The sequence below is a fragment of the Lytechinus pictus genome, chromosome 13, assembly GCF_037042905.1.
Source record: "Lytechinus pictus isolate F3 Inbred chromosome 13, Lp3.0, whole genome shotgun sequence".
NCBI classification, from domain to species: Eukaryota; Metazoa; Echinodermata; class Echinoidea; order Temnopleuroida; family Toxopneustidae; genus Lytechinus; species Lytechinus pictus.
Window position 1 is genome coordinate 10,849,668 of NC_087257.1, and position 144,179 is coordinate 10,993,846.

At 36.6% G+C, this 144,179-nt stretch overlaps 2 protein-coding genes and 1 long non-coding RNA gene across 5 annotated transcripts in view; 2 read left to right on the forward strand and 1 right to left on the reverse strand.

Moving 5' to 3' along the window:
- Positions 1 to 47,813: 47,813 nt before the first annotated feature.
- On the reverse strand, positions 47,814 to 106,395 carry LOC129275012 (lanC-like protein 2). 2 transcript variants are annotated; one of them, XM_064108217.1, is made up of 11 exons: positions 106,078 to 106,395; positions 68,775 to 68,931; positions 68,294 to 68,414; positions 67,297 to 67,504; positions 66,505 to 66,646; positions 64,120 to 64,260; positions 60,831 to 61,013; positions 59,257 to 59,433; positions 57,578 to 57,650; positions 53,754 to 53,851; positions 47,814 to 52,000 (listed from the first exon to the last, which is right to left on the reverse strand). In XM_064108217.1, the coding sequence occupies exons 2-10, from the start codon at positions 68,883 to 68,885 to the stop codon at positions 53,772 to 53,774; spliced, it is 1,236 nt and encodes a 411-aa protein (XP_063964287.1). In that variant the 5' UTR covers positions 68,886 to 68,931; positions 106,078 to 106,395; the 3' UTR covers positions 47,814 to 52,000; positions 53,754 to 53,771. The 2 variants fall into 2 exon arrangements, with proteins under 2 accessions (XP_063964287.1, XP_063964286.1); XM_064108216.1 differs by lacking the exon at positions 106,078 to 106,395 and adding an exon at positions 84,083 to 84,272.
- An 18,907-nt stretch (positions 106,396 to 125,302) lies between these two features.
- Positions 125,303 to 136,505, forward strand: LOC135156293 (uncharacterized). The gene is made up of 2 exons (XR_010295408.1): positions 125,303 to 125,536; positions 135,008 to 136,505. It is a non-coding gene; the product is annotated as an uncharacterized LOC135156293 (long non-coding RNA).
- Positions 136,506 to 139,062: 2,557 nt separating this feature from the next.
- The window catches only part of LOC135156393 (cytochrome c-like), a 9,563-nt gene continuing 4,446 nt past the window's right edge, over positions 139,063 to 144,179 (forward strand). For both annotated transcript variants that reach the window (XR_010295517.1, XM_064108771.1), the window contains exons 1-2: positions 139,063 to 139,228; positions 140,883 to 141,082. Coding sequence is in view for 1 of the 2 variants with exons in the window: in XM_064108771.1 (XP_063964841.1) it covers positions 139,224 to 139,228; positions 140,883 to 141,082 (205 nt within the window). In the remaining variant the exon portion in view is untranslated. The remainder of the gene's footprint in view (positions 139,229 to 140,882; positions 141,083 to 144,179) is intronic.

A 144,179-nucleotide genomic window follows, 5' to 3' on the forward strand; every position in this document is an offset into this window, starting at 1 on the left:
CGACGCTAATATTATGGTCCCCTAACACAAAAGTTAACGCTTAATCATACACTTGATTTTAAGATTGATTGTACATTATGGTCAATAGAATCAAACGTAGAAAACTGCTCTACAATCATTGCTAAGCTTTGTCTTACAGGGGGGGGGGGGGGTTACAGGCCCTACAGATCTGCTTTTCGTGTGCAAAATTCTTTCCCGCGACACCCGCAGCATACATGCATGTACATTACGACTGATGGTCATCATCGTATATGCCCCCTGAGCCGGCGGCGAGCCTCTACTATGACAGCTGGCTGGAGATATTCGAAATGCAGGGCCTACAATAGATTATGACATGGATAAGAAAGTGGTTTTTCAAACAAATACATATTGAGTGAGGAAAAAGTTACTGAATTAAGCTTTAGATATAGATCATTACAGTCCATCGAATCGATGTTGCATTTAATGTGGATTATTGGTGGATCACTTGCAAATGATTCCATCGGTCAGATCACCTCTCCCATGTCTCCAGCCGAAACCATTTCGCGTGCGTTGATATGTACACGGCATATAGGCAATAGGCCTAAACATGCTAAACGTCTAACACAAGCCAAATTTGCGGGGTTTTTTCTTTTGCTTACTCCTCCTATACACAAACGATATGCCTCTATCACACAATGTAATGGGCATTATGTTTTACTTTTCCCAGAAATGGGGGATTAGATTCAAATTCCCGGGGTACCACTTCCATTGATAAGTGGATACCAGGCGCGACCATGGGGTTTCGAAAAGCACCCTAAACAAGGGAAGCAAGTCTTTTCCAGATTATGAAAATGCATCTCTTAACAAGTATTATGCTTGTGAAACCCTACAAGTATCCCCCTTTTCAGTATTTTAAACATCGTTTTTTACACCCTTATAACGTTACATAGGCCTATACGTAACGTACTTGCCCACTCTTTCCCTTTTTACGCGTGGTCGCGCCTGGTATCCAGTCTTCAATGGAAGTGGGCCCCCCGGGCGGCCTCTCGAGCTCTGGGAGGAACCAAATGTGGATCTGGAAAGTCGTCCTAAATCGGATATATCGCTGTTACCATAGTAGCAACCAGAATTTTGCACACGAAACGCAGATTGAATGTTTCCGTTCCAGATGCGAAACGAAAAAAAATCTCATGTCACACAATTTGCATTGCAGAACAGAGTTTTACGACCATGACGACGGGCCCAAAAGCCTCTTCCAAAATCAACTACCGTCGCAAATAAGCGTTCGCGTTCTCCAACGAAAGGTCGGGAGTGTCTGATGGCGCAGTAACATGGCGAGTCGGAAACAGCCGTTTTAACATTGTTCTTGTACCAGCTACGTATGGATGGTTTGAATAAAAGTGAATGATACGGCTGTTTTAGATTCGTCGTACGTCCGCCGCCGGGAAATATGACTTCGCCATTAATAGTATCGATGATTATGACTAGGAAAAAGCACGGTCATTCTCATTTCACCCAGTGCGTAAACAAATAACCAGCCACGTATTAAAAAAAAATATGGGAACAAATGAATCATCTTATTGATAGTCTTTTATTTCAATTTCTCTTTATGCATTCGAGATTATAGTTGGATCTTACATCGTAATTGTCTTGCAAAAAAATGCGATTCTCATGATTTATTCGTTTGTATGCATGTCTGATGTTACTTCCACATAAAACTCTACAACAAAATTTCCTTTTTAAGCTTAAAATTTTAGCGCGCTCACTCTCGAGCCTTAAAATACATTTGTGCATGATACGCCCTTATGTGCCCCTCGGAAATTGAATGTTTGGCTTGATGTGCCACTTATAGACTATTTCATGTTCTTTATCAATGTCTGAGCATTTTGATAGTTGATACAATTAAGTTTGGTCGTGAAATATAAATCAAATAGTTTTTTTTATTAAAAAAAAAAGTTTAATGGGTCCTGGGATTTGTCGGAAATTTGATGTTCTGATGTTCATTTTAATCTATTCAACGAACTCCGAATCTACAAGAAATTCGTGCAGTCCTTACTCAACTTTCTTAAAGGACAAGGTCACCCCCAACAATAAGTAGATTTGAATAAAAAGGGAAAAATCCAACAAGCATAACACTGAAAATTTCATCAAAATCGGATGTAAATTAAAAAAGTTATGACATTTTAAAGTTTCGCTTAATTTCACATTACAGTTATGCACATCCTCATGGGTATGCAAAGAGGAGACTGATGACGTCATCCGCTCACTATTTCTTTTGTATTTTATAATATGAAATATGGGATATTCTATCTTTCTCCTCATTGTCAAGTGAGACAACGAGTAACTCCTCCCTGAACATGTGGAATGAGCAGTGTTTAATACGATATGATTCAGCCAAGTTGGTCCTTATTGTGAAATCTGTATAAAATGAAATATTGTATAGCAAGCAATAAAAAACAAAAGAAATCGTGAGTGAGGGACATCATCGACTGCCTCATTTGAGTTGTGCATATAACTGTTTTGTGATAAATAAGCAAATCTTAAAAATGTCATTACTTTCTTATTTTACATCCGATTCGATGAAATTTTCAGCGTTTTGCTAATTTGATTTTTCTATATTTATTCAAATCAACATTTTTCTGGGGTGAACTTGAACTTAAAAAAAACCCTCCTTCTGTATATTTACATTCTTTATTTCATAATCGTCTTAAAAGGAAATAAATGCCTGAAATCTTTGGGATGTAACATTGATATAATATTTTTAAAAAGAGCAATTCGGTGTTAAAAAATAATAGAAACAACGCCGTTTACTATGTGAATCGCACAGTAGTTGTTAAAAATTTAAACACGAGTTGAAAGTCTTAAACAACCATGACATTTTTTAACATAAACTTTTTGTTTAAGATCTTAAACACTTGTTTGAAATGTTTAAACAACTATAGTGCGATTCACATAGTAAACAGCTACTATTAAAAAATATTCTCTTTAAATTTTCCAAAAGCCCTATTTTACCCTATGGGGGAAAACTGAGCGTTCGTTCGACACTTATGGGGAAAAAATGTGTATAACCATTTGATAAACGTGGCTATAAAGCAACCATAATATAATAACATAATACATATAATGAGAGCCGATTATTCTAATTATACAATATATTTTCATTAATACAGATTTTCGAAAAAAAAGTGGAACATTTCTTGTATACGCCCTGTTTATGTAAGTTCATTGTGACATCTCGCTTCATACGTCGTCATAGGAAGAAACTTTGGTTAAATGTAGATTTTTTTCTAATCACTCATGTTCAGTACTTGTGGACGCATGTACACCTCTTAACAGAATGGAATTCGAATTGTTCTGCAAATATAGTCAATGATGGGAGATGGAGAATAAACAATCAAGACAGTGAGTCACTTTGATATCACTTAAATTAAAGACAAGCAGGAATGGAAACAGGACAAGAGGTGACGAGGGTAATAAAGCTGATCAAAATAAAAGAAAATAGCAAGTGAAGGAGAGAGAAGGGGGAAATCGAAATGGCGAATATAGAAATATTAATGATGTAATTACAATAAATAATAATTACATTACAGATAATATTGTTTATCTTTAGTTTCTTCATGCTTCAGTGTTGTTCTTTGTTTTGTTTTCGGTGTAATTTGATCTTGATTATGTCATCACTTGCTGTAAAAAATAATTTAATAAGTTATGTATACAAAATGTCCAAATCTACAAGCATTCTAAGGTCTTCACCACATTTCCGTTTTATGAACTTCATTCATAAAGCATATCAATTTGGAATGCTTATTATCTACATTTCATATTTACCATATATATGTTAAGACTGTACACCAACAATTCACGTTATTATATAAAAGTTTGGTAGCATCATGGATTTGTAAAAATAAAACATAAATGAAATGAATGAAATGAGATCGAAGTCTCCTGTATTTCAATGTTTAATTGCCCATCTTTTGTTATTATCTACAAAAAACAAAAAATGCTACAAAATACCTGAATAACAGTTCAATAATGCATTTTTAAATGTTAATCGACAATTAAAAAAAAAGATGTTCCGTGGCATCTCAACTATATACTGATGATTCTTGTTCTGAATGAGTCCTGTAGCTGATTGATGGGTTGCAATGTATATAGTATTGTTTTGTGTTTTTTTTACAAAAAATCGTTTTGAGTTTTGGCAATTGTAATTCAAAAGCAGAGTTTCAGAGGTTATAAGACGGCACTTTTAAGATTTATTCGAGTATAAAGCAACATTGGAATTAGGTTATTGAGAATTAACAAAAAAAATAACTAGGTCTCTTTTTCACTTTGGCGTTTAAACAGTCAACTTGAAGGATTTTTAATTCTGAAGTAAGAAGTGAATTTTTAATGAGAAATATTCAACTGAGAAAAAAAATTGACGTCACGATTGAGTCGTCTTACCCCATCCCCAATAAGAACATAATGGCATCGTCCTGATGTTATCATAAACAATATTCCACATTCAACGAAAGATAGTAACAGACCTCGCATGCGTATCTCTAAATATACAGCTCGTTTCCATGGCTTTACACATTTATTCCTTCCAAAGGATTATGTGGTTGTCTTTTTATACTTCAAGTGGTTGCAGAAGAGATATCATTTCCTATGATTAATTTCGAAAAATACCACTCTATCTTTATAAGTGCTGTAAATTCTAAGCGACGCAATGGTATCAGTCATCGAAATCCCATCTGCAGTAAACACAAGTACTTTTTGTTAGATTAGTGGTGTACAGTATAAGCACTATACCCTACACAATTTGTCAATTAAACCTGTCGGATAGAAAATGCCAATGAAAGCCTTTTTATGTGTCTACTGATAATAATTGCAAATTTTGCAATCTACTTTTTCTTTCAATAAATTTACCCACACAATCAGCTGAAATTGAGAAAAATTGATAGAATGTGCTTTTTTAGAACTGAAATATGAAAAGCATGGAATAAAATGTCTAATTAAATCAATTTGGTTGGGCTTTTTCTTGCAAAGATGGATTGTTGTAGCTAGATGTTTTTTTTCTTTGAGGAGATGGTACTGACGAGAGAAAGTCGTGTTATGTAGAATGGACATGGCGGGAAGAAAAGTGGAGAAAGAAGAAGGAAGAGCATCAGCGAGAGAACTTTAGGCATTACATTGCAAAAACTGTAGTGTTAAACGCACTGCAAAAATTCCGGTGTTGATTTAACACCATCCCGGAATCTGTTATGTCCACACCAGATAAGTATTAAAATCAAACCGATGCTGTTTAACACTAATTGACGTTGTATAAACACCTATCTGGTGTTAGACCAAAACGAAACTGGTGTTGTTTAACACTTCTCTGGCGTGGACATATGTATATTCCGGGCTGGTGTTAAATCAACACCAGGGTTTTTGCAGTGCGGTGTTCATAGAGGACCACACCAGTTATTTTACACCAGTGTTAAATTGGCAGTGTTATACACCTTTGGTTGTTAGATTTACACTCTTTGGTGTTATGTTCAATCTCTAGGGTGTAATTTTAACACCTCAGGGTGTAGTCCTCTAATATCAACAACTGGTGTCAGTTTTAACACCACAGTTCTTACAGTGTATAACCGGGTAGCACTGCAAAAACTCCGGTGTTGATTTAACACCAGCCCGGAATCTATATATGTCCACACCAGAGAAGTATTGAAACAACACCAGTTTGGAATCAAACCGATGCTGTTTTGATACTAATTGGTGTTGTATAAACACCTTTCTGGTGTCAGACCAAAACGAAACTGGTGTTGTTTAACACTTCACTGGTGTGGACATATATAGATTCCGGGCTGGTGTTAAATCAACACCAGAGTTTTTGCAGTGCGGTGTTCACAGAGGACCACACCAGTTATTTTACACCAGTGTTAAATTGACAGTGTTAGTTTAACACCTACACCTGTGGTTGTTAGATTTACACTCTTTGGTGTTATGTTCAATCTCTAGGGTGTAATTTTAACACCTCAGGGTGTAGTCCTCTATTATCAACAACTGGTGTCAGTTTTAACACCACATTTTTACAGTTTATAACCGGGCATGGTGGCTCTGGGGTAGAGCGCCCGCTTTACGAACGGGAAATCGTGGGTGCGATCACTGGACGATATCCACTGAAGACTTAATAAAATGGAACATTCTGCATTCTTGCTATGCGCTCAACATTGAGATTTGGATGAGGGTAATACCAAGGAGATATCACTCTAACTCTAATTAAGGGCCCGCTGGTATATAGCAGTTTCATATTAACTTACCTGACTGAAGTCACTGTGGCTACCCTGAACCTAAAACCTTGTTATTTTATTATCATCATTATCACAATAATTATTATAATTACTATTCTTCAAAGTCTATTACGAAAATTCAAAGTGATTTCAAATCACATAAACGCAAAAAAGGTTACAGAAATGAAAATAAACAAAAACAATAATAAACTGATTTTGATTCACCCCCCCCCCTCATTCTCCTTCTTATTCACTATATACCCGATTATTCAATTGAGAAAAAACTAGATCCCATTCAGGTCGCCTTACCCCCTCCCCCACCCTCCCTTAATCAAAATCGAAACATCCTTGTGACGAACCTGGTGAGGAGTATAATAATACCTGGAAATAAATGTTGTGATATTATGCGTCCAACGCGCCACGAACCGTCACCTCACTGTCAATAAAGCTCACACCTTTGCTCCGAATGACAACACGGTTGGCGTTATTCCCGTCGAGCCCATCTCCCCCAACATCTTGGTTTTCATTGGCAGGAACACTTCCAGAATGACACATTCTCGTTTGCGAGGTGACCCATTGCAGGCCCACTCATCGTGTAAAGGCGAGAGGTTCATCATCAAGTGTCATCTGGGGCCCGTACCACAAAGGTTAGCGATTGATCGTAAGCTTGATTTTCACGATTGATTGTACATTGTAGCCAATGGAATCAATCGTAGAAAAATGTTCCACGATAATTGCTAAGTTTTGTGTTACGGGCCCCTGGCTTTGCTTCTTGGGCCTGTTTCGTCAAACTTGTTGACAGTTGCAATAACAGTTCAAATCTACTGAATCATTCGATTTGATTAGTGTGGAAGCGTCGTGGTGTAGCGGTTCTGACTCTCGCCTTGTAATCAGAGGGTCATGTGTTCGAATCCCACCATGGCCTAGCGTCCTTTGGCAAGGCGTTAATCCACACTTTGCCACTCTCCACCCAGGTGTTAAATGGGTACCCGGTAGGATGTGAAAGCCTATGTAGTATGCCTAGCAATTGAGTCTTGAACTCTTGTTGGAATGCTCCCCAGGGAGTGGAGAAGGTGCATACATTGTATGCGGGCATGCAAGTATCCGATGACCGGGGTAATAATATGTCTGTAAAGCACTTAGAGACGTCGTTCCGATGTATTAAGCGCTATATAAATGCGGAATATTATTATTATTATTATTGGCTGAAAGTAAATTTGCTACAGAATAAAGTGCATTCGTTTATATATCGTTACAAGTCTTTTTGAAAAGGGATCCTGATTTGACATTATATTTCAATGGTTGCGGTGTACAAGAATTCCCAATGACGTATTCCTATGATTCATGGAAGCGTCGTGGTGTAGTGGTTTATTTGAATGATATGAAAACCATATCTCGCGTTCTTTCATTTATTCTCTTTACTGATCATTCCAACTTTATCTGTTAAACACATCGTGATCCACATTCACTTGTGAACACAACGAATACTACAGCGTGTAACAATCGCATTCCTGAATGTTTTATACAAAGTATAACGATGCAATGTTTATTACTTGGGAATGAACATAAAACGATATCAATATATGACATCAAGGGCAAAGTGATCGGGAAATTCAATCAAGATTTTGGTATGTCAAAAATATTGCTAAATTTGCCTTATGAATTTGGCCGCAAATCATCACTTTTTTTTCGAAGATCCAATGCTCTCCAATTCAGAAATTAGATCAGCGGTCAGATCTTCATGTGTAATATAGGCCCAAGGATGGAATATATATATATATAGATATATATATCGACGTTGCAATTTTTTATCATATCGCAAAGTACATCAAAGGATAACAATAAAGCATATTACATCTACGTTAGATGTGAAATCACTCTTAAGAAAATAATTAATCAAAACATTTGCATGTAAAAATGTTTCTCAATTCGTCCCATATGCATTAACTTTAGCCACGAGACCGACTAAAAATGCAATGTATTGTCAGTATACACACACATACACACCATCCCACCCCCACACACACATATATATATATACATATATATATATATATATATATCGAGACCGACTAAAAATGAAATGTATTGTCAGTACACACACACACACACACACACACACACACACACATATATATATATATATATATATATATATATATATATATTAATGAGGCAAAGTGGTAATGCATTGTACTTTGTTCCAACAGTTTATTTTGAATTCCAAATTTTCGACGTTAAATATATATATATATTGTAATAAATACTAAGGCAAACTTTTAACAGCACGAGGTTAATTATGTGTCCAACCAATTTGGGGCAGTTACCCAATGCGGAAAGCATATTGCCCAAAAAGGATAAAAATAAGCAGCAACTACTTTAGAATGGGCAACATTTTCATCTCAGTGCTGGATAAATAAAAATGCTCCAAAATAAATGTATAATGTCGGTTTGACACATTATTACCCTCATGGAGCATTTTTACCCACTATTTTTTAGAGTGTATATGTATGTATAAAAGATTTGCTGTTAGCGAATTGCAAATCAGAATGACTTTTGGGTCTTCTCATTTCACAATTCTTTTTTTATCCCATGGTTACCATAGAAATAACAATAATTACAATAATGAATGATTATGATAATAATAGAATGATTATGTTCATGATGATGATGATAATAATAACGATGATAAAGTAATAATAATGGTGTGCTTCTAATACTTCTACTATTCTACTTCTACTGCTGCTGCTTGTACTACTACTATACAACTTTATTTCCTACAATATACACCAATTTCCATTTTTTATATTATTATATACTACCGTGACTACTGCACTAGACTACTTCTGCTTAAACTCCTTGTACAACTTCTGCTTCTATTTCTACAGTATCATGATAAAAGTGCTAATAATGGTAATAAATATGGATGATTCACCTCAGTTAATACAACTGGACCTCAACAAAACACCCTTCAGTTTTGAAATTATCATGGATTCTCGACAAGTTAGGCCCAGAAAAACTTCACCCGGGGATACTTGAATTGGTCTTAGTGTTTCACCAAAGCTTTATCTTTGTGCTTTTTACTTATTTCTTCGATTGTAGTTGAAAGAAAACTTAAAAAGAAACTTTCAAAGATGCACGCTATCGTGCATGGTCCTGCGAAGCGGGGGTGCAGAGGTGGGGGGGGGGGGGGGTGAAGCATATATATATATATATTGCTTGACTATTTTCTCGTTACCAAATTGACCTTCATTCGTAGTGAAAACCATTTTTTGATTTTGCTTGTCAAATCTAACTCAGCACCATCACCGATCTCGTTTAATATGGCTAATGATGTGTATAAATTACTTGGAGAAAAGTGCCTGCTATCGTTGTAGATGCGTATAAAGCATACGCTATCACGTGTCCACGATGGTACATAGCATGGCGGATCAATGATAAATCTGACCAATCAGAAAGCATTTAGGGCGATGGTGATTCACGGCTTGTTCGCAATCCAGCAAATTTACGTCACGCAATGCCCGGCGAGTGATCAGATATTTAACCCACCGCTCCGCCCATAAGATACCGAGGGAGTCCCTCGGGCCGTATCATTGGTGGAATTTACGCTACTATGGTTTCTCACGCTGCCATTTTCTCTCAAGATTCATTCATGATAACTGACTCGTTTCTGTTTTTGCCCCTCTCCTCTCTCCTCCTTCATCCCGTTTCTTAGTAAAACACTCCCTCCTTTCTTCATATATTTTCGTATCCGCTGCTGTTACATATAAAGAGCGGCAAGATAACACATACATGTGCAGATCTAGCGAAGAACTTTCTGAAACAGACCGTTCCTTTTGACGCAGTTAACGGAGAATGACAGTTATTATTTAATGACTTTGCATCCTTAAAACTATAAACCCCAAAACAGAAGGCAGAGATTAGGATAAGCACGGCCTCGAGAACTCCTCATCTGAAAGAGAATCACCTTGTATAGTAACAAGTGAGTAATTGCAATTTCGTTAACCGTTTCTTAAAAAACTTTTATTAAAACAATGGAACTCTGATAGCAGATTGGAATAAGAATTAAAACAAACATTGAACAAGTAATGAATGTGAGTTTTAGTAAACATAAATAACCCTCAGCGTTTTCATTCATGCTATTGCAGTTTCATGAGAATTCAGATATGTCCATTGTTAAACAACAAGCAATATGAAATTTAATCAAATGACACTTTTTGAAATTAAGGGGAGCGGGGTGAATTCGAGAAGTTTCTCCCTCAGCTTGATTATTTTTTTTTTCTTTTTGCTGCTTGCTTGTTCGATAACTTTCTGTTCCTGATGTTGATGGTCTTCAATGCTATGTAATCAGTGTCGATCCTGGGGGGAGCACTTGCCCCCCCCCCCAAAAAAAAAGATCAAGACCAAGAAAAGGAAAGAGAGAAGGGTAAAACATGTAATTTTCTAAATATTATGTGAAAATCGATCATAAAATTTGATTTTCGTTACAAAAATGTCAACATTTTTGCTCAGTCGCTTCGCTCGCTAGAAATTTCTTATAAATCTTACGTGATACGACATATTTAGCCCCTCAAAACTTGTTGGTTATTACGCCACTGTAGATTGTTTTCTTTGCTTTAATATAGTGCCCTTTTCGAAAAATGGTGCCCTTTTGCCCGTGCCACCCCCACACTTTTAACTTCTTAATCTTTAGTATGTACAGTCTCGCTCTGTTTGACTTTTCTCTAGTCAGTATGTTTTTTTTTTATAATCTTTGTCATAGTTATGACAAGTTTTCACTATTGATCTTATTTTTAGTTTGCAAGTTTGCGCATGTCTATAATGCTGTAGCAATTCTCAATCTTAAAAATATGGCAAATGACTATTTTACAAGTGCAACCCGCCTCTCATCTGCAGCGCTCCTTCCAAATTAGCTGACTAACATTCCAAGGAACCAACACTCCACCTGTCCCCCCCCCCATGCATGATATGGATACTGTCACGCAGTCTGCTTTTTCTTAAGTTTTATAAAATGAAAATACCAGATTGTTCATTTTCAGTGATTACCATATCCAGCACCACATGGATTTAATATCTGCTATATCTGCTACTGCGACAGTCTGCATATACACATTATCGTCTCGCAATACAGTGAGCAGCGAGAATAGAAGTGGTGATAAAACACAGCCTTGTCTTACTCTTGAATTCAGTTCTCCCCTATCTATTCAAGTGATTATCAACATGTAAGATTTTTTAGAACTATTATCATGTATAACCCACACAGCTTAGCTATCAGATCTTCATGTCTCAATACATCTACGGCCTTGGTGGAGTCAGTTGAGGAGTTTACCATGATCTAAATCATGAGAATTGAATAGTGTTTATATTGGACGTTGTATACTTCCTTTTCTTAATGATGCATAAAACCGCTTCATGGAATTAACTTAAGGTTTCATGATTATGACCTTTGTCGATTTTTGATATCCATTACTATTTATTAGTGCTCAAATTGCCTTCTTAAAGGAACAAAAATTAAACAAGAAATAAAAAAAAATCTTAGAGAGAGGGGACTGGATAATATTAAAAACAATTATAATTTTTACGAAGAATTTACTGTTGAAAAAATATTAATGGTCACCAAAATTGGTAATATTGGAATGAATGATTATACTCCAGTATACTTTACACTATTTATTTCTTTACCAGAGCTTGAATTATTTTTATTCTTGGGGGCTGAAGCTTAAGATGGTCTTTAAACCTTGAGACTTGCACATCATCTGTATGCATTAATTGCGTGTAGATATCACCAAATTGGGTCATTAAACATAGGGGGAAAAGACAGTATCATCGCGAATTACACTTACTAAAATCTTTATTTGAAGAGTTTAGTTGCAAAAGGGCTTAGGTCCACTTTGGACCATTCTGAGAAAAACCATGTTTGTTATTCTCACTTACTGCAATATTCTTATGAGAAACTAAATTGTCATGATGTACTACCCTATCATGTGAACATAAAATTGGGTATAAAAGAAATCTATTTGTCTTCATTTTTTTTCTATAAATTCTTTTAAAAATTATCATTGTGGACCTAAACCCTTTTACAAGTAAACTGAAATGAATCCGATCTATTTTGATTAAAAAAGTGATTTTTCTTTGCCACTTTTTTCACGTTTTCATGTAAATTTCAAATGTTCTTTGTTTTCATCAAAGCGACTAAAAATTTAGAGGTTTTGAGACAGAAAACAATAAAATTTATGAACAATGGACCTAACCCCTTTTGACAAATGAGCTCTTTAGAAGAGTTTGTTTGCAAAAGGGGTTAGGTCCACTCCAAGAAAATCGTTTTTTTTTTTAATTCTCCTATATTGCATATTCTTATGCGAAACTAAATTTTCAAGATTCCCTACCATGACAACATAAAATTGGGTATAAAAGAAATCTACCTTTATTCATATTTTTTGAAATATTCTTTTCCAAAAAAAAAATCGGTGTGGACCTAATCCCTTTTGCAACTAAACTGAAATGGACCTAACCCCTTTTGAAAAAAAGTGATTTTTCTTTGCCATTTTTGATCACTTTTAAATAGGAATTTCAACTTTTCTTTGGTATCATCTTATAGAGCTACTAAAAATCTATACATTGAGACCAAAAAATCAAATTTGATGAAAAATTGACCTAACACTTTTGCAAGTGAGCTCTTCATTTCTTGCCCCGAATAGATTTCATTTTGATTTGCTCTTCTTGGAAAACCTACTCAGTTCTCTTTCTAACACTTTTTGCTGTCAAATCACATTACCAATCGATCCATTATTTTTTTCTCTTATAATTATAGTTCCTAAGTCGGGGATTAGAAACATTTTCGACCCCCTAATTTCTAAAGTAACTTTCCATTAGTGTTTAAGTGCGAAAACCCCTCCCCCAATAATCACATTATTGCACTTCTTTCATGTGTCTAATTATTTCGTGAGACAACTTGCAGTTTATTCGATGTTTTTTCTATAATGATGAGAAAATTACCCGACTGTCACTATTATAAAGTGCGAAAATGCGTCAATCAGCCCATTAAAATAAAAATACAGTTGATGTTTTAATTGGCATTTGTTATGTGAATAGTTTTTTTTACGGTGAGTTGTTGAAACTTCTTATCTATTTCTTTTTTATTATGACAGCTTAGAAAAAAATATGTATTTCATTGCAATTATTCCAACCGCATTATTGTATGAAAACAGTTTCCTAATTATTTTCTGATTGCATGTGCAAAAGAAAATTTTGCTCTAGAGGCAAAAACTACTTGCCATTGTTGTCATAACTCGAGCTTAAGATTTTTTCAAACTGTCATCACTTTCAAAAGAGGCATTAACAGCCCATGTAAGCTGAGGGAATAATTTATACATTATTCCATGAATATTCTCCCAATGATTATTTTATTTTTAAAATTATGCTCAACTGAATATCTTCAGAAGATAATGGTATAAACAGCTGCAATTTCACTCATGTTGGAGTATATCTAACAGCATCTACACTTTTTCTCCATCAGCAGTAATTTATTGTCGGTTTCCCGACCATTTTGTAATAAGGCCATTGAACTAAATACAGATAATGAAAGATTATCAGTTGAGCTCGGACTGTTTTAACGCTACAACATTATTCAAATATTTACTGAAAATAGTATTTCAAATCGTAAATGATACCACATTAAATTTTCATGGCATAATTTACCAGTTACCATTTTTATTGAAATGCCTACGGATTATTATCGAGACAATAACGAACAAAAAAGCAAAATGCATCGTTTTTTATTTCTTTCAGAGGCTACGACGATACCAATTCAATTCCTCTTATTGTGTAGAAACCTGATTTCAAAACTTTATTAGCGTTATTTTGTACAAATCTATTTTGAAGGAATTTTCTTTTACACTTAACGGATTATTTAGTCAGATTTAAAAGATTAGTAGCTCTTCAGCTTGTCAGGTTTCTAGTTAGACTTGGCACAATTTTTTTTCTTTATTTTACCAATAAAAGGCATTCATTTTCCACCCCCCCCCAAAAAAAAAAAAAAATTTGACATCATGCTTCTTTTTCTAGATAAATAAAACTATAATTCCACGATAACAGGCAAATTGTAGATTTCTTTTCTTTCTTTTGCTCAAAAGCCTTATTAATACCTCATCTCGAGTTCAATTCCTTAAAAATATAGCTTAACTCCAAATTCCTTTTCTTTTCATGTATCTTTCTTCCAATATATGTTTCCGAAAATTTACATTTTACATATTCCAGATGTCAATATCAATGATGCTCTGGATTTTCTTTTCTTTGAGTTTTTTTTTTCAAACAAACTGTATAGGCCCTATATGGAACAAATGTCTGTTTCATTGTGAGAGAAATGCCTACGAAAAAGCGTACATTAATAATTATTAGATGCCTTTTTGTATTTACCCCTGAATGGCCATTATAGGGAGAATTGACCCTGATTAAAAGATTGTTATAAAAATACGAGAAAACATCATTACAAATGTCGGTGAAGGTTTGAGGAAAATCCATTATAGATTTAGAAAGTTATTCAGATTTTAAGCTTTTGATCTGTGACGTCATAATTGTACGAGCAGCTGTCCGATGTGATATATGATATAAAATGCATAAATTTCAATTTTAAAGGGTTTATGATGACTAAAAATTTTCTTAGTTCAGGTTCAGATGTGAAATAATATTTATGTTGATATACTAAAGGTACAATAAAACCCAATTTCATTTTTTTGGGGGGGATGACATTTCATTGATTTTTTTTATTGACGCTACGTGGGAAGCTGCTCGCATAAAGCATAATTATATTTTTTCTGATATTTTTACATACAATGTACACCTTTTCAGGAAGAACTCCCCCTTTAATTTGTCAACGTGATCGATTTCATAAACATGTTTGTGCATACTTATAACAGTTTAGCACCACTAGCGTACCTAAGGGGGGCAGACTGCCCCCCCCCCCCTGACGAGTCACAACTCATGCAGAGGACGTATCCCTGCCCCCTGACAAGTCACAACTGATACAGGGGACGTGCCCCCCCCCCCCTTTTGAGAAGCGAAATTAATAATTTGTAATGTAAAAACAGACGTGTACCCCCTTTTTTTAACCTGAAGACCCTTTTTTTTTGGGCTTGTCAATTTTTTTCGCGGACGAAATATCCTCAAAAAAATTTGCCCCCCTTTTGGAAAATCCTAGGTACGCCAGTACCATGAGTAGAAATTTATGAAGAAATCGTGAAAGTTCGATAATAATAATCCTGCAGTACATGTATTTTCAAAACTAAGATTATATACAAGATGAACAAAACTACTTTAGTCACATGGGGCAATTTTACATCAATCACTGTACAGAGCGTAGTTGAGAACGTCGATGGCTCAGTCGATAAAGTAATGTCTGCCTGTCGAACCAAAGATCGTGGGTTCGAGTCCACTGAATGACTGGAGCCAGTGCGTTGTGTGTAAACGGCTCTTCCCTGTTTCATAGATGCAGGCTTTGTTAGAGTGGAAACACTCCGTCCTTCGGATAGGACGTTAAACGGAGACCCCGTGAAGAGGAGAGTCACCACCTTCGCACGTTAAGAACCCACTGCACTGTTCGAATAAGAGTAGGGGGGACCCCGGTGTAGTGGTCTTCCTGCATTCCCTCAATCAGTTTTATCGGGAGGAGAGACCTGCGGGTCACAGTACTGTGTGCGCACCCTTCTACAGGCGACCCTGCAGATTGGCTGGCTCCTCCAAAAATGCGCCTTTGAATGTCTTTGACAGAAATATAGCGCTATACAAATGCTGTGCATCATCATCATCATCATCAGTATAGTATTTAAATTGATTGGGATGTAATCATCTGTGATTTTGAAGAGAAACGGGTTTGAAACATATAATTCCTTTTAATTTCCAAAATGATCAACTTATTAACCAAATATAAGTTTGACTCAAGGAAGCCGGTAATTATGGGTTTATAATTCATGCATGCCGAAATATTTATCATCACATGGGACGTCTAACAACCTTTTGCAAAGGTTTACGACTGTTTGCAAACGGTATAAACTGTTTGTGGGGAAAAAAGATTCGCCAAACTGTTTTGAGCATGATCGAAACTTCTTTGCAACATTTTGAACATGTTTGTTAATTTTTTGTTACAAGAAAAACTGTTTGCAACAAATAATGTGTACGAACTTTCTTGCAACCTTTTTCGAACCCTATAGCGAAATCTCAAATTCGATACGCTCGCAAGCATTCGTAGCTCAGTGAGAAACCCCGTATAAAGTTTAGTGAAAAAGGGAACTGTTTTTTAAAAAATGTGATGGAATAGCAGGTAATAACCTCTAAAACCTAATACCCGATGAAAGGAGGTTGCGGGATGGAGGGGGGGGGGGGAGGATAAATACGAATGTACTTTTCGAAACTTGTTATATCATAATTATGATAAATGAGTTTTCATGATTTTCATGAGTGAATTAGTTATTTTTCTTTTCTATTTATTGTAAAAAGAGAGACGATTTTAATATTCTGATTACCTTGGAGCTTAAAGAACTGTCTTAAAAGATTTTATAATTTGTGGATATATTCTAATGAATTATTAGGAAAATGGGCCTAACTCTATCAATAGAATCAACGTAATAGAAGAAATGTATGCCTTTTCTCAATACCTTATCTTACAGCCATCTCATGTGGATGATGATGTTGAGACGAAGTTGGTGGTGATTGTGGTGGAGGAACAGGAGGAGAATGGGAGAGGAAGATAAAGGGAAGGAGAAGGGAGAGGAGGAGAAGGGGGAGGGGGAAGAGGAGGAGGAGGAGAAAGAAAGAAAAAGAAGAGGAGAATGGGAGAGAAAGAAGGGGAGAAAGAAGAGGATAAGAATGGAGAGGAGGAGAAGGGGGAAGAGGAGGAGGAGAAAGAAGAAGAGAGGAAGAGGAGCAGGGGGAAGAGAGAGAAAAAGGTTGAAGAAGAAGAGGAACAAGAAGAGGAGGACGAAGAACAGAAGGAAAAAGAAGAGGAGGCGAAGGGTGAGGAGAAGGGATAGGAGGAAGAGGAGGAGGACAAATAAAAGGAGGAGGAAGGGGGGGGGAGGAGGAAGGAGAAGTGGAAGAGGGGGTGATGAAATTATAATAGGTTGATGTATTCAGGATTTTGCTCTGGAGTGCTAATTGGGTCTTAAGTGGAGTCATCTCTGTGACTGTGGTATAAATATCCTCTCTGGTGGGTCTTTCCGTGACGCATTCCTCACTGTCATTTATACCAACCTGAGGTCATGTGATATCATTTAAATGATCACCTGATCAAAATGTTGGATGACCGAGCCTTAGCGGCATGCCATCGAAGGGATATATTATTTACTCTTTCTGAGGTTCAGACCCGTTTCCTGTTTCCCCAAATCAAAGTCTTTTATTTACATTTTGTAGTCACCCACTCATTTCCGTGTTTGAGCGGAGGGGTGGGGTGGGGGGGGGGGGGCAAGTAATCCTACTTCAAGTGACGTTGTAACTCGCCTACTATAAAATATAGGACTACTGTACGGCCAATAATTCTTCCTCCTTCTTTCTTCCTGTATCTCTCTGCCTCCTTCTTTTCACTACTTGAAAAACAAATATGTGTTGGAATATAAGTAAAAACATGTTTTCTAGCATAATTTATTCCTTTTACTTTTATTCTTTTAAAAATCTTGGTCGTGAAACCCTTTTTTTTATTGGGGGGGGGGGTTGGGAGGGGCATGGACCCCAAGCCCATCCCATTCCCGGGTCCCATTCCTCCCACACAGCAAAAACCGTGGTGTTAACCGGTGTACATAGAGGACCACACCAGTTATTTTACGCCGGTGTTAAATTGGCGGTGTTAGTTTAACACCTATAGGTGTTATACAACACCTTTGGTTGTTACATTTACACTCTTTGGTGCTATGTTCGATCTCTAGGGTGTAATTTTTACACATCAGGGTGTGGTCCTCTATTAACACCAACTGGTGTCAGTTTGGACACCACAGTTTTTACAGTGCATCATCAATCGTTTAGTTTGGAGTTTGTTTTGTTGGTTTGCCCGTAGCTTTAGAATGATCGGTTTTGTTAGATCGCATATCCGTCAGAGCTACATAATATATTTCCACCAAAGATATTCCCGTTTCTAAATCTGAATCTATTTTCATTACAATCACGAGGAAAGTCTACAAATACGTCACGGACGATCCACTTGATCCCATATCACAGTCTCATCTCCATCTATACCGTAATCGTCTCGACTTATATGTCTGAAAAGGGTAAAAACATGCCCACGTTTAAGTTTCGAAATTGAAAAGTGATATCGGTTTCTTGTAAGGGTAGGCTCTGGGTCGTGATCGAAGAAAAGAAAAATCGGACGTTGAGTTTGAGCGCCAAGTACCATCCAGATCACTTTCAGGTAATTTCTTTCACCAAACGGTGCTGAGATACACACTTTAAAAACACCGAGTAAAATTCTATAAGTGGAAAGGGAACATGCATGTTTGCTGGGTATTTTCTTTACCCCATATTGAGCTATTTCAACGCAACATTGCGTAAAATCTACAAAATATTTGGTATCTTTTTACCCAACCGCAACATACATGTTCCCATTTGACCCGATATTGGGTAAACTTTTTTTTAGAGTGTAGGGGGTTTTCCCTCATCGACGAATGAAAGATTCAAGAAAAGAGTAAATCTATTGTCAAATGCCCGTCGTGACGAAGAAAAGCCAAGACGTCTTTGTCGAAAATTTACGAATCAAATAACCGTCGGTTTTGGCATTGCTTCTGGACCAACGACATAATTTGCAATGTGTTTCGAAAGCTCTGAAACTGAGCACAGAACTAATGTTCCTGTCCATCAATTTTCGATAAAGACCTCACAGCTGTTCATTGTCATTAGACGGGCATGTTCAACACATTCTCGATTCCTCCGTTTTATTCTACATCTGAATTTTATTCAATTTTCACTGTTATGCTTATAAAATTGTAACTTTTTTTATTCAACACAATCAATCCAAAGATGGACAGGAATCCCCGCCACTTTTCAAAACTGACTGAAAATCTCTTTTGTTAAGTGCTATAAAAGATTGGGTGGAAATTAAAAAATGCACACGTCGATGTCGATAATGCCTATACCATTTTCATATATTTCATATCCGATAAAATATCCATTAAAATTAAATATCATTATCATTAAAATATCCTCCATAAGATAGAGGGCATATACGCATAAGCGATATTCCCACGATCCCGGGAATCGAACCCCGGACTCTCATATTAACGTATAATGAGGCGCATAAAATGGGGGGTTGCAGAACCACGGAGGCTAATTAGGGGCGTCACCATCACTTTATCATTAAAAAATGTACCAAAAAGACCATCTTATTGTCTGTGATCGGTGATAGCAAATTAATTTTCATTATTGCACCATCCGGAGTATAAAAAAAAACTTGCAAAATGATAACATTCAGATAGGCCTATAATGATATAACTCTCTTGATCGTCAAATTTTCATCTTTGATAAGGTAAAACAAAATTAATTTTTAGTCTGTGTTAATTCGAGACATGAGACACTTATCGAGTGTTTTGCCCATGCAATTCAAATTGGTTGCATGTCATGCATGTGGGCGGGCCGAAAACCAACAACCCACCCAAAGATTACAAGTCATCTTGGTGTATCGCTTTATATAGCCCGATTCGCATGAATATACAGAGTTCATTGCCTTAACATGCTTAATGTATTAAGCCCTGTCTTGTATCTACATGTATCACAATAAAAAAAAAAACACATCTTTAGAGTGATGTTTCATTACAGCTTGCTATAGATACTGCCACAAAATCGGGTTTTCGTAAATCTAATTTGAAGGTGATGCATATGAGTATTAAAAGAAATACCACTATAATCCTATTCGTGCAATGTGGTTGTATAATATTGATCTAGATTTCCATATGGCTTCATTTAATTGCATTTACATCACTTAATAAGTGCAGCTGAAGGGTGGAAGGGGTGGAATTTTTGTTACCCTCCGAATAACGTTAAAGGTCAAGTCCACCCTAGATAGGTGTTGATTTTAATCAATAGACAAAAATCAAACAAGCATAACGCTGAAAATTTCTTCAAAATTGGATGTAAAATAAGAAAGTTACAACAATTCAAAGTTTCGCTTATTTTTCACAAAACAGTTATATGCACAACTTAGTGACATGCAAATGAGAGAGTCGATGATATCCCTTACTCACTATTAATTTTGTATTCTATTGTTTGAATTATACAATATCTCAATTTTTACAGATTTAACAATAAGAACCAACTTGATTGAACCATAAAATGTTAAAACAATGGTAATACCATATGTTCAGGGAGGAATAAAACTTTGTTTCACAGGACAACGGGGAGAAAATTTGAATATTTCACATTTCATATAATAAAATACAAAAGAAATAGTGAGTGAGTGATGTCATCAGTCCCCTTATTTGCATACCGACCAGTATGTGAATATAACTGTTTTGTGAAATTAAGCGATATTTAAAAATGTCACAACTTTCTTATTTTACATCCGATTTTGATGAAATTTTCAGTGTTATTCTTGTTGGGTTTTCTCTTTTTATTCAAGTCAACTTTTTGTTGGGATGGACTTGTCCTTTAAAGAAACACCGAGGGAGCCAAGGGGGGGGGGGGGGGGTCACGGAGATAATGAAGGCTCCATGTTCTGGAATTATTCAAGAAAGCAGTGGTAATACGTCATTCTGCGCCTTTTCGCCTTAAAAATAAATACTGTTCAAATGTGATTTATTTTGTTCTTGATTTTTTTGTGGAAAATAATTATATCAGCATGAATCAAGAAATATGATTCTGAAAGAACTTAGGAGAATTATAACCATAATACCATATGGAAATAAAATGTGTGTTTTAACAACCATTAAGCAATCATGTTTCTGGAGTTATTAAGGTCAACGCTCCATGCAGTTATAGTGGTTGTAATTATATTTTCATTTTTTACACATTTCGTCTTTATTTTAGCATGATTGAACAAAAGAACATATTTTCAAATTGACTTCAAATTTCCTTCACTACGTCAATGTAATAATAATGTGGTTAATATTCACAATGCGCTTATTCTATAGCATTGCACTTAGATGTATGTAAGCGCTTACAGATTCATAAGAATTTTCATAATATCATTATCAAAAGAATTATCCTGCTGGTGAATAACCAATTATTTCTAAATTTAAGGAATGGGGAGATATTCATACTGGTAGGTTTTTCATTGTGTTTATATTCTTAAGATTAATTCCTAAAATGCCTTGGTGTTGATCATAAATTCCCAACGTAATTACACGAATATCTTTTTTTATTTTTTTATTTATTTTTTCTTCCCCCCTTTCCTTTCGAGGCCTCTATCTATTTCAAGCTCCAAGCCTCCACTACATTTCAAAGGCATTATGTTGATATATATTCTGTTTTGTTCCTATACAAATTTTTATTTAAAAACAAAAAAATAAAAACAAGTATAGTTTTGTTTTTATTAGAACAACGTTACGTTTGTTAATCATTATGTTGTTTGCTTATGGTTATGTTATGTTGAAAAATGATTATACTTGTATATACTTTTGTTCCTGAAATGTGGAAATGAAATAAAATAAAGTATACGATAATCAGATCTTAAAATTGTGTGCGATTAAGTAAAGCAATCATAAAATAATATACCAGCATAACTAGGTTTATGGTAAATTTCCACTTGGGCTACAATCCCTTCCATTACTTCCAGGTAAGGGGCGGATCCAGGATTTTCCAAAGAAAGGGGGTGCACATTTTATCCAAAAGAAATTTGACAAGCCCCCCCCCCCCCAAAAAAAAAAAAGAAAAAAAAAAGGGGTCATCACTTGTGTGTGAACGGCATATTCCCATTAAGAATAAATACTGTGACTTTTAAAGGGGCACACTTGTGTCAGAACAGCATATTTACATTCAAAATTTTGATTATGCCTCCCAAGGGGGTGGGGGGGGGGGGGTCACGGGCCAGATGTGCCGCCCCCCCCCCTCCTGGATCCGCCAGTGTTCCAGGTTGGTTTGATTCCACATGGTCTAATTCCAGTTCGTCTGCAACCAGTTCGTCTACTGATTGGTACTGACATTAAGCGTTGTCACATTTACCCGATTCGTCTAATATCCAATAAGTGGGTATTATTCCGAGCGTGATTTAGACCTATGCATTTAGACCAAGTGAATTTAGACCATGCGGCATGTAGACTATCTGAGACACACACACACTGCCATGACTGCTTAAAGTACAAGTAAATATAAACCATCAATATGATCATGGCACCCCTTTTCCGTTTTTAAATTTATTTCCTTTTATCTATTTACTTTTTTTTATAAAGAAATGGAACCTCATCAGTTGACTCTGACTGTTGTCATCCTAACACTCTCCATTTTAATGGCTGTGACGTCATCGGGGGCCTTTCCACTAGACGTCAGAGGTGATTCGAACGATTTCAGTGACGACGTTGACCTATCATTACAAGTAAGGTTGATAAGACACAAATGATAACAACATTTTTTTTTTTTTCTGTGACAAAAAGTGTATTGATCGATGACAACAAGCACGACGACGACGATGATGAAGACGTTCGTGGTGGTGAAGATATTAAAGTCGATGGTATAGTCCAGGATAGAAGGGGTCGAACCTTGTTTTTTTATATATACAATGTTTTTTTATGGTTTCTTGTCAATTCGAGGGTGCTGATTCCGAATCTGAATGATGCCACTCGTGTAACCTTGAGCATTTTCTGCAAATTGGCAAAATCCAATATGGCCGCCAAAATATTCAAATTACCCATGAAAATCATAAAATTGTCCACACATTGGCTTTAAAGTACATGCAATTGTGCTGCCGGAGTGAAATAATATCTGAAAAAATGATTTTTGTCAAAATATTTATTTTCTTGATATCAAAATGGCCGCCATCATAGACCCCTGTACAATATGAATGGGGAAAATTAATTTTTACAAAATTGAGCACTGAAATGCAAGTAATTATGATCTATGAGTGAAGCAATGTCTGTTAACATGATTGCTAACGATATATATCATTTGTTATGTCAGTTATGTGATAAATCCTGTATTTTGATATTCAAAATGGCCTTCAAAAGCCCTAACACTATTATGTACAATGTGAATGGTGAAACAAAAAAATCACAAGAGTGAGCACTAAAATGCATTTTGTTGAGATAAACGAGTGGAATACTGACTAAAAACATTTTTGTTAACGAAATTTATTATTTAACATGCCATGTATGTGATAAACCCTGTATTTTGATATTTAATATGACCGCCAAAGGCCCTAAAATTATGATCTACGATGTGAGATAGGCCAAAAACAATCACAAGGTGAGCACTAAAACGTATTTTTTGTGGTAAATTAGTGGAATACTGTCTTCAAATATAATTTGCAACGAAATATATTATTCGGGTTTCATATTTGTGTTAAATATTGTATTTTGACTTTCAAAATGGCCGCCAAAAGACATTGACTGTATTATGTACAATCGATCTGGGAAACCAATTTTCACATGAGTCAGCACCATAACATGCATATAATTGTGATTTAAGAGTAAAATATTGTCTGAAAACATAATTCCTAACAAGATATATCATTCATTCTGCCAGGTAGGTGATAAATAATGCATTTTGAAAGTCAAAATGGCCGCTACAGGCCCTAACAGTAGGCCTATTATGTACTTTGTGAATGGGAACATATAATTTTTACAGAATTTGGCTTTGCTTGACTAAATGGTGTTGCATGTATGAGTGAAATATCGTCTGAAAATATGATTTTGTAACCAAATAGATCATTTCTTATGTTATTTAGGTGATAAATGCTATATTTAAATTTCAAAATGGCTACAATATGTTTCTTTGTGGAAATTATCTTTCCCCATTCAAATTTTACATATTAAGATAAGGGACTATGGCGGCCATTTTTCATTTTTAAAAGGCTGCATTCATCACCTTTATGACACAAGCTATGATATATTTCGTTAGAAATCATTGGGTTTAGACAATACTTAACACTTACATCAAAATTAAGCCATTTTCATAGTAAAAATTTTGTCAAAATTATCTGTCCCCAGTTACAATGTACATACTACTTTGGGCTATGGCAGCAATTTTGAATTTCAAAGTAAGGCCTTTATTACCTTCTCAACCATTATGTGATGTATTTAGTCAGAAATCATGTTCAAGACCAAATTTTACCTATACATCACATAGTTACGTGCGTTTTTGGTTCTCATTCTGGTGATGATTAGTTTCCCTATACGCATGTTACAGAATTTGTAGGGGCTTGTGCGGCCGTTTTGAAAGTCAAAATACAGTATTTATCACCTATGGGAGAAGAAATGTTATATTTCATTAAAAAAATCACGTTTTCAAACAATATTTTCCTTATACAACAGAATTATATGGATTTCATAGTCAGGCAAATCCTAATTCTTTCAAAAGTATTTGTCCCCATTTACATTGTAGATAATACTGTAAGGGCCCATAGTGGCCATTTTGAATTTTACAATACAGCATTTATCTCATGCATGAAAAATGAAATGATATGTTTCGCCAGAAATTATGTGTTTAGACAATATTTCACTCGTATAGATTACAATTACATTCATTTTATTGTTTTTACTCTTGTGAAAATTAGTTTCTTCATTCGCTTTGTTCATAATACAGATAGGGCCTATGGCAGCCATTTTGAATGTCAACATGCAGCATAATTACCGAAATTGCAAGGGAAATGATATGTTTCGTTAGAAATCCTTATTGTCAGACAGTGTTACACCAATATTTCGCAGTTATTGGCATTTTAAAGTCAAACAAATTCAAAGGTTGTGAAAATTATTTGTCCCCTTTTATATATTGTACACAGTATAAGGGGTCTATGACAGCCATTTTGAATATCATAATACAGCATTTATCACATTATATAGTATACAAATGACATAGTTTTGTTAATAGTCATGTTTTCAGACAATAGTCCACTCGCAGGTCACAATCACATGCAATAATAGTGCTCTTGTTTGAAAAAATATTTTCCCCATTCATATTCTACATAACAAAGTATACAGGGGTTATGGCGGCCATTTTGAATATCAATAAAATAAATATTTTGTCAAATATCTCTTTTCCAATTGGTATTTCACTTCTGCACAACAACTACATGCATTTTATAGCTAATGTGTTGGCAATTTTATGATTTTCATGGGTAATTTGCATATTTTGGCGGCCATATTGGATTTTGCCAATTTGCGGAAAATGCTCAAGGTTACAAGAGTGGCATCATTCAGATTCGGAATCAGCACCCTCGAATTGACAAGAAACCATAAAAAAACATTGTATATCTAAAAAAACAAGGTTCGACCCCTTGTCTATGGGGCCTATCCTGGACTAGTAATGTTGATAATGATGGTGATGATTATGACAATGATGATGATCGAAAATCAATGTAATGACGATGGTGGTAATGCTGATAGTGATGACAATGATGATGATGACCAAGATTATGACGATGATCAGTAGCGGACCGTGACCCGAAGGAGACAAAATTTGACAGTGCCCCTCCAATCATTCAATGATTGGAGGGGCACTGTATTCTTTGTGAACAATGTTGTGCCCCTCCAATGCTTTGTCTTCTCCGGGTCACGGTCCGCCACTGACGATGATGATGATAATGATGGTGATGATCACGACGATGATGATTATTCAGAAAATGTTGATGATGATGATGATGATGATGATGATAATGATGGTGATGGCGATGATGATGATGACAATGATGGTGATGTTCGTGATGATGACGATCGATGATGATCAATTTAATGACGATGCTGGTAATGCTGACAGTGATGCCAATGGTGATGATGATGATGATGATGATGGTGATGATGACTAAGATGATGATTTAGATAATGTTGATGATAACGACGAGGGTGGTGGTGATGATAATAATGGGAACGATGACGAGCGTGGTCCGATAATGATGATGATGGTGGTGGTGATGAAGAATAAGATGATGATGAAAATGGTGATAATGATAGGGATGATGATGACGATGACGGTAAAGATGAGGCTGATAACGTCGATGTTGACGATGATGCCAATGCTGGATTAATTTTAATGACTACGATGACGAGTACGCCGACGATGACCCTGACAGTAATGACATGAAAGATATTGAAAATGACAAAGATAAAACGATGCTTGTAAAACATTTATAAAATGCTATTATTCCAAGTCATTACACACTTAGAGATGCTTGATATTCCTTCCAACTTGTTCCTTTTTAAGTTTAAAGTATCTTCAATGTATGTTGTTTATTTACCAAAGCCATACGATGGTTCAAGATGAGAATAGCGTCCGTCTGTATCGGGAAGGTGTGCGAGTGCATTTGGGAGGATGCGATATTCGCATTATTTCCTACGGCTACCCATCAGCGTTTGCTTTTTAAGATGTTTTTTCTGTTATCATATACCGTTAAATGACAATGACATTTGCTCATCACTGCACGATGTCACAAACGATGATATTTTTGTCTTTCTACGATTTCCATGCAAACAGTCGCCGCTCAAAATCGAATTAAATTACGGCGGGAATGTAATGTTTATTAACGTGGCAGAATATTGAAATATTCTCAATTTTCTTCGTCCGTCAGCACGGGGTTATGACATTAACCAGTGCGACAAAACCGCGAAATATTGTGACAGATACACGCGATAATATTGGAGGAGTCAAAACTGGGACTGCAGATCCAATTTACCTCCAGTTCAAAGTTGGGAAATAGACACGATGAGAATAGAAATCAGCGGATATTAAGTGTGCGTATATAACTATAAAAAAAAAAAAGGAGGGGGGCATAGAGGACAGCTTCAGAGGGCAGCTTTCAAAAATGCAGTTTTTATTCACTATGAATATGAACGAATTTTCGACAGTCAATCTTCCCCAGGGGGAGGCACCAGGATATTGTGATGGGGGGGGGGGGCGTGATTGTAAGAGACGATTTAATTGTGACGTCATATTTCAATAAGTGAATTAAAGGGTTATCATAGATTTACAAAGCCCAGGCCTATAACCCTTTTCCCTTTTGCTTTACCCTTCTACCCGATATGCCTTTCGACTCCTTTTTTAATTACTCGAAGCGTCCCCTGCCTCCCCCCTCTGCAGGCCATCTCCATCTCAGTCTGGTATCCTTATTATTACTTTGAAAGTCTGAATAAGGATGTCTTATTAGTTGTTATTTCTGTCTATCAATATCGCGATAAACCTTTAGTCATTGTTTGTTTCTATAGTAGCTGGTATAGAATACAGACTTCGAGGTCTTATCCAGTTATCTGATTATGCTTAAACAGCAATACAATTTCGATTTTTATTTGTTTTCCCACCTGCACACCAATGAAAAAAAAAATCAGTTGATTAAAGATTACTTCAAAACTCTGCTCTTTTAAAAATGATGCCCTACAATGCATTGCCTTCGTCTAAAAATTTGGTTGATTTCCTTCCTCTGCCGTCATCAGGTTCCTTCAAAAAAGAGCAAATACTATTTTTGCAATTTTTGTCTTCAAATGTCGAATGATCATTAATCAAAGATCACTAATTAGAGGAGTTAGATGGCTTTTACAATAAACCCTCATGATATTTAGACTCCTTATTTTTTCTTATATAGCTCCATACGGAAATTGAGTTTTCTATCTTTGATGCGGCGTTTATTTGGTTCATCAGAATGCAATTAGAAGCGATTGAGACTGGCATGACATCAAAGAAGATCAGATTGTCGTTGTTGACAAACTTGGACATAAATCTGGTCCTTATGACCTATTGCGATAGATCATAATTGGCTGGTTTGACATTTTCCAGATTGAAATTAGACATATTTTAATAATTTACCTCAATTAAGAGATGCATTTAGCTTCACAGGAACTTCAGCCGAATAGGCATACTATTATTACTTTAGGAATTGCATCTTTTATATATATAAAAAGACAGAATAATATATGAAACAAAACAAACAAAACAGCTATGACATTTTGAATGCAGTACGCCATTTCTGATTTAAAGGTCGCCCCCCCCCCCCGAAAAATGCTGTTTTTAACAAATAGAGAAATATCCAATAAGCATAACAGTGACAATTTCATTAAAATGGGATGTAAAATAAGAAAGTTATGATATTTTAAAGTTTCGCTTATTTTTCACAAAACAGTGATATGCACAACTCGGTGACATGCTAATGGGACAGTAAATGATGTCTCCCACTCACTATTTTTTTTTTTTATTGTTTAAATTATACAATATTCTATTTTTTACAGATTTGACAATAAGGACCAACTTGACTGAACCATATGGTGTTAAACAATGGTAATTCCACATGTTCAGGGAGGAATTAATCATTGTTTCACTTGACAATGAGGAGAAAATAAAGAATATTTCATATTTAATATGATAAACTACAAAAGAAATAGTGAGTGGATGACGTCATCAGTCTCCTCATTTGCATACCGACAAGAATGTATACGCTATTTTTTTCGGAATATGAAAGAATATGAAAGTCAAAACATCCTTACGACAATATACGTAAATCTATTCAATTCAATAAATACTGATAATTAAGATCTTAAACTACTTAAATACTAAATACATAATGATTTACAATATAAATTGACTGAGTGTTATCGTTTCACACAATTCACTACGGAAAGGAAGATGGAATGAAAGAGGTGGGTTTTTTTAGGAGGGACTTAAACAATTTTAACGATGGCGGATTGTTGCAAAGCTTGGGGGCTATTACGGAGAATGATCTGTCACCGTAGTTGATTTATGCTCGGGGTCCGGGTTGTGGTTGCATCCCTTTTTTTAAATAACGTCTACATTAAACTTTATGGCTATTCAACATGGCACGACGGTTTCCAATTGAAGCAATTCCATAAAATGATCAAACTTTTGTACAACCAATCCCTTTATTTCCGTTCTTGTCATCTCTTAAAGTCATCATACCGTCTGTGCGTCGCGCAAAGACCTATCCAGGTTTTTAAAAAAAGGAGAAACGAAACCAAAGATCTTCGATGATTTATCATAACTTAATTGCAAATACAATAAACAAATTGCCTATCGAAGTAAAGCTTATGATCTCCTCCTTTATCTGAAATAATTCAGAATATTCGTTACTCACGCATGAGTGAGTAAAAGCCATCTAAAGAAAGGGGTCCAAAAGTCACTAGGCGCGGGCGGTGTCTGAAAAATGGCGTCCTTTATTTCGGGTGTAATTCAATTCAATTCAATTAAACATTTATTTTCTTTCGGTAGACATTCCATCCATTTTCATATCCAATATACAAATCAATATTGTAATATTGTTGTCTTTCATGCAGGGATCGGATCTTATACGATTGCTTTCCAACTTACGTTCGGTTGACCTTGGGTCTGGAGAAGAAGAGACTTACCCAATAATGACATCAAAGAGAAGCAGATCGGGAAGAAAACTCAGGTTTTGTATGGATGTGATCAGAAACACGTGGAGACTATGTAGAAATACCAGGGTAGGTGTAGCTATTATCTTCATTTCATTTTAAACCTTTTATTTATTTATTTATTTATTTATTTATTTATTTATTTATTTATTTATTTATTTATTTATTTATTTATTTATTTATTTATATATTTATTTATTCATTTACTTATTTTGTTATTATTTTTTATTTATTTTATTTATTTATTTATTTATTTATGTATTTATCTATCTCTCTATTTATTTATTTATTCATTTATTCATTTATTTATTTATTTATTCATTTATTTATTCATTGTTCATTTATTCATTTATTTATTTATTTTGTTTATTTATTTATTTATTCATTCATTCATTCATTCACTTATTTATTTATTTATCTATTCATTCATTCATTTATTCAATTATTTATTTATTCATTAATTTATTCATTTATTTATTTATTCATGTATTTATTTATTTATTTGTTTATTTATTCATTCATTCATTTACAAGTTCAATCATTCATGTTATTTCTGGTCAAAGGAATACAATAAAATTGAAGGTTCTCCCATCACTGGTCGATGTTTACTAACATAATTATAAACATTAAAATGAATAAGAATAGATAGCTATACATGTCATCAAAACACATTTAGATAATTCTATACAAAACGAAACAAACTTTGAAGCAATGGAAGCAAGGAGTGGCATGTGAGAACGTGTAAACAAATTAGATTCAAGTAAGAGGTATTTCCAAATACAAAAGGTATAATTATAGTTCTGATTTTTAATCTGTGATTATAATGTAAAAAATAGAACTGAGTGGAAAAGGGAGAATAGTTCTTTGAATTAAATCGGAAAGGTGAGTGTGCCGTTTATGATACATTTGAACACAAACTCCCTGTTATATGAGTGTAATTATTGTACCATAAACAATATCGAAGTTTTTACAATAGTACTAAAAGTGAAGGATAAATGTATGGAATATTATATTAAATCAAGGAAAATAACATTTGAATAATCAATGAAAATTTGTTCGCAGATAAATCATCAGGAAATATTGCTGAGCAAAAATTGAAGGAAAAAAAATAAAACTGAAAACCTTTCATATATTGTTACATTGTAAACATTTGTTTTTCTTTTCGTCCAAAGTTTTGATGCAATCAATCATCACTGACAATGATTGACTTGCAAATTGAGGAATTAATCGCCATCAGTGCCAATGCCGGCTATCATTGCTGGAGTTGATCTCTTACATGACCTAAAGCTAATGAAGGATTCCTTCTTTAAAAAAGAGGTTGTACTAATTGCCAATTACTGTAGATCGGGTTTCCAACCTACCGGCTCTGTCCTGGCGTTTTGAAACCAGCCATGGACAGACAGAAAAAAAAAACAAATCAACATGCGGAAATCGGATGGAATTGTAGCCCTACACGGAATGGACATTTTTTTAAGTGATTAAAATCAGGGGTGGATCCAGGATTTTCCAGGGAGTGAGCATTGTTGTCAACAAAAAAATAAATAAATAAATCTGGTGAACAAAAAGAAACAAATCAACAACAAAAACATTAAAAAATAAGTTCACTTTTGCCAGAGTTGTTTCTTTTAAAATATGTTTTATGGCTCTCAAGGGGTGGGGGTGGGATGAGGAGTAGGACATGAGCCGGACGTGCCCCCCTGGATTCCCCACTGATTAAAGTGAGCACAAATAACCAACCATGTACAAACTGACATTTAGCCCATATTTTAAGTTAATAATTTATTCATTTATTCATTGTAAATCTCTATCCTGAGTAGCCTGTTTAAGTCGATTAAAATACATTGAATTCGACAAAATGTACAATTAAAATGTTCATAACAAATCACGGGTCGTCCACATAGCTCTGATGATGATGATTCACAGCATTTATATTGCGTCATACTTCTGTTAAAAACATTCATAACTATACACAGGCTCATCCAATTAAGCTAATTACTACACATCTGCTGAAATAAGTGGGTTTTGGGAGACGATTTGAAGAGTTCATGTTGTCAATTTTACGGAGTGACGAAGGGATGGAGTTCCAGAGGCGTGGGGCAATAGATGAAAAGGCACGGTCCCTGCATTATTATCCCTAAACATTAAAAATCATAATTTAAAATACGTAGCAAACAAAAAATTCAGTAAAAGATTCATCACAAATATAGACAGTACTTATCAATATAAGAATAAAAATGACAAAGCGGAAGAAAAATGGTAAGAGAGGGAGGCACGGAGGGAGACAGAGAGAGGGGGGGGGGGGGGTGGAGGCAGAGAGATCGAGAATGGGAGAGAGAGGGAGAGAGAAAGAGAGTTGAGCAGTGAAAAAATGTAATATCTGACTGATGTTACTGTTATTCAGAATCCCGCCCCTCCACAAAAAGTCTATATTTTTAAAAGGATGTAATTTTGACGATGTCCTGTTTTTGAGGAAAGAAGATGAATTAGACAAAATTAATGCCGAATGTTTTGGTAAAATCCGTCAAATAATAATAGAAATTTACAAAAAGATGTAAGTTTGTGACGTCACAGACAAGTAGCTCCTCCACATCACTTGGCGTGATAAAACCTCTCATAAATGCAATTTTCTATAAAAAAAAGGAAATTGATTTCATTTGTACGATGGATAAATCATCAGACACATCATTACATATCAAATAAAAAATATTTCAATTCATCATGTTCAATACATAATTGCAATAAATGGAAACTCGAGTATGATAATAAGACAAAGTACGACATAACTGCTCGCATAATATGACGTAACAACCTTTTAAAAAAACCGTAACTGTAAATCTTTGTGGCATCTTCATACAAATTTCTCAGACAATTTGTAATCTTTTATTTTTCTGCTTTCATCAAAGCCTTCTTATCGGATGAATTTCCCCGCTGTTAACAGATTTTCATTCTTCTCTATCATTCCAGATAAATTATAATCTTTATATTTTTTTTCGATAAGAATGGTTTAACCACAGAGGATGATCGTATCGAAAATAGTCATGACGAACGTGCGAGCGTCTTATCCAGTAATTCTCTTCCATTTGGGGATAAAGTGATATTATTAAACTTGCTAATTGCGATAGCATTAACCGAAATAATAAGCCACACCTCTCCCCAAAGGCACAATATACCTCGAGATCTCTAAATCATATCTGACTTTTTGAAAATCATTATCTTCGGTAAGAGAGACTGTATATTTTCTCTAAACATGCACGACTAAATCCCTTTTTAAGGATTAAATATTGGCAAGATGGATCAGATTAATAAATGTTTAAATACAGGGAAAGAAACATATGAATTGAAAAAAGGAAGACCTGGTTATTGTCGTAATGGCCGTGCGCCGAGAGGGACAGGAAGGCAGTTGCCTCCCAGAAATTTTGAAAACTTGTTTTTTTGCTGAAAATTTCTCAAAATTTCACCAAAAGTATGCACAAAATCCTTAACAAAATGCAAAAGTGCCCTAATTTTAAAGCTCGGCCGTTTAGCTCTCTCGATTCCGATTTTTTTTTCGAAAAAGTTTTCGTTCCTGACCTACTCCCTGCAAGAAAAAAAAATTGCTTTCAGCCATGGTCGTAGTACTTAGCAAATTGCTACAACTATCGTAAAGACTATTACGATAATCATGATATTTTCTTTTATCGAATCTTTTTAATATGGACATAAAGCTGACAATAAAAAGCACTCAAATCAGTAACGTGTAAAAATCCAATCCGTTTTTACATTGTACATTGGCTATATGAATTCGAAATAAGTTTATTTTGTCTCTTTGACTTGGAGAATTCTATAATTTGACCCCCCCAAAAAACTAAATCTTTCATTAATTTGGGCAGTGAATAAATTTAAACTGACCATGGTTGTGTAGGAAAATTCGATGAAAAGTTGATATTGAAATTTTCTCATGGATGTAATTTTCATGAATAATTGAGGATCTCCAGCCTTTTAATACACCACTATCCCCACTGCAAGAGCCGGGTCAGAGAGGGGGTACAAGTGCCCCCTTTTAAGACCCTTTCGGAATTTTCTTTCCCCTTTTTTATTTTGTTTTTGATCGCCCAGTAAAAATTGTAAGAAAACTGTTCGCCCTGGCTCGTGATAATCTTGCTATATTAAGATTATTATCATTATTATTATTATCATTTTGCTTTTTAACTTTTCGTTGAAAAAAATGGCATCCCTTGAGGTTAATCCTTGATCAACCCTCGTCCCTGTGGCAGTAGTCTGAATTGATCATCATTCACTCTAATAATTATTTTCATTTTCGCTCATTCATAATACCAATTATATTGTAATTGCATAGGTTATAATGCCAAATCCAATTTGAAAAATTCGATGAAAAGTTGATATTGAAATTTTCTAATGGATATAATTTTTCATGAATAATGCACCACTACCCCATTGCAAGAGCCGGATCGGGGAAGTGGTACAAGTGCCCCCTTTAAAGGCCCTTTCGGAATTTTCTTTCCCCCTTTTTATTTTGTTTTTGATCGCCCAGTGAAAATTTTAAGGGAAAATGTTCACCCTGACTCGAGATAATCTTGCTATATTAAAATTATTATCATTATTATTATTATCATTTTGCTTTTTAACTTTTCGTTGAAAAAAGTGGCATCCCTTGAGGTTAATCCTTGATCAACCCTCGTCCCTGTGACAGTAGTCTGAATTGATCATCATTCACTCTAATAATTATTTTAATTTTCGCTCATTCATAATACCAATTATATTGTAATTGCATAGGTTATAATGCCAAATCCAATTTGAAACAGGGCTTCAACTGAAGCACAACTTACTGCAACGGAAATGGACTGGAAGTCAATTTTTTTCCTTCTTGGGTGAAAATGTCGGTCATGGGTAATCCAAATATAAACTGGAATTGAATTTCTAATGATAGTTGGAATAGGAGCCGTTAAAATGAGACATCAGTTTCTGTGAGTTGAAATGATGAGGTATATAGGTCCGTCTATGAATTGGCCGGCAGTTTAGTTTCGCAACACCTACACAATGATATTTATTGGAGGACACAACCAAGCCCGAAGGCGTGCCCTGAGTGTTTAATTGCCCCTTCATTAATCAAGAAGCAGTTCGTCACGCCTCAGTCACACACAACGATACCGATCCCAAACCGACCGATGATATCTCATTTGAAATAACGTACTAGCTTTGATCGGGTCTGTGATCGATTAGGTCAGTGTTAATGTGCAACCAGGAAGTGAACAGCTCGGTGTCTGTGACGTATTATTTTGAATGATATGTTTTCATTCTGTCCGAGGCGTTGTTTGGAGAAGGCTCGTGACAAAGATCCCGCCATCGTTCCCTTCAGGAAGTGTATACAGATCGTAGATAAAACTGGCTGTGACGTACCAAGCAGAATAAAAGAAATAATTTGTGAGCATTAAAAACGGAAGGTCATCCTAACGATAAGATCATTTTGATAAAATAAAAAAAACTAAGGGGGGAAAAGAAAATGTTTGACTAAAATCCTTAAACAATAACTATTAAAGTTATAATATATTTATTATATCTGTGCAGCTACCCCATAATCATGCAATATGAATTCGATTTCGACTGGATATCCCATCGCACAAATAGAATCACTTTCATTTTTTGAGGGGGGGGGGTGGATTTTAAGGAATTTATATCATACGAAAAGTGGTGGACTTGTTGGCCCGTGACGTGACAAAAAGACAACTTAAAGGTCAAGATCTCCTTCAACAAGTAGTTGATTTGAATACAAAAGAGAAATATCCAGCAAGCATAACACTGACAATTTCATGAAAATTGGTTGTAGAAATAAGAAAGTTATGATATTTTAAGTTTTGCTAGTACATATCTATGGTAGATATGAATATAGCGACCCTAATACTAAGAATATGTCGCCATTCTCAAAAGCCCCCGCCATTCTTTGGTCTGAGGGAGGGGGGGGGTGGGTTCGATATGTAATCACTGTTTCTTTTGTGAGTGGGCACGTCGTAGTCTAGTGGTTCTGACTCTCACCTTTCAAACAGAGGGTTATGGATTCGAATCCTAATCATATAGCAATGGTGTGTTTTCATTCAGCAAGTAATTCATCCACACTGTGCTGCTCTCAACCCAGGTGAGGTGAATGGGTACCGTGCAGGATCAATTCCTTGCATGCACTGAGCGCCGGTGATAGAGCTCGAGCTAAAGCCGGGGTAATAATAGCAGTGCTTTGTATCCTCAGGCAAAAAGCGCTTTATAAATCAAGCTATTATCATCATTATTATTATCATCCCTTTGCCTTTTGCATATCACTGAGTCGTGCATATGTAGCTGTTTTGTGAAAAATTGGCCCAATTTGAAATGTCGTCAGCTTCTTATTTTACAACCGATTTTGATGAAATGTGCAGCGTTATGTTTGATTTTTTTCTTTTGATTCAAATCAAAAATATTTACCGGGGTGGACTTGACCTTTAAGAAACTCACAACTTCGTCATCCTTTGACAAATTTTCATCCATTTTTCGCCAATAATTTTCTCTATTTGTTCTGATGTATTGTCAAGATGGTCCCCACCTTGTAAGTGGTATGACGGCGGAAGCTTAGGACGCGATGACAGCATATGAAGATATAACATACTTTTGTCATGTTCGTCAGAGCTGCATTTGACAATGCAAGATTAATCCGGAGTTCGATTTTTGTTTGTAAAAATAACAGGAAATATACCCAACAAAATGTTCGATAGTAATTTGACTTGATAACTAAACTTCTCCAAATTCGAATAATTTGTACATGTATACCAATACCTTTATTAGATATCGTCTTAATCTTATTTTGAATGAATATAATGTACTAAAATTGACAATAATAAAAAGTGCATTATGATGCGACTAAACAGATTTAAAAAAAGATGACTACATGCCTCTGTCTTGGTTAGACAAAATAATTGTTTTATTATTATTTTTTAAATTTTTTGTTTATTCATTTCATTTTCGGGTAGACAATCCACTCATAACAATAGTAAACATCAGTACACTAAGAATAATCATCATGCAACATTCAAAATACAATATCAGAATGAAAAAAAAAATACACACACACACACACAATAAGAATAGAACACCGGCTAATGCCTGGCGATTATCAAAAGAAATCAAGTTTCTGTTAAAAGTCTCTCCTCATTGGCTGGTGAAAAAACATTAACATTGAAATATACAGTTCAACATTATCATGATTATGAATAAATAACAAAGACATTAAAAGACATTTATATCTCCTTAAACGCGAATAGATGACATAATTATTGCATTTCTTAGTGAGTATTATCTATTTGGTAGATCTACTCGAGGATGGGAATTTCCCATGCCCAACAAATTTCCTAAAACCTGATTACAAGATATTGCACGGGCACTTCTATTTTTTGTTATCAAACTTGCATTTTCTCCTAGTCAATAATGGTAATCAAGCTTTTAACAGACTTATAGCATAAAGGCGATAACATGACTCAAATTGGTAATCTGATAAATAAACATAATTTCAACCCTAGTCTAAACTAGAATTTTAAATCACACTTCTATAGAATGATGCATGGCTTCGTAATATTTCTTTCCCATTCGTGGCAATTATAACCTACATGTAAAATATGACCCAATTTCTTTCCTCAATCGAATTACATCGGTGTTATAGAGTTTAACGACTCAAAACTTTATTCTTTAAATGATTTTCCTTCTTACTCCTTGTCCCATTTTGCTCCTCGTTCATTCCTTCACTACTTAATAGCACACTGTAAACACTGTGGTGTTAAAACTGACACCAATTGGTGTTAATATAGGACCACACCCTGAGGTGTTAAAATAACACCCTAGAGATTGAACATAACACCAAAGAGTGTAAATGTAACAACCATAGGTGTTGTAATAACACCTATAGGTGTAAAACTAACACCACCAATTTAACACCGGTGTAAAATAACTGTTGTGGTCCTCTATGTACACCGGTTAACACCACAGTTTTTGCTGTGCAGGGGGAGGAGGTCGACACATGCCCCATTAAGGGGTACTCCGGGCTGAAAATATTTATATCTAAAAAAGTAGAGTAAAATTCACAATTAATGCAAAATGCTGAAAATTTCTTCAAAATTGGATAACAAATAACGAAGTTATTGAATTGTTAAATTTAGCAATATTTTGTGAAAATAGTTATATGCACGTCATCATGAATATTCATTAGGTGGGCCGATGATGTCACATCTCCACATTCCTTTTTCTTATGTTATTACATGAAATCATAAGTGTTTCATTTTATCATACATGTGTGAATAATGTGTCTTCTTTATAATGCAATAAGTTGTAGCAAAGAATATCTAACGCACTAATTCAGTTTTCAGTCCAATTTTTACAGTTCTTGGTAGAAAAAAAATGAAGAAATTTTATTTCATATAATAAAATACAAGAGAACAAGTTGGGATATGACATTCTCAAGTTGTTCATTGAATATTCATGAAGACATGCCTATAGAACTGTTTCACCGGAATTAAGCAAATCTTTAAAATGCCATAACTTTGTTATTCCTAGTCCGATTTCGATCAAATCTTTCACTGTTTTGTTTGTCTGATTATATTTGTTTAAATCATGTTATTCTCAGCCCGGAGCATTCCTTTCAGGTACCTGCCCCCAAAACAAACAAATAAAGAGTGAAATTCACGACAATCAGACTAAAACTGAAAATGTCAAGACCTTTATCAAGCAGGCAGAGTCTGATCATACATGTATATGCATGATACGATAATCATTACATTATGAAAATATAAGATATAAGATTTGTGACTTTCCCCTGTTCTGAATAAAATTTCCCTCTTCCTATCTACTTCCTAACGTAAGGAATAAAATAGAATACTTCAAAATAAGCCGAATCGAACTTTCCGACACATCTACGAGATATTATAAGTCACGTTTCATAAAGATCTCCGTGACGGTTATGTGTAATACGTCCGAGCATTTATCCTCGATTCGGTGTCGGTTTCAATTTTGATCTGTGAGTTTTGACACATCGATTCGTTTCCAAAGTGAGAATCACTCGCCCCCCATGCACGAACGCTGATGGTCTTCTTAATACACGCAATCAGTGCGAGATAGTGGCCAAGGAGCTTGAAGGGGGGAGGGGGTATCCATATTAACCGACTGATTAAAATGTCATTTTGATTTTGATTTTGAAAAGTCCATCCCAGTAAAAAGTTGATTTAAATAAATACAGACAAAATGAAACAAGCATGAGACTAAAAATTGCATTAAAATCGGATAAGAAAGTTTGGATATTATTTTTTTGTTAAGTGTAGCTTAACTTCACAAAATAGTGTCACCGTAACCCAAAGGTTACCGATTAATCACTACATGAAATGGCCTATCCAGATCACAATATTTACATGCGCATTTTGATCAGTAGACTGACTAGGGACCAATCAAAATTGTTCTTTCATATCACCGATTAATCGTAAATCTTTGTGTTACGAGGGGACCGATGGCATAACCCACACACTATTTTTTGGTATTTGATTCTATAAAATGTTTTTATTTTCTCCTCATTATCGTGTGAAACAAAGTTTTCTTTTCCATTTCCATGATCACTGTTTTGAGAAAAATAAGCAAAATTTTACAATTGCATTGCGCTATCTAATGCTTCTTCGATTTTCTTTTTGGATTCATATCAACATTTTGTATTTCAGGGCCCTGTCTTACAAAGAGTTGCGATTGATCCGATAAATCGCAACTATGGACGTCGAGCAACATCAACATTTATTATGCATGTTTGCTCAAAATATTTTCTATCTATGAATTTTATTCATGCATTCATTGTTTTCTTGAAAATTCACTGTGCTTCTCTTTGTTTACAAAGGACATTGTGCAAATTTCCTGTAGAAATAAGTATGACACTGATGGATTTCCATAGAGTTACGATTGATTGGATCAATCATAACCCATTGTAAGACAGGGCCCATGCATGATGTGCATATTGGCCAATTACATTACTGCTTTGTAGAAATCGTCGAAACTTGAGAATAGCATCAGCTTCTTTGTTTTGCATCAGACGGTTGATTTCAAAATATCAGCGCCATAATAGCAGACCTCCCTTTTTTTTTTTTTTGGGGGGGGGGTTGTCATTATTATTACTTTCATTATCATTATAATTATATATTTTTTGAGGGGGGGTGTTCAAATAAACTTCTTTGGGCGTACTTCGCCAAGACTTTTGAATAATCATTTCCATGGCGTTATAGAAGTTAATCAACTTTTCGATACTTGTACGAGAGACCGTCCATATGTCATGTCCAGAAGTCCCATTTTCTCCAAAACCGGTCATCATCAGATATCTACCATCCCAGGTGCGTCGCCGGGGTGCGGAGTGTGTGAACACACCCCCCTCCCTTCCTTCAGACCAAAAAAGGCGTAGGCGGGAGGGGGTGGTGTTGGAGGGCTTGAGAAGGGTGATAATATGTTCTTATATCAGTGTTGCTATGTTCAGATCTACTGTAGATAATTATTAAGTACATACTGGCAGTCAATCAGTGCATCCACTACCCACCCACCCCCTCCTTATCGCACCCCTCCCCCTTTGAAAAAAAACTGGTGACGCCACTGCAACCAATGAACGTAAGATGATATATGAAGATGACAATACAGAATTCGTTAATGGACGGATTAGGAATTCGATATTTTAATCATTTTTTTCAAATTCACGTAGGTCAGAAAAAAAAAGCCTCAGGAGCCCCGCCCTATCCTTGACGCGTACGTGCCAGTTGGTTAGTTGCCTGGAGCGCAAAATGCATTTAGGAAAATGAAAACATTATATATCGGTCTATGTCCAACTGATACACAAATCATATATGGAGACATGGCTACTCAGAGCCTTAGGACAGCAAACGATATCGTTTCACTGCTCTGGTTTTCTCGAGGTTCATGATATTTCTTTAATAATAATTTGGACTTCATCGACTGAATTATTTTCCTAATGGCGACGTGATGATGTTTAGTCCGATAATAGCGGTTCAACTGAGCATCACCGATCAACCCACTCAGCATGCCAAGGGGTTGGGCTATTCGCTTTTTAAAATATCGAATTATCAGTAATTGTAATTCTATCTTACGAAGAAGATGTGATAAATATTGATCTTCGTATATCCTCCGCTCCGATAATGGTTGTGATAAACAAATATTAGCACAAATTCTTATTCGAGAAATGGAACGTCTTCCTTAAAAGGGAAGAGTCAGCATAAGTCTGTTAAAGATGAAATTAATCTCTTGCCGTGCGTACTGAATGTCTGAAATTGACTTTCATGATTACTTTAACTCTCTTTAATCATTTTATTTTACTCTATCGTTTTTTTCTCTTACAGAGCAACTGATTGGCCTCCCTGGCGGACATCCGCACAGCCATATTTTTTATCCGTTAAACAGACAAGCTTATTTTGGTCTTTCATATTACTTCGGACATGAAACTTATTGATCACATGACCACTTCACTCCACTACGTCACAGAATGGACCTACAACCACAGTCACAGTCGACAGGTCACAACAATCCGGGGAGCGTTCCATCAACATTAATTTGTCGTCCGACAAATTGTCGGATTCGACTGCTTTCCTTGATTTTGAGTCGCTAAGGAGCACTGTTCCTGTGGTAATTGTAACTGTTGAATAAAACACATATCACTCTTCTCGGATATAAAACATCCGACAAATCCTTTCATGAAGCGCTCCCGAAAGCAGACGATTTTCAAGGCGATAAACAGATCTTACGCGATATTATCTCTCAAGACATTACACACTGGAAGAGGAATTTTTTTCTTCATTATATTGTACCAGAACTTTGGTCCATTTTATCATTGACCCCGTCATAACCCTTACTAAGAGGGGGTGAGAGGATTCTACGCATCGCGCGGTGAATCGCGAAAGATTTTGCCGTGATCGCGTTTCCTGGCTTTTTTCCGTTTGCGTTTACGAAATTTTACGAAACTGAGTGCGTACATATTAAATACAAGCTAAAATCCGGGCTAAAATTGCCTCCCAGTTTGTTGCTTATTTCATATTTGTTCTTCGTAAAGTATCTACATGTATAAGGATTTGTATGTGTTATTGACTGCATCGCACTGTTTAAATTCGTTGATCTTTTATTTGAAAATGATATTATTCATGTCACTGACGTACAGATGAGGGGGGGGGGGACTTAGGAGCCGTGGCCCATGGCCCCAAAAAATACGGCTTATTACGCTACTGGCACCTTATTTTGCTTTCAATCAACACATACAAATACAATTAATTTATTTTGTATTACTCCGAGACTTATATTGAATGCATATTCACGATATATATTTCAAAATAAATATATCAATTTAATGATGGAAGATAACCATAGGCGGCGGAAGCGGGGGGGACGTGTCCCCCCTAAATTTTTAGTTGATAACACTTTTTTTTTTTGCTTGTCAATTTTTTTTCCTGCGTCCCCCCTAAAATTTTTGGTTGATAACCTTTTTTTTTTTTGCTTGCTTGTCAAAAAATGTTGGTGGTCCCCCCCTAAAATTTGTGGCTTCCGCCGCCAATGGAGATAACTGAGACATTTTCCTGATATCCAAAGAACCTGATGGAAATCTATATAAGATTATGGGCAACTCATACAGGACATGAATAATAACATAATTTTAAGGAGCTCGTTTTGTTGTCATATTTCGATTTCGATATTATCTCGATTCGAATAAGTCCAAAGTGATATTATGTAAATAATTTCTATATAGGATTATAATATTTCATTTTCTGCATTATTTATGATTTTTGTGTGTATTTTAGTGCAGTGTAAAAGCGTCGGTGTCAATCTAACACCTTGTCCGTTATCTATAATTAGGGAGGTTGAACCAATACTCGTGCAGAATAAAACCGTTTGTGTTCCTTAACACTAGCCAGTACACCGTTGTTTAAACACCTATCTGATATTAGTGCAAAACCAAGCTGGTGTTCTTTCAGTGGGCTTACTTATCTGGTAACGGTGTAAAATAAACACCGGGATTTTTCAGTACCCTTTTTATCTCATCCTATTACACTCTTGTTTCTATTTTCTCATTCTATTTGCTGGATTGATATCCCGTCGCGTCTGGCTTGTATAAAGTCAATGTGATATTGTATTAATATTGTTTGTATATTTTCGTATTAAAATGGGATGTAAAGAAGATAGAATCAAACACACCAGACGAAACATCAAATTTTATGGAGAATGTACGACTTAAACGATAAACGACTTGATTGTATCAAATAATACACGTATTCAGGAGGTTAACAGATTATTTTGATTATTAAAATCCAGAACCGCATAAGGACACTGTGTGGAGTCATTTTCTTCGTTAAAGGGAAAGTTCAACCTGACAGGTTCGACCTGACAACTTGAAAGTTCAACCTTTTCAAGATTTTGAAAAGAGCTCTTTGTAAGACGGGGCCAAGGGTTAACTTGAACCCAAACCACGCTGCTATGGAGCGCCAGTCGTCAACTTATTCACCAATCAAAATTTATCCTTATCCTGCGGCAAAAATGTTGCGCAAAAATCAATTAAGTCGTGAAATGGGAAGAATATGGAACTACAAAAATAAAGTGAATTTTCATTGAATCAGTTGGCACTTCATAATTTCCACGATTGTGGGTTTAGTTTAACCCTGGTTTAACCAAACCATGGCTATCAGCACTGGCGGATCCAGGGGGGGGGGCGGATTGAAGACCTTTTTTTTTTGCTTGTCTAATTTTTTCGGGTACGAAATATCCTTAATTTGTGGTTGAAAACTTTTTTTTTTGGGGGGGGGGGCTTGTCAAATTTTTCCTCCAAAAAAATTGCCCCCTTATGGAAAATCCTAAATCCGCCCCTGGCTATCAGAGTACCACCCACACACTTAAAATGTTGGCCAACATACTGTAATGTCATTGTGGGTGTTTTTGCGTCGTCTGAAGTGAAAATGAAGGATTTCGTTGAGTTATGTGAAAATCTTCAGTATAAAATGTACGCTTTCAAAATTTCTAGGGGTAACTGCCCCCTGCCCCTCCCCCACTTCGCACTGTCATGGGTCTGCTTGGTTGAATTATATTTGCTGTCAAGCCATTATTTTTTCCCATACATGCGATAAACTCACTTTATGCAAAAACAATCTCAAAATGTTTTTTCATAATAAAAAATTTAAGTTTAAGTTTTAATTTTCAATCAATAATCTGACTCAATATCTGAGGTTTTCATATTTATGGGACAAACCACTTAGAATATACGATCCGAAATAAGAAATTTAGGGAACGTGTGTTTTTTTTACCGGGAGAGAGATTAAAAAAGATCGTTAAAGAAATCAATAAGCATGCGATGAAGTTTATTTCCGAAAAAAATGAATGTTTGTCAAAGTTACTTTCAATCAATAAGTCACATGTTTATTACATTTTAATGTAACAAAATAATGCAAACACAAATCGAACCACTAGGATTCGTAAACCTTTAAAAGAAATTGAATAGAATGACTTCGTTTCGAGAATATTGGCTCGAGTTTTTTCAAAATCTAAGAAATGGACAGACATAGCAATAAATCATGAAACGTCCAGATTAGTATTCAAATCAAACTACTATTCATATACGCTTGCACAATATCGAGTGTCAAATACAAAAACATATCTTTAATTTGGGTCAACTCATCCGCTCCTGGCAAGTTAATTCAGATATTAAGTCCGCGAAAGCCGTCAGCCTAATTAGGCAATTGGAGCTTATGAAATATTAAATACTTTCAGCGGTAACGAAGCTCATTTTAATTCGGACAGGTTGGTATATATATAACTGATGGCCTGTCTTTCGACATGAAGGCAATCGTACAATATTCCGATTTGATTAGAGAGATTGACTTTCAGCACCTGTCACTCTGCCCCCCTGCAAGCAAATTACGAATAACGGTGAACCATTTACATTAATTATTCATTTTTCATCAGATGAAATAAACCGGTGGAATATCACAAATCTTTAAAGTATAGCTCCCAGCAAGAGCTAGGTCTGATAGATCTAGGCTAAAGCTGTTTTTTTCTTTGAAATATGAAAAAAAACACCAACAAGTTATAAACAGGTTAACTTAGTTTGAAAAAGAAACACTTTCATCACCCTCTCTCTCTGAAAAAAATATTATAATTATTTCCGAGTATCATCATGGACGGATATTATAAACGTACAAGCTATGCAAGAGGCCTGCAAATACCAGGTGATGGCATGAACTGTGATATATTTATTATTTACCATTAAGGAGGTACTCTAGGCTGAAAATAATATGACTCAAACAGATGAAGTAAAATCAGACAAATAAAACCTGGAATCTTAATTTATAAATCGGACAAGGAATGTTCGTTGTAACATTTTAAGTTTGGCATTATATTCGCTGAAACATTTCTAAGCATGTATTCATCATGAATAAGCTATAATGATGTCACTACACTATAGTGGCGTAACTACGGAGGGGGTCACGTGCCACCCCCCCCCCCCCCCCCCGAAAAAAGGGAGAAACTATAAGGGAGAGAAACATATATAGTGGGGGGGGGAAGAAATTGAATGAATAAAGGATATATATTTTGTTACAATTTGATGATACGTACTTACTTAGAGCCTATGTGTTCATAACTTCTGGTGCTCATATTCTTTATTTGTTTATGATATCAAGGATATTTTTGTTGAAAGCTCCTTGATGATATGTATGATTCCGTTCATTTAATGGCGCTAAAACACTCTATTTTCAAATAATTATTCACCAAATATTTTTCCTCGCGCTTCAACATCGTTTTTATGATCACTTTAAATGATTGCCACCTTAAGGTCTGGGGCCCGTCTTACAACGGGTTGTGATTGATCTGATCGATTGCAACTATGGAAATCCAGCAAAGTCAACATATAAAATGCATTTTTGCTCAAAAATTTCTCTACATGAATGTATATTTATAACTTCATTGATTACTTGACTATTTGGTGTACTCTCATTTGTTTACAAAGGACATTTTGCAAATTTGCTGTAGAAAAAATTATGACACTGATGGATTTCCATAGAGTTATACGATTGATCGGATCAATTGTAACTCTTTGTAAGACGGGGCCCTGATCATAGTACAAAAAGAAAATCAGTACGCCTTCCGCTTTTGCAAAAGTGGATTGGTGAAATATAAGCTCTCCATACGCAAAAATAGTCATTAAAATGTTCCTTTTCTCTCGAGCTTCTTGCTCGCATCATTTCAGTTAATAGTGGCGCGTAAGTATCATATTCATGATTACAAAAAAGTGTTTAAAATGTCCTGTGTGTAGGTCTAAATCTATATTTAAAATTCAGCTAGAGTACTTCGCGCTCGCATTATAGATGGCCATGATGAGATATGTCTATTATAATCATTAATTCCTTAATACAGTCGTTAAAGTGTCCCTTTTAGGGGTTATAAAATTTCAGCTGGCGCTCGTATTGTTTGCTTATATACGTATAGCATGATAAAAAAAATTGCTAATAATGTAGTTTTCAGGTCTGATCATTTGTTTTATATCGCGATTACGTTATTTGATTAGAATGAATTCATACCAACAGCCCTTAATATGTTGCTCTTTAAGTCAGTATAGCTGGCTATTGGGCGCTCAAACCACGCTCAATAAGTGACTCTAAATTTCTGCACGTGACCCCCGCCCCCCCCCCCCCCCCCCCCCCATTGCCGTGACCCATGACATGCCACTAGGATAATGCTATATCTCCAATTATTATTTTGTATTTTATACAATGTAATTTTGTTCTCGAAGAATTAAAAAAAAAACCGAAATGATTACTCATTTAATGTGCAAGGAAACCATCGCTCCAGCTTATTTTGTTACAAGGGTGATTTTTTGGTAATACATAAGAAAAAGGAAAGTGGGGACGTGTGTTACGATCTTTAAAGCGTCATTAGACTACCTTCAGGGCTGCCAACAATTTTTGAGAGTGAGATATTACGAGAAGCGAAGCGCGACCGGGAGCGAAGCGACCGAGAGAAGGAGTGGAGTACCCCCCCCCCCCAGGTGAAATTGCGTGATCTGGTGCATACTTTATAGAACATGTTAACATATATCCAAAGGCAGTATGAAGAGGGAAAATTATGCACAGCCTCTTTACATTTTAATAAAGTGATAAAGATGGAATAACCACTTGCTGAAATGCCAACCTTGTCTGGTTCCTGGACTAATCGTATCTCTGTACTGGAGCCTACAGGAATGGGCGTCAACTTTTTTTGTTTTGAATAATATTTTATTTTCTTCCTCTTTCAAATCAATAAGTTTACAATCACAATTCATATAAATCAAGATTCTGTACATGTAAACGATACAAATAAAAAATATCAATGAGATTACAAATATTTTTAGAATGATTACAAATGAAGTTAACTGCCCAATTTCTCTTCCATAACAATGTGAAAGCAGAGGGGAAAAATCCCTATCAATCGACAAATAAAAGAAAACATACTTTGTAAAAGATGACTATTTTCCCTGAATAGAAATAATCTCTTTTGCACATATTGATTGTACAAGAAAAAAAAGGATAAAAGATTATTTTAAAGGTTAATTAGAGGAAGGTTATTAGCCTAAAACGTCCCTACACACTCACCTTACCCCCATACCCCCTCATCTCTCTCCCCAGACACTCACACAAGCTCACTTCAACTCACCACCACCCACAGCCCCCCCCCCCCTCACAAAACTCACACATCCATCTACACACGTAAACCCACACACGATGCATCCTGCTCTGGTACAACTATCTGTATTTGAACAATTAAACAAAACAAAACAGAAACAAAATGAAGCAACCAATACATCCATAGTATTAAGGTATGCATTGATTTGTTCCATTTCCTTTTCGCACCCACAGCTGCGAAAAAAAAAGTGTTGACGCCCTCTACGTTAGTTGCCAAACACTTTCAAATCCCCAGTTCGCCATCTCCCTGTCCTAGCAATTTCCCAATAACATATTTTGCCCTTTTTTAAAATCACCCCCTCACTTTAACTCTCCCTTTGTACACACGCAATGTTTACATTTGAAAGTACACACAAATACACCAAGTACTTTTTTTTCATCGTTTGTTTTACTTTGTGATTTAATTGTAACACAAGAGGGCACAATTTCAGAGTTTGTTATCTTGAACATGTTAAGTATTTAAATTATTTTTACATGTTTGGACGCTGAAATGTTTTTTTTGGGGAAAAATAATGACAATTGTACTCATGATATTTTCTTTGAATAAAGAGTTGCGAATTTCACCATCGATATTGATATTTATTGAATAGATGCTACCCGAGAACTATAGTTTTTTATCACATTACCCGGTGTTAAGGTAAGGGAGAAAAACATTACGATTGTTGTATTAAATTGTACGAATGTGCAAAATTGCAGCATCAGCGCAGCAAGAGTTAACTTAACAAACTCTTTGAAATTTAACATATTATGCAGAGTTATATAATAACCCTTCAATAACCTCTTGAATCAAGGGTACTCACCCCTATTGATTGCAACGAAAAATTGGCAAGTGATTCATTATATATAAATATATAAATCAGACTTCTCTAGTGGGAGTGGTACGTGATTTACACCTGATTGGTAAAGCATGAATGCTTGTAAACAAGCTATCAGAGAATTGAGGGATGACGGCTCTCTCCAAGCGACCTGGTAATGAGGAAACCACTATCGCACCTAGTGGAAATGAATCGGTACCATCCGAATTCGAAACCCCTGCTCTATACAGACCGAGCTATATCACACCTCCTGAAAGAAGTACACCCTGAAGAAAAGTTTGTTGTAAAAATATGAGAAAAAAATTTGTGAAGGTTTGAGGAAAATCCATCAAATATTAAGAAAATAATTAATACCCTTTTTACACACGCTGAAATTTCCTTAACCCCGTACTATAGGTGGGGCTAAATTGCCATTTAGCCCCACCTATAGTACGGGGTTAAGCTTAGCCCACTTTCTTTTTACACAGCATTTTTGCAAAGTGGGCTAACCCCACCTTTAGTACGGGATTATTTGGCCCTGCAAAAAAGCAGGGTTATCCCAGCAATTGCGGTGCTAAGAGCGATAGTACGGGGTTAAGATCGCTAGTGTAAAACGAAAGTGGGCTAAGCTTAACCCCGTACTATAGGTGGGGCTAAATGGCAATTTAGCCTCACCTATAGTACGGGGTTAAGGAAATTTTAGCGTGTGTAAAAAGGTACGAGTGAATGAGCTACCACTAGTCCGGGGTTAGCGAGTTTTGTGTGTGAAAAGCAAGCATTCCTTATCCGGGGTTAGCAATAACAATTTGGCATGTGTGAAAAGGAAAAAAAATAGTATGGGGTTAAGGATAGTACGGGGTTAGCGATAGTCCAGGGCTAAGAAAATCCTGTGTAAAAAGGGTATAAGATGTCTAGTTTTTCATTTGTGACATCATATGAGTAGCTGCCCCATTTGTTAGTAATTGTATTAATTTCAAGTTAATTGGTTCATGATGGCTACAAAAAGTCTCTCAGGAGCAGGTATGGAATAATTTGCTTGTTGATAATTATACTGAAGGTACAATAAAATCCACTTTCAATTTTCTTTTCAGAAATTGACATTTCATTGAATTTTTTACTGCACAATATATGGGGAAGATACTCGCATGTTACATCATAAATCAAAACTTACAGTTCTCATTAAAAATGATTTTCTGCAAACCTTCACCAGTATATTTTACATTTTTTCTGCTATTTTTACAATAAAATTTGTTTACAAGTGGTTTTTGTATCTTCTTTATCCAAGCCACTAAAAAAAAGACATTATTTCTTAAATTAAATTTTCACAGAAATTCATCACGGATAACTATTATTATCAATTCAGTAAAAGTAAGCAGTCAAGAAATTAATTACATTGAAAATAACAATAAATTAGTCATTTATTTCCAGCTCAATTTGCTATTATTGTCTTTCTTTTCCATACAGATTTTCTATTCTTTCTTCCTGAATCTTTTTTCCAGAAAGGTTTTCCTGAAAAAGCTTAATCTATCAGCTCCTTAGATCATTTCCTAACAAGATTAGAATCAATATAACGTCTTTTCTTGATAACAATTTGCCCACTACTGTATGTCACTAGATGTTTTTTTGCTTCATTTCATTAAGGTACAAAGTATTCAAGAATGTTTTTTTTTTTGCTTTTAAGTCTTCCTGTCGCGCATGCAGCCTCCCACAGCAAGAACAAAGAAACTAGATGGATTCTCAACTGCACACAAGTCAAAATGTATGCCTCTACTACAGTGTGTCCCATAAAAAAGGAAACCAGGATTCCCATTTTTTTAATTCACAAACAAATGATTTATGATATTTCATTAACTTCATCATACAATTCAATTATTCCTCTATATTTCTAGACCTAATATGCGATGGACACTTCACAAATTAGTGAGCAAGACGACTTTGAAGTTTCAATGTCAAAATCAGGTTGCACAAAAATATTGGACAAGACTGGTTCATGATACGGTGACCATGCTTATTCGCCGATTGGCTCATTAGCATTTCATCTATATTCTTTAAGTTTCTCTCACTGATCCCTGAAATGAGAGTGGATTCAGATTCACAAAGGCTTTTCTGTGCAAATTGTTTCTGATATACCTCAATATTCAATGTTTGTTATCTGCAATGCGTGAAAAATTTGCGAAGCTGTTGGTCTCAAATTTAAGACAAGATTCCACTATTACCATAATTATCAAATTTATAGTAAAAACATATTTAATAATTGTGAATATATCTGCAAAAGTGTTTAATTTTTGTGAGATGCACTGTATATTGCATACTTTATCCTGATATTGTGAAAACCATCAAGGTACATGTAAGCCGATCAAATTTTTAATCTCATGCTTCATTTCCTTACAAGATATATTTCATCTTTGCCTCTGAAAAGCTTACGTAAGTCACCGGAGCTCACCCCCACACTTTCCAGTACCAGATTTTGCATAACTCCGGTATTTACCGATACCATTTTTAGGTTAATTTCTATGGAAATCAAACGGGTTTCCCAAGAGATTTCATTCTACTAATATGGGTAACTGAAAGTTAGCTGACTTAATTCTCCATCTACTTGTGCAAGAATGCCTTAATTATGAGTCAAGATGAAGTAAATCTTTGTTTTAGTTATGCAAGCAAGTCTGTAAATACGAACTTACATTTACAGACCCTGATTCATCCTCAAAAAGGAAGAAATATTATGAACGCTCCTGTGAACATATATGTGACCTGCCACCTCCAAATCCAACAATAAGTTGCCCAATATGGGTTTTGAGGTTTATATCGAGCTTGGAAAAGCGCATCCTCTGCTCTAAATAATATATAACTCTTCAAAATTGGTTAACCATATCCTTCACATAATAATAATAATAATAGTAGTCAGTTCTTGTATAGCGCATAACACATTATGAATAACATCTCTGTGCGTTTCCAAAGGACTTGGATATTATCACCCCAGCTGTAGCTCAAGCAGCCTTCAAGCGTTCAGTGCATTTCAAGGAATAAATTCCTGCCAGTTACCCATTCACCTCACCTGGGTTGAGTGCAGCACAATGTGGATAAATTTCTTGCTGAAGGAAACTACGCCATGGCTGGGGTTTGAACCCACTACCCGCTGTTTCAAAGTCCGGAGACCAATCCACTGGGCCACAACGCTCCACACAACAAAATTGATAAAAAATAATCGACACACGTAATTAATTGAAAGCAGAAGAAATTCAGCGTGAGCTTCGAGAAATAAGGAGAAACAAGGTTTGAAGTTCAGGGTTCACTCAAGCATGACATAAGCATACTGCGCAATCTCAGTGAAATTTACAGGTGGTCTGTAAAAAATTAGCGTCAAAGAAATTCTTGTGGCTTGTCTTCATTCAATTTTACTACTTCAAATTTTAACAGTATGAAGAATAGGAATCACTCCCTCAGAAATTAGCACATTTTCAAAATGTCTAGTTTTGAAGACCCAATTGTCATCTTGGCAATTTTCAGAGACCCTTCCCTGGCGACCTACTGTTGGTTTTGTGGTGGCCGGTCACATATGATATTAACAGAGAAGTGCTATAGCCAGAGCAGGTTTCGCTGGAGGACACTCGGAAGCTCATTATTTGCAAAGCCTTTAGAGCAGAGGAGACATCAGGGTGATAGAGTGCATGCATGAGCTTTAAGGACACTCCCTGACATATCATCCAGCAGGTTACTTAAGCAATGGAGGAAAGTCCTTCACAACTGCGTGTATAACTGTGCATCAGAATCTGAAACAAATCGCAAGAATGTATAATATCAATATAGGGCTAATTCCAATCCAATCTGCATTTGGTATAGCGCCTTTTCCTTACGGTTATGAAGCGCTTCGCAACTACACATTATCATTATTGTTATCAACATTCTGTGGGGAGCCCCCCCCCCCCCCCCCGATAAGCTCCTGCTTGGCATCATAAAAAAATGATAATTTGAAATCTTATTATGATCTGTCTAGCATGATAAAATATTTAAATAATATTGACAGGCCTTAAGGAGAACATCAAATAAACCCCTCAAAAAAAGTTTGGAAATCTGAGTTTGGCCATTAATTTTGTCCAATTACCAATTTAACACAATGCATATTTGACATCATTCAAAAGATCATTTAATTCTCTTTAAAATGACACCATGCTTGTTATGATCATGCCATCACGAAAAGAGCAGGATTCAAAAGTGTTGGATGAGGCCTGAATTGAAAAGCTGCAAAACAAGCAAAAAAGGTTTCGAAATCTGAGTTTGGCCATTAATTTCTCCCAACTCCCAATTTTACACAATGCATATTTGATATCATTCAAAAGATCATTTATTTCTCTTTAAAATGATACCATGCTTGTTATGATCATGCCATTACGAAAAGAGCAGTATGTAAAAGTGTTGGATGAGGTCTGAATTGAAAAGCTGCAAAACGAGCAGAAATAGTCATGAAGGGTCAATACAGAACATGATTCTTTTGTCTGTGTCAATAGAGATGAAAAGCCATTCAAATCAAGCCCCTGCTTCTTCATTTTTTATGTTTTGTTGTGGTTTATGTAGTGATGGTTCTGTGAGATAACATGGTTTGAGTCGTGGTTTCAAACACCCATGCATGTTTGTTTGTTATGTGTTTGCTTGTGCAGAGGTGTGTTTGATTCCATATTAATGTCGATGTTAAGGTGCATAAAAACAAAAGAAACCGCTGAGAAACTCAATATTCACCACGGAAAAAAGAACAGTGACTTTCAATATTGTGTCATTATGCAACTTTTGAATTTTGACCTTGCCCAACATTTCAAGGCACTTCACCTCCATGTGAACCATAATCATATCATGTAGGGTATCATTTTAAAGAGAATTGAATGATCTATTCATTGATATTAATTACATATTGATATTTACTAAAACCGAGGAGGGATTATTGATCAAAGTCAGATTTCCAAACTTTTTTTGAGGAGTTTATGTTGCCAGCAACAGAATCATATTGGCCCGAGTCTTCAGACGAGGGCAATATGAATTTATTTGAAACAATTTATATGCCTGTTTGCTTCTCACTTTTGATGTTAGGTTATTCAAGAACTTGGAGAAGTAATCCTTGCTAAGCAATTGTGACATAAATTGTTACCAAGCAGTCACACATCATGCATGGCACGCACACACATTTAATGCGTAAAAATCTTGCGCTTGGGTTTGTTCAGCTGGGAATGCGTACGCACTGACCGCGCCCCAAATTATCTATAAATGCGTTGGTTTACAAACTGGTTCCAACAAGATTTTGCAAATGCTGAAATTAGCGATCAAAATGGGCTCCTACTGCCCAAGCGCACTAGCAGAAAGAAATATGGCCAATGATCCCCTCTGTTTTTGTACAGTCTTCCTATAGGCAAAGCTCTGGGAGGGCAAAATGGCAAATGTTTGCCCCGTTCGTCTCCGATTGAAAGTAGCGAGCAAAATATGACATTTATTCATCTGCTAAAAGGCCTTGCATAGGTACTAATAATTGATATTTACCTCATTTCCTCATTCCTTTCAGGTGACATAAAGGCCAGGAAATCTAGCTTCGTCTGGATGAAGCAAGTCACATAGGAAGTAAATAGTTCCAGCCATACCTGTAGACGATCAAAAAAAAAAAATGAAAACAAATTTGAAGAAAAAATTAAATGTCTCATCACAATTTATTTGATTCCTCGGCACATAGTCCTATACACCGGGGTAGGAATGTGGAAAGGGATGCGGACACACTCCTCCCCCTAAAAAGTTTGATGACCATGAGAAAAACAGTAAAAGGATAGATGAAAAGAATATGGGTGAAATATGATATTCTGGGACTGTTCGGCTTAAAGTTTGCTAGCCGATTACCTTATACATATTTAAATTACCTTTACCTTCTCAAGAGTGCAATGTCAGTTGAACACCTTTTCATAACATACATTTCACTTTTGAAAGACTGCCATTTCATTCAAAGCTTATAAGCTCATTTTAGCATTTCAAATTATTTGTCTTCTTGTACAAAGTGAGCACAACACTCAGATAAGTTTGTTCAATGAGAACATTCTTTGATGTGCACAAATGAACAGGGAGGAAAGGAATATGACAGAGATATATATAGATGGGGAGAATTAAGGGGAAGAAAAAAAAGACAGGTGTGGATAAAGAGTTTCAGTTAGTTACGAGAAAATAGTAACACCATTTATGAAATTAAATATATATATAAAAAAATCTAAATGAATCTAAAAGCACATCCATGCAAGTTTACAACACACAAGTGTATGAAGTATTCTAAAACATGTTTTTCTTTCGTAAAAAAATAACGAGTGTTTTAAAACGTGTTATAAAATGTGTTTTGAAACGTGTTTTCAAATAAGTTTTAAAACATGTTTAAAAATAAATGCAGAAAGGAACTCCTGCAAATAAAAGCACAGAGCAATTATAAACACTGCATCAATTAGGCTTCCAAAAGAGCTTGCTCTACTGACACGGACCAAACCATACAATAGCTCAGAAATTCAGAATGGCTTCATGCCCCAAAATGAACAAACTCCCACTGAGAAATTCAATCGATGTTACATAACAAGTAGAATGCCTCTGACAGTCTCGTCTGCATTGCATGATTCAATTAAACAGGGTAGCAGGAGTCCTTACAACCAAGATTGATTATCACTTACAAAAAACCCCCACCATTTTCATATGATAATGAAATACTAAATTCACCGGTCCTAAATGACCTTTGACCGTAATCATGTGACCTGAAACCCGACGATCAGTGATACTTGATTAATACCCTTATGTCTATTAAAGTTTGATGAACGTTAAAAGTTATGACAACATTTCAACAAGTGGAATGCCTCTGGCCGTCTCACCTGCATCACGCGATTCAATGTAGCAGCAGTGCTGATTTTGAAAACTACTATAACTCGCACAAGATGTTCAGTGATACTTGGTTACTCTTATTTCCACGTTTTATGAACTAGACCAATACACTTATAGAGATATGATGGCAATTCAACAAATACCCCCAACGTGGCCAAAGTTCTTTGACCTTACATGACCTTTGACCTTGATCATGTGACCTGAAACTCGCACAGGATGTTCAGTGATACTTGATTACTATTATGTCCAAGTTTTATGAACTAGACCAACACACTTTCAAATTTATGGCTGTAATTCAACAAATACCCCAATTTGGCCAAAGTTCATTGACCCTAAATGACCTTTGACCTTGATCATGTGACCTGAAACTTGCACAGGATGTTCAATAATACTTGATTACTATTATGTCCAAGTTTCATGAATCAGATCCATAAACTTTCAAAGTTATGATGGTAATTCAACAGATACCCCCAACTCGGCCAAAGTTCATTGACCCTAAATGACCTTTGATCTTGGTCATGTGATGTGAAACTCATGCAGGATGTTCAGTGATACTTGATTAACCTTATGTATAAGTTTCATGAACTAGGTCCATATATTTTCTAAGTTATGATGACATTTCAAAAACTTAACCTTAGGTTAAGATTTTGATGTTGATTCCCCCAACATGGTCTAAGTTCATTGACCCTAAATGACCTTTGACCTTGGTCATGTGACATGAAACTCACTCAGGATGTTCAGTAATACTTGATTAACCTTATGGCCAAGTTTCATGAACTAGGTCCATATACTTTCTAAGTTATGCTGTCATTTCAAAAACTTAACCTCAGGTTAAGATTTGGTGTTGACGCCGCCGCCGCCGTCGGAAAAGCGGCGCCTATAGTCTCACTCTGCTATGCAGGTGAGACAAAAACTTAACCCTGGTTGATATTTCAATGTTGACGATGCCGCCGCCAGAGGAAAATGGGCGCCTGTAGTCTGGCTTTACTATGCAGGCGAGACAAAACTGTTAAAAAACTAAGAAATCTTGAAAACACAAACATAACTTTGTAGTGTTCGAATCCCTCCAGATTTTTGAGGGATCACGCAGATGAAGAGGTCACACCCGTACCTTCTATGGCACATCTCGTATGCGTGTTTACGTATGCACTGGCATCAATAACCTTTCCTTTGAAAGTACGCATATTTCAGATGGTGTCTCAGTTATTTACACACTAAGGGAAACATGATACACCCAAAATGCACAGTGCTGCACCAAAAAATGCACGGCCGGGAGCATGAACACATGACTTGAATACACACTATTGAGTACATCACTGAACCTATTTTATAATTTCAAATATTATTCTTGTATTTACTTTCATGTATCTCATAAATAGAGTATAACATATTCATATAACATTGACTTGCCCACAACAGAATGATAGCGGCCTGAACCTTTAGATGAGGGAAATATGGTTCTTTTATTGAGGGCAATATATGATGTTCCCTGAAGGGTTTCCATGACATTTGCTCCGGCGTCATTTGCTCCGGCAACAATTGCTCTGGTGGAAAATCTGCACATTAAGCAGAACATAAAACCTAACCTCCAAAATTAAACAAACCCCTTAATCCTAATCTTAACATTATGGTATTCTGAACCAGAAACTCTATTGCAATCCTCACCCTAATCTCATGATTTCTGAGATATTAAGACCGGAGCAATTGTCGCAGGAGCAAATGTTGTATCACCCCCGAGGTTGCCAGTCAGGAGGGGTACATGTATATGACTATCATGATCCCTAGTCATTCAGCTGAACCCTGGCTGGACCATTTTGACATATTTTCTTTTGAGATAATCCATCAAACAGACAAAATACACATTTATATATTGTCCCCAAAATGCCACATTCAGGTAATAATGTATAATATGAAATTATACTTAAAATAAGGCATATGCGGAAGGTTATTTTCTCATACCTGCAGGGATTAAAGAAAGATTATTTCTTATTAGTACCGACAGACTATCTTGCAGGACTTCTATGACATATGAACTTTACATCAACTTTTGTATATCTTCTTTCCTTTCTCTCTTTCTGTCCCTCTGTGTGTGTCTTTCTCTTTATTTCTCTCTCTCTCCTTTCTCTTTATTTATACCTTACACAATCCAGGGACCAGTCTTACGAATAGTTGCGATTGATCCGATCAACCTCAACAATATGGAAATCCATCAATGTCATGATGTTTCCTACAAGAAATTGGCACAATGTCCTTTTGCGAAACAAGATGAGCACACTCGGCACACTAAATTGCCAAGAAAACAATGAATGAAGAAACAATAATCATATTTCAAAGACAATTTGAACAAACATGCATTTTATATGCAGACGTTGTTGGCTTTCCATAGTTGTGGTTGATGGGATCAATCGCAACTCTTTGTAAGACATGGCCCAGGGTGCGACACGACTGAAAATGTTTCTGTGTACCTTCCATGAGAGAGTACGGTCTGTCTGCCATCCTGCAGCCATGTTTCCCATAATCCATGCATCGATCAGCAAACTAGAAGAAAGAAGAAAATAAAAACAATTAATAAAATATACTGACGGTCAATACAGAGTTCTAATATTCCAACCTCAGCGACCACCTTCAGGGGCAACCTGAAAACATCACTGTATAAGAGTAGTTTTTGACAGACATTGACTTATTGCTTTCATTGTTGAAATTGATGCATGTAAAGTTTGAATTTTTGTTGGTCTTTGTCTACTAGTCTGAAGCACCTTGAGCATCTGATTAAGAGAGAAAGTGCACTATACAAGTCCTATATATTATTATTTATCACTTTGTTCATAGAGCAAAGAAGTCACTGTTATGACAGGTATTTCCGTCCCAAGCAGGATAGTTAGTGTCTTCCCAGAATGCAACATTTTTTTTTCATTTTCCAAGCGAGCCCAAAAACCCGTTTTGGAGGCTTTGAATTAGACTACAATTCTTGGACTTATATTTTTTCAGAGTCTTGCCTCGATTTTTAATCAAAAAAAGGTATCGTTGAAAAATGATCGTACGCGAGACTCGAACCTGCGTCAATGAACTGGACTACAGGATTGGCTTACTGATTGTGCCACACAGAGCAAGCTGATCGGTGTATCGGAAATCATGCTCTTTCCTTACATTTCATGTGTCCGTGAATATTCATGAGGCGTAGTCTCACAAAATAAACCCTATTATATTTTCATCGAGTTCCTGGAGACTTAGCAGGATAGAGTTTCACAAAGGTGTTTGTAAGTCACAAACAACTTAAAGAATGATTGCTGAACTTTTCTTGAGCTGTTTGAAACCAGATCAGTTTAGATTAAAATTCTAACAAGCATTTCAATACAAAAGTTTGTTACTTGTCAAGATTTAATGAGGACAATGGAAAGCTTACTCCCAAAATGCTAAACCAGAAAGTTTGAGATATGTTACTTATTACAAGAACATGTCAAAAGTCTTTAGCAATATAGTCCATACCTACTTATGATCAGCTTAACCCCCCCCCCCCCCCCCCCCGGGCTCAGTCTAATAGAATAGATTGACAAATATTGTGTTGAAGCAGATGGAAAGTCTATTATAAGTAAATTCTTGACAAAAAAAAAGATTTAAAGGGAATCCAACTTTGGTCATTAAATGTTGTGTGGGAGGGTAGACAAATAAGAAAACAACATGGTGAAAGTTTGAAAGAAATCGGACAAACAATGAGAAAGTCAGGGCTGTCTTAAAATTGAGATCCGTAAAAGACTGTAAATTTCAATTTGGAAACTGGGTATAATGACAAATTGGTAGAGACACTTTCCCGTAGGCCATGTACTTTATTATCAGTGATTTGTGGTTTTCTCCCAAGTACCTACTATCCTGGGGTACTAATAAAAATATAACACAGGTAGCATATTATTTATGTCCTCATGAAGTTTGAAATAAAACTTTAAAAAAAAAAAGAAGACATTTCAGCCATATGTTTTAAAATCAATATAACTTTATATTGTTTGTCCAACATTGTTTAAACTTTCACCTATCTACTTGTCTGAATTTTCTCTTTCTTCTTGAATCAACTTTTTTATTTGGGCTGGATTTCCCCTTTAACACTAATATGATACTGAAACAATCCATGACGAGGATCGATTACTCCTACCTTACAAGCCTTATATAAATGCTGTTCATCTTTGGTAGCCTGGTAAAGAGCCAAGAAAGCATAGGCGTTACCAGCTGTTCCGTGGCAGAGGCCATAGCCCTTGCGGAGGATGCCACGATCCCAGATGACCCGACCACAGTCAACGGCTGCACTCAAGTAACGGTCTTCGGAAAACACCTGAGATGATAAGAAGACAAAGGATGAAGATCGTGGTGGTGATGACCGTGATGGTGATGACGCTGATAGTGATGATGGTGATAATGGTGATGATGATCGAGATGGTGATCATGATGATGATGTTAATGTTGGATGATGATGAAGATGATGATGGTGGTGGTGATGATGATGATGATGATGGTGATGATGATTGGGATGGTGATCATGATGATGATGATGATGAAGATGATGATGAAGATGGTGATGATGATGATTGTGATGTTGAGAAAGATGATGATGATGATGAAGATGGTTATGATGATTATTGTTGATGATTGTGATGTTGAAAAAGATGATGATGATAATGATGATGAAGGTGGTGATGATGATTATTGTCAATGATTGTGATGTTGAGAAAGATGATGATGATGGAAATCGTGAAAATGATGGTAATGATATTGAACATCATTATAATTGAATAATTGTTTTGCTAACAAAAGATGCATTTTTTAAAGTCAAGAAATGTATAATTCCTCAGATACAATGGCGACAGCATTTTCAAAGTTTCTGAAGTTTGAATAACTGATTCTGAGGAAGATTAAACAAAAGACTAAAAAGAGAATCACGAAAATCAAGACAGGAAGAGATTACAGCATGAACCAATCAAAATTGAGAATCAAGATCCACCCAAATCCCTGAAGCTGAGGCGAAGGGGAGCCAAAGGGAAGTGGTCAGGGTGTGGTCACGAGTTAAAATTACTTATAGGTCAGGAACGCCCAAAGGCGGAAGAGCTTCATTAATTCCTTAAGTATGAGCCTGCTTATTACTTGATGTCCAAGACACAGATGATGGTTACTCAGAAACCATAAAAGATGATATCTTCGCCAAAGAAGAGAAATGGGTGGAGGAATGTCAGATGACATTCATTAATCTAAGATTGAGTCACTTACCTAGCCCCCCCCAAAAAAAAAAAAAAAAAAAAAAATCATTCAGTATGTGCCTAAATTAAGGTCATCTGGGACTTGGGAATGGACCTATGGGTTTTAATCTGGTTCTGGAATTCGGTGTGGATTTATTTTAGATCCATGCAATTAGAGTGTAAAATGGTGATTAACAGGTTAGTATTTTCAGATTTTCCTTCATGAGTTACTTCAATCATGATTATGATGATGATGGTGATTCTGATGACAAAGGTGATGTTGAAGATGGTGATGATGGTGATGGTGATGATAATGATGATGATGACGTTGATAATGATGATGGTAATTCTTCTTCATCTGATGATGATGGTGATGATAGTAATGATGATGATGATAACTGTAATTCTGATGATGACGATAACAACATTTATGATAACTGATGATGGTAATACTAACGGTGATGATGAAGATTATAATTGTAAAGTTGTTGGTCATTACCTTGTAAGCTTGAAGCAGCATGTGGATCGCACCTGGAGCACCATGACACCAATGAACGAGCTTGTCTGATTGGTTACCTAGAGACGACGGGAAGTTACCAGATGAAAATCGGAGCTGTAGAACGTAATCTACGGTTGGCTTGATGAGAGAGTGAAGGTTATCAGATACAACGGCACTTTTAACCTATATCAATGAAATGAAAGTACAGTAGAGCAGGGTTGGGAATGACTCATAAAATAATAATCATAATAATAATAATAGACAGTTCTTGTATAGCGCATATCACAATTATAAATAATGTCTCTATGCGCTTCCAAAGGACTTGGATATTATTACCCCAGCTGTAGCTTGGCAGCCGTAATTACTAAGATTACAGCGCACACTCATTTCAAGGAATAAATTCCTGTCAGGTACCCATTCACCTCACCTGGGTTGAGTGCAGCACAATGTGGATAAATTTCTTGCCGAAGGAAATTACGCCATGGCTGGGATTCGAACCCATGACCCTCTGTTTCAAAGTCCGGAGACTAATCCACTGGGCCACAACGCTCCACAAACAAACAAACAAAGTTGCTTTGTTTATGTACACAACCCTACTAAAAATAACCAAAAACCACAGTATATGTCATGCTTATTTTTTCCAGTCCAACAATATCACTATTCATCACATTCTAGATCAGATCCTTTTCGTTCACAAAGTCCTAAAATGAACTCCAAGAAAGTACTGTATAAAGCAATTTATTAGCTTCACTAGTCCCGATATATGGAATAGTCTCCCTCTTAATATGAGTATAAAAAAATAAGCTAAAACATGAAATCAATAATATCCCCCTTATAATTTTTGTAAGGACTTGAAGAGCAAAATTTGCAATTTTTTTTGTCATATTATTGTGAAGTGCTTTGAGCATGCTAATGGAAAAGCGCTATATACATATTTAATGTGTGTATGTACGTACGGAATATCATTTCTTTTTGCCAAATTTGGGCGATTGGTGAATTTTGTGGCTATGTCTTCCATTTCAAGGCGTACTTTTTGGCCAAATGAGCAGTTATGCTGTACTATCATATCTCATTATGCTGCTGTAAAAGATGGTTGCCTCAAAACATTCCTTGGGGGGGGGGTGTTTCACAAAGATTCAAGTATGACTTACAGTAGAACTTGAATGCCTAGTTGCGTGCGGTATAAAAGACATCACGGCATTAGTCAGCTCACGCCAAGAGGACGCGCACTACTGCGTATTGGTCAATAAGATTGCGCGTTGCATATCATGTACGCATCAGCATTTAAATGCGACCCAAGTCATACTTAAATCTTTGTGAAACACCCCCCATGCTGCTACCCTGTTTGGCGTTCAACGATTAAAGGGATAGAGCCTCGTCGATCTGGCGCTGCACAGCGGCTGGGCCCACGATCAATTGGGCAAAGCAAATTTTCGGAGTATTTCATTTCATGTCTATTTCGAATTCGAACAATAAATTATGGATTTTATGGATTATGGATAAGAGATTTCAGTGGTCCCAAGAATACTGACTAATGCGACCCCCACACAAATGAAACAGACTCTAAAATGGCAAACCATTTGAAAACTGAAATCTGGGCTTGATCTAATCCAAGGCCATGGCCTCTTAATGCCCTCAGGAAAGGTCTTGATGCCCTTCCAAATATTTGTAGACTATATGCTCTTCTTCCTGGTGTCTTGGTGGCATAGAGTAATCCACTAAGACCGTCTCACACTTTGCAGTCTGATATGACATTATTTTTTAATAAATCACATTTTGCATTTAATATGGAAGTTCCAAAAAGAAAAATTACTTTATTTGAAGTTCGGCATATTGTTAGGAATAATGAAGTCATAATTTCACTTTGCGGCAAGCCCTGTTGTCGGAGTAAAGTCCAAATCGGCTTCAAGTCGCAGCCGATGATGACGTCATTACGATTTGGAATTGAATTTTGCTCGTTCCTACATTGAGGCTCCAACTACATTGAATTTTGATTTTAGTAGTACGTCCTAAGAACTAGTCTGACTTCGGATCGTTAGGATTGTATTGGTTGGAATGTTCATGTCAAATGTTAAGATTTCTTTGAAAATCGGATCACAACAAATCGCATAGTGTGAGCTGGGCTTTACAGTGTGAAGACCTATATGCAGAGCTGCCAACTTGTATTTTGCATTTTCAGTATTCTTATCCCCCAAAATCAGTATTTTGAAAAAAAAATCAGTATTTTTACCGTGTGAGATAAATATTTTGTATTTTCCCCCAAAAAAGTGTATTTCATAATAAAATGCTTGGCGCACTCGCCCATCACGGCGCTCAAGCTGCATGCAAGCTAAAATGTGCACTGCTCTTGCAGATGAAACAAAAAAACGTTGAAACTTGTGTATATCTCACCCTGGTTTTTACAAAATGATTGAAAAAAAAAACAAGTTTCCTGAAATTACATTGATCTAATAATCATATTTGTGTACGTTTTATGAAATATAGACATATAGAGATGATTTTTCTCAATATATTTCGATTTTGTAAAAAAAACTGCCGTATTTTGGTTGCAAAAACGTACTAAATACGGAAAAATCGTACTACTTGGCAGCTCTGTATATGGAGCATTCTATGAAACTTGTAGTATGTGATTTTCACCAGTTGACTAATAGTTGTCACAGAAATGCTTGCTTATGATTGGCCAAGACAAAGATACTACAAGAGGAAGATCGGACACTTCGGCGATTTTTTTTTAACGCTTGATTAATGCCCATGGGGAAGGGCGCCCAATAGCGTTGAGTAAGTAGACCATCGCACATCTGCATGCGACTGTGTATAAAACATAATATGGGAAAAACGAGAGAGGGGATTTTGGAGAGGGCACAATTAAGGGCAACGCATGGGAATAATTCCACCTTTTATTACCTACATGTATAAACCTCTAAAATATATTAATCTCTAATTTAAGCAAACAAAAATTGAAAAAAAAAAATCTTAAAATGTACAAATCGTCTATTCCTTCACCCCTCCACCATTTCTTTTATATGTTTTGTACACAACTATACCGCGATACGCAAAGGTAAAAAAGGTTGTTACTTACTCAACGCTGTAGGGCGCCAAGCGTTCCATTGCGCGCTCTATGTACTGTCCGATTTTCCCCTTGTAGTATCTTTGGCCAAGAGCACATCAGTTGGTTAAAATCACTGAAACACAAATGGCCACAGAATTTCACTGTTGTTAAAAGCTACTGAAATCCTTAGATCCGATTGGCTGAGAGCAAGATAGTTCCGAACATCCCCCTCGACCTCACCTGCATGAGAAGTAACAGTATCCCAGCCATGCCATGAGCAGCCCCTATGTACTTCTTTTCGTGCCATTCAAACAAGAGAGGAGAGGACGATTTCTCTTTCTTGGCAAGCTTCTGACCAGAATCCAAGATACAAGCACACACCTAACGAATGAAGTGATACATGTAGGAAACAAGATGTTTGAATATTGATTTAAAGGGTCACTCCAGCTTGAAAGTATTATCAATTGAACAGATTAAAGGACAAGTCCACCCCAACAAAAAGTTGATTTGAATAAAAAGCAAAAAAATCCAACAAGCTTATCACTGAAAATTTTATCAAAATCGGATGTAAGAAATAAGAAAGTTATGACATTCTAAAGTTTCGCTTAATTTCACAAAATAGTTATATGCACATCCAGGTCAGTATGCAAATGAGGGAACTGATGACATCACTCACTCACTATTTCTTTTGTATTTTATCATATGAAATATAAAATATTCTAATTTTATCCTCATTGTCCTATGAAACAAGTTTTCATTTCTCCCCCAACATGTGGAATTACAATTGTTTAACATTTTATGGTTCAGTCAAGTTGGTCCTTACTGTCAAATCTGTAAAAAATGAAATATTGTATAATTCAAACAATGAAAGACAAATTTAAAGTATTAGTGAGTGAGGGACATCATCGAATCTCTCATTTGCATGTGACTAAATTGTGTATATAACTATTCTGTGAAAAATAAGCGAAACTTTAAGATGTCATAACTTTCTTATGTTATATCCGATTTTGATGAAATTTTCAGCATTATGCTTGTCTGATTTTTCTCTATTGATTTAAATCAACATTTTTCTGAGGTGGACTTGATCTTTAAGTAAAATCAGACAAACGAAACACTGAATATTTCATCAAAGTCGGACAAGGAATAATGAAGTTGTGACACTTTAAGCTTTGGATTATTTCGGTGAAACAGTTTTGTGCATGCCTTCATGAATATGCAATGAGCAAGCTGATGCGATGTCATATCCCCACTTGTTCTTTTATATTGTATCAAAACTTAACTCTGACTGTGTGATGGAGGATACAGAGTCAAAGTGAGTGAGAGAGGCCATGAAATAATAATATGGTCCATTTGTACAGCACAGCTACTATAATTGCATATACTATACAACACTTGATATGGTAACATTTTATTACCCCGGCTGAAGCTTAGCCCCAATAGGGACAAAAGCATTCCAAGAATATATCCTACCGCATACCCATTCACCTCACCTGGGTCTAGTGCATCACAATGTGTGTAAATTCTTTGCTGAAGAAAAACATGCTACGGCTAGGAATTGAAACCCACGTCCCTCTGATTGAAAGACGAGTCATAACAACTAGACCACGATGCTTCCACATAGTACATCTAGTGCATCTATCTTTTAAAGAAACCGTGTTTGCTGAAATCACTAAAATGGCAACAAATTGACACTCTCCTTCCAAAGGTTATCACTTGCACTGCATATTATAAATAGGCATACATTGGACAATGCCCAAATTGTTTCAGTTTCAGTTGTTATCTGCTATTTTTTTAAAGTAAAGGCATAGGCAAGCACAATACAGATAATTTCATTGAAACAAGTGGAGCGCCTCTGGCAGTTCACACAAAATTAATCAAAATCATAAATACCAGACGGAAGGCAAGATCCCAAAGTCAAATTCGCTTGAAGGAATTATAAAGTAGGTCAAGGGTTTCGCTGGTATTGCGACCTCAAAATTCCATGGAGATCGACTAGTGCGCACTCGGCTGAAAAAGTGTCATAAAAAAGTGTGACCTCAATTTGCGCATGATCGTTTTGCAACGCTTTAGAAACAAAATCAAGCAGACAAAGGTGAGATAAATATATCAGATGGAGGTTAAAATGCCATAAACTTAGGTTGGTAACACATTTTACTTACTTATTTGGAGACCGCTGCTGGCCAATTAACTGGTGATTTCTTGATGCTTGTCGAGAAGATCGGATTTTCTCGGAGTAGACGCAAAAGGTAACAAAATTTGCAGATGTTTTCACAAATTGAGACCTTACCAGACTGGGTAATTTTTGGGTCGCATCTTTTTGTTGGTGATATCCCTTTTTTAAGATATTAATTAGATATAGAGATATTTGACCGTGCGCAAAATTAGGTAACACACAAATTAAGGTCACACCACCATACTGAATCTAAGAGCCATCTAAGCACAGTCTTCATTTTAAGATTAGTGCTATGGTGATGGACCAACACTAACACCAAAAGGTCAACACCAAAAATCTGATAGCCTCAACATCTACTAAGGGCCATCCAAGCACCATAATCATCTGTGAAAATAGACCATCACTAACACCGTATGGTTGAACACCAGACCTGAAATCCCCCTGAAAGTTACCTTGTCGATGATATCTTGATCTATGTACCCCTCCCCGAGATGTTTCTGCAGAAAGAGCAAGGAATAGAGATACCCCACCCTCCCATAAAGGAGCTCGTCTGGTAGGTTTGGATCCTCAATAGACTGGACAAGACTATTCAACCTTAGAAAAAAGATATAAAAGAGATTAAATAAAAAATTACAAAGAGCGCATAGTAATAACAGTAATGATTGAGATATCAAGACCTATATCAAATGAGCCACAATCACCACCACCACCACCACCATCATCATCCACATCATCAGCAGCAGCAGCAAATATAATCATTATCTTCATCATCATCATCAACATCATAACCATAACCATCATCATCATCAGCATCATCATTATCAGCAGTAGCAGCAAACATCATCATCATAATCCTCACCATTGTAATTATCATCATCATCATCATCACCACCATCATAAATACCATCATCATCATCTTTACATCACAATCATCATTATCATATCATCATCATCATCATCATCATCATCATAATTATTATCATCATCATCGTCAACATCATCTCCACCATCATACCACCATTATCCTTATCAAAATTACTGATCAACATTATCCTCATATTCAACATTGTCATTTTATTTGTCAATCATCCAACAGAATAATTGCCAACACAAGCATTATTGAATGTTGAATTCCATCAAAATATGTTTTAAAAAGTTGAAAAACTGCTGAATGTTAAAGCAAATGTAAGAAAATCAGAAAAACAGTTCAATATACTGCAGAGAAACTTTGTGAGTAGCCTTACTTGCTAATACAATGGCGCGTTTCCGATTGATTTCCCATCTTGTGATAAAACAGACTCCCCACTGTCAGTGGTCCTGCGTCTCCACACATGAATGTCACTCTCCTTCCTTTGAGGTGGCGTAGAGGGCGCTTTACATACTCGTAGCACCTCTTGAGGTAATCCTCTGTTTTGTTTGCAGTGTACAAATGAAGGTACAATAAAGCAATGCCTGGAGGGGTATTAAAACAGTATGTTGTGATCAAATTTTTAATTGAAAATTTATGCCATTCACATTCTCCTCATAGGCCTATGGATATAGCAGAACAGTAGTTGTTTTTAACAATGAACTATGAAATTTTACTTGCTTGCAGTACATAATAATAATATAATAATATATATGATTTGCAATGCGCCAAATCCACTCCGCAGAGTGCCCAAGGCGCAGTGAGAGAAAGAAAGAGAAAGTATAAATATAATAGTAATAGATAATAATAATACTAATAATAATAACTGTATATTTACCCAGGGTAGCCACTTCAGTTCCGAACACTGTTCTCCAGGCGGGCCCTGCTATTATTATTACCCCGGTTAAGCTAGGCTACCTATTCAGGTGCACACAGCTTTTTGAGAAATTACTTCCTGCCGGTACCCATTTACCTCACCTGGGTCGATTGCAGCACACTGTAGATGAATTCCTTGCTGAAGGAAACTACGCCATGGCTGGGATTCGAACCCTAGACCCTCTGTTTCAAAGTTCGGAGACTAATCCAATGGGCCACGACGCTCCATATATGCATCACCGCATCGGTCAGGTCATCAGTATGGGACGCACACTACTGCATATCCATCAATCAGATTGCTGATATGTTAAATAAATAACATGTGCGGTGGTGTGACTCTAATTCACACTTAATACCTCTTTTTGAGAAACACCCCCACCTCCCACAAGAATTGAGATGACTATAGGAAAAAAAAAAAAAACTTATCCCACTTATTTTCTGGCTTTTGTTTTTCATACCTGTGACTCCTGTGTAGACTGAATGGTCACTTTCATCACAGTCCCTCCGAAGTCCAGACTCCATCTGACCAAGAAGGTTGATGACCGATTGATTCAGCAGCTTGCGGAAGGAATCTGTAAGCTTCAACAGGAAAAAAAAAGATGGGTGAAGGGCTTGTCATGAAAACTATAAATACTTGTATATATTCTATTTTAGTAGTTTTCTATTATAAAGAAGGAATCTTCCAATACAGTACATCTACTTTTTAAGGTGATTAAAAATATCTAAAAGATGTAGTAAACGACAATCCTGAATTCAGTTGCGTTCACATTTGTCTAAATTTTTATCACACTAGATATGCAGAATAGGCAGATTATAAGGTGCAAGTCCGTGAGCCTTTTGCAAATTCTGTAAGACTCCATTTCCCTCATGATCTATGACTTTGCTGTCCTGGCTTTGAAAGTGTATGCAGAAGGAAATAAATCATCTGCACACATGTACCTTTCCATCTTGGATGATGTTTGCTGCTGATTCCGGGGAGGACGGTGGGTAAGGATTTGTGAATTCTCTTCTGTCGGAAGGGGAGGATTGATCATGCTTCCGCTTGCTCATTGTCGATGATGATCCTCTACTCCTGTTGCTGATTTTCTTTTCATTTCTGGTGAAAGATGAAAAACAGGTTAGGAAGAAATAAAATGAGAAAGACCTGCATTCAATCCCAGGACCAAAATCCAGTTGAAACCAATTAGAGCAAAACCATGCAATTGAAACCAGTTGGCCAACTGGTTTCAATAGGGAAATTGGAACAACTGGAACCAATTGAAACCAGTTGCCAACTAGTTCCAGTTAAAACCAATTGGGCAACTGGAACCAGTTGGCAATTGGTTTCAATTGGTTCCAGTTGAAAACAATTAAGCAACCAGTTGGCAACTGGTTTCAATTGGTTCCAGTTGTTCCAATTTCCCTATTAAAACCAGTTGAATCCGATTGGAGGTAACTGGTTTCAATTGGTTCCAGTTGAAACCAATTGGAGGCAACTGGTTTCAACTGGAACCAGTTGAAACTAATTGGTTTCCAACTGGATCCAATTGGAACTTCCAGTTGGAATGACTTAATTAGTTACAAATTAATTAGATTTTGCACTAACTATTGCTCATGCCAACAAAGAAGCAGTGCTATATGTCTATAATACCAATGTAAAGGGCATTGATAAATAGACTTTCATAATGTATATATATAACATGAAAGATCTTCAAATATATGTATTTGTATTTGATGTAATTTGGTAACAGTTAGTGGTGTATTAATTATCTTATAATCTGTTTTAATTATAATCTATGACATTTATGAACATGGTTTTCACTGCTAAGCATTCTAAACACTTATCTGAAACAAGTATGGTACTTGAAATAGAAAATAATTAAATAGATACATTTTAAATGATGATGAATCACATAAAACATTAATCTGTGCTCACTGGCAGATAATATGCAAATTAACTGGTTTCAATTGGAACCAGTTGGGTAACTGGAAAATTTCCAATTGGAAACCAATTGGAAGTCATTTCCAGTTACCCAACTGGATCCAGTTAGGATTTCCAGTTACCCAACTGGTTCCAGTTAGGATTTCCAGTTACCCAACTGGTTCCAGTTAGAAATCATTTCCAGTTACCCAACTGGTTCCAGTTAGGATTTCCAGTTACCCAACTGGTTCCAGTTAGAAATCATTTCCAGTTACCCAACTGGTTCCAGTTAGGATTTCCAGTTACCCAACTGGTTCCAGTTAGAAATTATTTCCAGTTGGAAGTCATTTCCAGTTACCCAACTGGTTCCAGTTAGGATTTCCAGTTACCCAACTGGTTCCAGTTAGGATTTCCAGTTACTCAACTGGTTCCAGTTAGAAATCATTTCCAGTTGGAAGTCATTTCCAGTTACCCAACTGGTTCCAGTTAGGATTTCCAGTTACCCAACTGGTTCCAGTTAGAAATCATTTCCAGTTGGAAGTCATTTCCAGTTACCCAACTGGTTCCAGTTAGGATTTCCAGTTACCCAACTGGTTCCAGTTAGGATTTCCAGTTACCCAACTGGTTCCAGTTAGAAATCATTTCCAGTTGGAAGTCATTTCCAGTTACCCAACTGGTTCCAGTTAGGATTTCCAGTTACCCAACTGGTTCCAGTTAGAAATCATTTCCAGTTGGAAGTCATTTCCAGTTACCCAACTGGTTCCAGTTAGGATTTCCAGTTGCCCAACGGGTTCCAGTTAGGATTTCCAGTTGCCCAACTGGTTTCAACTGGAAATTGTTATATTCCAGTTAAAACCAATTGAAACCAGTTGAAACCAATTGAAACCAATTGAAACCAGTTGGAAATCCAACTGGTTTCAATTGGATTTTGGTCCTGGGATGTAATCAGTTCATTTTCAGATAGCATAGATCCCAAGGGGGGGGGGGGGGGGCACTCACATATATCGGTGGTACGGGGACGTGCCGCTTTGATGACCCCTTTTCAGACCTACATGTAATTTTCAGTTCTCTAGATACTCAGAATGACGAAAGTTCAGTTCAGAAGCCGCCCAGCCCCGCTCGCAAGACCGACGTTACGAGACATCTCAGTTCCCCTGCCCTGCCAAACTTGTCAAGCGCAAGTACAGAATGCGAGAGGATGCATGTAGGGCTTTGCAACTCCCTACATAATAACTACATGTACATGCAGTAGCCACTCCATGCATGGCTAGCGCATGCACAGCTGAACTATACATTCAGTGCCGCGAATCCCGCGATCCCGTTCCCTAGACCCTGTTTTTCACACACCGCAGTATATATTTAGTACCTAAGACCTCGTACTTTACCCTTTTAGGCAGTTCCTTAGACCCCCATTTCAGAGTTTCGTGAGGCACACCCCCATCAAAATATAATTTGAGTGCCCCCCCCCAGGGGGTCATAGATTAGCAACAATTTGTACCTCAAACAAGGCATGTAGGTTTATAATGGTGCTCAATGAATTTTCCCTCCTAATAGGTTACTATTAAATGCAAAATTACCACATAGATTCTTGACTGGATGCAATAAAAAAAACTGATGCCTGCACATTGTCCAATGAGTATAGCATGTGGGAAGTGACTGACTGGTCAAAAAACAATACTCGGCATTCTGGCCGGTATGAAAACTTCATATATTTTAAATCTAGATTTGTATTTAGATCTAAATGCTGAAGAAAGTGACGGCAAGAATGCCAAGGTGATCGCATAGTTGCCAAATTTACTGTTTTTGGCGGTAGTCTACCACTTTTTTTACTCTCCTAATAATAGAATCTAGGTACCGCTTTTTCAAAAATCTGATCGCTGAATATAATTTCAAGAGGTGTTACTAAAAATACGCAAGTCAATTGACCACGACACTGATTGTGATTTCAAGGGTGTAGGCTGGTGTGAGCATGGGTAGGTGGATATCCTGGGGAGGTGGAACTATTAAGTGGTATGGGGGGATGCACATCTTGGGGAGGTGGAAATGAAGTTTGGAAAATCAGCTGTTGAGAGCAGAAGAAGGGGTACAAATTTCATTTTGCTTTGTCAGCATCGGAACTCCTCTGCCTCAGCGGGAGGGTGCTCGTGCACCCAGTGCCCAGCCTACGCCCTTTTCTTCTGAAGTTTTTTTGTTATTGATATAGTGCCTTTATTATACTCTATAGCAGGGATTCTCAAATGGTGGTAAGCGCGCCACTTGTGGTGCACCGAGCCTTGCGGAGTGGCGCGTGGGAGCGGGTATAGAAAAAGGAAAAAACATGAGAAAATAAAAGTTTGATCTACTATTAATCTGAAATTGAGGTTTGATCATTTTTATTACAAAGGGAAAATAAAAACTCCGCTCTTTTTGAAACCTAAATTCCTAAATGCTTATTGATTTCCTCTGGTTTCGTGTAATCTAGCATTCGATAACCCTATTATGGAGGATCGATGGTGTTCTTCTTCTCATTTATTCTATTATTGATGTATTCATTTACGATTGGTATAAAATATGCGCAGATAGGGAACTGCGAACTGGCTTCAAATCACCGATTTTTAGTCATTTACAAGAAAAGGCAAGGAGTGAGTCTGTGTCCGATGGTAAGTTTAGTCACTGTACTTTGCAGAGTTGTACGTTAAATTTCTTTTTTTTTAACGTGACGTGTCATAATATACAATTCATGACATTTATCGGCCAATGCAAGTATTTTACGATTCATGAAATTTATCGGCCGATGCAAGTATTTTTTAAAATCTAAGTTGGCACTGCTCATGATTTTGCAGCCCTCTATAGACGTGTTGCGTTGCTACGATGCAATCACAAAGACAAGATGGGGACAATAACAAGTAAAACGCTCTTCTATGAGTCCAGTAGAATGAAGATGATACAGACTATAGAGAAAGGATACAGCAAAACTAACACTCCATACCATCTCAGAGAGATCTCGGTGGTCACCCTCCTGGGCTTGAACCCTAGCTGTAATGACCAAGCAAATGCAATCTATTATTAGAGCATCGGTGGTAGCATTTGTCTCATCCACAAGCGCTAACATCTAGCCACCTAACTAGCCAACAAAACAATTACCTAGCAGTTTTTCTACCTTTGAGTTCTCATCACCAAGTGTCTACCGAGGAGACTAGGGCGTGAAACAGGCCCAAAACGAACAACAACGCTCTTCTACTTTTATTATTTTTATTGTATTATAGCGTCATGTTATGACAACAAGTGGAACGCCTCTGGCAGTCTCGCCTGCATTACGCAATTTAATATAGCAGCAGTGCTAACTTTGAAAACTACTATAAAATAATCATTCACAAAAACATCATTCATATAATGACATAATACCACGTTCATTGACCATAAATTACATTTGAACGGAGACTTAAGACTGTCAACTACACCCATGTCCACATTTCATTCACTCTATCCATAAACTTTCAAAGTTATGATGGCACTTCAACAATTACCCCAACATGGCCTAAGTTTATTGACCTTAACTGACCTTTGACTTGGTTTTGTGACCTGAAACTCACAGGGGATGTTCAGTGATGCTTGATTACTCTTATATCCCAAGTTTTATGAACTAGATCCATAAACTTTCACAGTTAGGATGGTAATTCAACAAATACCCCCAACACGGCCAAAGTTCATCGACCTTTAATGACCTTTGACCATAGTCATGTGACCTGAAACTCGTACAGGATGTTCAGTGATACTTGATTACTCTTATGTCCAAGTTTTATGAACTAGATCCATAAACTTTCAGAGCTAGGATGGTAATTTAACATATACCCCCAACACGGCCAAAGTTCATTGACCTTAAATGACCATTGACCATGGTCATGTGACCTGAAACTCGCACAGGATATTCAGTGGTACTTGATTAACCTAATGTCCAAGTTTCATGAACTAAATCCATAAATTTTCAAAGTTATGATGGTAATTCAACAAATACCCCCAACTTGGCCAAAGTTCATTGACCCTAAATGACCTTTGACCTTGGTCATGTGACCTGAAACTCAGGCAGGATGTTCACTAATACTTGATTAACCTTATGTCCAAGTTTCATGGACTAGATCCATACATTTTCAAAGTTATGATAGTAATTCAACAAATACCCCCAACTTGACCAAAGTTCATTGACCCTAAATGACCTTTGACCTTGGTCACGTGACCTGAAACTCGACCAGGAAGTTCACTAATACTTGATTAACCTTATGCCCAAGTTTCATGAACTAGGTCCATATACTTTCTAAGTTATGATGTCATTTCAAAAACTTAACCTTCGGTTAAGATTTTGAAAATAATTTTCCCAACATGGTCTAAGTTCATTGACCCTAAATGACCTTTGACCTTGGTCATGTGACCTGAAACTCAGGCAGGATGTTCAGTAATACTTGATCAACCTTATGTCCAAGTTTCATGAACTAGATCCATATACAATCTAAGTTATGATGTCATTTCAAAAACTTAACCTTAGGTTAAGATTTGATGTTGACGCCGCCGCCGTCGGAAAAGCGGCGCCTATAGTCTCGCTCTGCTATGCAGGCGAGACAAAAACTAACAATTTTCGGCCAAACGTTGCCAACCAATATTGTAGCCATTTACAATTACATAAGATTAACTTCACATTCTAAAAAAACATAACTAGCAAAGTTTGGCGCAACATTTATAGACTATAGTTGCCCAATTCGTTGGTGCGTGTGAGCCAATGGTATCCCGACCCAGGCTTCATGGAGAGTAAGCCTACGTATAGTAGATGACTTTTACTTTCCAGAAGCCTCCAGGGGCCTGTTGCATGAAAGGGTCTTTCGTAGAACCGTTCTACGTAAGAACGAGATATTGCTCAACTGTTTCACAAAGCCAATTTGGGCGATACGACGAATGATCCTTGGAAAGACACCTCCAGACATGTCCTACATCTTCTTTGGACACCGCCCGCCACCGTCAGCATTGAGAGAAAATGCGTTTACGGCAAGCCACACTGACATATCACCTTTAAACATTTTTTGGGGTCATTCGATTGCACTCAGATGCATTTTATCTTGGATGGGGCTTCTCCGGGGGTAATGTAGGCCCAAATGATTTTTTTTTTATATGTTTTCTTTTTTTCCTCACAACCACCCCTTTTCCATTTTTTAAAAACCATACTTGAAATATCGAAATGGGCGGCAACCTTTCTGATGCCCATGCTTTATCATTAGATAAATATTATGAAAAAATATGTATGGTAAAGAAAACATGTGTTTATAACGTCCAGCAATAAAAAATAAAATAAAACACGATACAAAACTGAGATGTTACTAAACATGCTAAATCAGTTCTCTATTTTTAATTTATTTTCTTTATCACGATTATTTTTTGCTGAGATTGATTTCAATTAATGAAAATTGTTGAATTGGTGTTCAGGTGACGAATGAAAGAAAAAATCTGCTGGTAACAAAATAACTAATTGAATTAAAAATATTAGGCCTATATCTTATGAATCCATCACAATCATTACAAATAAAGTTCATTGTACCTATGATAAACAGGGTTGTGGAAAGTCCATACGAAAAGGCTCATCGTAGGGTAGGCCATATGTCATGTTAGAGCAATGATGTCTTGACTCCTTAACTTTGAAACGTTGAAAATACATTTTTTTCATATTATTGAAGCTTATATGTTATATAAACTTCCATAAAGTTATCAACTTTAAATGTTTTATGATCATTGTCATTTAGCATTGTTTCGGTAAATAGTATTTTTCCCCGTTCAATTGATTTCACATATTTTTCTGTTTTATTATTGTAATGCTACTTTAGTTACCCACTTGACATGTTTGCAGTTAGTTGATTGTCCTCGGTTACTTAAACTTAATTTTCATGCAAATGTATGTTTATACTCTAAACACTCGCATTTGTATTTCTTGCGTTATATCTGATGAATAAAATATATAAATTCGATTTTTCACACGCAGCCTCTCATATTTTCCTTTTTAGTCTCATACAATCAGACATGTTGATTTTGTTTACTCCATTCAAACCCTATATTTACATCAACAAATAACATTTAAAGCAAAATTTGCAAAATTATCACTTTTACTTTTAGATGAGTATTCTATAAAAAATCAGAATATTGAAATAATACAATGCCGAAATTACAGTCTTAGTTAGGCCTACTTCAATTTTTATTTTCGGACAAGGTTCTCTTTCGTTGGAATATCAATGAAAGGTGTCCTTAAAAGGGCACCGTGTTCTAGGTAGGGGAAATAATTAAAATTTCGATTTCATCCAGGTATGTTTGTGAATCTTCAATTTTTGTTCTCCTTTTACCTCATAAAGTAAACTCCATACATCATTTCTAAGTACTAGACTAGCACTAGTACTATCGGTAATAAACAACAAATTATTTGATCTCCATTAGGCCTAGGCCTAATTGAAATAAATGATGGCGCTAGTGTAGTTTCGCACCTCCCCGTTTAATGGTTTTCAAACATGTACAATCTCACCCTAAATAATTCACAACCTAAAATACTTGCATCTGAGCCTCCAAAGTCCAGTAGAAGTTGAATATTTGCCGTTTTGACACTTTTTTTTTACAAAGTTTAACGGAATCACTCGGTCGCTTGAAGCTCAGCGCTGCACATAAGCAGTCGGTACGCGTACAGTACGTACCGTAGACGTAGTACCACCTAGTGAAGTGCAAGAAGAGCGAGTTTTTCTATGGTATCTTCAAAAAGATTTTTTCTCCTCTTTCAGCTTGCACCAAGTATTACGGTAGCTAGTGGTTGTGCAGAGTGGTTGATGTTTGTTGTGTGAAGGTGTGTGTGGGGTGTGCGTGTGTGTGCTTGTTTGAATGAAATAAAAAAATGTGAAAAACCACTACCGTAATACTTGGTGCAAGCTGAAAGAGGGGAAAAAATCTTTTTGAAGATACTGTAGTGACCAAACTAATTTATTTTTGTTGTTTGATTTATCTATTTTTGACCACCCTACGACCAATTCGGGTGTGGTTAAATTGTATGCACAGACCGCGAAACCTAATCACTTTTGGGTCACGTGGGTCTGGTGTCATCCCGCCGAGGAAAAATAGTCCTCCCCTTTATTATTTTTAAAAAAACATGTATTATGATACAATTGTTGGACATCGATGCATGAATATAAATATGCACATATATTTTACACATTAATGTCGATTTTTATCAATATTCACTAGCACATCATATTTTCATGCATTAAAGTGTGACGTCATAAATGCGGATATATATTAGGCAAGGCCCGGTAGCTGGGCAGTGACATTATCCCGCTCACAACTCAAAACGAAGTCGTCGCGGCTTGACCCTTTTTAGAAGCTGCACATTAGCTTTTGACTGTAGGTTTGCAGTTGTTATTTACCAGGTATGTTAATTGAATTTTATCTGATGTATGTTTTACTTTGCTGGAATTTATATAGGATCTCGTTACTCAGAAAATATTCTTATTTGTATGGGATTGTTCATTTCTAGCCAGACAAAGTAGTGTTAGAAAACACACCGTTTTACATTATGAATTGTGTCATTATGTATATCCAGCTTATAACTTTTGAATCTTTGAACACACCTTAATATTTACTATGTACCACGAAATAAACTGCTTAATATTTCATGCAGCTTGTGTGATTGACAATGATGATATTTAATCACTTTGCATTTTTTATATGACATGTTTAAATTCATTCACCAAACGATGAAATGTTTAACTATGTACGTAAACGTACTCTTTGCAATCTTTGCTTACAATATTTAGATTGACGCTTAGTCTTAAATGTCAGACCCGCTTTGGTTTTGTGAAATTAATTGTTGGGTTCTTGAAGTAACGATTTATATGTTGTAATACATAGTGGATAACGAATCTATCCCTTTTTATAGCCGCTGATATAGAGGCTGATGAATGTTCATGGCTGCTGACCATGGGCGCAGCTGACCAGGAGACATATATTCCTGGGACCTTATTGTACTAGGGTGAGTTATTTAACCTAGCTAGATTTAAGCTAAATTCTAACATATGACAATCCGAGTTAGAAATACTTTGATGTCATAATTTCAGAAGTTTTTCCTTTCCGGAAGATGAAATTTATAATATAATATTATATGATAATGAATACTGTATTACAACAATTCATAATATTATATGATAATAATTTCTGCATTGTTTGGTTAAATAGCCACAATTGATATTCATGTCAATTTACTTTAATTAAACTACTGACTTTGTACAGAAGTCTTAAATCTGATGATACAACTTGTAACAATTTATGTTATTTTTTACTTATGATGTTTTCTTTTGTCTTCTGTACAATGCAGGGGTTTTTCCCGTTTTTCCATTTTTCGATTAATAAACACTACACGACTCATCTGCCTGTCCTTCGTTCTCATCTGTCCTCTTGTCGCCCTTGATGAGTGAATGGTTGCGGCCGACATTGGCCCCAACAAAGTGGTGATCCCGACGTGATGCCGAGGGTGACGCGCCTAGCCGACCGATGAGATGACGAGGCTACATCATCAACAGAGCCGACTGCACTGCGGAACAGACTGCATGGTCGAAAGTGAGACTGACGAGGCATCATAGCTCGACTTTGAACGCAGTCCGTATAGCAGAGCCGACCAACTCACGGCTGCATGCATGCATCCACTGTACTGAACTCTAAGCCTCAACGCAGAACAACCTAAACCTGTACGGTTGACGTACGTCAGTATAGAACTATCTAGAACTCTGAGGAATTCAGAAGCCACTCGTGTTATTAAAACACAGTATAGGTATATTATTGTAAGATATTGTCACAAATGTAATCTGTATAAGAATCTTTTTTTACTTGTATAAGGGTAAATTAACGGTGGTGGAGTGATTTCTTTGCAGCTAGCGCTATGAATGAGCAGGCTCCCGCCGCAGCGCAGCCGATGATGATGAGCGCTTTAGCTATAAAGCTCCCCCCTTTTTGGAAGACAGACCCCCTAGTATGGTTTGCCCAAGCAGAAGCGCAATTTTCTACAAGAGGCATTTCCAGTGAGGCAACTAAGTACTCACATGTAATCGCAGCACTTCCGCAGGAAGTGGCGCAAGAAGTGCGTGACATACTGATATGTCCACCTGAAAACAATCAATACCAAACGCTAAAAGAAAAACTAATGGCCCGTGTTAGTGCGTCTGAGCAACGGCGCGTTCAGATGCTTTTGACGGAGGAAGAGCTTGGGGACAGAAAACCGTCACAACTCCTCCGTCGAATGGAGCAGCTATTAGGCGACCAAACGCTAGAAAAGGGCATTTTCAAACAGCTTTTTCTACAAAGGCTCCCTGTCAACGTCAGATTAATATTGGCGTCAACTAGCGAAGCGTTATCGCTGAGCGATTTGTCGGAACTAGCAGACAAAATAATCGAAGCGCAGCCCGAAAGTTACGGCGCAATATCGGCTGTCGCGCAGAAACCCGGAGAAGCCAAACCGCGTAATGATCTGGAAAATCAAGTCAGTGAGCTAACTCGGTTAGTTAGGGAACTCACGACCGTTGTTGGAAACATGCAGCGACGCCAAAGTCGTAGTAGGAGTCGTAGGCGTGACACAAGCGCCCGACGCGATGCGCAGTCTACCGGTGCAGCAGCCGGCGAACTTTGTTGGTACCACAGCAAGTATGGCGATAATGCTCATCGCTGCCGTCCGCCGTGTGCGCACCATACGGGAAACTAGTAGACCAGCGGATAGCGGCGGCGAACCCGGCTGGTCAAACGGAGAGCCGCCTGTTTTACGTTAGAGATATTGATGCTCACACAAAATTTCTTGTTGATACCGGCGCAGCAGTCTCGGTATTTCCCGTGACTAAACAACAGCGCGCTTGTAAATCCGACATGACATTGAAGGCAGTCAATGAATCAACCATTGACACTTACGGGCGACGTTCAATCACCCTGAACTTAGGTCTACGGCGCAAATGTCAATGGGTATTCATTATCGCCGATGTGGCTACACCCATATTAGGTGCAGATTTTTTGCACCACTTTCGATTGCTCGTAGATATGCACCGATACAAATTGATCGATAGCGTAACTGGATTAAACGTGAAGGGCAAGCCTTCAGACTCTCCGCGTATTAGCCCAGTTATCAATACAACCGACAATACTGATCCGTACCATGATCTTCTGCGCGCGGAGTACAGCGACATCACTGTACCCATCTACAAAGCGCAGGCGCTGAAGCACGATGTAGCGCACTACATCGACACCCGCGGACCGCCAGTGAATGCAAAACCACGCAGACTCGCTCCGGATAAGCTGAAAATAGCGCGAGATGAATTTCAGCACATGCTAGACTTGAACATTATCCGACCGTCAAGCAGCCAGTGGTCTTCAGCCCTGCATATGGTTCCGAAGAAAACCCAAGGTGACTGGCGACCTTGCGGCGACTATCGGGCGTTGAATAACAGAACCATACCTGACAGGTACCCCGTTCCGCATATACAAGATTTTTCATCCGGGTTGAAAGGCGCGCAGATCTTTTCGAAGGTCGACCTGATACGAGCCTACCACCAAATACCAGTGCATCCCGATGATATTCATAAGACGGCAATTACCACCCCGTTTGGTATGTTCGAATTCTTGCGGATGCCGTTTGGTCTTAGGAATGCGGCGCAAACCTTCCAGAGGTTTATTGATGAAGTAGTGCGAGGCCTGCCGTTTGCATATGCGTATATTGATGATTTGCTGATTGCGAGCAACAGCGAAGCTGAGCATGAACAGCATTTACGCAAGTTATTTGAGCGCTTCCGGAAATACGGTGTCGTAGTTAATCCGAAGAAGTGCGAATTTGCGAAGAGCGAACTAGATTTTCTCGGATATCATATCAACTGCAATGGTGTTAGCCCTCTTCCTGCGCGTGTGGAGGCTCTCCAAGAGTGCAAGGTCCCGAATAACCTTAAGGAACTACGCGGTTTCCTCGGTCTTGTGAATTTCTATAGGCGATTCGTGCCTCGTTGCGCCGAAATCTTGATGCCGCTCACTGACCTCCTCAAGAGCCAACCACGAAGGTCACGCAAGCCACTTCAGTGGACGCCAGCATGTGAAGCTGCTTTTGTGCGCATTAAGACAGAGCTAGCCAAAGCAACTCTCTTAGCGTATCCCAACAGCGATCTTCCGCTGAGTATTGCATGCGATGCTTCTGACAGAGCAATCGGCGGAGTCCTTCAGCAGTTGAAGGACGACGCGTGGCAACCTCTCGCATTTTTCTCCAAGAAATTGCAGCCAGCAGAAACCAGATATAGTGCATTTGGACGCGAACTGCTTGCAATATACTTGTCGATCAAACACTTTCGTTACATGCTTGATGGACACACCTTCTGTGTGTTTACCGACCACAAGCCCCTGACCTATGCGTTTAATGCCAAACCGGACCGTCACAGTCCGCGCGAAATCCGTCACTTAGATTTTATTTCGCAATTCACAACTGACGTAAGGTTTGTCAAAGGTCAAGACAACATAGTGGCCGATACGTTGTCCAGACCAAGCACGAATGCTTTGTACACGGACACATGCATTGATTACTCCGTGATCGCTGATGCGCAAAAGACCGATGTAGAGTTGAAAGCATTGCTCGATTCTGGATCCGATACCAGCATGGTACTCAAATCGGTGCCGCGTATTATGTCCGGAGGAACTATTATCTGTGATGTGTCTCATGGACGCACTCGTCCGTTTGTACCGAAGAGCCACCGTAGGGCCGTGTTCAATGCTGTCCATGGTTTGTCACATCCGGGCGTGCGCGCCACGCAACGGGCTATTAGGTCACGTTTCGTTTGGCCCGGCATGAACAACACTGTTCGCAAGTGGGCACAAGAGTGTTTACCTTGTCAAAGGTCTAAGACGCACAAACACACCAGAGCGCCGCTCGGTACGTTTAGCACACCGGATGCACGATTTGCCCACGTGCATATTGACCTGGTAGGGCCGTTGCCTCCTTCCGATGGCAAAACATACTTGTTGACATGTATAGACAGATATACGCGCTGGCCCGAAGCTATTCCAATATCTGACATTTCTGCCGAAACTGTCGCGAAAGCCTTGATCGAAAGATGGATTTCCGTATTCGGTGCACCCGACATTATCACCACTGATCGTGGTAGACAATTCGAGTCTCGACTCTTCGCAGAATTGATGAAGCTGTTAGGAACAACGCGGATACGCACTACTGCCTATCACCCGGCCGCGAATGGGATGATAGAAAGATTCCACCGACAGCTCAAAGCCGCACTAAAAGCGCACGACGATGCTAAGCTTTGGCATGAGCATCTGCCCGTGACACTTCTTGGTATCCGTACCACCGTAAAAGAAGACTTGTCATGCTCGCCCGCAGAGTTGGTATACGGGACTACTCTGCGATTGCCTGGACAGTTCATAGCAAGCAAGCAGGTTGAAGTGGATCCAGGCAATTACGTGTCGCGTTTACGTCAGCACATGGCTGCGAATACAGCCACACCGACAAGGGCGAAGGACGGCCGAAGTTACGTTCCCCGAGACCTACTAAAATGTTCTCACGTTTTCGTTAGAGTGGACGCAGTGCGTAAGCCTTTGGAACAACCTTACAAAGGGCCATACAAGGTCGTAAAGCGCAATGAAAAATTCTATACGATCGAGCTTAAGGGGAAGCGCGACCGAGTTAGTATCGATCGCTTAAAGGCCGCGTATGTTGAGCAGCATGCTGCACCAGAGGAGGAAGTAGTCACCACCCCCAGCACCTCGGTCCGTCAAACCAGATCTGGGAGGAAGGTCCATTTCCCCAAACGTTATATAGCCGCAGTCAATAATTAAGTGGCTTTATAAGATACATTGATTGCGAAATAGTTTGCATTTTGGCATTATATGTAGTGATAGTATTGTATAATTATCGTAAACAAGTGATTTTTTTTTAATGACTTGCTTACTACGGGGGGATTTAATGTAGTGACCAAACTAATTTATTTTTGTTGTTTGATTTATCTATTTTTGACCACCCTACGACCAATTCGGGTGTGGTTAAATTGTATGCACAGACCGCGAAACCTAATCACTTTTGGGTCACGTGGGTCTGGTGTCATCCCGCCGAGGAAAAATAGTCCTCCCCTTTATTATTTTTAAAAAAACATGTATTATGATACAATTGTTGGACATCGATGCATGAATATAAATATGCACATATATTTTACACATTAATGTCGATTTTTATCAATATTCACTAGCACATCATATTTTCATGCATTAAAGTGTGACGTCATAAATGCGGATATATATTAGGCAAGGCCCGGTAGCTGGGCAGTGACATTATCCCGCTCACAACTCAAAACGAAGTCGTCGCGGCTTGACCCTTTTTAGAAGCTGCACATTAGCTTTTGACTGTAGGTTTGCAGTTGTTATTTACCAGGTATGTTAATTGAATTTTATCTGATGTATGTTTTACTTTGCTGGAATTTATATAGGATCTCGTTACTCAGAAAATATTCTTATTTGTATGGGATTGTTCATTTCTAGCCAGACAAAGTAGTGTTAGAAAACACACCGTTTTACATTATGAATTGTGTCATTATGTATATCCAGCTTATAACTTTTGAATCTTTGAACACACCTTAATATTTACTATGTACCACGAAATAAACTGCTTAATATTTCATGCAGCTTGTGTGATTGACAATGATGATATTTAATCACTTTGCATTTTTTATATGACATGTTTAAATTCATTCACCAAACGATGAAATGTTTAACTATGTACGTAAACGTACTCTTTGCAATCTTTGCTTACAATATTTAGATTGACGCTTAGTCTTAAATGTCAGACCCGCTTTGGTTTTGTGAAATTAATTGTTGGGTTCTTGAAGTAACGATTTATATGTTGTAATACATAGTGGATAACGAATCTATCCCTTTTTATAGCCGCTGATATAGAGGCTGATGAATGTTCATGGCTGCTGACCATGGGCGCAGCTGACCAGGAGACATATATTCCTGGGACCTTATTGTACTAGGGTGAGTTATTTAACCTAGCTAGATTTAAGCTAAATTCTAACATATGACAATCCGAGTTAGAAATACTTTGATGTCATAATTTCAGAAGTTTTTCCTTTCCGGAAGATGAAATTTATAATATAATATTATATGATAATGAATACTGTATTACAACAATTCATAATATTATATGATAATAATTTCTGCATTGTTTGGTTAAATAGCCACAATTGATATTCATGTCAATTTACTTTAATTAAACTACTGACTTTGTACAGAAGTCTTAAATCTGATGATACAACTTGTAACAATTTATGTTATTTTTTACTTATGATGTTTTCTTTTGTCTTCTGTACAATGCAGGGGTTTTTCCCGTTTTTCCATTTTTCGATTAATAAACACTACACGACTCATCTGCCTGTCCTTCGTTCTCATCTGTCCTCTTGTCGCCCTTGATGAGTGAATGGTTACGGCCGACATTGGCCCCAACAATACCATAGAAAAACTCGCTCTTCTTGCACTTCACTAGCCTAGGTGGTACGTACTACTGTACGCGTACCGACTGCTTATGTGCATGTGCAGCGCTGAGCTTGATCTAGACCAAAAGCTTCAGTCTCTGTATTTTGGTTGTTCCGCTGAACTGCGTTGGCTCCACTCACCATACATAGACTGAAGCGGAGGGGGCCCCTACCTACAGCCAACGTATAGTGAACTAGCGTTTTATAGATCGCGATTTAAAACTTTTTTTAGGCAAAATTGACATTTTCATGGTTTCCATTATCAGTGTAATATAGATAACTTAAGCTAATTGCATACCTTGGGCCGGAGTTATTGAAAAAAATCCTCTGGATGATTGAGAAATCTGTCATCTAAGACATTTTCACCTGACCTGACGGTTTTTCTTGCAAGTTGCCATCTTGAATGACGCCATTATCGTTATTAACTTTTTCATGTCTCGATTTATCGCGATTATAACTAGTATCGTTTATCTTCGTGTAGTGTATCGTATCGTATTAGATCAATTAGTTAAGCGTAGCTAAGGTTTTTTTTTTTTTTTTTTTTTTTTTTTTTAAGTTGTGTGTATGTTTGTTTGTTTGTTTGTTTGTTTGTTCTTTTTTAAATATAACTTCCTCATTAATCAGTTTGATTGAAGAGTATAACGAGGGAGAAAAAAGAATGTTGCATAACTTGAGTTTTATATACAGATTATAAGTGTATTTCCGTAATTCAGCTATGTTGTACCCGGATTCTGTTCTGTATTAATCCCTTTCGTTATTATAAGTTTAAATTTGAAATTCATATATATTCCTTTTCTCACTATGTTAAAAGGTTTATGCGTAAACTTGAAACAATTATGTTAATGATGTCATGTTTATATTTATTTTTTACATGTGATATGAGGAAGAAATAAAATATGATTTAAAAAAAAAAAAAAATAGTGGAGGTGCCGTGGCCGAGTGGTCTAAGGCGCCTGGCTATACATGGAAAGCCCGGGGTTCGATCCCCGGCCGCGGCATCTATGCCCGTGAGCAAGGCATTTAATCTACAATGCTCTTTTATCATGCTTTCAAATAAATGGAAATGCTATATGCATTATTGTTAACTAGGTGTGCACTTGTTTTAAAAAAAAAAAAAAAAAAAAAAATTAGATTTAGGAGGTGCCGTGGCCGAGTGGTCTAAGGCGCCTGGCTATACATGAAAAAGTCCGGGGTACGATCCCCGGCCGCGGCACCTATGCCCGTCAGCAAAGCATTTAATCTTCAATGCTCTTTTATCCTGCTTTCAAATAAATGTAAATGCTATATGCATTATTGGTAACTAGGTGTGCACTTGTTTAAAAAAAAAAAAAAGATTGATTGACGATATGATTTACTACACACAACAAAATAATGCACCTGGTTTCTTAATGGCAATAGATTTTGAAAAAAGCGTTTGATTCGGTCTCGCACATCTTTTTGCAAAACGTTTTACGTTCTTTTGGCTTCGGGTCCTCATTTTGCAGCTGGATCAAAACATTATACAAAAATGCCCTGAGTTGCGTATTTAATGGGGGTATATCGACAGGATACTTTAGTGTTGAAAGAGGTGTGAGACATGGGGATCCCCTCTCTCCTTATTTGTTTATACTTTGTATCGAGGTCCTTTCTAATACCATTCGTAAAGATAAATCCATCCACGGAATCAGCTTTGGTAATGTAGAAGTCAAACAAGCGCTCTATGCGGATGATATGACACTTTTTGTGAGGGACTCCCAATCTATTAAAAGAATCGGAAAAATATTTGGAGATTTTGCTAAGATTTCAGGCTTAAAAATGAATAAAGAAAACACATTTATATTAGCGTTGGGTCATCTTTCTACAAAAGATATTAAAGTTCCATTTGGTAAATTAGTTGAAACTATCAAAATATTAGGAATAACTTTATCATTAGATGTAGAAATTCAGGAAAATGTTAATTACAAATAGATTCTAAGTAAAATAAAAAAAATTATTTATATGGTGGAAGCAAAGAGACTTTCTGAAAATGGGTTTAGATGGAAATGAAATAGATAAAGTTTATAAAGTTTTTGAAAATATTCCAGCAACATGGAAACACCTATTGAAGAAAAAAGACAATTGTGAAGACACTGGTCTAAATCTAGAATTTATATTTAATGGTAAGATTAACAGTTTACCAAACGTGACATCTAATAAAATATACAAGGCACTTTTAAGTATTAAATTGGAAAAATCGTATGCGTTTGATAATATAAGACATATAATTTCTCCGAAAAAGATATATGTGCTATATTTTCAAGACCCAGAAAATGTACTCTAAGCAGTAGGCTTAGAGAGTTTCAATTTAAAATGCTTTATGAGTTAATATACACGAAGAAATATTTACATTTATTCAAAATTTTCTCAGATAGTGAATGTTCATTTTGTGGGAATACTGAAGAAACTTACGAGCATCTGTTTTTCTCATGTGAAAAGACGAGAGACTTATGGATAGATTGCGGTAACTTATTCAATATGTATGAAATAAAAAATGCCAGGTGGGTGGATATACACATTGGTGTTAAGCATGCTAATATAGGGAAGGAACAAATAATTAATCACATTATTCTTTTAATAAAATATCTGATCTTTGTTTACAGCAGGACTAAAAAGACCACCAAGTCCCAACGAAATTAGAGAGAAGATATTAGAAAATGAACGTGAAGAGAAAATTTTAGCAGTAACAAGGGGTAAATTATCAAACCATATAAGGAAATGGGAACATTTCCTTACAAGAGTATAGAGGCGACAGAGCTCACGAGATTATGTTCGTTCATTATGGTGTTTTCTTATTTCAGACGGAACGCGGCATCATATGCAAGGGTGTACGAAAAATGTTTGAGGGTGTGAAGTGTGGGGGTTTGTGGAGGGAAGGGGGGGGGCAAGGAGGGGGCAGGTGCAACGCATATACTTTTATAAGTTTTTTCTCTGATATTTGTTTGTTAAACTCATCTGGTAGTGGTACGATGCAGTCTGAGAATATTATTTCATGATGTGCATAATGTATACTAGTTTAAGAAATTTATTTGAATTATTATTTACAATTGTTACTTTGTTAACTGCATTGTATGAAATTTGATTTGAGAGAAAAACAATAAAACATCTTTAAAAAAAAGTATATAGCCATGTTGGTGTGCTGATTGCTGGTGGTAATTTTATTTGATTCATTAATTCATTTTAGTAATTATGTCTGACTACTGGTGTTGTAATTGTGACCGTAATTTGACTAATCATCCTAATAAAAGAAGAACTTTAAATGCAAAAATGGATCACCGTGATTACACCACTGCTGACGCTGTCGAATCATTAGGAATTAAAGTGACACCCGATCAAAAATAATAAATCCAAATTAAAGAAAATTAGTAGAATCAATGTTTACTTGGGGAGGAAGGTGAAGGTGACCAGCTATGCTTCGCCATTTCTTCGAAAGAAACGAAGACGACTGACAAGCCCACAAGCACAGACACCCCTTCAAAAAAAAGATGTGACGACACAAACACAGCCAGAAAAACGGCGGGTAAGTTTCTCTTTAAATCACACATTTCGAGACTTGATTGTCCATAGACACATTAAACTACATTTTACCGAGCCCAAAATGAAGAGATAAGACAATAATCTGTCAAATGATAAAAATAGAAAATCAAATTAACCACAAGAAAAAAAAATCAACTTGACCAGTTGGACCAGTAACTCTGGAAATTGGAGTATTGGTTTATCGGTCTGGTAATACTGTTCTAGTTACAAATAATACTGCTCCAGTCATTGGTATTGAATAGGCCTATAGTAACTGGGATTTTAAACTGGTCTTAATTATACTGGAGTCTGTTACTGATGTTTTGGCTTAGTGGTTGGTATCCAACTGAGTGAACTCAATTGGTCTTACTGGTAGTCCCTATTGGTCTTATCGGCTGTTCATTTGGTCTTCCTGGCGTAACAGGCGCCGGGGGGGGGGGGAGCTGCCCCGGCCCTGGCGGATTTCACCGAGAAAAGGGCGAAAAGAGAAAAAGGTAAAATGAAGAAAAGAAAACGAGGAAAGAGGCCGGGGTGGGAGGAATGGGAAAGGTGAAAAAGCAAAGGAAAATGACAACAATAAAGAAAGAAAGAATTAGAACATGCGAGAAAGTATAGGCCTTAACATGTCTTTAGCAGGAGACTCAGTGGCATGGACAAGAATGGTGGACAATGAGAGAAATCGACAAAAAGAGATACGAAATGAAGGTATATAGAGACAAAGGTTGAATTTGAAAATCAGAATATGAAGAAAAGGAACAAGAAAAAAGTCAATAACACGACAAAGCTGCCGCGGATTGAAAAAAACGAAGGGAAAGAAAGTGTATGAAAGTGAGGTAAAACACGTGCTCAACAGTGGCGTTACTACGGGGGGGGGGGCATGGGGGGCATGGGGGGGCACGTGCCCCCCCCCCCATCGGCTGGCCAAACAAAAGAAGGGGGAAAAGTAGAAAAAGAAGGAGAAAAAAAGGAGAGGCGTAGTAGAGGAAGAAGAAACTAGTGCATATTCTATTATATTAAGTTATATATATATATATATATATATATATATATATATATATATATATATATATTATATTATAATATATTATATTACATAAATATTTTTTTCATAACTCTAATTATGAAACATATTTTGCTAAGGGCCTATGACATTGTGTTCATCATTCCTGGTGCTCGTAATTTCTGTTTGATGAAATATATAATCATGTTGTACTAAAAAATTCCGTTTTCAAGTCAATATACACCATATACATGTATTTCCTTGCACTTCGAGTTATTGTTTTATGTAGTGACATGCCTCTCACTCATGACTACTTAAAAGAAACTGCCCCTTTTTTAAAGTCTGAATATAAAATATTCCCAGTTAGTGCTTACGTTCGCATCAATGGACTGGTGAGATATGTCTGCTCTTCATGAATGCCTGAAAACAGTCCTTAAAATTTTCCCTTTACTGGTCTGAAAACTCTATCAGAAATTTTCAGCTCGCGCTTCGCGCTCGCATAATTTAGTAAGTGAAATACGTATGGCCTTAGTGAATTTTTACAAACAAGCCTAAGAATGCCCCTCTTCAGGTCTGAATTTCAAAAATCTCAGCTCGCGCTTCGCGCTCGCATTATTTAATCAGTGAGATACATATCTGTTTAATGAAACAGTCCTTAAAATGCTTCTATTACGTCAGTACCTGGCAATTGAGCGCGCTTCGCGAATGACTGGAACTGGTCATGACCAATTGGGAATTCAATTTCAAACAAGAAATTTTATCAACCCGACCAGTTTACTATAACATTTATCTGAAAAATATTATTCTTTTATCTCTTAACCATAGTGATAATATATATAATGAAAATAATGACAATGATGATGATCATGATAATAATGAAATAATAATAATCATAATAACGATGATAATGAAATATTACTACTACAAATATTTTCAGCAGCTTCTTTTTGCCACAAATATTAATACTTACAACGATAATATTTAAAAACCACAATGATTTTAGCGATAATGATAATTATATAATAATAGTAAATAATAGTGATGATAATTTTATCTTTAAAAACCAGCAAGCGCTACGCGCTCGCGTTATATGATTACCGAGGTAGAGTGTACGTATCCTTTTCATGAATTCAAATAAGGAGCAGATCGTATAATATCGAAAGCAATATCGATATCACATTCGTGATTGTTGACGCCCTCTCCGTTCGTTTGTAAATATTTCATAGTTTGGCTGCCATATTGACCTTTTTTATCGTGTTCAACCCAATTAAACATCGGTAAAGTATAATTTTTCATGCCTTTTCATCCTATATCGTTTAAAGTATTTTGTTAACAAAATATCCAGTTTTAAAAGTTTGTTGGTTATACATCCTTAGATTGTAAATTCGATGTGTAAAATTACATCAAACTGGCATAATCGTGATATAGTCCCCAAATCCAAAAGTGGGGATTATTAGAATCACACCTACCAGAACGCATGAAAATCACTTCCTTTCTCCAGAACACAGTCCCCAACTCTCGCACAACTCTGTGGCAAACTGATAACACACACAAATGAAACACACACTGTCTAACACTAGGGTTCTCTCCCTATTATATACTCGTGATCCAGTCCCCACTCAATGGGAAATCCAGTTTGATTTTCACGGCGGTGGGGACAGTTCCAACAGTATATATACTCGTGATCCAGTCCCCACTCAATGGGAAATCCAGTTTGATTTTCACGGCGGTGGGGACAGTTCCAACAGTATAGTATACTCGTGATCCAGTCCCCACTCAATGGGAAATCCAGTTTGATTTTCACGGCGGTGGGGATAGCTCCAACAGTATTCATACTCGTGATACCGTCCCCTCACAACATAAAATCATGCCCGTTCAACAAGGGGATGGGGACAGTTTCCCGATGCATTGTGACAAGGATAAAACATCTTAGGGTATGGCTGATGCGGAAGCTGAGGGAGGGGGGGGGGGGGAGGACTTCAGTCCCTACCTTTTTCCAAAACATTGTGAATCCTTCTGAACTAAAATCCTATAGAAATGCCTTCACATAACATAAAAGTGCAAAGTCTTTTTTCCAGACCCGGTTAATTAAAAATTGTAATATAAGTTCAAAGTCTTTTTTTTCCAGACCCGGTTGTTAAAATTATGATATAAGTTCAAAGTCTTTTTTTCAGACCCACTTTTACAAATCATTTCTCAAAGAGTAAAAAAGTAATAAAGATCCCCAATCTCTTATTATTGTTAAATAACATGGAAATATAGCGTAGTCTTTCCTCCAGACCCAGTTATAAAAATTGTTAAAAACACAACAAAACAAACCCTGCAATCTTATCAACATTGAATAGCACGGAAATATGGTGTAGTCTTTGCTCCAGTTATTTCAAAATAGGAAATCACGAGAAACAATAAAAACAAACAAACAACATTAATTAACCAAGGCCCCCCTAATATTATTGATGTAGAATAACGTTGTTGTTGTTGTTGTTGTATTATTATTTATAATTTTGGAATAACAGGGTTTGGAGAAAAGACTAAACTCGATTTTTAATTTTTATTCCACTGGAATATCATTACGGTATCATAGTTTGGACTTATATGATAATTTTTGAAACAACCGGGTCTGGAAAAAAAGACTTTGGACTTATATTATAATTTTTAATTAACCGGGTCTGGAAAAAAAGACTTTTAACTTATATTACAATTTTTAATTAACCGGGTCTGGAAAAAAGACTGCACTTTTATGCTATATATGAAGGCATTTCTATAGGATTTTAGTTCAGAAGGATTCACAATGTTTTGGAAAAAGGTAGGGGCTGAAGTCCCCCCCCCCCCCCCCCCCTCCCTCAGCTTCCGCAGCCATACCCTAAGATGTTTTATCCTTGTCACAATGCATCGGGAAACTGTCCCCATCCCCTTGTTGAACGAGCACGATTTTATGTTGTGAGGGGACGGTATCACGAGTATGAATACTGTTGGAGCTATCCCCACCGCCGTGAAAATCAAACATGGATTTCCCATTGAGTGGGGACTGGATCACGAGTATATATACTGTTGGAACTGTCCCCACTGCCGTGAAAATCAAACTGGATTTCCCATTGAGTGGGGACTGGATCACGAGTATATAATAGCTGGGAGAGAACCCTAGTGTTTATATACAGTGTGTGTTTCATTTGTGTGTGTTATCATTTTGCCACAGAGTTGTGCGAGAGTTGGGGACTGTGTTCTGGAGAAAGGAAGTGATTTTCATGCGTTCTGGTAGGTGTGATTCTAATAATCCCCACTTTTGGATTTGGGGACTATATCACGATTATGCCCATCAAACTTTGGACTGTGAATTGACAAAAGGGTGGGAATGAGAACACATGCGAGCCCACACGTATACCCTACCGTCGGTTAATGGGGATTACAGTAAAATGTCAGAAATTGTTGAATAAATCCCCAGAAACGACGGTTATTCCTGTCTAAGCTTGATCAAGCGACCGAGTGATTCCGAAATAGGTGTAAAACTTTGTAAAAAAGTGTCAAAACGGCAAATATTCAACTTCTACTGGACTTTGGAGGCTCAGATGCAAGTATTTTAGGTTGTGAATTATTTAGGGTGAGATGTACATGTTTGAAAACCATTAAACGGGGAGGTGCGAAACTACACTAGCGCCTAAATGATTTTATAAAAGTCGTCATTTCGAAATAAAAGGTTCAGGTGACGATAAAGACTAAATATTTGTCCGATAATTAATATCAATATCAAACGATGTCGCTGACTTTAGTTGGAAGACGCAGATTGCCTTTGTGAATCGGAAAGCGCTGATTTGTCACCAATCTTCCTTTCTCGGAAGAATGGTCCAAGGACGTTCCTACGTATCGCTCATCTCGTCATGCAACAGGCCCCAGCTACTGCGACGCCAATGCTGGCGTCCACAACACACGTCTTCTATGATGGCTTAATGTTTCTGTGCGCGGCGGCATGTAATGAACCCTTGATTGGCAAGAGACTAACCCAGAGAGGCAGCGGGCGGGAGCCCAGGGCCCGTATTCCATAAACGAGATAAGCATGCTTAAGTCAAAAATCTAAGCATTTTGTCTTAGTTTTCTGTCTAAGACAAAATTCTTAGCCAAAACGCGTATTCCATAAAGAATTGGCTAAGAATTTTGTCTAAGAATTTGGCTAAGAATTTTTGCGCGACTAAGACAGATTTAGGATGAATGGCTAAGTAACTTTTCTTAAATATGCAGAGTCTGTATTTCATAAATTCTACATGGCTAAGAATTTTGCCCTAACTTTAAGACAGTTGTGAGTTGTCTTAATTGCTTTAAGACAACGTTTAAATCCAACAAATCAAGGCCATTTTTTTATAGAATTTATACCTATATTGCATTTCGAGCTACTTCCTCAGTTTTTAATCGATTTTCATGAAATTTGGAACACACATTGGTCTTAAGGTAAGGAGGTGTAAGAATTTTTTTTTGCTTTTTCAGAAATTGTGTTGCCATGGTAACAGTTATATTATGGCCAAAATTTAAAATTTAAATTACTTCATCGGTTTTCTACCAATTCTCACGAAAGTTGGCTCACACATTGGATTTGAGGAAAAGATGTGCAAGACACAATTTTGCATGTGTCAAAAATTGCGTTGCCATGGTAACAAATAAAATCACAAAAACCAGATGACAATCTTGTAATTTGAATTACTTTATCAGTTTTCAACTGGTCAATTCTCCTAAAATGTTGGCGCACACAATAGTCTTGAGTTGAAGATGTCTAAGATATACTTTTGCCTGTATCAGAATTCGTGTTGCTATGGTAACAACATATTATATAAAGAAATTAGGTGAAAATCTTGTGGTTTGAATCCCTTTATTAGTTTTACCAATTCTTATAAAAGTTGGCTCACACATTGATTTTGAGGTGTAGATCTGCAAGACATATATTTGAAAATTTGTTGCCATGGTAACAGCATATCAGGTCAATAAATGTGTAAACAGCATGTGTATTGAACTACTTCTTCATTTAATGACATTGGCCTATATGTCCATGAAATGTAGGTTTTGAGCTAAAATAATCTGCAAGACACATTTTCTCATTCATCAAAATATGTGTTTGTGTGATAACTACATGTATACGCCAAAAAAGATTAAGACAATGGTCAATGCTAACTTTTGTTTGGCTACATAGAGAACTACATGTAGCTGAGGGCTTAGTTCTAGTTTTTTTTTTTTTTTTTTTTTGGGGGGGGGGGGGCTAGACCTCAAGATTTCGAACTACAGCCCCTAGTTTAGATCTAAGCCTAGATCAAGATTCTTTAGTCCTAGAAATAATCCAATGCTAGATCCCTAGCCTACTTCCTTTCTCAGGCCTAACGTTAGATGAGTAGAACTAGACTAGATCTAGCCTACATTTACTATTTTTAGATCTAGAATCTACATTGAGATAAGAGTCTACAAGTCTCTAGATCTAGACCTATTACTATGACCCTATGTACACCTAGATTGGTATAGTTCTAGATCTGGATAGGGTCTAACTTTTAGTCTAAGTGAGTAAGTCATTTAGTCTAGATCTAGGCCTAGGTTAGAGATTTCTAGATCAAACAGTAGACTAGATCAGCAAGTCCTAACGTTAGGGCTACCGGATAGGCTAGAAATAAAATCTAGAATGAATAGAAGAAAGCACAGGCTAGGCCGCCTAGGCCCTAGATCTAAATTCTTATATAAATCTAGGCCCTAGTCTAGACTGAGCTGTTGCCAGTGTTGGTCTAGGTTTAGGCCTGTTTTCTAGTCCTGGAAACCTAGATCTAAACAAGTTCTCAAAATGTATAAAATAAAAACTCCAAACAAACAGATGGACCTAAAGCAGGAGTAGATCTTTTTAGATAGATGTCTACAGTCTAGACTACTACTACTAGGACTAGATCTAACTTTAGGCATAGTTGGCAAGCAATGCATAGCGATATATCTAACGTTAGCACTGTTGACAGGAATAACCGTCGTTTCTGGGGATTTATTTAAAAGTTTCTGACATTTACTGTCATATCACATTGGTGAGACTAGGCCAACGTAACGTTAGACTGTTTAGACTTTAGTGTCGTACTCGTAATACTAAAATAGCGGAACAACCAAAAATACAGTCGGAGACTGAAGCTTTTGGTCTAAGTCAGATCTATTTCTAGACCTACATGTAGATCTAGATAGATCTATCCCTGTCTTAAGGCTAAGCCAGGCTAAGTCCTGCATGTTCCAGGCCTAGACCAATACTAATATAGGTCTATCGTTAGATCTAGGCCTATGTAGCTTCAGTCTCAGTTGCTCCACTCCGGCACTAGACTAACAAAGTTACGTTTTGCTTCAGCCTTCAGGAAAGTAAAAAGTAAAAACAATGTTCAATTCTCCTCCAAACAGACGGATATTAGTTGTAGATCTTGGGCCTAGGCTAGATCTAGGCCTAATGTTAGACCCAAGACTAGTCTCAAAAGTTACAAATGTTTTCCCTTAGACCCTAGGTCTACTTCAACTGAAGTAGAATAAAGATGTCGAGAGGAATCTACCCTATTCCATTTAGATTTTGACAAACAATACATGAAAAGTAATGAATGGGACTGATACATAAAAAACTGTGCAAGTCACTCGGTTTGGGATTGAAATGTTTTGGTAATTAAAAAAATATAGAATAATCTGAATAAAGAATTCTTACCATATATGGGTGATGAATGCTCTTCTTTTACTACAATAGTTGTAATTAGTTTCAATAAAATCAAACTTGTTAAGAAAAAACAACTTCAATGACATTTTTGCTATTTTGTTGCAGTCACCCCTGCAGCAGTTTAGAAGGTCATAGAATTTGACTTTGAGACTTTGGCTTAGCCATATCGTCTGACTTGAGACAAATGTCTTAAAGTTTATAGAATATCGTTAGGGAAGATTTCTTAGACAAGCAAAATGCTAAGACAAATTGCTAAGACTTAAGCAAAAAGCTTATCTCGTTTATGGAATACGGGCCCAGAAGCTTACCGTGTATTTTACCATTGTCACCGGACTAGGGTGATTTATGGTCTAAATATTTCTCCAAATGAATTACGAAAACGGAAAGTATACAATTACCACGATTATATGGATGAAGGTCTAACGAGTGGCAGATTCCTGACATCTGGGCACAGTCTGGAACCTCAAAAAAACGAAAAGTTCTCTCCTTCTACCCCGTCTCGATCGGCCATTTTTGTTAAAAATCGTAACAAAATGGCCGATCGAGACTGGGTAGAAGGAGAGAACTTTTCGTTTTTTTGAGGTTCCAGACTGTGCCCAGATGTCAGGAATCTGCCACTCGTTAGACCTTCATCCATATAATCGTGGTAATTGTATACTTTCCGTTTTCACAATTCATTTGGAGAAATATTTAGACCATAAATCACCCTAGTCCGGTGACAATGGTAAAATACACGGTAAGCTTCGCTGCGCGGGCGAAATTATTTTTCCCACCGAGTTCTGGACCGACATATGAATATTCATGACTTGCGTCTTCGGATTGAGAGTACGCATGCGCGTGAACTTGGCCTCGACCAGTGCCGATCGTAAGCATTCACGTTGCTCAGAATGAATTAGCATCGTCAAATTACCGGTACCCTTACATAGTTACATAGGCCTTATAGGCTTAGATCTATATATACATCCAATTCTTAAACACTTATCAAACTAGCTGCCATTAATGGCAAGACATGTGCTAGGGTAGGGCTAGCTTAGGCTAGCGCATTAACTTTACCTCAAATCTGGACCTGTCTAATGCCTAATACTAATAGGAATAGCCGACTAATGCCATGGTTAACTTCGAACTTGTTAATTCCGAACTTTACGTTTGATTAGGTTTGGACCAATATTAGCTTATTTACCATGGTTTAATATGTCTAGTCCGTATACAGAACCAGTCCTAGATCTAAAATAAATATCTTAGTTCTAGTCTAGTCTCTAGATCTAGAATCTGATCTACGCGCTATCAGCATGGAACCACTAGTGTACCAAAGGGGGGGGGGCAGTCTGCCCCCCTGACGAGTCACAACTGATCAAGGACACGTGCCCCCCCCCCCCTTGAGAAGCCAAATTAATAATTTGTAATGTCAAAATGCAACGAAAAAAGACGTATGTCCCCTCTTTTGAACGTGAAGATCTTTTTTTTTCTTGTCAAATTTTTTTCAGCTACGAAATCCTTAATTTTGGGTGAAGACGGGAATCAAGATCACTGACGTTAATTTGTGCCTGACGTTAGAATACGTTCCATGCACGCACTGGTGTACCTAGGATTTTCCAAAAGGGGGGCAAATTTTTTAGAGGATATTTCGTCCTTGAAAAAATGTGACAAGCCCCCCCCCAAAAAAAAAAAAAGGGTATTCACCCCCAAATTATTGATTTCTTAGCTGAAAAAAAAATTGACAAGCAAAAAAAAAAAAAAAAAAAGATCTTCACGTTAAAAAAAGGGGACATACGTCTTTTTCATTGCATTTTTACATTACAAAATAATTATTAGTTTGGCTTCTCAGTTGTGACTCGTCAGAGGGACAGTCTCCCCCCCCCCCCTCCCCCCTTGGTACACTAGTGGTTCCATGCTGATACAGCGTAGATCAGAGTCTAGATATAGAGACTATAGACTAGAACTAAGATTAAAAAAATTTAGATCTAGGACTGGTTTTGTATACGGACTAGACATATTAAACCATGGCAAATAAGCTAATATTTGTCTACACCTAATTAAACGTGAAGTTCGGAATTGACCAGTTCGAAGTTAACCATGGCATTAGTCGGCTATTCCTATTAGTATTAGGCATTAGACAGGTCCAGATTTGAGGTAAAGTTAATGCGCTAGCCTAAGCTAGCCCTACCCTAGCACATGTCTTGCCATTAATGGCAGCTAGTTTGATAAGTGTTTAAGAATTGGATGTATATATAGATCTAAGCCTATAAGGCCTATGTAACTATGTAAGGGTACCGGTAATTTGACGATGCTAATTCATTCTGAGCAACGTGAATGCTTACGATCGGCACTGGTCGAGGCCAAGTCCACGCGCATGCGTACTCTCAATCCGAAGACGCAAGTCATGAATATTCATATGTTGGTCCAGAACTCGGTGGGAAAAATAATTTCGCGCGCGGGCGGGAGCTCTCTGGGTTAGCAAGAGACATGAATCAAAACATGTGGGACCAAACATAAATTTTATTTGGTTTGATTAATAAAAAATATTTTCCTGCAAGATAAATACTCAACGGTGCATGAACACTACTATACAAAATGATAAATTTCAGAATACCCGTAACCTAGATCTATATCAACTTAAACACCGATATGGGCTTAAACACCGATATGTATGGAACGCGGAAAGGCTAAAATTTGATCACTGTCACTTTTGATTTGATGGACCTCCGTACCAGCCATCATCAAATCAAGTGCAGCCATCAGTAAATCAAAAGTGGCCATCATCATATCAATTTTCAGCATCATATCCCTCTGTACCAGCCATCATCAAATCAGTTTCTAACATCAAATCAATGTTGTCCTTTCGGCGTTCCTGATGTGCGCGCCAAAAGGACACCTGTAAGTTGATGGCAGCCACTTTTTATTTGATGACGGTTACTTTTGACTTGATGACGGCCACTTTTTACTTGCTCTTTATTTGATGACGGTTACTTTTGACTTCATGACGGCCACTTTTGACTTGATGGCGGCTGCTTTTGATTCGATGATGGCTGCTTTTGATTTGATGATGGCTGCTTTTGATTCGATAGTGGCCACTTTTGATTTGATGATGGCTGCTTCTGATTTGATGATGGTTGCTTTTGATTCGATAGTGGCCACTTTTGAACTGATGATGGCCACTTTAGATTTGATGATGGTCACTTTCAATTTATTTATCGCTTTTCATTTGATGGTCACTTTTTGTTTGATGGTCACTTTTTATTTGATCACTTAATTTGATGGTCACTTTTTATTTGATGGTCACTTTTTATTTGATGGTCACTTTTCATTTGATGGTCACTTTTCATTTGATGGTCGCTTTTAATTTGATGGGCACCTTTTATTTGATGATCACTTATTTGATGGTCACTTTTAATTTGATGGTCACTTTTAATTTGATGGTCACTTTTAATTTGATCATCAATTCTTATTTGATGGTCACTTTTAATTTGATGGTCGCTTTTTATTTAATGGTCACTTTTTATTTGATGGTCACTTTAAATTTGATGGTCACTTTTTATTTGATGGTCATTTTTAATTTGATGCTCAGTTTTTATTTGATGGTCACTTTTAATTTGATGGTCGCTTTTTTGTTGCTCACTTTTTATTTGATGGTCACTTTTAATTTGATGGTCACTTTTTATTTGATCATCACTTTTTATCTGATCATCACTTCTTTGACAGTCACTTTTTATTTGATGGTCACTTTTTATTTGATGCTCACTTTTCATTTGATGGTCATTTTTCATTTGATGCTCACTTTTAATTTGATGATAGATTTTTATTTGATGGTCACTTTTTATTTGATGGTCAATTTTTACGTGATGGTCGCTTTTAATTTGATGGGCACCTTTTATTTGATCATCACTTTTTATCTGATCATCACTTCTTTGACGGTCACTTTTTATTTGATGGTCACTTTTTATTTGATGCTCACTTTTCATTTTATGCTCATTTTTCATTTGATGCTCACTTTTAATTTGATGATAGATTTTTATTTGATGGTCACTTTTTATTTGATGGTCAATTTTTACTTGATGGTCGCTTTTAATTTGATGGGCACCTTTTATTTGATGATCACTTATTTGATGGTCACTTTTTATTTGATGGTCACTTTTTATTTGATCATCACTTTTTATCTGATCATCACTTCTTTGACAGTCACTTTTTATTTGATGGTCACTTTTTATTTGATGCTCACTTTTCATTTGATGCTCACTTTTTATTTGATGGTCGCTTTTTATTTGATGGTCACTTTTTATTTGATGGTCACTTTTAATTTGATGGTCACTTTTTTGTTGGTCACTTTTTATTTGATGGTCACTTTTTATTTGTTGGTCACTTTTTATTTGATGGTCACTTTTTATTTGATGGTTACTTTATATTTGATGCTCATTTTTTATTTGATGATCACTTTTTATTAGATGATCACTTTTTATTTGATCATCACTTCTTTGACGGTCACTTTTTATTTGATGGTCACTTTTTATTTGATGCTCACTTTTAATTTGATGGTCGCTTTTTATTTGATGGTTATTTTTTATTTGATGGCTACTTTAAATTTGATGATCACTTTTTATTTGATGGTTACTTTTTATTTGATCGTCACTTCTTCTTTGATGGTCACTTTTCTTTTGATCGTCGCTTTTCATTTGATCATCACAATTTAAGTTGATGGTTTCGGCATTCCATACATGGTCGCTTTATATTTGATGGTCGCTTTTCATTTGATCGTCGCTTTTATTTGATCGGCACTTTTCATTTGGTCGTCGCTTTTCATTTGATCATCACTTTTTACAGTACGTGCGCATAAACGTGTCGCAGTGAGCATGCACTGAGCAAATCCTCATGTACGTATAGCTAGCGCGCTCTTTTTGCTTCCGAGAATTGAAGTGCAGGTGCATATATATGAATCTATTGATCGTGAAAAAATAAATCTGGAAAATGGAGGGTATACTTAATAGTTTAGGGATGCCTCAATCAGTTATTAACAACTTTCAACGGGAAGGGGTAAGTTGAAGTTAGAATTTACTTAGATCTAGACCTACGCTTTAGATCTAACTTTGTTTGTCTATTTTGTTGGTGTGAAACGGTACTATAGGCCTTGGCCTAGGCCCTACTCCCTCACAACATTGTCACTGGGGCGTTGCACTGGGGCCTATGCTCTAGTATAGACCGGCTAGGCTAGGGCCCTATCTATAAGTGTCACTAGGCCTAGTCACTAATAAGCCTAGACCAACCTGACTCCATTGTTGAGAACTGTGCTAGTAACTTAGTGTTAGAGCCAGAGGCTACACACGAAACCCATGCAAATGCAGAAAAAATACAGTTAGTGTTCAGTTCTTAAATATTTTCAGATCTCTAGACCCTAATAATATTAATTTTAGCTGATGATTGGCATTGCCCATTTTGCAAATGCAGCGCGGCGGGGGCAGAGGGAGGGGGTAACACTAACGAGTAACGTTGAGTCTTATCCATTGTAGTTATACACTCAAGCCTAGCGCCTATAACATACAGTTCAATTGTTACTGTTAACCCCCTACCCTCTACTCCTGCCCCCGTTGTGTTGAAGAAAACCTTTTTTTTTTTTTTTTTTTTTTTGCTATAGGCTATTCATATTTATATATATATATATAAACAAGGCCATAGATATGAATAACAACAAACCGAGTCGCCCTTTTCCAAAACTCCCAACCCCCCTCCCCCCAGAAAATTTGTTGCGTCTATTATTGGGCTTATTTTCTTTTTACCCAAAATTAAGGGGGGGGGGCTGGGTGCGCAACCTCCCAACCCCCTTGGCGACGGTCATGCAGTTGACCCACAGAAATTTAGAAAATTTATATTTTTCTTGCAAAAATGCATAAAATTTACAAAAAATTGTGCAACAAATCCTTCAAGTTCTGCTCGATTGCTTCGCTCCCTCACTTTCGAATAGGGTCTATTTTTGAAAATTGCAAGAGTTTTTAACAATGATGGGATGAGGATGTTTTAAACACTCTATCAAAAGTAGGTTCAATTTTGCACCTTTACCAATGTCACACCTGGAACACATTTAATGATGCAAATTTGCACCTTTCAGAAAAATAGGTGCAATTAAGCTGTACCTTTTAAGGTGATTTCTTTTCTGAAAGGTGCAAATTAGGTGCAAAATTGACACTTTGAAGGTGTTCTCAGTGTGACATTTTCTTCACAAATTATGTGCATTTGACAAACTCCATAAATTTTTCCATCAGTGGTCATTTGTAATTGTGAATTTCAGTCAAAGTTATGATATGCTGAGATCGTTAAGCATGATCTCTTTGACGGCAAAGGCGAGGAATGGCTGGCTTTAACGCCACACATTGTCATAAAGTCACGTGACCGCACATGCCTCCTTTATTTCGAGGGGTGGAGCTTAGCAAGCGTTAGAGCTGCGAATAATGACTTTTTTCTCTCAATATAGAGAATTTCAGAAAATTTGGGTGGAATCTAATGTGAGGTATTTTGATGTTTTAAGATCCTATGTTATTTGGGTTGCAGGAACCCTTTGCCTCGGGAAAGATCGACACCGGGGAGGTGGGGGTGGGGGGGGGGTGCACTCACAGATAGCATGCGTACACAGTGCGGGGATACTTGTCCCGTTGATGTTGAAAAACAATGTCGGTGATGTGTCGATCCCCCGGGGCCACTCACAGATAATAGGTGTACACATGCGCGTCCACGGAAAAAGGGGTCTTTTGTCAATGAGGAATGCGTAACGCGCGTTACGCGTTTATAGTTCCAAAGACGCTGAATTTCAACAAAAAGGGGTGCATTGATGGTTAGCTGAACGCATTTAGGGGGTAAATTCTCCATCTTGGCGCTCCTAAGTGTATGGCTGTCTTGAATTTTGGCCAATGACTCAATGAAGGATAGTTACAGAAAATGTTCAGGGGATAAAGTTTGTATTGAAGCTGTTTCGGAGCTTGATATCATGAAAAGCCGCGCCAGAAATCTTTGTTTAGGTGTGTTATTTCATCGAAGCGTAAAACCTGTTTAGGGGTATTTTCAAAACCCATGGAAGCGCTTGTGTACGCATGCTATCTGTGAGTGCACCCCCCCCCCACCCCCACCTCCCCGGTGTCGATCTTTCCCGAGGCAAAGGGTTCCTGCAACCCAAATAACATAGGATCTTAAAACATCAAAATACCTCACATTAGATTCCACCCAAATTTTCTGAAATTCTCTATATTGAGAGAAAAAAGTCATTATTCGCAGCTCTAACGCTTGCTAAGCTCCACCCCTCGAAATAAAGGAGGCATGTGCGGTCACGTGACTTTATGACAATGTGTGGCGTTAAAGCCAGCCATTCCTCGCCTTTGCCGTCAAAGAGATCATGCTTAACGATCTCAGCATATCATAACTTTGACTGAAATTCACAATTACAAATGACCACTGATGGAAAAATTTATGGAGTTTGTCAAATGCACATAATTTGTGAAGAAAATGTCACACTGAGAACACCTTCAAAGTGTCAATTTTGCACCTAATTTGCACCTTTCAGAAAAGAAATCACCTTAAAAGGTACAGCTTAATTGCACCTATTTTTCTGAAAGGTGCAAATTTGCATCATTAAATGTGTTCCAGGTGTGACATTGGTAAAGGTGCAAAATTGAACCTACTTTTGATAGAGTGTTTAAAACATCCTCATCCCATCATTGTTAAAAACTCTTGCAATTTTCAAAAATAGACCCTATTCGAAAGTGAGGGAGCGAAGCAATCGAGCAGATCTTGAAGGATTTGTTGCACAATTTTTTGTAAATTTTATGCATTTTTGCAAGAAAAATATAAATTTTCTAAATTTCTGTGGGTCAACTGCATGACCGTCGCCAAGGGGGTTGGGAGGTTGCGCACGCAGCCCCCCCCCCCTTAATTTTGGGTAAAAAGAAAATAAGCCCAATAATAGACGCAACAAATTTTCTGGGGGGAGGGGGGTTGGGAGTTTTGGAAAAGGGCGACTCGGTTTGTTGTTATTCATATCTATGGCCTTGTTTATATATATATATATATAAATATGAATAGCCTATAGCAAAAAAAAAAAAAAAAAAAAAAAGGTTTTCTTCAACACAACGGGGGCAGGAGTAGAGGGTAGGGGGTTAACAGTAACAATTGAACTGTATGTTATAGGCGCTAGGCTTGAGTGTATAACTACAATGGATAAGACTCAACGTTACTCGTTAGTGTTACCCCCTCCCTCTGCCCCCGCCGCGCTGCATTTGCAAAATGGGCAATGCCAATCATCAGCTAAAATTAATATTATTAGGGTCTAGAGATCTGAAAATATTTAAGAACTGAACACTAACTGTATTTTTTCTGCATTTGCATGGGTTTCGTGTGTAGCCTCTGGCTCTAACACTAAGTTACTAGCACAGTTCTCAACAATGGAGTCAGGTTGGTCTAGGCTTATTAGTGACTAGGCCTAGTGACACTTATAGATAGGGCCCTAGCCTAGCCGGTCTATACTAGAGCATAGGCCCCAGTGCAACGCCCCAGTGACAATGTTGTGAGGGAGTAGGGCCTAGGCCAAGGCCTATAGTACCGTTTCACACCAACAAAATAGACAAACAAAGTTAGATCTAAAGCGTAGGTCTAGATCTAAGTAAATTCTAACTTCAACTTACCCCTTCCCGTTGAAAGTTGTTAATAACTGATTGAGGCATCCCTAAACTATTAAGTATACCCTCCATTTTCCAGATTTATTTTTTCACGATCAATAGATTCATATATATGCACCTGCACTTCAATTCTCGGAAGCAAAAAGAGCGCGCTAGCTATACGTACATGAGGATTTTCTCAGTGCATGCTCACTGCGACACGTTTAAAATGCGCACGTACTGTAAAAAGTGATGATCAAATGAAAAGCGACGACCAAATGAAAAGTGCCGATCAAATAAAAGCGACGATCAAATGAAAAGCGACCATCAAATATAAAGCGACCATGTATGGAATGCCGAAACCATCAACTTAAATTGTGATGATCAAATGAAAAGCGACGATCAAAAGAAAAGTGACCATCAAAGAAGAAGTGACGATCAAATAAAAAGTAACCATCAAATAAAAAGTGATCATCAAATTTAAAGTAGCCATCAAATAAAAAATAACCATCAAATAAAAAGCGACCATCAAATTAAAAGTGAGCATCAAATAAAAAGTTAGCATCAAATAAAAAGTGACCATCAAATAAAAAGTGACCGTCAAAGAAGTGATGATCAAATAAAAAGTGATCATCTAATAAAAAGTGATCATCAAATAAAAAATGAGCATCAAATATAAAGTAACCATCAAATAAAAAGTGACCATCAAATAAAAAGTGACCAACAAATAAAAAGTGACCATCAAATAAAAAGTGACCAACAAAAAAGTGACCATCAAATTAAAAGTGACCATCAAATAAAAAGTGACCATCAAATAAAAAGCGACCATCAAATAAAAAGTGAGCATCAAATGAAAAGTGAGCATCAAATAAAAAGTGACCATCAAATAAAAAGTGACTGTCAAAGAAGTGATGATCAGATAAAAAGTGATGATCAAATAAAAAGTGACCATCAAATAAAAAGTGACCATCAAATAAGTGATCATCAAATAAAAGGTGCCCATCAAATTAAAAGCGACCATCAAGTAAAAATTGACCATCAAATAAAAAGTGACCATCAAATAAAAATCTATCATCAAATTAAAAGTGAGCATCAAATGAAAAATGAGCATAAAATGAAAAGTGAGCATCAAATAAAAAGTGACCATCAAATAAGTGATCATCAAATAAAAGGTGCCCATCAAATTAAAAGCGACCATCAAATGAAAAGTGACCATCAAATGAAAAGTGACCATCAAATAAAAAGTGACCATCAAATAAAAAGTGACCATCAAATTAAGTGATCAAATAAAAAGTGACCATCAAACAAAAAGTGACCATCAAATGAAAAGCGATAAAAAAATTGAAAGTGACCATCATCAAATCTAAAGTGGCCATCATCAGTTCAAAAGTGGCCACTATCGAATCAAAAGCAACCATCATCAAATCAGAAGCAGCCATCATCAAATCAAAAGTGGCCACTATCGAATCAAAAGCAGCCATCATCAAATCAAAAGCAGCCATCATCGAATCAAAAGCAGCCGCCATCAAGTCAAAAGTGGCCGTCATGAAGTCAAAAGTAACCGTCATCAAATAAAAAGCAAGTAAAAAGTGGCCGTCATCAAGTCAAAAGTAACCGTCATCAAATAAAAAGTGGCCGTCATCAAGTCAAAAGTAACCGTCATCAAATAAAAAGTGGCTGCCATCAACTTACAGGTGTCCTTTTGGCGCGCACATCAGGAACGCCGAAAGGACAACATTGATTTGATGTTAGAAACTGATTTGATGATGGCTGGTACAGAGGGATATGATGCTGAAAATTGATATGATGATGGCCACTTTTGATTTACTGATGGCTGCACTTGATTTGATGATGGCTGGTACGGAGGTCCATCAAATCAAAAGTGACAGTGATCAAATTTTAGCCTTTCCGCGTTCCATAGATATGGGCTTAAAAATTCAGGAGTTTACTTACAAATCTTATAATTCGTCTTTGCCTTTGGGACTTAGTTAGCTTTTTTTTCAGATATCGATCTCTCGTCATTTCGTGGGCGTGGCATGCAGAGCTGAGCGCTGCGCTGCAGCTAGCTGCTCACGCCGCGCCCCCGTCGTCGATGCACGCCCTTTGGTCACGCCCACAGCTGGCAGCCGTCTGTTTCGAGGAGTTTTTTTTATATATAAAAACATTTTTAATTTTGTTTTTATTTGGTGAGTGGATCGAGCCAACGGAGTTCAGCGGAACAGCCAATATAACAGAGACCGAAGCTTTTGGTCTAAAAATGTACGCCCCAATTGAAAATATGGGCGCTATAGCTATAGACTGAGCTGCGGCATGATATACTGATATTCTGGAAAACTTTCATTATTTTGTCTTGTCTTCCCGTTGTTGCCCACAATCATAAAAGTTGATTGTTATGGCAAGTGTTTCCCGGGAGTGTTTCTTTGTCATAGGCTTTGTCAATTCTCTTCGATGAGAGAAACCGTTATGATATACTTTAATTGCAGAACTTGATTTATATTGCAAGAAACATTATATTCTGCTGATCGAGCGGCCGCGGCGATCCAAACTGAAAATAATATGATTTTAACAGATGACGGAATGCATGACAAACGTAAAGCGCTGAAAATTGATCAAAATCAAGAAATAACATGACATTTGTGGTGAATTTAACATGTTTGAATGTCTTCACTCAGTGAGCAAACTGATGATCACAGGCATATGTAAAATATTATTCAGATTTTGTCATCAAGAATATAAAAAAAATGGATTGACAACTGATATAGATTTTATAAGGGAGACATTCACGAGATGTAGGCCTACTACAAACGCATGTATTAAATATATGAATTGTGTATGATTTCTCATTCATATAAGTGGGCCCGGGACATATATCATCAGCCCACCTCATCACGGTCAAATTCAATCAAATTTTAACCAACACCCGGCCCTGTTAAAAATATTGTTTCCAGGGCTCTGCAAAAATAATTGTTATCAGATTTTGATGAAATTTTACAATTTTGCCTTTTTTGTGAATTGACCTCTCGAGTACCCCTTTCAAAAAAGTATTCAATTCGCACTATCTCAAGAGGACGCTCGCGATTTTATTGCGTTATTATTGATCATCTAATCAACGACTATCAACGATTAATACATAGAACTGAGACTGCAGCCAGACTGGAGAACTTCACATCTAATGAAGACAGACATTTCATATGCAGTGGTGGATCCAGGGGGGTGGCGCAGGGGGCGCGCCCTCCCCCCCCCCTAATATTTGAGCGGCGCCGAAGGCGCCGCTCAAAAAAAATAAAAGAAAGAAAAGGCGCTGCTTGAAAAAAATAAAAATAAAGGAAAGAAAAGAAAAGGCGCCGCTTAAAAAAATTATACACTGATATAATATTAGCAACAGTAAGGAAAGACTATCCCCCAGCAAAGCACAATCATATCATCTTCCTTATCTTTTCTTTTAACTACTCTTTTCCCAACAACTTCGCCGGTTAAAAATAATCAGCAATGCGCTGCCTGCATATAACTGGCGCCAATCAAGAATAATCAGCGCCACCTTAATCTAAATCGGCGCCGGACAAGAATAATCAGCGCCATTTGGTTATAAATCGGCGCCAGTCGAGAAAAATCGGCACTGCCAGAGTCTTAACCGGCGCCGATCAAGGATAATCTGCGCCACCTAAATCTAAATCGGCACCAGATAAAAAATAATCGGCGCCATCTGGTTATAAATCGGCGCCGGTACAGAAAAATCGACACTGCCTGAGTTCTTAACCGGCGCCGATCAAGGATAATCAGCGCCACCTAAATCTAAATCGGGGCCGGACAAGAATAATCAGCGCCATCTGGTTATAAATCGGCGCTGCTAGAGTCTTAACCGGCGTTGATCAAGAATAATCAGCTTCACCTAAATCTAAATCGGCGCCGGGCAAGAATAAACAGCACCACCTGGTTAAAAATCGGCGCCAGTCAAGAATAATCGGCGCCTCCTGGTTCTAAATAAGCGCCAGTCAATTATGAATTGCCGCTGCCTGAATCGTACGTGACGTCGGTAAAAATAATCAGCACTACTTGTTCTAAATCGGCGCCGGTCAAGAATAATCAGCGTCCCCTGCTTCCAATAAATAGGCGCCGGTAGAATTATGAAGAAGGGCCTATTGCCAACCAAATCTAGATCGGCGCCGGTCAAGAATGATCAGCGGCACCTGGTTCCAATAAATAGGCGCCGGTAGAATAATGAAGAAGGGCCTATTGCCAACCAAATCTAGATCGGCGCCGGTCAAGAATAATCAGCGTCCCCTGGTTCCAATAATTAGGCGCCGGTAGAATAATGAAGAAGGGCCTATTGCCAACCAAATCTAGATCGGCGCCGGTCAAGAATGATCAGCGGCACCTGGTTATACATTTTATTGTTGAATGGTCATAACAAAGCTTATCGCATGCCCTTACAGAGTGGACTGGGGCGGGGCAGTTGCCCACAGAATGACAGATGTCATGAAATCTTTAATTTATTTAAAAAATCCCAGAATCATACAAAAGCGTAGAGCAAATCCTCTAATTTTGATCTTATTTTCCAATGCTTTAATAAAAAGAAGGTCAGTCACTTTTCTTCTTTACACATTCCACATTGTGCCACCTCTATGGCCTTTAGTTTAAGACAGCTACTATAGTGTTTTATGAAGATGATTCGATATTTTAGCCCAAAACTTTGCTAAAACCCGTTGCTAGTACCGGGAGTGTATAATTACGCAACCAGTCGTATATTGAGATTGAGCTACACAACTCGTTCTTTATTTAAAATCGTGCTTAAATTATCCGCCTCTCAGATTGGAATATAAAAATTTTCAGCTCGCGCTTCGCGCTCGCATCATTTCTGTAGCAAAACCCCATACTTTTCATGATTAAATAGGTGAATAGAATGTCCCTTTTTCAGAACTAAACGTCAAAAGAACCCCCGCTTCGATTTGCAATAATCTTTTGCTGGATATAATCTTGTTCTTTATTACAAACGTCCATTAAACTGTCATTTTTTTCAGATCGAAATATCAAAATCTTAAGCTCGCGCTTCGCGCTCGCATCTATTGTTTTTTTAGATACCCATCTTAATCATTGGTACCAAAAATGCATATAATATCTAGCTTTCTGGTCAGAATATAAAGAAATTTCAGCTCGCCCTCGGCACTCGCATTATCTGTGTAGTGTGATATGTATCCTCCTCATGAGTTACTACAAACAGTCCTAAACAGGCACCTTTTTCCTGTTTTCAGGTCAGTACACTAAAAAATTTCAGCTCGCGCTTCGCGCTCGCATTTATTTGTTGGTGAGATATGTGTTTCTATCTCATGAGTCATATAAATATATATATATATGCATATGTGTGTGTGTGTTTGTGTGAAGTGCAAATATATGTGCGCCGCTCGGCAGTGCGCCCCCTTTCGCCAAAAGCTGGATCCGCCTATGATATGAATGTGACACATATAATTGTAGTCAATCTGAATTTCCTCATTAAGTATATTTCATATCATAAATAGATGAAGATCTTGGAAAAGGGCCATAGACTACTGTAAACCATCGTCTAAATAGCCGCAAATCCAATTTTTCTAATAAGCCTATATGGGGCAAAGTCCATTCCACGTAGTTTTTACTTTTCAGTCACCAAGACAGTTCTTCTGACTTTATCATAAACGGTTATGATAAGTAAAGAGGTCGAATGACATGAAAAAATTGCAGAAGTCTGTATTTTACGAATTTTATATTAGAATACCTGCATGGATTCATCATCATCATTATTATTATATGATTATTATTATCATTATTATTATCATCATTATAATCATGAAAATAAAAATTATTATTTGTATAACTTGAAGGTGCAAATAAGCACATGTGGGGTGCAATTCTGCACCTTAATGGTGCTAATTTGCACTTTTCAGAGAGGTGCAAAGCTGCACCTTTCCAAAAAGGTACAAAGTTGCAACTCAAAGGTGCTCCCAGTGTGACATTTGTTCTGCACCTTTAACATGCTTAAAGGTGCAAAGTTGAACCTATTTTCTTAGCGTGTATATGATGGCTTGTCATCAAAACCACAATAGGGCATATATTATATTAAGATGTTTAAAAAATAATACAATAAAAGAAAACTAAAGAAAAGGTAGGTGTCTGACGTCTTTGCACACTTATGCTTGTTTGATGCTGCGGAAATGATCGTGGCCTTCTTTGGTTTAAAATACGACTTCTGACGTAATTATGCAAGGCTTATACATGTACGTTCATTATGGTGCTCAAGGAATTTCCTTGGTTTTCTTTGGTTTGAAATACGATTTCTTGCGTAATTATAATATTTGCAGGAAAAAAATCATAAACAATTTCAAAGTTTAAAATAAACAAAGACATTGGCAAGTTCCCACTCGAATATAAAGGACATTACAAGAACGACCCACGTATAGGCTTTTACTCCAAGGTCTCCATAAGTCTTGTAAGTTTAAACTGTACCATAAAATGATAAAATGTCACTAATGTCTGTGTAAATATCAGAGATTACATAACATGCATAATGGTGACTTTCATAACAATAATGACCTTCACCTAGCCGACGAGTGCGCTCTAAACGTGACTTTAATGAGGTGGTATTCCCCAATATCAGGCATAACATTACCAGCTGAAAGAAAAAAGATATTAATAGATTGGAAGTGAGAGAAGTTGAGAGAGGGAGAGAGGGGAGGAGAGAGCTAAATAGATGACAACAACACTTGTTAACATGCAAGAGTCGCCCCTTTGAGCTCCTATGTTCTCTCAACTACGGATATTAAAAATTTCTTCAAGCGCTTCGCACTCGCATTAATTATCTAATTACATTATATACGCATCTTGTATAGGATCACAAACATTGCCCACAATGTTCAATTTTCAGGACAAAATACATGAAATTTCCAAACATTTTAGCTTGCGTTTCGCGCTCGCAATATTTAAATAGGGCTTATGAGATAATTACATATTGATGTTGATTAAAAATAAATAAACCCAAGAAGTGACCGTTAGGAATTGGCCCTTTCAATTAAAAAAAAATCAACTTTGAGCTGCCGATCGGGGAAAAATATGGGTGAAAAAAATTCGCCCCCCCCCCCCATATTGGCGAAAGCTAGATCCGCCCCTGTGTTCATAGCATAATTGTGTGTGTGTGAGGTGTGCGGGTGGGGGTGTGTGTGTGTGTGTATGTATGTATGTATATAAGCAGTAAAATGAAAAATCTGTGACGTGTGTCATTATCAGATAATGATACGAGAATAATCATAGTGTTAAGATTTTCGAAATGATGACACAGAGCCGACGAGTGCGCTAAAAGTCACTTTAACGAGGTGGTATTCCCCAATATAAGAAATAACATTAATTATCAGGTTAAAGAAAACTATAAATAGATTGGTAGTGAGAGAGATTGAGAGAGGGAGAGAGGGGAGGAGAGAGATAACTGAAAACTCTTGTTACCATGCAAGAGTCGCCCCTTTCAGCACTGCGTAATAGTCTGCAGGCAGATATCTTTGTATTTCGCAATATCGCATTGAGCATAATCGGGCCTGATAGTCAGACTAGTTCACCATGTTCATGGAACCCCCCCCCCCTCCCGTAGATGACTAACCAAAATAATAACTGTCACTTTGTATAGCCTTTAATTTAATTTGCATCAAAGAACATTACTTTTCAGTCACCCAGAGAGTTCTGACTTTATCATAAACGGTTATGATAAAAAGTAAAGAGGTTGAAAATGACATGAAAAAAAATTTGCAGAAGTCTGTTTTTTTACGATGTTGATATTAGAACACCTGCGTGGATTTAGGGCCACTTGCATATTATACCTCCTTTCTAATCATGACTGTTTATACGATGACAGATCTATAGCGTGCACACGGTATAGATTATTAAGTATGAAATAAATAAGTATACGCATTCAATAGCCAACCAAGTAGGCCTATACATGTAAAAATATATTGTAAACAACGGAACATCTCCCCGACCTTCACTGCCTAAAAGATTAGACAAAGACATTGACAAGTTCCATGGAATTCATATAAGGAACATTATATTACAACAACGATACACATATGCGTAATATTCCTAGGCCTCAAAACATGCCATATGTTTGCACGTTACATAAGTGGATCCTGGGCCCGAGCCCCCCCCCCCCCCCTATTGGCGGAGAAAAAAAAGGGGGGAAAGGGGAAAAGGACAAAAAGAAAAATAAGGGGAAAGAGAGGAGAAAGGGAAGAGGAAAATAAGAGGAGGAAGTCAAGTGAATAAAATATGGTGAGGGGAAGACTTGGGGAAAAAATCATGTTACTATATAAGTTTTTTGCTCGCGCTTTATGTTCGCTTTAATTGTTAAATAGGAAGATAGTCATCATTTTCATATGATGACAAAATGCCTGTAGAATGGCCCAGTCCTACTTTAGGTAAAAATAATTATAAAAAAATATCAGCTAGCGCTTCGTGCTGGCATCATGTGTGATCCACATCCACTTTACAATATTTATACACAGTGCTTGAAATAGTGCTTAAATTAATCCTTTTCCAGATCGGTATATTTTCAGCTCGCCCTTCGCACTCGCATTATTGATTTTCACGATTTTATTTTTTATGTTTTTTTCAGTTAATGATTGTTTTGCAAAGTGTACATTACATGTAGATTATTTTACTATCATTATTATTACGATCTTATTTGTTTGTGTGTGTGCAAGTTAGGTAATAAAACTAAGTTAAGGTGCTTGCCTTTCATACAACATTTTTGGCAACCCCTTCCGTTTAACTCTAAAATACAAAAATCATCTGAGGCAGCTTAATTTTTTTTTAATTGTGTTAATCAAATCTATAGGCCTAATCATGTTATATATGATGTCTTGTAATATTCTTTACTTTGTTATGCTCAATATATTATTTACATTATGAAACGGAAATCAGTAAATTAAATTAAATTATTTGATAAAATGTTTTCAGAATGCCCAGATTTTATGTCTAAATCTAAAAAATGCGCACGCATGTTTATTGAGATACGCTGTTTCTTCTTTTTTGAAAACAAAGGCATTCCTAAATTATCCAGTTTCAGCTCAGAATATATAAAAAAACAATTTCTGCTCGCGCTTTGCGCTCGCAAAGGAAAATACCAAATTACCCATCATTTTCATGATTTACAAAACATGAATTGAATGTCCCGTTTTAGGTTTAAGATCTCATTTGTTTTCCGCTCACACTTCGCGCTCGCGTCAATGGTTAAGTTATATTATGTATACCTATCCCGTTCATGATTACAAAAAGTGCTTAGAATGTCATTTTTTTAGGTCGGAATGGCAATTTTTTAAAAGTTTTTAGTTCTTAAAATATTTATCGTCTTCATGGATAATTTCAAACAGTCCTTAACAGCTACCTTTTCGATCAGACAAGCCACGATTAAATATTTCTGCTAGCGCTTCGCACTCGCATTAATTATCTAGTTACATACGCATCTTGTTTAGGATCACAAACATTGCCTACAATGTTCAATTTTCAGGACAAAATACATGAAATTTCCAAACATTTTAGCTCGCGTTTCGCGCTCGCAATATTTAAATAGGGCTTATGAGATAATTACATATTGATGCTGATTAAAAATAAATAAACCCAAGAAGTGACTGTTAGGAATACCCTTTCAATAAAAAAAAATCAACTTTGAGCTGCCGATCGGGGAAAATATGGGTGAAAAAAATCCGCCCCCCCCCCCATATTGGCGAAAGCTAGATCCGCCCCTGCGTTCATAGCATAATTGTGTGTGTGTGAGGTGTGCAGGTGGGTGTGTGTGTGTGTATGTATGTATGTATATAAGCAGTAAAATGAAAAATCTGTGACGTGTATCATTATCAGATAATGATACGAGAATATCATGGTGTTAAGATTTTGAAAATGATGACACAGAGCCAACGAGTGCGCTAAAACGTGACTTTTACGAGGTGGTATTCCCCAATATAAGAAATAACATTAATTATCAGGTTAAAGAAAACTATAAATAGATTGGTAGTGAGAGAGATTGAGAGAGGGAGAGAGGGGAGGAGAGAGATAACTGAAAACTCTTGTTACCATGCAAGAGTCGCCCCTTTCAGCACTGCGTAATAGTCTGCAGGCAGATATCTTTGTATTTCGCAATATCGCATTGAGCATAATCGGGCCTGATAGTCAGACTAGTTCACCATGTTCTTGGAACCCCCCCCCCCCTCCCGTAGATGACTAACCAAAATAATAACTGTCACTTTGTATAGCCTTCAATTCAATTTGCATCAAAGAACATTACTTTTCAGTCACTCAGAGAGTTCTGACTTTATCATAAACGGTTATGATAAAAAGTAAAGAGGTTGAAAATGACATGAAAAAAAAATTGCTTTCGCTTGCGCTTCGTGCTCGCTTTAATTGTTTAGAATTTATTTACCCCATGCATCCTATTCATAATTACAAAAGTGCTTAAAATGTCCATTTCACAGGCCTTAATATCAACAAATTTCGCGCATTCATTAGGCTTATTATTAGATTAATAAGATAATAACGTTTTTATGAATTCCTAATAACTAAATTGCCCCCCCCCCCTTCAAAATGGAATATCGACAAGTTTCATCTCGCGCTTAGGAAGAGGAATAGGAAGATAGTCATCATTTTCATATGATGACTAAATGCCTGTAGAATGGCCCGGTCCTACTTTAGGTCAAAATAATTATTAAAAAACTATCAGCTAGCGCTTCGTGCTGGCATCATGTGTGATCCGCACATCCACTTTACAATATTTATACCCAGTGCTTGAAATAGTGCTTAAATTATTGTCCCTTTTCCAGATCGGTATATTTTCAGCTCGCCCTTCGCACTCGCATTATTGATTTTCACGACTTTATTTTTTTATGTTTTTTTCAGTTAATGATTGTTTTGCAAAGTGTACATACATGTAAATTATTTTACTATCATTATTATTTCGATCTTATTTGTTTGTGTGTGTGCAAGTTAGGTAATAAAACTAAGTTAAGGTGCTTGCCTTTCATACAACCTTTTTGGCAACCCCTTCCGTTTAACTCTAAAATACAAAAATCATCTGAGGCAGCTTAATTTTTTTTAATTGTGTTAATCAAATCTATAGGCCTAATCATGTTATATATGATGTCTTGTAATATTCTTTACTTTGTTATGCTTAATATATTATGTACATTGTGAAACGGAAATCAGTAAATTAAATTAAATTATATAAAAAAAATGTTTTCAGAAAGCCCAGATTCTAGGTCTAAATCTAAAAAAATGCGCACGCATGTTTATTGAGATACGCTGTTTCTTCTTTTTTGAAAACAAAGGCATTCCTAAATTATCCAGTTTCAGCTCAGAATACAAAAAAAAAACAATTTCTGCTCGCGCTTTGCGCTCGCAAAGGAAAATACCAAATTACCCATCATTTTCATGATTTACAAAACATGAATTGAATGTCCCGTTTTAGGTTTAAGATCTCATTTGTTTTCCGCTCACACTTCGCGCTCGCGTCAATGGTTAAGTTATATTATGTATACCTATCCCGTTCATGATTACAAAAAGTGCTTAGAATGTCAATTTTTCTAGGTCGGAATGGCAATTTTTTTTTTTTTTTACTTGTTGAAATATTTATCGTCTTCGTGGATGATTTCAAACAGTCCTTAACAGCTACCTTTTCGATCAGACAAGCCACGATTAAATATTTCTGCTAGCGCTTCGCACTCGCGTTAATTATCTAGTTACATACGCATCGATCTTGTTTAGGATCACAAACATTGCCCACAATGTTCAATTTTCAGGACAAAATACATGAAATTTCCAAACATTATAGCTCGCGTTTCGCGCTCGCAATATTTAAATAGGGCTTATGAGATAATTACATATTGATGTTGATTTAAAAAAAATAAACCCAAGAAGTGACTGATAGGAATACCCTTTCAATAAAAAAAATCAACTTTGAGCTGCCGATCGGGGAAAATATGGGTGAAAAAATTCGCCCCCCCCCCCCATATTGGCGAAAACTGGATCCGCCCCTGTGTTATATCATAGCATAATTACATATATATATATATATATATATATATATATATAGCCACTAACCCGTCTCTGTTGTCTAGTGGTTAAGGCACCGGCGTTCAAAGCTGGGGGCCCGGGTTCGATTCCCGGCAGAGACATTTTTTCGGCATCACCAATTTTTCCAAAAAGGGTAGATAGCTCTGGGGAACCTTGATTTAAGCTACGCCTACCATTGTTCTCTTCATCCATTTCTTTCACACAATATTTAAATATAAAAGAGTTGCCAAAGCTGTAGTACATGTATAACTTCACATATATATATATATATATATATGTATATAAGCAGTAAAATGAAATGTCTGTGACGTGTATCATAATCAGATAATGATACGAGAATATCATGGTGTTAAGATTTTCAAAATGATAATGAGCTGACGAGTGCGCTAAAAGTCCGACTTTTACGAGGTGGTATTCCCCAATATAAGAAATAACATTAATTATCAGGTTAAAGAATACTATAAATAGATTGGCAGTGAGAGAAATTGTTACCATGCAAGAGTCGCCTCTTTCAGCTTCTCTGTTCTCTCAACAGGCACTGCGTAATAGTCTGCAGGCAGAGATCGTTGGATTTCGCAATATGATAACTGTTACTTTGTATATAGCCTTCAATTTAATTTGCGTTACATCCACTAGCGTACCTACGGGGGGGGGGGCAGAGGGGGCAGTCTGCCCCCCCCCCCCTGACGAGCCACAACACATGCAAAGGACGTATCCCTGCCCCCCCCCCCCCTGACGAGCTTGAAAGACCTTTGTCAAATTTTTTTCTGTTACGAAATCCTTCATTTGTGATTGAAGACCTTTTTTTTTTTTGGCTTGTCAAATTTTTTGGCGGACGGTTTTGCCCCCCCTGTGAAAATCCTAGGTATGCCACTGATTACATCGAAGAACATTACTTTTAAGTCACCGAGAGAGTTCTGACTTTATCATAAACGGTTATGATAAGAAGTAAAAAGGTTGAAAATGACATGAACAAAAATTGCAGAAGTCTGTTTTTTACGATTTTGATATTAGAACACCTGCGTGGATTTAGGGCCACTTGCATATTATACCCCCTTTCTAATCATGAATGTTTATACGATGACAGATCTATAGCGTGCACACGGTATACATTATTAAGTATGAAATAAATAAGTATATATATATGCATTCAATAGTCAACCATTAGGCCTATACGTGTAAAAATATATTGTAAAAATCGGAACAATATTCGGTCTCCCCGACCTTCTCTGCCTAAAAGATTAGACAAAGACATTGACAAGTTCCATGGAATTCATATAAGGAACATTATATTACAACAACGATACACATAGGCGTAATATTCCTAGGCCTCACAACATGCCATAATTATGTTTGCACGTTACATAGGTGGATCCAGGGGCCCGCGAGCCCCCCCCCCCCCACCCCTATTGGCGGAGAAAAAAAAGGGGGGAAAAGGGGAAAAGGACAAAAAGAAAAATAAGGGGAAAGAGAGGAGAAAGGGAAGAGGAAAATAAGAGGAGGAAGTCAAGTGAATAAAATAAGGTGGAGGGAAGAATTGGGGAGAAAAATCATGTTACTATATAAATTTTTTGCTCGCGCTTTATGTTCGCTTTAATTGTTAAATAGGAAGATAGTCATCATTTTCATATGATGTCAAAATGCCTGTAGAATGGCCCGGTCCTATATTAGGTCAAAATAATTATTAAAAAAACTATCAGCTCGCGCTTCGTGCTGGCATCATGTGTGATCCACATCCACTTCACAATATTTATACACAGTGCTTGAAATAGTGCTTAAATTTACCCTTTTCCAGATCGGTATATTTTCAGTTCGCACTCGCATTATTGATTTTCACGATTTTATTTTTTATGTTTTTTCAGTTAATTATTGTTTGGCAAAGTGTACATACATGTAAATAATTAATACTATCATTATTATGAACTTATTTGTTTGTGTGTGTGTGTGCAAGTTAGGTAATGAAACTAAGTTAAGGAGTTTGCCTTTCATACGACCTTTTTGGCAACCCCTTCCGTTTAACTCTAAAATACAAAAATCATCTGAGGCAGCTTAATTTTTTTAATTGTGTTAATCAAATCTATAGGCCTAATTATGTTATATATGATATAATGTCTTGTAATATTCTTTACTTTGTTATGCTCAATATCAGTGCGTCCCACAAAAAACGAAACCGAGATTTATCGATGATTTATCATAACTTAATCGCAAATACAATAGACAAATGACCTACCATTTTAAAGCTTGGAATCTCCTCTTTCATATGAAATTACTAAGATTATTTCTCATTCACGCATGAGTGAGCAAAAACAATTTGAAAAGGGGATACCAAAAAGTCACTTGGCGGGCCGTATCTGGGTTTTAAAAAGAAAACCACATTTTAAAAAAGTTCAATATCTGCTCTTTAATTTGATACCTCAATTACACAAAATGGTCAAGAAATAACAAAGTTCTGGTTATTTGAAATAGGCTTGAATTTCAATAATTTCATAAAATGAAAAGGTTTTACAGGCTAGCGTTCAAACCCACTCGACACTCCGTTTTGTTGACGATCAGCCACCCATTAAGTCTTTTGTTACCGTGCGATAGCTTCAGTGGGAATCCTGTGAAAACACGTTTATTTAATGAAATTATGGAAATACAAGCATTGTTTCGAGGGATCATAACTTTTTTTGTGCTTGACCATTTTCTGTGATTTAGGTATCAAAGAAAAGAGAAGATATTGAACTTTTTAGTCTTGTGATTTTCTTTTTGAAATTCAGATACCCCCCGCCAAATGAGTTTTTGGCATCCTTTCTTCGAATTGTTTTTGCTCAATCATGCGTGAATGAGAAATAATCTAAGTAATATTAGATGAAAGAGGAGATTCTAAGCTTTACATTGATAGGTCATTTGTCTATTTTATTTATGATTAAGTTATGATAAATCATCACTAAATCTCGGTTTCGTTTTTTCTGGGACGCACTGTATTAATATGTACATTGTGAAACGGAAATCAGTAAATTAAATGAAATTATTAAAAAAAATGTTTTCAGAATGCCCAGATTCTAGGTCTAAATCTAAAAAATGCGCACGCATGTTTATTGAGATATGCTGTTTGTTCTTTATTTAAAACAAAGGCATGCTTAAATTATCCAGTTTCAGCTCAGAATATTTAAAAAAAAATTCTGCTCGCGCTTTGCGCTCGCATAATTAATGTAGGAAAATACCAAATTACCCATCATTTTCATGATTTACAAAACATGAATTGAATGTCCCTTTTTTGGTCTAAAATCTCATTTGTTTTCCGCTCACACTTCGCGCTCGTGTCAATTGCTAAATATTATATATACCTATCCCGTTAATGATTACAAAAAGTGCTTAGAATGTCATTTTTTTAGGTCGGAATGGCAATTTTTTTAAAGTTTTTAGTTGTTGAAATATTTATCGTCTTCATGGATAATTTCAAACAGTCTTTAACAGCTACCTTTTCGATCAGACAAGCCACGATTAAATATTTCTGCTAGCGCTTCGCACTCGCATTAATTATCTAGTTACATACGCATCTTGTTTAGGATCACAAACATTGCCCACAATGTTTAATTTTCAGGACAAAATACATGAAATTTCCAAACATTATAGCTCGCAATATTTAAATAGGGCTTATGAGATAATTACATATTGATGTTGATTTTAAAAAAATAAACCCAAGAAGTGACTGATAGGAATACCCTTTCAATAAAAAAAATCAACTTTGAGCTGCCGATCGGGGAAAATATGGGTGAAAAAATTCGCCCCCCCCCCCATATTGGCGAAAACTGGATCCGCCCCTTGATCCGCCCCTGCGTTATATCATAGCATAATTATATATATATATGTATATAAGCAGTAAAATGAAATGTCTGTGACGTGTATCATCATCAGATAATGATATGATAATATCATGGTGTTAAGATTTTCAAAATGATAATGAGCTGACGAGTGCGCTAAAACGTGACTTTTACGAGGTGGTATTCCCCAATATAAGAAGTAACATTAATTTTCAGGTAAAAGAAAACTATAAATAGATTGGCAGTGAGAGAGATTGAGAGAGGGAGAGAGGGGAGGAGAGAGATAAAATGAAAACTCTTGTTACCATGCAAATGAAGAGTCACCCCTTTCAGCTTCTCTGTTCTCTCAACAGGCACTGCGTAATAGTCTGCAGGCAGATATCGTTGGATTTCGCAATAACTGTCACTTTGTATATAGCCTTCAAATTAATTTGCCTTACCTCTAAAAACTTATTTGATGATACTTATACATAGGCCTATGTAAGTCTATGTACATGTACGATTTGTTTAAATCCCAAACTCACCCAAAATCTCACTCCATCCTACAAGGGCTTGTCTTCTAAAGAGTGTAGGGTTTAAAGGCGTCTTGCATATCTCGAGGAAAGATCGAGACTTTCACTGACGTTGAAGTTTACATCAACGGCAGAGGCGTCGATCCTGGGGGGGGGGGCAGGGGGGCGATCGCCCCACCAATGAAAATATTGGGGGGGCACACATATCGTTTTGCCCCCCCCCCCAATAATTCCGCATGTGCAAAAATAAAATAAGATGGTAATGTTATAGAGAAATCAGCAAGCGAGATTGATCTACACAACTCGTTCTTTATTTAAAATCGTGCTCAAATTGTCCGCTTTTCAGATTGGAATATAAAAATTTTCAGTTCGCGCTTCGCGCTCGCATCATTTCTATAGCAAAACCCCATACTTTTCATGATTAAATATAGGTGAATAGAATGTCCCGTTCTGAGTTCTAAACCTCAAAAGAACTCCCGCTTCGATTTGCAATAATATCTTGTTGGATATAATCTTGTTCTTTATTAAAAACGTCCATTAAACTCTTAATTTTTTTTCAGCTCGAAATCTATTGTTTTTTTAGATACCCATCTTAATCATTGGTACCAAAAATGCTTAGAATATCAAGCTGGTCAGAATATAAAGAAATTTCAGCTCGCCCTCGGCACTCGCATTATCTGTGTAGGGAGATATGTATCCTCCTCATGAGTTACTACAAACAGTCCTAAACAGGCACCCTTTTCCTGTTTTCAGGTCAGTATACTAAAAAAATTCAGCTCGCGCTTCGCGCTCGCATTAATTTGTTGGAGAGATATGTGTCTCTATCTCATGAGTCATATAAATAAACATATATATATATGCATATGTGTGTGTGAGTTTGTTTGTTTTGTGTGATCTAGCGCCTTTGGAAAGTTGATTCATGAATTTGCCCCCCCCCCCCAATCAGCGGACAGACGTGCCCCCATACTCCGGTACGGGGGGGGGGGTAAGATTGGAGCTTTGATTTTCCTTATCCATTTCTCAATCATCTTCCTCCTAAAGTTTTCCAGGTGTAGTTTTAGTAAAAGCCATGGATTATCAAGACATATACCTACTCGACTATACTCCAAGTAATAAAAAAAAGAGTGAAAAAAAGCACCTTTGGATTCTTTACAAAGAAACAAAGAAACAAACGGAAAACAAATCGAAGAAAATTTATGATCTCGAAAATAGTCAATATGACTGGTTGCTTAATAATAAGAACCCCTCCCCCCCCCCCCATGTAGCTAATTCTACCAATGACACAGAGAGTTTGGAATCTACACTGCAAAAACTCTGGTGTTGATTTAACACCAACCCGGAATCTACAAGTCTATATGTCCACACCAGAGAATTGTTAAACAACACCAGTTTCGTTTTGGTCTTACACCAGATAGGTGTTTATACACCAATTATTATCAAAACAGCATCGGTTTGATTCCAAACTGGTGATGTTTCAATACTTCTCTGGTGTGGACATTATAGATTCCGGGCTGGTGTTAAATCAACACCGGAGTTTTTGCAGTGTAATTTTCACCCTAGACGTGGTCACTTATTGGTGAAAGCGTTAAATTTGAGTCTGTGTTTGCAGACTGGGTACTGTATTACCTGAGAGAAAGAGACGGAGAAGAGGCGGGGGGGGGGGGGTAGATTTGGTTTAGAGCCCAGTACATTATCTTTGGGGAATTCCACAAAGCAAGACCCAAAATGTTGACTTATTATATTATGAGATGCACTATCGTGCCCATTGTGTTATACGAAAACACGATAACACCCATTCATGCAATAAAGCTCAACCAGATAATATTCTTAACAAATCATCATTATGTATGTCGGAATATATTTGCCCAAAATTATCTGGAAAGATGAATTTTATAACAATTTCCTGAACGTGCGGAAGATAAAACGAAGACCTAAGATTCCATACCTCTAGTACAGAAAAACAAAACTACAAACCAAACCCAACAACTACAACACTAAAGACACTATATGCTCTAAGAAAAAATTGAGTAAAAATTTAACAAATTTTGGGTAGAAAACAAATATTTACTTTTATTTTCCAACTACTGTAATAGGTCCTTGGCCAGCATAGCTTATTCGTGCTTTTTATTGTATCTTGGGATCAATGCTTGGAAGTCGGTGGTGTAATATCTAATTATTTCAATGCAGTCTGCAATATAGGTAGTGCTATGTCTTGCCCCCTCCCGCTGCCTCCCTTTCTCTCCGGGGTAATCTCCCCTTTCTGTTCTCTCTCCTCTCTCTCTCTCTGCACTTCTTGCCCCTCTTTCTCTCACTCTCTCTCTTCTTCTCTTTTTCTCTCTCTTCACACTGACACATTGTTTCACATTTTTGTTGGGTAGGTGCGGGGGAGCAGATGGTGCCTTGTAGGATTTTTTTTTTTTTTTTGTCTGTATAAATTATATATTTTGTTGTAATGGTGCACTATTTCTTTATATAATTGCCGTTCATACTTTTGCATGTCTTTCACTCATGTATTTTTAGATGATGTCATGTAATGTAACTATGTATAAAAATCCCGACACAAATTTCCTTTATCATGTTTATGGGCCTGAATAATATGAATTGAAGAGGAACATGCATGTTTGCTCTGAACCTCATATTGGATAAAATGCATGTTTAAAGGTAACATTGCGTAAAATTGACAGAGTATTTGGTACCATTTTACCCAGCAATCATGCATACCATTATTACCCTCTATTGGACAAACCTTTTGAAAGAGTGTGTACTACAGTAACAAGTGGAGCGCCTCTGACAGCCTAGCCTGCATTACGCGATTCAATATAGCAGCAGTGCTGACTTTAAAAACAACTATCAAATAATTATTTAAAAAAAAACCACAATTCATATAACAAACTACGTTCATGACCCTAAATGACGCCTGACCTTGATCATGTGACCTAATGTCCGCATTTCATGAACTATATATCCATAAACTTTCAAAGTTATGACGGCAATTCAACGATTACCCCCAACATGGCCAAAGTTCATTAACCTTAAATGACCTTTGACCTCGGTCGTATGACTTGAAACTCGCAAGGGATGATCAGTAATACTTGATTACTCTAATATGTCCAAGTCTTATGAGCTAGATCCATAAACTTTAAAGGGTACGATGGTAAATCAACAAATACCCCCAACATGGCCGAAGTTCATGTTGACATGAATGACATTTGACCTTGATCGTGTGACCTGAAACTCCGGTAGTATGTTCAGCCATACTTCATTACCCTTATATCTTAGTTTCATGAACTAGGTTCATATACTTTCTAAGTTATGATGAAATTTCAAAAACTTAACCCTAGGTTAAAAGTTGATGTTGACGCCGCCGCCGTCGGAAAAAGCGGCCCCTAGTATAGTCTCGCTCTGCTATATGCAGAAGAGACATAAACCACAAAATTTTGACCCCACCAACTACAAAAGTAAGGGTGCATGGTGATACGCCGAAGGTGGACAGAGGCAGGCGTCGGAGGCGGCCCGACCTGTGTGTATCACCCCAACGGGCCAATTGCAACTATTGTGAAAAATAGGGGAAATTAATAGCATAAAAATAAGATTCTAATGATTATTTTGTTTTAATCCTTTTAAATTTTGACGAGGAGCCATGGTGTGACCGGGTCCCGGACCCCACTCAGTGTTAAAGACTCTCATTTTACCCCCTACCCAAATGAATTCAATAGACATGATAAAGGTTCCCTGATATGATCATGATGGAGGACATTAGCAAAACCATGAAAACAATGACTTTTCATAGTCTGATGCACATGTTTTTATTCTTTGTCCTCCAATATGGCTGCTTGTGGGAACCCTATACCTTAAGGAAGATGTTTTGATGTTCAAAATGATATCTCAGAACTCAATGCAGTCATAAGGAACAAAAAAAAGAGGAAAATCTCATAACATAAATGTTTGTTTATGGTAAGTTCTGTTAATAGCAGTTTCAACTTTTGTTACTTTCCGTGATCACTTGTAAACAGAATCACAATGGGATAACAACAATACCCGGGGTTGTTATCTCTCTCGCAGATTTCGAGATGTCCGCACTATCGAGTCGATCGTGGAGGACTTACTTTTCAAAATGAAATAATCCTGAATGAGCTTTCAAAACTAGCAGGAACTTCAGGAATTTGATCCCGGGATTCGATCAATTTTTCTATGATATTCAAGATATTTTATAACCCCCTTTTTAAATTTCTCAGGAGTCCAAAGAGAGAGAGAGAAAACCCCTTTTTTAAGAAATCTCCGGGTGAAAAGTCAAATACATCCCCCTTTTTTTATACAATTTGCGGGCCGGACTTGTCCCGCGAAAAAGTATTCCTTTACCGCCTTACCGGACATTTTGTGAACACGCATGCGGTCCCTCCGACACCGGAGTGGGGGGGGGGGGGGGGGCTTCAAACCCGTCGTATATCACATTATAAGGGGCCTGATTCTTATTCATCATATAAGATAGTTGAATATTAGAGGAGTGGGTGGGGGGGGGGGTAATAATTTTCTTTGCAATAAAATCCCCGAATTCAGAGACATGTTGAAATCTTGTCCTGGTAGCGGGGAATATCACTATCGATTGGGCAATCGACTAATGTCAGCCATGATAACAGCGCAGCTGCTCCATGCAATCACATCCTAATCTCCAGAATGACGTCACAATCAGGTGATCACGTGTTGACGAAACAAGCTTTCTCATTGGTGGAGCAATTCTCGATTAATGCAATAGCCTGTTTTTATGTACGTAAATCATGTTCATTGGCCAGGTAAGGCTGGAATTCCCCAGGAGTGGGCGTGGCGTTTCAGAGAGATCACCTATAAAGATATAAATTTACATCTGCTGAACACAATCCAACTATTACACGACAAAATATCAGACGTTCAAGACGGCTCGAAACATGTGCAGAAATTATTTGTTGAACTACCAACAATATTCTTTAAAGGAAAGAAGTCTTATTAGATTTCTGTGGCATAATCTGAAGCAAGTTGTTTGAACAGGTAAGAAATTTTTGGATTTTTTTTTCTGATCATAAAACATAGACAGGGCTAGGTCGAGAGGCGCCATGAAAGTTTCATAAACGAAATACCAAATGAATTTTCTGTAATTTTACAATATGCATCTAAAATTACCTAATGCAGTAAGATTATGTTCTCGAGACTCTACAGTATAGGATCTTGTGGGATTTTTTAAGGATAAATTTTCCAACAGTAAACTTGTTGCCGAGATAATTATCAGGGTTGGCGATTTTGTATCATTAAAAAAATCGGATTTGTTTGATTTATATCAGATTATTTTTTATTTTTGATCTTTTTCAACATTTTTTTTAAAGCGCAAACACCCAAAACAAAATCTTTTACACTAAAATAAATTTTAAAATAATTCATTTCACTACTAAAATTATTCTTAGCTTTTTATTTCATGATTAACTCAAAATAGTCAAAAGTCAAAATAGAATTTAAAGAAAATATTAACGTCATGAAGATGCTGATATTTTCTGCTGTGTCTGCATCCTCTTGTGTAGAAAATGCTTTTAACCAACCCTGCATGGGCAACATACTGTCCACACAACTATTGGTTAAGATCTGTCCAAATTGGGTAAAAAAAACTAATAATTGGGTAATAAATTTGCTCAATTGGATAATAATGTCCCAAAATATATGTACAGTTGAGGCCAGAAGTTTACATACACCCAGGAAATTTAAAGAAAAGTTGCCACTTGCCAAATATCATAAAATTTACTGTATCTTACAAAATATTTGTGCTATCATGATGAATTTGATATCAAATAAATGAGTGTGTCATGCCCCTTCATCACATTGCTTTGTCATCAGGAGCTGCAAAATATTTATGTGTCATTTCCCTCCAAACAATCTTCATTTTTAGACAAATTAAAAATAAAAACTGACAAAAACTTTATTTTGTGCTATTTACTTCTCAACACAAACATTTCAGATCACACTTATTTGTTCAGTGGTGACATATCATGATAAAAATGATAGATTTGACATTTATACATTTCTATGAAACGATGTTTGAAAATATAATAAACAGTAGAATACATTTGACACGAATATTGTTTTCTTCAAAGAAAATTTCACCGGAAATATACTTAAATCCAAATGGCATCCCAATCATATAAAAGAGCTTACCGGTAATACGCGCTTTCATTTGATACCAAATTTGTCATTGTAGTATTTATATTTCTGAAGATAAAGTAAATTTTACGATGTATGGCAACCGAAGAAATTTCACTGACTTGTATGTTAACTTTTGGCCTCAACTGTATATATATATATATATATATTTATTTATTTCTTTTTATATATATATATATTCATTTATATACATATATACACGAAAAATGATATGTGTTCTCCGCAAGGATAGAAAATAATGAACAAAATAATCGAAGAAAAGCCGAAGAAATATTCACTTTAGCTAGTTCCAACCTTTTCTTCAAAAAAAAAATCAAAACAAGAGTTAAAGTGAAATGTTCTTTGATAATTTCGTTCATTATATATATATATATATATATAAATCTAACTGATCATGGCATGGTTGGACAAAAAGCTTATTTGTTATTAGACATCAATCCTCAAGTGTTTAACAAGAAGATTCTTTTTTCGAAAATGGCCAGAATTGAGAGGTAATTGATGATTTTCTGTATGTTACCATATTCTTTAGGAGGCGCATAGTGGTGAAAGCAAACTTAAAATATATGCATATATATATATGCATATATATATATATATATATATATATATATATATATATATATATATATATATATACACACATATATATATATATTTATATATTTACCAACATACATTACCAAACCCAATGGACAGTATGTTGCCCAACATTTTAAGTGTGTACCCCGAATCCAAGATGATGAACCATCTTGGTACATCTAATGCTGCGTAGTTGGTGTTCCAATTCAAAGCTCTTAACATGAAATGAGGATCGGTTTCTTTTGACGAATTCCATGACTTCTACAAACGCCTATAGACTCACATTCTCCAAGAAAAACCTTTTTTTTTCAAGCCCACGACTAAAGATCATATGTTTAAGAAACCTGCATTTTTTTTTGTTACACCTCTGTTCTTAGAGCCATACAACTCTTTGAGTCTTTCAAAGTACTGACCTGCAAAGCTCTGACCGATTGTGGAAAAAGTTGCAAGTTGTTTTGAATAATTTCTTTTCTTTATAGTATTTGCCAGTTGTTAATAAAATGTTAAACTATGGGTTGCCAAGGACAATGCAGATTTGATTCACTGAGAAATGTACAGAAATAAATGCTCACTTGTTGGCAAAGGGCACTGCATCATATATGGTTGTCATGATTTAGTGTCCTTTGCCAAGAGCATACATACATTATATATATATATATATATATATATATATATATATATATATATATATATATATATATACAGTGGCGTACCTAGGATTTTCCACAGGGGGGGCAAAACCGTCCGCCAAAAAATTTGACAAGCAAAAAAAAAAAAAAAAAAAAAAAAAGGTCTTCGATCACAAATAAAGGATTTCGTACCAGAAAAAAAATGACAAGCAAAAAAAAAAAAAAAAAAGGTCTTTAAGCTCGTCAGGGGGCATTGAAGGTCTTAAAGCTCGTCAGGGGGGGCAAAAAAGGTTTTTCAAGCCCGTCAGGGGGGGCAAAGATACGTTTTTGCATGGGTTGTGACTCGTCAGGGGGGGCAGAGTGCCCCCCTGCCCCCCCCCCCCCCCCGTAGGTACGCTAGTGTATATATATTATATACCGGCTGAATGAAGCACAATACAATCGTATACAGAAAGTCTGAACAGGTCATGGTTCAAATGCATTTTCATGAAAAATCTCTGATGGAATTCGGCCCAAGTTCAGGTTGTTTTTTTTTAAGTCCTCTTTTTCAATATTAACATATTTTTGTTTTGAACTGAGTGCTATTGCTATGGATAGAATATATATTTATGAACGAATTGTTAGTGTTGGAGAGCAATATGTAGTAGTTCATGTGAATGATCAGAATAGAAGAACTACCAATAACCCTTTACCTTTTATTTTATATTTTCTTAAAAACTGTCCTCTGAAAACACTTTTGGATTTTGACATAAAGAAACAAGAACTTTGTTTTACTATCAACAAAGAAAAATTTTACAGGGAAAATTGTGTAAGTCCACTTATAAAAGTGGAGTAAGGCTCCAAGTGTTAACCACTATAGGCTTCATTTACATCTTTGGTTTGGGAAGATTATCCTGGTGGGTTTTTCATAAAGCTGTTCATGAGTTTATAGACTGGTGATCTTTTCTTGTGGTACATGTAATACCTCGGTCACATTTGCTCTACGGCGGCCGTACGGCGAGTAAATAAAACAGCTGTTTTAACATTTTTTTGTATGAGCTACATAGGTGGTTTGAATAAAAATGAATAAAACGGCTGTTTTTGACTCGCCGTACGGTCGCCGTAGATCAAATGTGACCGAGGTATGAACGGTATATTGAATTGGCGATGGTTTAGCGCGTAAAAAGGGTCCACCGGTCGTTCTTACATTCGCTCTTAACTTACGAAAAGCTTTATGAAACGGCCCCAGATTTTATTGGCTTGATTTCAATTGCTTTGAGTAGATATGAACGATTTATTCATGTTTTGATGATATAAAGTTCATAAAATCTCTTTCTTTTGAGTAAAAAAAAGACAAAACTGCCACAACAAAGAAAAATGTCAATCATTTTGTATATACATGTTTCAGTCAATGGTTGTTGTTTTTCTTATCATAGTGATTTGAATCGCGATTTAAATCACGTTGATTATAACCCTTATAATTGTATTTGCATCGTTTGAAAAAGTGAAAATGAAAAAGAATATAGAATTTATAGTCGGGCACCTCTATAGCTATGTTTTTTTTCTCCAGAAGTCGAACGTTCGATAAACTGTGAAGCTGGCGAATATAGCTTTACGTGGAATTGTAAAAAGAAATGCAAGCGAGCGATTTGCCTATACACATGATACAGTGCGTATAAAAAAAACGGGACAGATTTGAAAAGTATATACATGTTTTGTTTCAAATTATGATATCTATATTTTTGGTGTTAATAGGTGCTCTGAAGTCTTATCCTTCAAATGCCATTAAAAAATAGTTTCGTTCATGCTTGAGCGAACATGGAATGTTTTTGTCTGGGGTTAAAAAGGAGGCTTGCGCCAAAATGGCATAAAATGATCAATATGATGATCGGACTTCTTGCTAATCTGCAGACTTCCTCTTAACCTTTTCATTATCTTTGCCATAATTTTCGAATCATGCGGTCAAAATTCATTTTCAAGTCTGTTTATGTGCTTGAATTGTTCAGTTGTTGTTTATTTTTGATATGTTCTCTTTTAGCTTTCAATATTCCTTCTTGAAGCAAAAAAAAATTCAACCGAAGTATGGGAGAACGTTTTTTTTCTGCAAATCCTTTCATTGTGTGCTACAAAGGTTATGGTGCCTTTTAACAGTGGCATACAGTGGGCGGGAACTCGGGGTGTTCCCCCCCCCCCTCAATAAAGTAACATGGAAAGGAAATAAAAGGAAAGATAGAAAGTGAAATATGATTTATTTTCTGAATATTATGTCAAAATCTATCACAAAATTTGATATTTTGAAGAAAAAAAATTGAATTTTTTGCTTGCTCGCTTCGCTCGCACATTTTATCCAATCTACCATATCTAGCTCCTTCAAAAGTAACTCAATACACCATTGCCATTGAAAGACATGAATCATTACCTGTTTGTCCTGTCAAGCACATAATTAAACTTGGTCAAGGAATCAATAACCCCTTGAAAATAGGATTCATATTTTTTTAAGGTACCATAACATAATTTGTTTCACATTATTAAATATGATTTGAATTATTACAAGTTCTCCCAATTAATAATGCAAATCTTCTTGCTCGGATTGACAAAAAGTCATCTTTTCTTACTTATGAAGGAAAATTCAAAGGTTAAAGAAGTTTTAATGAAAAAAACAAAATAATTCAAGTAAATAAATAAATTTGTAAATGAAATTTGGCAGCATAATTCGAAAATCATGGCAAAGATAATGAAAAGGTTAAGAGAAAAGTCTGATGATTAGCAAGAAGTCTGATCATCAAATTTCTCATTTATGCCATTTTGGCGCAAGCCTGTTTTTTGAACCCCGACAAAAAGTCACGTGTTTGCTCAAGCATGAACAATATTTATTTTTAATGGCATCTCAAAGATAAGATATCAGAGCATCTATTGACATCAAAATATAGATATCATAATTTGAAATAATTTTGTTTTAGACTTTTCAAAACTGTCCCGTTATTTGATACGCGCTGAATAGAGCAAAAATGTGTCATTTTAAACTCATGGAAGATAATAATTACCAAATACATACATACATACATAACATGTACTTATATAGCACTTTACCAAAAATATGATCAAAGCGCTTTACAGTAAATAACTAATAATAATAATAATGAAATTACATTAAACAGCACTTAAAAACATATCTACGGGGCCTGGTGCCTGATCTCAATGCCCTGTACCAAATAACACTGTTTTCAGGAACCTGTAAAATGAATATGGATTTTTGAAATGGTATATAAGCAATAAAAACTAAAATTATGAACACGACTGTATCCTTTTGACTTAATAGTCTGCTCTTTAAAAGTCAAGTCCACCCCGGAAAAAAGGTGATTTGAATAAACAGAGAAAAAACATAATGCTGAAAATCTCATAAGAATCGGATGTCGCTTATCTTTCATAAAACAGTGCTATGCACATCTCAGTGACATGCAAATGAGACAGTCAATGATGTCCATCACTCACTATTTCTTTTATTTTTTAATGTTTGAATTATACAATATTTCATTTTTTACAGATTTGACCATAAGGACAAACTTGAAAGAACCATATAGTATTAAACAATGCTAATTCCACATGTTCAGGGAGGAATTAATAATTGTTTCACTTGACAATGATTAGAGAATTACAATATTTCATATTTCACATAATAAAATACAAAAGAAATAGTGAGTGGATGATGTCATCAGTCTCCTCATTTGCATACCGACCAAGATGTTCATATAACTGTCTAGTGAAATTAAGCGAAACTTTAAAATATCATAACTTTTTTTATTTAACATCCGAATTTGATGAAATTTTCAGTGTTATGCTTGTTGAATTTTTCTCTTTTTATTCAAATTTACTTTTTGTTGGGGTGATGGACTTGTCCTTAAAGAATTTAAAGAGAGTTCAAGCAAAATGTATGATGTTGTACATACCTTTTTATATACCCGAAAACGATTAGATTTTGTGTATTTTTTATACAGGACAATAAATTATCTTGAATCTTGAATATATTAAAAATCTTTTTAAAAAAATTTGTTTTGAAATGTCAATAACATCTGATCGGGTCATATTAGTCAACTAAGTTTAAATCGTTTTTACTAGTTATGGCCTATCTTTATTTTTGTTAAATATTAATGCATCTGACCCAAAACGGTTCTAGTGTCAGTAAATGCTATAAACTAAAAAATATGTTTTATTGGATGATTTTACCCATTTTTTAGTTTTCTAATATCCGATTTTAAATCTAAATGCTCAAACAGTCACTTAATTATGAAAGAACATGACCGAAAGAGGATAATAAATTTGTTTTCAAATCCTAATTGTCGGAGAAAAAAGGCTATATTTAAATTTCAATTGATGAACATGCATTCAATAACCCCTATCATTATATCACGGCTATATTTCTATATTTTGAGCAATAATTAAGTCTCTTTTGTCTGGTTTTCTTTCCCCTTTCCTTTCGAGGTCTCCATCAATTTCAGGCTCAAGTAGCTTAAAGGTCAAGTTCACCCCAGAACAAAGTTTATTTGAATAAATAGAAGAAAAAAAATAAAACGAGCATAATAGTTGAAAATATGATCAAATTTGAATGTAAAATAAGAAGGTTATGACATTTAAAAGTTTCGCTTATTTTTTACAATACAGTTAAATGCACAATTCAGTGACATGCAAATGAGAGAATCGATGATGTCTATCACTTACTATTTCTTTTGTTTTTTATTGTTTTGATTATACAAGTTTTTAATTTTGACCAATTTATAAATGTCATTTCATTCATTTTCATTTCATTTTTATTTTCCATAAATCAATCAAAATACAAAAACACTTTACTCATTCCGAAATAGTATGCATAATTACAATATAAATGCAGATTCAAAGTGGATGGACCTAAAGTAAAGCAAAAGCTTGTTGTGGATAGGCCCTTAACAAATAATTAATGTGTAATCATTGATAGCTAAAAATAGTTACAGAAAAAATAGAGCTGAGCTCGAAGAAAGTTACAGAACTGGACAAGGACGTTACAAAAAACAGGGACACACAGGTTACTAGACAAGACAAGGAAGACAAAGCAAAACATAAAAGAAAGAAAGAAGGAAAGAAGACCCGTCTATTATATTGCTGTTCACGATTGCGACGTTTAAAGGATGACATGAAATGTTTTGACAGAATTGGTCGTATGCCAATGAAATAGAAATGTCACATGTTTAGGGAGGAATAAAACTTTGTTCGCAGGACGAGGAGAAAATTAGAATATTTCATATAATAAAATACAAAAAAAATTGTGAGTGAGTGATGTCATCATTCCCCTCATTTGCATACCGACCAGGATGTGCATAAGTATTCTGTGAAATTAAGCGAAACTTAAAACTGTCATAACTTTCTTATTTTACATCCGATTTTGATGAAATTTTCAGAGTTATTCTTGTTAGATTTCCTCTTTTTATTCAAATCCCCCCCCCCTTTTTTTGGGGGGGGGTGGACTTGTCCTTTAGGATTGCGTATCGGAATAAGATTGATTTTATTATTATTATCATTACTATTATTATTACTACGATTCTTCCACATTTCAAAATGTATTTTGACGATATATATATATTTTCTGCTACATGTTTCAATAATTAAAAAAAAGAAATTTTCAAATTTAATCATATTTTATTGGGAATAATGTCATACATGTATATGTTATTCATTATATTATTTGCTTATTGTTATGTTATGCTGAAAAAATGACTATACTTGTCTTTTGTTATTGGAATGTGGAAATCAAATCAAATAGAGCGAGAGTAACATGAATAATCAATGCATAAAATATGTTAATTCAATCAAAATGCCACATTTCCTGATATCTGAGTATCATAATCAAAATATTATTTTAGTTTTTTTTTACAATAAATCTATCAAACACAGACAAAGGTCTAGCGATTGTCTCTAATTAAAAAAAAAAGAATTATAAAAGTGTTTTAAAATTATACTTTGAGTAGTTCCAACGTTTACTTTTATAGTCATTGCTGTGAATTTTGTGGAGAATGTTCTTAGATTTTTAAACGAGAGAAGGAAGCATGTAAAGACAAACATACTGGCAACCACCATGAAAATGGCAATGGTCTCAGCAGCCAACCAAATTAAACGTTTTCAGGGTATATGGCAAAATTACCAAAGTGTTGTTAGTATTTTACACAGAGCCAATTTAAATGCTGTATATCAAACAACAAACCATTGTTAATTTTGATGAAAGCTATAAAACTATTAGTTTTTACTTTTTTTCTTGGTCACTGCACGAGTGTGGCAATCGAACTGATAAGTATATACATGAATATCATGGAAAGCAAACAAATTTGGTCAGCGAATAGACAAATACTTCGGAGTATCTTATTCGCTCATGAAATATAGGACAAGGTAGTTTCAAACATGAAATAATTACTGAAAAAGTCGGGCACATAAATAGATTCTTAGTTGGTAGGCCTACCTTATACGACGGTGACCAAAATATTTGATTTAGAAAAGTGTTTTGCTCGAAAGTAAAAAAAAATCATTAATGAAATATGGTAAGTTTTACTGGCTCACTTCGCTCACTCGCAAGAGCAATTTTAAAAGAAGATCGAACGTAACCAAAAATATAAATAATAATGATCCGCCGAGATCTATTGCTTGGAAACCAATAATGATTCATTGCAAACATGCACGACCAATGGGCAATATACTGCATACAAAATAACGCTGCTAGAGAAGGGAAGGGGGGGCGCTGGGCAATGAGACTTACATGTAACAATTATCGGCACAGTCAATCAAGTTTGTGGCAAATATCGAAATATCCTCGCGATTCAAGATAATTTCATGTATTAAAAAAAATACAAAAAATTTGTCTACGGGCATATTAAAAAAGTAGTTGCAACATTATACATTGGCATACACATTATATTTAACGAACGATCATAAAATGCTGAAATATGTTTTGCACAAACTGTTGATTGAGAAGAGATGAGATCGACTAAAGAGAAAATAGATAATTAAGGTAAGAGGAAAAGGAGCAGTACAAACCTAGTACTTAAATGTGCCTTCACCCAGCAACACTTACAGGTCTAAATGAATTCTCTTGAAATTATTTCGACAGATACAAATATGTCTTCTAACCAGCAAGGCCAACCGCCTTCACAGGCCAGCGCAGGAGCCAACCGAATGGGCTACACCCCGAGTGGGATCCAGTCCGGTACTGCCGCAGCTGGTCACATGTCATCCTCCGCCAAGAGTCACGGCGGGTCAGTTCCAGCGGGAAGCCCCGTCTCCCAGATGCAGTCCTCCGGAACCAAGGGCAGCTACCACACCGGAGGTGGCAAGAAGTAGTAGAAGAGTGACTCATCCGCCCCAGGCTGGTGATGGGGTGTGAACCTCGAAACATGTTCCGTTTATTAAAATGTTATGTTCTTTTCCTTATTTTCATCTTTATCGTGTTTTCTTTTGGGAAAATTTAGAATAATCCCTATGTAATTCTTAATCCGGCTTTGGTTCTTGAAATGTCTGTAGCCATTAGAGTTAGTCCATTGATCTTATTTCTCTCTCGATGCCTTCTGTCATTTTAAATGATGATCAATCAATCATATGTTGTAGCAGTCTGTAGACATTGTCACAGAAGTGAATTTTTCACTCTAAATTGCAAATTCCGACTTTTGGTTTAGTAACATTTAGTAACAAAAAGCGAGACAAATCTCTTAGATATATATCATTATGTTCAATCTAACAGAATAATGATGCGCATCTGTTTACCACGCTCCAGTATTCAAATGGAATTCAGGAGGTGCAACAGAATGTTATAATCGATTTTTTGGTGTATTCAACTTGTTCACAGAAAACAAAATCATAACTACCATTCAAAAGCAATAGGCCCTATAAATTCTAGAAAAATATTTACGAAAATTGATTACGATTCTAAGATTTTTAAAAAGCTTTAAATTTACGTAGTATTCTGAACAATGTATTTATTTGGTGAAAAGAAAGCTTTCGAAGCTATATTGAACCATACTGTACTCCGAAAGAATCTCTCCTTAGGTTATAGGCCTAATCATTTACACTTTTCAAGAGCTTATTTGTGTTATTGAAACTGCTATAACCATTCAATACGTACTGTTAACATATCAACATGGAAGGGAAAATGATAAATGAAATGAAATGTAATGTTCGGAGATATATATTGAGGGAAAAGCTGTCAATAATATCGATCTTTTCATCTTCTTAGTTTGATATGCTAAGTGTTTAATTTTGTGATTGGAATGTTTGTTTCATCATAATAGTTTAGAAATATCAATCCTTATGAGTAGATTGTAATATCATCTATGGAAAACGTTTTTATTTACTTTTTTATTGTTAATATATTTTTTAATGGTCTTTATTGATCATTCATTTAAAAACATATATAATCTGATAAAATATTACAGAAAATAACATGACATATTGATTGCTGTTGAGCAAAAGCATACTATATGTATACCACGCATAGCAAGGATGAAACAATAAATTACCTTGAATTTGACGTTCCTTTTCAAAAGTGAAAGCTTAATTCCAATGTCGCTTTGTCTATGATTTGTTTAATAATTGCGAATAAACAACCTTAGAAAATAATGAAGTTTTCTAGTTCTCATATTTCAAGCTCTCCATTTTTGGCCTATCGGGTAATTAATTGCGAACATGGTTATAATATGATTCATAAAAGCCATTGTGTATGACGGGCCGTTCATGCCATAAGCCGTCGTTCATTCACTCACTGGAGCGAGTGAATGTTGTACGTATTTTACCATCACTTTCTTGAAAGAGTGAGTGATTGTACAGTTTTATCCAATCAGAAAGCTAGGATTGTTTTCGAGACCCCCTTCCTGAAGTGGTTGTAAAACGAGTGGACGTATGACCACTCGAGTGATTGTACTTCCACTTGATAAGTTGTACATCCACTCGAAGGAATGTACAACCAATTCATTGAGGGGGTCTCAAAAACGATCCTAGCTCTCTGATTGGATACAACGGTACAATCACTCATTCTCCCGATATATGACGGTACGTCGGACAAATCATTCTCTCACTCGAGTGAGTGAATGAATGGCGGTTTATGGCATGAACGGCCCGTCATAATTATGGAAGTTACGAATCACTTTTTACGCACGAATGGCCGCCTGTTATTGTGCTTATTATGAGGTCGGCCCCTACCCGAGGTTACACTGGCATTTCAACAAGACTGAATGACTTTGATGTTAGAAATAATGGTAACTGTGATCCCATTTTGACCCAAAATAATGTTTTTTACGACAATAATTTGCATCTTCAAAGATTAGATTTAACTGTGGCTGATGGGGAAAAAAATGTTGGATAATCTGATGGCAGAGGGGTGGGTAATAATGAGCCAACAAAATAATTTGAGGTGGCTAGATATGGCGTACGAGGCAAAAAATCTGTAAAAAAGTAACATTGCGTAAAATTTACAAAATGTTTGGCATCATTTTACCCTTACCAACATGCATTTTTCCCATTTCACCCAGTGTTGGGTAAACCCTTTTCTTTAAGAGTGTATGTAAATTAATGCCGCACTACACTCTAAAAAATGGCACAGAATAATTAAGCCGGTAGCCAGAGGGTCGATGGTTCGATCGAACCCCCAAAATTTTCAAAGGCAAGAAAAAAGAAATAGGGGATCATAGGAAGAGAGAACAAAAAAGAGAAAAATAACTGAGTAAAAAAAGGGGGTAAAATTCACCCAGTATTGGGTAGAAAGGGACTCTGGGTATCCCCCCCCCCAATATTGGGTAAAATGCATGTTTAAAATAAAGGTAAATTTCAACGTAACATTGCGTAAAATTTACAAAATATTTGGTTTCTTTTTTTCCCAACCAACATGCATGTTCCCATTTTACCCAGTATTGGGTAAACCTTTTTTTTAGAATGAAGAGAAAAGAGAAAGAGAAGAAAGGAGAGAAGATAAGAGTGAGGCGTTGTAAGGCCCGTGAGAGGATGAAGAAGAAAAAAAATAGGCGTATGGGAAATTTACCAGGCTCATGTGTGTTCTTAACATGACGCATACCAGGGGCCCTATCTTACAAAGAGTTACGATTGATCCAATCACTCGTAACCACTAGCGTACCTACGGGGGGGGGGGGGGGGGTGGGGCAGGGGGGGTGCAGTCTGCCCCCCCTGACGAGTCCCAACCCATGCAAAGTACGTATCCCTGCCCCCCCTGACGAGCTTGAAAGACCTTTTTTGCCCCCCCCCTGACGAGCTTGAAGACCTTTATTGCCCCCTGACAAGCCTGGAGACCTTTTTTTTTTTTTTTTTTTTTTTTTTTTTTTGCTTGTCAATTTTTTTTCTGGTACGAAATCCTATATTTGTGATTGAAGACCTTTTTTTTTTTTGCTTGTCAATTTTTTTGGCGGACGGTTTTGCCCCCCCCCCCCTGTGGAAAATCCTAGGTACGCCACTGCTCGTAACTCTATGGATATCCATTAGTGTCATAATTTTTTATACAGGAAATTTGCAAAAAGTACTTTGTAAACGAGATCACATCACGTTGTCAAGAAAATGACGAATGTATGAAATATAGGCCTACATCATATCTAGAAAACATTTGGACAAACATGCATTGCATATATAGCACGTGTTTAATATTATAATTGAAAGGTATGGAGTATCGCCAAGTGCAATATATTTATTCTGTTAATGTTTAGCTAGTTGTTCACTCAGAAATGGTCTCAACCCCGGTTTTCTGACAAATTCTAACACAAAAACCTATGAAAAAATAACGTAATATTCCACCCTTTCGTACCTATTCCTTTCTTTTTCTCTGAAATTTATTCTTTATTTCATTTTTCCTCGTTTTTTGTGGGGAGGGGGCACGTACCCAAGCCCCCCCCCCCCCCCCCCCCCCCCCCCGTGACAGTGAGCTACTGCCTGAGTGTTAATGTGGAATCATTAAACCTGCTTTAACAAAAACTGTATTCTGGATAGCGTTTCATCAACATTTTGGTCCGACAAGTTGTCAGACCTGACAGCTTTCCTTGCATGTGATTGGCTGAGAAGCACTGTTACTATGGTAACTGTGGTGTAAAAGTCCTTTCATGAAAGGCTCCCCTGATTAATGGTGCTGGTACCATGCAAAAGACGACTGATCGGAAATGGATGATCGTGAAAATTAGAGAACAGCTTATATTCATATCCCAGCCACGACAAACAAATGCAAACTCATGTTATAAATTATTGGGAGAAACCCTTCATGACTTGTGAAACATTTTGTAGCAGACAGCGAAATGATTACTTTCATCTTGGGACCAAATAGAAAATGATAACAGCTCGTCATGAGGTAAGATCATTATTTCCTTTTCTTTAATTATATAATTCATGTTACTTTTTTAGTTATCATGTTAATAGGCCATTGGATGAATGCAGTGAGCCTACATTTCGTATATATAGCTAAATTTGAAAATAATTGGATTTAACATGGTATGAATATCATTCAAGAGTCTTGTCGATTTTCAAATGATTCAGGAAGTTTTGAATATTTGAATAATTCTGACGTTAGTTGGAGCCCCCCTTTTTAATGTATATCCAGTGGCGTAACTACGGGGGGGCATGGGGGCACGTGCCCCCCCCCCCCCCCATCGGCTGGCAAAAAACGGGGAAAGGGAGAAAAGGATGGAGAAAGGAAGAGAAACGTATATTACAATTATGTTACGTTACTGTGTATTACATAAGAAACATTTTTCATAACTTTATGAAACATAATTTGCTCAGGGCCTATTGTTCCTGGTGCTCGCATTGTCTGTTTAACTAGATATAATAGATCAAATATTTTTTTGGAACACTATAGTTTTCAAGTATATTTGAGAGACTTGACGTTGTCAAATCAAGTCAACATACACCAAATATATTTCCTCGCACTTCGAGGTTTTTATTGTTTTATGTAGTGAAATATGCTTCTTTTTCATGACTACTTAATGTGATTGCCCCATGTTAAGGTCTTAATATAAAACATTTCCTGTCCGTGCTTACGTTCGCATTAGTGGATTGGTGAGATATATGTCTGCTCTCCATGAATTCCTAAAATCAGTCCTTAAAATGTTTCTTTTTCTGATCTCAATATCAAAAATTTTCAGCTCGCTCTTCGCTCTCGCAATATTTGATTAGTGAGATACTATGTTAATCATGACTACAAGTGCTTCCTATGTTTAGATGTAATTCTAACAAAATCAGCAAGCGCTTGGCACTCACATTATATGAATATGGTGAGATATGTATACTCTTAATTGATTCCTAAATTAATATAGTCCTGAAAATGTCCCTGTTAGGGCTCAATATATACAAACACTTCAGCTCGCGCTTCGCGCTCGTATTGTTTGTTTAGCGAGACAGGTACGTATCATGATTACAAAAATGTGCTTATAATGTCCCTTTTTAGGTCTGAATATCAACAATTTTCAGCTCGCGCTTCGCGCTCACATTACAGTATTTGATCAGTGAGATACATATCCGTTTAATGGCACTGTCCTTAAAATGTCTATATTAGGTCAGTATACATTGTACCTGGCAAGTGACTCAAAATTTATCAGTTGTATTTTTACCTCTCGTTTAAACTTCCAAACAAATACCTGTAAGTGTCACAAGTCCTTCTCCAGGAGCATATGCGATAGAAAGGATAGAAATGTTAACGTGGTTTTCCATGGATATCGATCGCTGCCCCCCCCCCCTCGTTGGTATCACACTGACCGCCCCAGCCCACATGGGAATTTTCAAGCAGTAAAAAGGACAAGAAACACATTTTTTAAGAGTAAGAAGATGAAAGAAACAGGAGTACAAAAAAAGAGAATTACGAGACTTGTAAGCCTATTGTACCGTTTTTAATCAACTGAGAATAAAATTACATTATTTTATTAGTCGTGTCTCTCAAAATACCCTGGCGTCGCCCCTACTGCCCCATCAAAACAATTACACTATTATCATACATGTTTCTGTTACAGCGCTGATAGAAACATGAACTGGGTTCTTCCCACTGGGGACCCGGAGAAAGGGAAAATGCTGTATGCAGAAATATGTGCTTCATGTCACTCTGTGGAGCCCGGTAGAACGGACCGGTCGGGACCAAATCTAGCGGGGATCTGGGGGCGCCAGGCAGGGACCCTACCCGGCTATAAGTTCGCTGAATCTGACGAAAAGAAAGGTATGTAGCGTACATTTTATCTTCGTTGACTTGACGAGTATAAAACTGCAACAGGAAACAGCATAGAGATGACAAGTTCAATAAAAATGACTACTGACGGTCGCCCTTACTATTATTTTTTTTACAAAAAAGGATTTTTGTCTTACTATCATGGGAGTGATTTGGAGGGGTAGGGGTATTTGACTACCCATTTTTAAAAGAATAGAAAACAAAACAAAATCTGTTACAAAATTAGATTTTCATTTTTTTCTGACATAATCATTTTTTTTTTATTTGTCTTGCTCTCTGGCTCTAGCTCTCATCTTGTACCTTTTAATTCTCTCCCATGCCATCTTGTGTGCCCTCATATTTTTTAAATTACGCTACTGACTTAGATCAAGTTATCATCATTTGGATGATCATTCTTGTCAAAATATTTTTGCCTAGTCTTGTTTTGTACTTAAAAAGAATATGATATATAACTATGTATTTTAATAAGGAAAATTCTTTAATACGATTTGGATCTCTTTATCATTAATTTGAATGACAATCATGAAAACAGAATACGAATAATTTGGACGATATAAACTTGGACGAGGCCTTATGGTTTTACGACCCTCGGGATTTTTTGATGAAATTGAAGTTCGCAATAGACTGAAATGGGAGTATAATAGAAACACAATACAATGTGCAGGTATCACAGGCCTAATTCATTTCCCATAGACTCGTGTGTTAAAGTGGCACTTAGAAAAAAAATCATAAAAATAACGAGAAAATTCGAGGGTTGAATGTTAAGTGGATAGGATATTGTCTGGCATTCCATATCTGACCAGAAAAGGGTACCTTGACCGGCTTATTCTAAAAATAAATCAGCATTTCATGAAGACTACACCTGACGACAGGATCAAACAGGGACCTGGGAACGATTTTTTCAGTGGGGGTGCTGAAATCTCTCCTCAAAGGTGGGGGGCACAATTGAGTTTTCTATTGTTCTTTTATACACACACACACAACCTCCAACACACCCTCACACACGCACACCCGCACGCACACACACCCATATATATATATATATATATATATATATATATATATATCACTTCTTAGCTTTTTTCTCAGAAAATAACATAGATATAGAATTAAATAATTCGAGCGCAGAGCGCGAGCTAATTTTTTGTTGTTGAAATATCATGTATTTTTTCCTGAAAATTGAACATTTTGAGCAATGTTTGTGGTCCTGAACAAGATGCGTATGTAACAAATAATAACTGCGAGCGCGATCAGCGCAAGCAGATATTTTTAATATACGCTCTGGCCTGATCGAAAGGAACCTGTTATAAGGACTGTTTGCAGTTATCCATGTAGACGATACATATATCAACACTCAAATAATGCGAGCGCGAAGCGCGAGCTGAAAAATTTGACATTCCGACCTAAATACTGAACATTCTAAGCACTTTTTGTAATCATGAACAGGATAGGTATATAACTATATAATTGATGCGAGCGCGAAGCGCGAGCGGAAACAAAATTGAGATTTCATACCTAAAAACGAGATATTCTAAGCACTTTTCTTATCATGAACAGGATAGTTATATAACTATACAGTTGATGCGAGCGCGAAGCGCGAGCAGAAATAAGTATGAGATTCAGACCTAAAAATGGGACATCTTAAGCACTTTTCTAATCATGAACAGGATAGGTATATAACTATACAATTGATGCGAGCGCAAACAAAATTGAGATTTCAGACCTAAAAACGGGACATTCAATTCATGTTTTGTAAATCAAGAAAATTATGGGTAATTGGATATCTTCCTACATTAATCATGTGAGTGCGAAGCGCGAGAAGAACATTTTTGATATTCTGATCTGAAACTTTATAATTGAAGCACGTTTAAAGGGGTACTCCAGACTTAATGCGATATGGTTTGAACAGATAAAGAAAAATCAGACGAACAAAAGAATGACTATCAGACCAGGAATATCAAAGTTATTGCATTTTAAAGATTAGCATTATTCCGGTGAAACAGTTTTAGGCATGTCTTCATTAATATTCAATGAGCAAACTGATGATGTCATATCCCCACTTGTTCTATAGTATTCATTATATAAAATTAGGTTTATTCAATATTTTCCCTTTAAGGACCAAAATAATTGAATTGACAACTGATTTAGTTCATAAGATATTCTTTGCTGCAACTTATTTCAATATAAGGGAGACATATCATTCACACTGGTATGAAAAAATGAAACAATTTTGATTCAATGTAATAACATAAGAAAAAGGATAGTGGGTATGTGACATCATCAAACCGCCTATTAAATATTCGTGACGACATGCATATCACCATTTTCACAAAATATTGCTTTACTTCAAAATCAAATAACTTAACTATTTTTTATCAGCTGATTTTGATAAAATTAGTTTATTTTGAAAAAATTGTATTGATAAAATGTATTTGATATGTTTTCAGTACCCCCCCCCCCCCCAAAAAAAAAAAAGCTGCGTCTCTGAATAAACATGCGTGCGTGTGTTTCTGGGCATTCTAGATATATTTTTTTAATAAAATCAATAATGCGGGCGCGAAGCGCGAGCAGAAAATATTTGATATTCCGATCTAAAAAAGGGTGAATTTAAACACTATTTCAAGTACTGTGTCTGAAAATTCTGAAATGGAGGGGGGGGGGGAGTTCCGACAAAACGTAGTTCATTTTCATTACATTTCTGTCATCATTCCTACCAGATTTACAGGAGGTGCTGCCAATGGAAAATAACACACGCAGCACCCCAAGGAAAATTTTCGGGTGCTTCAGCACCCCAGCACCCCCGCTTCCCAGGGCCATGGGGCAGGGCGAAAAAGACTGTGAAAATTTTGATTTCTGTTGTCTGACTTGTACATGTACAAAACAAGGGGCTGTCAAATGCGCGCACACTTGGTTCGACATAAAATCTGGAAGTTTCAAATTCATCCACACCCAAGTCCCTCCCTGCTATCGAGTAGGATGTATATATGGTTATCACGTACAGCGCGCGACCACGTCTGTATCGGAGTGCCGAAGCTTGACTGAGTCGCGTTAGGCATGTTAGGAGGGATATATGTTATTTGAGAGACAT

What these genes read in the sequence shown, in the direction of transcription:
- LOC129275012 (XM_064108216.1), bottom strand. Translation starts at nt 84,252, where the DNA reads ATGGTATTGTTGGGGCCAATGTCGGCCGTAACCATTCACTCATCAAGG. An exon ending in ACATCATCCAAGATGGAAAG is followed by an intron (nt 68,415 to 68,774) that starts GTACATGTGTGC and finishes TTCCTGTTGAAG; the next exon opens with CTTACAGATTCCTTCCGCAA. An exon ending in ATCAAGATATCATCGACAAG is followed by an intron (nt 64,261 to 66,504) that starts GTAACTTTCAGG and finishes TTCATTCGTTAG; the next exon opens with GTGTGTGCTTGTATCTTGGA.